Raw genomic sequence first — 144,179 nt, 5'->3', positions numbered from 1 at the left:
ACGAAAAGGGATCCTTGTAATTTCACAAGAATCTGGCCTACCTTAATTGCCTGAAATATATTCGCGTGTTTTACTGTCCTCTCCTTAATTCACTCATTTCCTCCCTCTTCTGCAATTTCACTTGTCTTCTGCAGTATTTAAGTCTTGTCTGCGGTTTCCTATGCTTCCTCTGCTTTTGTTTTAATCTCCTCATGATGCCTACTTTTAACAGCTTTGTATGCCACTTTCAGTAACTTTCGACACTCTCCATGTATAGTAGTTGTTTTCTCTTCACCAGTTTCTTCTCCCTCTCCATTTCCCTCTTCTCCTTTGTCTTGTTGCTGCTTAGGTCCTACATCAAGAATAACGGGGGTATCAGGTAGGTTATGAGCACGAGAAGCCTGGCGCATTTGTTTACTGGTTTTGTAAACTTTTGCCTTACACGTGTGGTTGGGATCTGTAACATCATCCAGTGTTTGGCTGTCCCGACAAGTGAACGCTGAGGAAGATGGTATCCCAAGCCATGAGGAGGGCGTGCCAATGCTGGCTTAGTCAGCATATCAGCCCGCTCACTCCCTGACACTCACATGGTCAGGAACTTAAAACTCCACACGATGGCCATGGATTCAAGCAATTCAGAATTAATAAAACTCAGGGAAAGAGAGAAATAAAAGTCCTAAGGACAGAAAGAGCACTGTCAGAATAGAAGAAATACAAGGAAGGCTACTGCTTTGATTGAAGGAAAGAAGATGACACCAAAGCCAACTCCATGATCACTATTTAATCCGTCTGTATAAACAGAGACGAAGCCTCTATGAGTAGAGGCATGTTCTATAAAGGGAATGAGTGAGAGGAAGGAGAAGTGAGGTCTTTTTACCAGCAAAACGTCACCCAGGGTAGTAGCCAGTAACCTACCCATGGGAATCAATGAGAACAATCTGTTAGTGAAGGGAAAGAGAAAGCACAGTACAGGGCAGACCCTGTAACCAAAGAGCTTCAGAAAAGATAAATGAGCGGCTTAAGGAGATCTAGAATCCTGGGAGATCACGACACAAGGCACTGAGTCCAGGAGGCAGTGAGGCTGATTTGAACACCTCATCATCACTGACAGACAACTTAATTCCAAAGGGACTGCATCAGCATCCACAAACAAACTCAAAATCAGGGATGATCTGAATGCTCCATCGTCAGACCAACACCAGCATGCCAAATCCAACATTTAGACACAGGAACCTGTAGCAGGAGAGTAGACCTCACACCCATATTTAAGTTTTGAAAAAATAAGAGATCCGTGCGAGAGGAGGAGGGCCTAATGGTCAGCACTTCAAGAGGTATGAGACAGAATCTTCAAGAGACTCATGGACTTATACAAGCAGCCATAACATAGTGGAAGTGAGAAACCCATCACAGTCGTCTGTCAAAAATAAGAAGCATAAACAATGTCCCTCCACACAGGAGAGCCTGCAGCCATAGAGATATATCTTGGGCTGGATGAATCTAAAGTAAACGACAAATATGGACAGCCACATCCTTTGTAGAAAAAAAAAAAAAAGGAATCCAGGAGTTTCAGCCCACTGGATAATTCTGTTAAGAGCCATCTGAAGCTTCCTTTCAACAAGAGACATCAGAGACGTAGTAACGGGTATTGACATAGAGGGAGCCACGTACACTGTCCTGGAGTACATTGTCTTTAGCCATATCGAAGAGAGTGACAGTTAGATGAAAGCTGAATAAAAACATACAATTAGTCACAAAGGCAAAACTCATGAAGAGAAGGGAAAATGCCATGATGCCAGGCAGTGTCATATGGCTCCTCCAGACCGAAAGATCGTGACCTGGTACCGGTTAGTTTAGAAAGTTTCGCAGACAGAAAACTTCAGGTACCATACTGTAGGACATTAGAGGTAGACTACATTTTACGAAAACCATACTGGACAGAGGGTAATTAGTCAACTCTCTCCAAAAGTCATATGAGCTGACCACGTACCATCTTTTCCAAGACCTACGTATATAACACCAAGACAGAAAAATAGGCTGACAGTTTGTTGCTTATATGTAATCCTTACCCAACATAGGGATAGAGATAACTAAAGCTACACCATAACAAGCCAGACAGTAGCCAGTACATCACATTCTACCATTTAATATTTTCAGTAAAAACGAAACATACCCATTAGTCATGTGATGTATAAAAGCATAAGGAATCTCATCACAGCCAAGAGAGGTGGCAAAGCAGCCTGAAGTTCAGAAACAGAACAGAAGACGTTATACAGTAAGACTTTCCCCCCAGAAAAGGGGATCCTGGGCCATGAGATTCCAAGTGACGATGGTGGCAGGCCCAAGGCAGATTAATTTCCTTTGACTCACTAGCATAATGATCTACAAACAACCCAGCAACAGTAAAAGAGTTAACCGCAATTCCTCCTGCTTAAAAAGAAAATGAATAAATAAATAAAAGCAACAGTAGAAGGAATGGTATATTATCTTGAAATTTTCCTTACTCGGTTCGACACATGAGCAAGAGATATCCTCGAATTAATGGAGGAAACACATCCTTTCTATGATGAACATCTGTCCTCCTTTAACACCTGCCATACATGAGCGTGTGCCCTCCAAAATGCTACTAAACACTAAGGATCCCTATGATGGCTACAATCACGAGAATAGGTGATCCGTTTGGCTTTCACTGCAGAACTGAGCCATAGGGGATGAAATTGACATACTGGGTCCTTTTTAACCTACCCTGGCCCAGATTCTCGTTTTTATTTCATGTACAACAGTGGAGGAAAACAACACATATATATATATATATATATATATATATATATATATATATATATATATATATATATATATATATATATATATATATATATATATATATATATATATATGTGGTTCTTATTTCTGTCGAAAAATGCCAGACCAACCAGGTCCTCAGAGAGGTACCAGAGATGAGGACTGAAGGCCTTTGCAACAGTTGATGAGAAGTCCAAGTCACCATAGTCCAAGACGTCTTAAAGAAACATGAGGTCGTTCTGAGAAGCAGATGTGACAACTGATGCTGTGAACCAGTATGGGATGTAAATCATGATGGTAAGTATGACAAACCACTCGAATGTGGCAAGCTCTCGCACTGTGAGCTTGAACTGCCTGTGAAAGAGGTAAATCTTGACTGAACAGATGTTTTTGGCCATCCAACAGGCAAGGTGGTGGGTGCCAGGCCGTGAAATGTGGAAGCCACGAGAAGGAATTCCACTGAGGATGATCACCATGAGCTCGAGCATCTCCCAGTAATCTTCCTGTGCCTGTTGGGTGGTGAGTTGAAGATGGCAGAGGTGATGAGCTCGTTGCAGCAGGTAGGAAGGTTTACGAGCAGCCTCAAGCAATAAACTACAAAGAAGGTCCATTCCTGCTTGAAATGCTTGAAGAGAGGTATGTCCGGCCCTAATGTGATGATGCAAATGCTGACTGTGAAGACTTTCTGGATGCAGATCTCACTGATGTGCTTTTTGCAGGGGAGTGCAGGGTAGAGCAGCCATCAGAGCAAATTCCTTTGTTGCTAACACCTGTGTCGAAGGTCATGTTTGTCACCGAATCCACTAGGTCCCATTCTTGCAGAGTAGGAAAGATCACATCCACCATGGCAGAGTCTCTTCCTAATTGCAGTTTGAGGACGTTCAACAGCTTCACAATTCCCTCTCCAGGCAAAAGGATGGTTAAATATTCGATCATTTCTTGGCCAGGTTCATCAGCAACCAACCAATCGTCCCAGTGAATAGTGAGGGGAACACCAAGGTTGAAGGATGAGTGCAGAGCTACTGTCTGTTTGGCATGGGCCTTGATTTGCCACCCATGGATGCTCTGCTGGTTCAGAGCCATAATTGCAGGATTCATGCCACACACAGATGCTGCAGCATCTGAGATGTGGACAGCATTGTGGTTGCTGGACTTCATGTGATCCAGAGCATCAGGCAACTCCATAGTGATGACAGGTGCACGAGATCAGGATCGTTGTCGTTTGGGTGAGAATGTGGTAGCTGACGTGGATGGTCAGGGAACAGGGTCTATGTATTCTTTGCCTTCTTCAGAGTCCTCCAACTCAACAGAAGCTTCCAATGCTGCCAGCCATTGCTGCTCCTGTAGTTCCCAAATTTGGGAAGCCTCCTCTCTCTCATGCTTCTTCACTTCAGCATTGAACAGCTTCCAGTCAGTACTGAGCAAGATGCCTTGGCGGTCTTCTTCCTGTTAAGTCTTCAGAAACACCTAGTCCTAATCATTCCTCAGCAGATTTATCTCATCCATATGCACCAAGTTGAAGAGGTTCTACATCGTCAGTCTGAAGTCACTTCCACCTCAGCCTTCCTATCCCTCCAATTGCTCAGGGAATGCCATTCCTCATACAGATTTTCTTCTTTTGGGATCCTGTGCTTGCTGTGTGTCATTGGAAGTCGGGCACTGTACCAGAATTCAAAGACCTCAGAGTCCACAATCATTGCAGTGTCCGGTAGGATCTTCTTTTCTTTCTGCAGAAAATGGAACAGCCGCTCGAGGTCCTCAACGTTAGATGGCAATTTACCACCTGTGAGCTGGGTGAGGGCCTGTCCATCCTACCAGATCTCGGTTTTTTACTTGGTTTCCTTCTCTTCCTTACATTTGTCGTTGTTGCCATGCTCCTAAAAAGAAGGCTTTTTTCAGCTGTAGCCATTGCAATGAAACCTCAAGATTGACTCTCCATCTGGAAGGATTTCTCAGATGAAAGCCTATGTAATTTGCCTTCACAATGCACAAAACAACTGTTCCCTAAGCTAGTAAATGGGGGAATGACACACTACTGAATGTATAGTTCTCTCACTACTACTCCCTACCCCAACCAGTCCAGGCGCCACTGCGTCTTCTCTCCTCCCACCCCATCGCTTTCCCACCATGACCACCCCCTCTTGCGGATCGATTCGAGGCTCCCAGGAATATGGTCCCATTCTTCTAAATAGAGAGTAACTTCAGGGCCGTTGGGGCACTAGAATTGTTTTTTTAAAAATTGTACAAAAAATTTTTACATGAGTTTTTATGTCAGTGGCACAATACTAGGGGTGGCCCGTGAAGATTTCCAATATTCTGTTTTTACTATATACTTAAGGACCACCCAAATATATATATATATATATATATATATATATATATATATATATACTGGATCTATCTATCTATCTATATATACTGGATAGATCTATCTATCTATCTATCTATCTATATCTATCTACATATCTCTCTCTCTCTATCTATCTATCTATTTATATATATCATCATCAGGATCTCCTCTACCACCCTAGGGCAGGATGAGGATTAGCAATGTCCAGACAGCCCAAATTTGCCCAATCCAATGGGCCACGCTTCCATTCACTTATCGTTCAAGCCCCCGGAATCCTGGCTCTATCAGATACGCCAAAAACATTCACCACGATCTGTAGCTTCTCATAATCGTATCCGATGGAGTCAATCCATATGCTGTTATGTTGAAAGGGGTGCCGAAATCCCTGATCATGCACTTCTCACAACATTCATCCAGCCAGCTCGATCTCCGGTCAGTTCCCTAGCCTCACCGACTTCCAAACCTATCTTCCTCACAGGTTTATCCACCATATCTCTCCACCTTCTCCATGGCCTACCTCGCCTCCTTCCTCCTTCGAATTCGCTGAGGTATACCTTTTTCATCACTCTGTTTTTATCCATTCTCTCCACATGACCATACCATCTCAGTACACTCTCTTCGATTCTATTGTCCACCAACTTCCTCACTTCGCATCTTTCATGAATCACATTATTTCATATCCTATCCACCCTCTGTACTCCACATACATTCCTCAGCAGTCCCCATCTCCACTGCTCCTACTCTTGACTTCATTTTCATGCCACACCATAGTCTCACATCCATATGGTTAAGTTGGCACTAACACTCTGTCATGTATGTCTCATGCACCTGCAACACTTAAACCTCTGTTTCTTATTGTTATCCAGCGTGTTCTGGGTTCCGACTTCTCAGTTCCAGACATGATGCGGTTCTGGGTTCTTTGTTCCTGTCCGGGTCAGTATCAGCAAGGAAGGAAACCATAAGCACCAGGAGCCAAAAGGCACACTTATATTACCACAAGATAAATACACACACCTTTCTATGAGCAAAACAGAGGAGTTACAATGACTTAAAATAGTGTTTACAACAATTGCTCTCTACCTAGCTCAGCAAGTCTGACCTTTACACAGAGTTACACCTTCCTGATATGGGGTTATGTCCACACAGCGTCACAGGCAATATTCCACAGATACGTTAGGCACTTGAAGTGCAGCATACACAGACAACATAGTACAGTATATCCAGTGCGACACATATGAGAGTATACTGTATATCCAAACCCTTAAGTCTAGGTATCCATATGACATGTACAAGGTCCTAGCTAATATAATGTATCTGCGAGACATGGACAATACCCTGGCTAATCTTAGTCTATACATGCGCTACATGGGACGAGAATATATAATGACTTAAACTGATAAACCAAGAATGGAGGGGTTAGTGAGTCTAGGGAGGATATATTCAAATGGGGACGGTGGTTGGGAACAGGGGTGTGACACGTACGACAGTATATATCCTGACCCTTTAGTCTAGGTATCTGCATGACATGTATGAGGTCCTACCAAATATAATGTATCCATGTGACACAGACGATATCCTAGCTAATCTTAGTCTATACGTGCTCTACATAGGACGAGAATATATATTGTCTTACACTGATAACCAGGGGGGAGGGGAGGGGGGGAGTAGTGAGTCTAGGGAGGGTATATTCACGTGGGGATGGGTGTTGGAGCCCGAAGAGGGAAGGGAGAGTACACTAGGAGGATTACACTGACGTCTGTTGTTTTGTGGGGGTGACACTGGGGAAGGTTCATCACTGTAGGGAAACTGGCCCGCATCGGGGGGGTGTCAAGTGCTCCGCACGTGTAGTATCATGAGTAATAAAGTTCACTATGGGACACAGGGGTGGAGGATCACACTGGAGAGGGTTGGTTAATCCTGGGGAAATGGCATCACAGACGTGAAGAGGGGAAGTGACACTAGGGAAGGGATCCGGCCGCACTAGGGAAGTACACAAACAGAAAGTCTATTACTCACGACTTTGGCAGAGGGGAGGACAGAGCCCACGGGAAGGAAGGGCCAACACCGGGAGCTTCAGATGTCGGCTGGGCATTGAGGTGTGCCGCCTGGCAAGTAGTACAGGGGGGGGGGGTCCGTGAGGTCGCCACTAGTCCTCAAGGAGTGGGCAGCTGGTGTACTGGGCAGGTCCCTAGCCGCTACAGCCGGGCAGGAAGTCTGACTTTCTGGGCTAGGGCCAAAGAAGGCCAGAAGGCGCTGGACCTTAGTCATCATCGAGGTCCTAAAGGAGGATCTGTGGAGGCCTGGGTCTGGGGTCGAGTGTAGAGAGGGCAGTGCCCTGGATGAGCTGGATGCTACAAACCCTGATGGTGGGAAGTAGGTGCCCGATGGATACGCCTAGCTATGGCCACAGCTCCAACAGAGGCTGCTGTCCAGCCTTTGGGTCTGGGACTCCTGTCCTGGAGACTGAACTGGTGGATGGCAATTTCTTGTTCACTGCTCCTTAGGGGAAATAGCAGCCCTTGAGGCTCCTCAAGCGTCCTCTGTCAAAAAAGAGGCCAATCCAGGGGACTCAGTGTCTGAGAGTCTGCTTGAGATCTTGTCACCACAAGTCCCACCCTGATTCTGGCAAGCGTTCCCTCTGCTGGAGTGTAGTGTGCTTTTCCTGCACACTGCCAGGTGGTCTGGCTGCAGAGAAAAGGGCCGTTGGGGCGCAAGGGAGATAAGATGCTCTCGCCTGGAAGGTATGACAGGTGAGCCAGGCTCCCTGTCATCTCCTAGTGGGGTGGGTATCACTCCCCCGTACTCTCCTCCTGGGGTGGTCGTGTCCGGCTCACCCTGGCACGCGGGTATTTAACCACCGTGGTGGAGATGAAAGTCACTTCCCCGTGACTGGAGTTGGAACATGTTGGAGTTTGCGGTGCGGTGTGGTGGGGTGAGGTGGCGGAGGATGTTTGACCAGTAGGTGGTTCGTGGATTGGGCTGGAGGTCTGAGGAGTAGTAGATGGTGAGGGATGACGAGTCAGGGGGTGTGCCGAAGGAGTTGGAAGAGTTGGTTGGTGCCCTGGATGCTGCGTCTGTGACCTTGGTGTGGGGTCCTGAACATGGCTGTGATCTTCATGTCTGGTGGTGGTGCTGGGGCGTGCGGAGTGAAATGGGGCTGGAGACTGGAAAGAAAGGATGCCGTTGTGCTTTTACGAGGATGTCTCATGTAAATCGGCTTAGTGGGGTGGGCAACTGGGGTATTATCTGGAAGGTGGCATGGTCTAGGGGTGAGGGGGGCAATGCTAGGGGTGAGGGTGGTGGGCGGGGAGGGAGTTTGGGTGTAGCGGGCATGTGGGTGAGACAGGTGGGCCGACCAGGTGCAGGTGGTGGTAAGTACGGGCGTGATTGGGGAGTGGTGGGTGGGGGATGGACGTGCAGGTGGTGGGGGGGCGAAGGTGGCGTAGAGGGTGGTCGTGCTGATGGGGGTTGTGAGGTAAGATGTGTGCAGTTGTGCGGATGGAGCTTGGAGGTCGATGGTGGCGGTGGCTGGAGGGGACGAGGGAGGCGAGGATGTGGTGAGAGAGGTGCAAGGGGGTGGGGTGGGGGGTGGAAGTTGGGGTGGAGGGTGGGCATGCGGATGGTTGGGGATACAGAGGTGACGCAGACTGTGGTTGTGGTTATGAAGGGTGGTGAGGTGAGGTGTGGGCGGTCGTGGGGGGTAGAGCTTGGGGGTCGACGGGTGGTGGTGGTCGGAGGGGATGAAGGAGGCGAAGAGCTGGTGGAAGAGACATGAGGGGATGGGGTGGGGGTGGAGGTCGGAGAGGGGGAGGATGCCAGGGTACTGGGTGTGAGTGACGGTGGGATGGTGGCCGGGGTAGGAGCATTGGATGTGGTGGGGGTGTTGGTGGTGGAGAAGGAGGGGTAAAGATAGCAGGCATAGGAATTCTCTGGTGTGGGGAAGGTGGTGGGGGATGGGGTCGGCGGTTGGTTTGGTTGATGGGGTGGCATGTTCGGCTTGGGGGAGCAATGCACGTGTCAATTTCTGTAGGTGCGGGTGGTTTGGTGATATCTGACAGTGACTTGGTAGGGGTTAGGGATGCTCACTATTTCGTAGGTGCTGGTATAGAAGGGAGCAAGCTTGTGTGGGGTGGGTAGGGTGGCAACCATGATGAGATCACCGAGTTTGTAAGGGTTAGCATGTGAAGTGTCAGGGGCAAGGTCTTGTGTGTTTTGCAGGTGTTGGAGCTTCTGCTTGAGGTGGTGGAGGGGGTTGGAGGAGATGGGCTTTGCAGGAGCTTATAGGTGGCAACAGAGGGGGAGCAGTATGGGTGGTTCCCCGAATACCCGCTCGTGTGGTGTGATGCCATCTTCGCGTGGGGAAGTGTTTATTCCCCATTGGACTATTTTGACATATGCTGGTCAATTGTCGCTTTGTGCAGCTAGAATCCTGGTCCACACTTGATTGAGCAGCATTTGGTGGCTGTACTTGCAGATGCCGTTCCCCTGCAGCCAGTAAGGGGAAGAGAGGGAAATATTATACTCGAAAAGAGCAGACAGTTCCGTCCAAACTATTCCTGTGAATTTGGGTGCATTATCAGACTGGAGGGCGTGGGGGATGCCAAAATTTGGGAACATGTCACGAATCAGGGCGTCTGCGATGGCAAGGGCATGGTGTTCTTTCGCCAGGCATGCTATCAGGAATTTAGAATAGGTATCTACAAACGTGATGATGTAGCAGTAGCCCGATTTATGTGGAAGGGGGCCGATGACATCAACTGCTAGTAGTTGCCATGGTTTACTGGCCATGAGGTGGCCAATGGGACCCAGTGTGCAACTGGTGTCTTTCCCAAGCGCGCAAACTCGGCAGGCCTGTACGACTTGTTGTGCAAGTTTGGAGGGGTGTGGGGCCCAGAAAGTGTCGTTGAAAGTCTAGAGTAATTTTTTTGTACCCAGGTGTATCTCCTTGGCATGGAGGTGGATGAGGGTGTCCAGGGTGGCATCAGGGTTGGGAGTTATGTGGCTGGAGTGGGTGTACAACAGGTCACCGTGTCAATGCAACTTGGAAAAAAGATGGGCGGGCATCCAATCAGGGCAGTCTCTGGCCTGCCAATGTTGCATGAGGGTAGGCACGGCCTGGGTGCGTTCACAGGGAGACTAGAGAGGGCATTGGCATGCGTGTGGAGTTTGCCTGGGAGGTAGGATATGTTGAAGCTGAATTCTTCTAAGGTCTCCTGCCAGCGGATCATCTGCACATTCTTGGTGTTGGATTGGTAGAGCCATTGGAGGGACTGATGATCCATGATTATAGTAATGTGGGTACCCGCCAGGTAGGCATGGAAGTATTCGAGGGCCCAGATGATACTGAGGCACTTCCATTTTGTGGCCTCATAGTTATGTTCCATCTGGTTGTGGGTGCAGCTGGCACAGGCGATGATATGGTCCCTGCCATCTTGTACCTGGACTAGTACAGCTCCGATGGCCACTGTGTGAGACGTTGGTGTACAGGCGAAATGGTGGAGTGTAGTCGGGGAATGCCACTATGAGGGACGTGATGAGCTTGTCCTTGAGAGTCCAGAAGGCTTGGAGGCAATCTTCTGTCCAGGTGAATGGTACCCCTTTCTTGGTGAGGTCATGTAGATGCTTAGTGATGGTGGTGAACCCCTTCACAAAATGCCAGTAGTTGGAGGCGAGGCCTATGAATGCATGGATCTCACGCACATTCCACGGCAGGGGGAGTTCAGCTATAGCCTTGAGTTTATCAGGATTGGGAGCAATGCCTTCCTTCGACATGATGTGCCCCAGGAAGGAGGCCAATTTCTGAGCCAGGACGCACTTGGATGGGCGCAGTTTGAGTCCAGTTTGGCATATCCTGAAGAAGACCTGACATAGGCACTGGAGGTGGTTGGCCCAGGTTCTCCTGAAGATGATGACATCGTTGAGGTAGGCGAGGCAAATCTCCCAAGTGAGGCCGCTGAGTATGGACTCCATCAGGCGGGCAAACGTAGCCAGGGCATTGCAAAGGCCCAAGGGGAGCATGTTGAATTCATAGTGCTTCCCTTTACTGGTGGAGAAGGCGGTTTTTCCTCGATCCTCCGGGTGCACAGGGACCTGCCAGTATCCTGACTGCAGGTCCAGGGTGAAGAATCAGGATGCCCCGTACAGGAAGTCCAGGGAGTCGTTGATTCTTGGCAGAGGAGTGGCGTCCTTTGTGGTGACATCATTTACACGATGGTAATCGACCCAAACCTGTAGCGTCCTGTCTTTCGTTTTGGACGAGGACAACCAGAGAGGACCACAGGCTGGTAAATGGAGATACGATGCCGGCATCTAACATGTCCTGGACCTGCCGATCTTCTTCTGCTCATTGCATGGGGTTCTTCAGGCGGGCAGGTTGCCAGATGGGGAGGGCCCGTCGTGTGTATCACGTGGGACAGGATGGTGGTGTAGCAGATGTCTGTGGGTTCCCACAAGAAGATGTCCTGAAAGTCCAGGAGGAGGAGTTGCAGATCGGCGGTTTGTTGCGGGGATAGATGGTTGGGGAGTGGGGGCAGGACTGGGGAGGGGAGGTTGTGCAGGGCTCAGCTTCCTTCATCTCACCCACTACTAGACCCTTAGGGGAGATGAGATTAACTGCGTGGACTGCGGCGAGGTGGGGGGGAGGAAGGAGGGGGAAAGGAGACAGGAGGTGGTGGTGCCTGCTGGTGAGGTTGGGGAAAATACTACATGGGTGCTGGCAGGCCCATGCAAGGGGAGTCAGGCCTCGTGGTGGGGAGGAATGGTGACGGTGGAGCAGAGCATAGTGGGGAAGGTGGGGAGTGGGGTGGGTGGTGCAGGGGTGGGGTGGGGGAAGGGGGGAGAGGGGAAGGGGCAAGGGGAGAGGGGGGTGTGGCAGCATGGCACATGCAGAGAGGTTGAGGGGGCGGATCTGGTGACTTGTTGAGTGCAACCGCCTTCCGCGGCAGTCGATGTTGGCCCGGAGTTTCTGCAACAGATCCAACCCTAAGTAGCCGTCGTAGGCACGGCAAGTGGATTAAAAAATAATGAACTGACGTTGGGCGGTTGCTTTTTGGTGTGTCTGGACATGGATGGCCCATGTTTCCTCACGGATAGGCAGGGGGCCGTCCCCCACATCCACAAGGTTGGCCGAGGTGGGGAGGAGAGGGACAAAAGCTCTGGCGTGATAGGAGTATAAGTGATGATATAGGCAGGACCTGGCTGCTCCCGTATCAACCAGTAGTTGAGCCTTCACCCCATTCAGCTTGGCCTTATTGTAGACTGGGGGGTGGTACTTGTGCGAAGTGGCCCCCGTCACCATTGGGAGATGCAGGGGCGGTCCTGAAAATTCAGTTGGAGTGAGGCGCCCTCCCCTTCGCAACCTATGTCAGCTTCCTTGGAGTCAGTTGGAGGGGGGGGGTTCATCCGATGGGTCGTCTTCAATGGCTGACACTTGGTGGCACCCTGGATTTCCAGCCCTTTGCCGGGCGGCTTTCAATTGTTCCCGGATGCCATGTATGGGGCAGTGGTGGCTGCATGCAGTGAACTCCCAGGGATTGATGGAGATGAGGTTGGATGTTTCCCTGGGAGTGGGTTCATTTTTAGTGGAGATGGCTCGTGGTAGGGCTGGTGGTTCCTGGGGAGGTGGATTTGGGATGGGCATCTGAGGCTTGTTGGGGGGCAGCTTCCGGGTAGGAACTCTGCTTACCACCCCTATTTGCTGGGGAGTGGTGCGGACAGCGAGCAGGCACCTCACCAACTGGATATCCCTGTCGATATCCCCAGTCAGGTCGTAAATGGTAAAGTGTTCCCTGACGACGCTGGGGAGTATCCGTAGCAGGGTATTAAACCCATGTTGGTCCCAGGTTTGTAAATCCACCTCTGGGTAGGCAGTGGCAACGAGACGTGTCTGAATAAAGGTGTTGTCTAAATTCCCATTGTATGTAAGTGGGTCTAGCTAGAAGAAGGCGACAACGTTCCCTAACGAGGGTGTGACAGCTTGGGTCACGATTTGTTGAAATTGGTCCCATTTTAACTAAGGGACAATTTTAGTGCCTATACTTGAGACAGTTTTGCCGAGGTGGGGGAGCGTGACTGCTATTTTCTCTCGGTCATTCTCGAAACTTATGTCTAATATTGCTTTGATCATAGGCATGTACATCTGCATGTTACAAAGTTCGGAGTTGAACTTAGGAAGTTGTATGTGCAGTTTAGCCACCATGTCTGCGAAATTTTCCAATCCTTGCCACTCCAATGCCGGATCAAGAACCACCACTAGCCACCAGTGTTATGCAGTGTGTTCTGGGTTCCGACTTCTCGGTTCCAGACATGGTGTGGTTCTGGTTTCTTTGTTCCTGAGTGGGTCAGTATCAGCAAGGAAGGAAAACACAAACACCACGTGTCAAAAGGCACACTTATATTACCACAAGACAAATACACACACCATTCTATTAGCAAAACAGAGGAGTTACAATGACTTAAAATAGTGTTTACAGCGATCACTCTTTACCTAGCTCAGCAAGTCTGACCTTTACACAGAGTTACACCTCCCCAATATGGGGTTTTGTCCACACAGCGTCACAGGCAATATTCCACAGATATGTTAGGCACATTAAGTGCAGCATACACAGACAACATAGTACAGTATATCCAGTGTGACACATACGACAGTATATATCCAAACCTTTACGTCTAGGTATCCGCATGACATGTATGAGGTCCTCGCTAATATAATGTATCCGCGTGACGTGGATGATACCCTAGCTAATCTTAGTCTAAACATGAGCTACATGGGACGAGAATATATAATGTCTTACACTGATAACCAAGAGGGGGGGGTTAATGAGTCTAGGGAGGGTATATTCACATGAGGACAGGGGTTGGGGACAGGTGCGTGACACATACGACAGTATATATCCTGACCCTTAAGTCTAGGTATCCAGGTGACATGTACGAGGTCCTAGCTAATATAATGTATCGGTGTGACATAGACGATACCCTAGCTAATCTTAGTCTATACACGCTCTACATAGGATAAGAATATATAATTTTACACTGATAACCAGGGGAGGGAGGGGAGGGGGGGAGTAGTGAATCTAGGGAGGGATATTCACGTGGGGACGGGGGTTGGGGCCCAGAAAGGGAAGGGAGAGTACACTGGGAGGATTACACTGATGTCTGTCGTTCTGTGGGGGTGACACTGGGAAAGGTTCATCACTGTAGGGAAACCGACCCGGATGGGGGGAAGTGTCGAGCACTCCGCACGTGTAGTATCACGAGTAATAGAGTTCACTATGGCACACGGGGGGGGGGGCGGATCACACTGGGGAGGGTTGGTCAATCCTGGGGAAGCGGCATTACAGACGCAAAGGGGGGGTGACACTGGGGAAGGGATCCGGTCACACAAGGGAAGTACAAAAATAGAAAGTCTATTACTCACGACTTTGCCGGAGGGGAGGACAGAGCCCATGAAACAGAAGGGCCTACACCAAGAGCTTCAGGTGTCAGATGGGCGTGGGAGATATGCCGCCTGGCGAGTAGTACAGGGGCAGGTGGTCCGTGGGGTCACCACTAGTCCTCGAGGAGTGGGTAGCTGGCGTACTGGGTGGCTCCCTAGATGCTACGGCCCGGCTGGAGGTCAGGCTTTCCGGGCTAGGGCCGAAGAGGGCCAGAAGGCACGGTGCATGGTGCTGGCCCTTAGTCATCGTCAAGGTCCTAGGGGAGGATCTGGTGAGGCCCAGGGCTGGGGTCGGGCTAGAGAGGGCAACGCCCTAGGTGAACTGCTGTTGCATCCTGTAGAGGCAGCCATCAGGGAGGGGCTGTGGCCGCCGTCGTTGCGGGAGCCTCGACTACTGCGGCAGGCACCGGGGGAGGCCTGCTGACTCCAGGGGCTGCAGTCTTGCTGTCGGGAAGGGGCCGACAGGGCTGAGCTGTGGCCTCTCGTCCTGGGAGAGTCCAACAACACCGTGGGCTGCAAGGACAGGACACTGGCCCTCGGGGATATCACGCCTGCTCTGGTCTCTGGTGGGGTCCCTGAAAAGGAGCAGGAGTCATTGTCTCATGTAGAGGGGCTGGGAGAGGGACACCTCGCTTCACCACCGGGGTGGTGGTCAGGGCGGGAGGCACCTTCCTCTACAGGAGCCTGGGTATGGGCTGAGGGGGAGCGGCCAGGGGCCGGCCCTCTAGATGCTACAGACCCTGCCGGCGGGAAGTAGGCGCCCAATAGATATGCCCGGCTATCGCCACAGCTCCAACGGAGGCTGCACCCCGGCCGTTGTATTGGTGGCAGGGAGAGAGCACCCAATGGATACGCCCGGCTATTGCCACAGCTCTGACAGAGGCTGCTCTCTGGCCGAGGTTTTGGGGGCAGGGAGAACGAGCCCGATAGATATGCCCAGCTATGGCCACAGCTTTGACGGAGGCTGCTCTCCGGACCTTGTTCTAGAGGGAGGGAGAAGGTGCCCAATGGATACTCCCGGCCCTGGCCACAGCTCTGACGGAGGCTACTCTCCGGCCTTTTGGTCTGGGACTCCTCTCCTGGAGACAGCACTGGTGGATGGCAATGTCTTGTCCACTGCTCCACAGGGGGAATAGCAGCCCTTGATGCTCCTCCTGGGTCCTCTGTCAAAAAGCAGGCCGATCCAGGGGACTCGGCATCTGATGGTCTGCTTGGGATCTTGTCACTGCAAGTCCCACCCCGATTCTGGCGAGCGTTCCCTCCACCGGAGTGTAGTGTGCTTTTCCTGCACACTGCTAGGTGGTCTGGCTGTGGAGAAGAGGGGCGTTGAGGTGCAAGGGAGATAAGATGCTCTCTCCTGGAAGGTATGACAGGTGAGCCAGCCTCCCTATCATCTCCTAGTGGGGTGGGTATCACCCCCCCATACTTTCCTCCTGGGGTGGTGGTGTCCAGTTCACCCTGCTGTGTGGGTATTTCACTTATAAAGGCCTTCATTGCACCAGCTACTTTTCTTCCTTGTGTCACTCTGCTTTCAACTTTTGTGCACATTTTCCTCTCTTTTCTATCATTGTACCCAGGTATTTGAAATCTCTCACCAATTCCAGTCTATCTCCATTCACTGTTACATCGCACAGGGAGTCACCTTCTCTCTCAATGACCATCAATTAACTCTTTTCTACACTTTCTTTCAAGGCACGACTCTCACAAACATCAGCAAAACTCTGCACTAGCCTACCAAATTCTTGTCCAGTACTTGCAAGCAGCAGTGCATCATCAGCATACAACAAATTTGAGATATTCCATCCATTACCATTCATTACCAACACATCCCTCTCTCCACTACACGTATTTTCACTTCTCTCATCACGCAATCCATATATGTGTATATATATATATATATATATTGCCAGACGCCTCAATCCCGTTCTGGGTGGCCACAAACAACTCGCCTCCACGTCACCCTGTCCACCGCCATTTCACTGCCCTGCTCCCAACTCACACCCCCATCTCTCATATACCTCTCCACCCCATCCCTCCATCTCATCCTCGGCCTCCCCCTCCCTCTCCCCCCCTCCATCTCACTCATATACACTCTCTTCGTCAGTCTTTCACCCTCCATCCTCTCCACATGGCCAAACCACCTCAGTGTATTCCTCCTAACGCTTCCTATCACATCCACATCCACACCACAACACTCCTTCATATCCTCATTTGTCAGCCTATCTCTCCATGTGACTCCACAGGCTCCTCTTAAATGACTCATTTCCACTGCTCTCACTCTTGACTTGTGTCCTTCCAACAACGTTCAAGCTTCACTTCCATACATTAGAGTTGGTATCACAATACTCTCATGTAGTAACTTTTTCACTTCCATGCTCACTTCCATGTTTCTTATCACTGCTTTCAAGGAACCAGCAACCTTTCTTCCCTGCTGTACCCTTTGAAGCGCTTCACCCTCCAAACCCCCATCCTTACTCATCACACTACCCAAGTACTTAAACGTATTTACATTTTCCAATTTCTCACCATACAACCTCGCTGTACATTCACTGACTTCACCTCTCTCAAAGACAATCACTTTACTCTTCCCTACATTCACCTTTCGATTCCGTTTCTTACACACTCTCCCAAACTCATCCACAAAGCCTTGCAGCTCCTCTTCGTCTTCTTTCAACAACACAGTATCATCTGCAAACAACAGTACAGGGAGTTTCCAAACACTACCCTCTCTCACCATGGCCACTCCAACATCCATTACCCTACCTTGTACCTCTTTTATTACCCCCATCCATGTACAGATTGAACAACCATGCAGACATGAAACATCCCTGTTTCAACCCAACATTCAAAGAGAAAATTTCACTCAGTTCACCATCCACATGCACTGCAGCCTTAGCACCATCATACATACTCTTCACAGCAGTCAACAACTTCCCATCTACTCCATATATTCTTAATACTTTCCACAATCCTTGTCTATCGACCCTGTCATATGCTTTCTCCAAATCCATGAAAACCACATACAACTTCTTTCCCTTCTCTAGAAACTATTCCACTAAAGATCTAAGAATGAATATCTGATCTACACAACGTCTTCCCTTCCTAAAGCCTCCCTGTTCTTCTCCAACTAATTCCTCTGTTCTTTCTCTAACTCTGTCAATAAGTATCCTACCATACACTTTTCCTATTATACTAAGAAGTCAAATACCCCTATGATTACCACACACTCTTTTTCCCCTTTTCCTTTGTACAAGGGAATAATTATACCTGACTTCCAATCCTCCGGGACTCTACCTTCCTCCCAGGCCAATCTGCACATCTTCCACATCCATTCTACTACTATCTCTCCCCCATTCTTCAACATTTCACCACACACTCCATCATTTTCTGGGGCTCTCCCCAATTAAACTTTCTTCATTGCTTCCACAACTTCTATCCTACTGATTTCTTCCTAGCTTCTCACTTTCCTTCTTTCTTATACTCGCATTACTTCCATCGTCTATGTTCAACAATTCCTTAAAGTGTTCTCTCCATCTGCTCACTTTTTCTCCCTTCTCCACTTGTAATCTACCATTTTTATCTTTCATATATATATATATATATATATATATATATATATATATATATATATATATATATATATATATATATATATATATATATATATACTACTCTGCGGCCAGGTTGTGTTAGGAAGAATACTGCCACCGTATTCCCTGCGTGGCGTAAAATGCGACTAAAAGGGGCGGGGTGAGGGGACTAGGGACCCCCTCCTCTGTTTTTTAGTTCCTAAAAAAAGAGACAGGCCAGAGAAAGGGATGGGGGATGGAGTTATCCCTGTACCCTGAATATTGGGTCTGTGAATGTGCGTGGATGTAGTACGATTGAGGTTAAAAGGGAGGAGACTGGGAGAATGTTTGTGAAAAGAAAGTTGGATGTGTTAGCTTTGAGTGAAACGAAGATGAAAGGGAAGGGGGAGTCTATGTTTGGAAGTGTGAATGGAAGATTGTCAGGTGTTGATAGAGGAAGGGCAAGAGAAGGTGTGGCCTTGCTAGTGAGTCCTGAAGTACAGAAATGTGTGACTGAATGGAAGGAGGTGTCATCGAGACTGATGTGGGTGAAAGTGAAATTTGAACGTGAGTTGTTGGTGTTTGTGAGTGCATATGGGCCTGGTAGTGAAAGGGATGAACAAGAGAGGGAGTCTTTCTGGAATGATGTTGATGAGTGTCTGCAGAGTTTTGGAGCGAATGTGAATGTGGTAATGATGGGAGATCTGAATGCTAGAGTGGGAAATGTAGCAGTTGAAGGCGTAGTTGGTATGCATGGTGTGCCTGGAAGAAATGAAAATGGGGAACGAATGATAGCAATGTGTGTTGAGCGAGAGATGGTGATTGGGAATACGCTGTTTGAGGAGAAAGATATTTATAAGTATACATGGGTGAGACAGGAGGGTGGAAGGGTTGTTGATAGAGCTTTGATGGATTAAGTGGTTGTGTCTAGGAATTTAATAGGAAGATTGTTGGATGTGAGAGTTCTGAGAGGGGAGGGTGGAGGTATGTCTGACCACTACCTGGTGGAGGGAAAGTTAAGAGAAGGTAAGTGATGGGTGAGAGCTAGGAGGGTTAGGTGTGGCAGGGAGGTTTTGAAAGTGAGTGAGTTGGATAAAAAAGAGAAAAAGATAGAGTATCAGGAGAAATTGAAAGATGAGTGGAACGCACTGAAAGATCGGGAAAATGGCAGTGTGGAGGAGGAATGGCAGTTGTTTAAGAGTGCTGTGGTGGGTCATGCAGAAGAGGTGTGTGGCGTGAGACGTGTGGGTGATGGTGTAAGAAAAAGAAGTGAATGGTGGTGCGAGGAAGTAAGTATGGCTGTGGCTGAGAAGAGACTTGCATTTGAAGTGTGGTTGCAGAGGAAGGATGAGATGTCATATGAGAGGTATAAGGAAAAGAGGAATAGAGCGAGAAGGGCTGTGCCTGATGCTAAAGTGGCAGTAGATGAGAGGTGGGGTAGGCGGCTGACAGAGAATTTTCAACAGAACAAGAAAATGTTTTGGAAGGAGGTGAAAAGGGTGCGAAAGGGAGTCTGGGAAGGAAGAACGAGTAAAAGCAGAGGATGGAAGGATGTTAATTGAGATGGATGCAGTAAGGAAGAGATGGGCAGAGTATTTTGAAAGATTGTTATGTGTAGAGGAGGAAAGGGTGGGTGAGATTGTGGCAGATGGAAGGGTGCAAGGAATAAATGTGTTGGGAGAGTTGAATGATTCTTTGATCACGAAGGAGGAAGTGGAGAAGGCAGTAAAGGAGATGAAAACAGGGAAAGCTGCAGGTATGGATGGGTGTGCTGTGGAATGCCTGAAGGGTGGTGGAGTGACTATTGTTGACTGGTTAGTAAGATTGTTCAATGTGTGCTATGAGAAAGGTATGGTGCCAATTGACTTGGCAAGTGCTTGTGTGGTCCCGTTTTATAAAGGCAAGGGTGGTAAGTATGAATGTACTAGCTTTAGGGGTATAAGTCTGTTGAGTGTTGTAGGTAAGGTGTATGGTAGAGTGTTAATTATGAGAGTTAGAGAGGGTACAGAGGGAATGACTGGTGATGAGCAGTGTGGCTTTAGGAGAGGGAGGGGATGCGTTGATCAGGTGTTTGCTGTGAGACAAGTGTGTGAAAAGTATTTAGCAAAAGGCAAGGATGTGTTTTGGGCATTTATGGATTTAGAGAAAGCATATGATAGAATTGATAGGGAGGCTTTGTGGACTGTTTTAAGATTGTATGGACTTGATGGTAGGTTACTGAAAGGGGTGAAAAGTTTATATGTAAATAGTAGAGCGTGTGTAAGAGTGGGAAATGCTGTGAGTGATTGGTTTCCCGTGAGAGTTGGGCTGCGACAGGGATGTGTGATGTCGCCTTGGTTGTTTAATATTTACATGGATGGAGTTGTATGGGAGGTGAATGCAAGAGTTTTAGGTGGAGGTCTGAGTCTGGTGAATGTTGATGGTGGAGAGTGGAATCTGAAGCAGCTGCTGTTTGCAGGTGATACTGCACTGGTGACTGATTCAGAGGAGAGATTGAGACAGTTGGTAGAGGAGTTTGGAAGGGTGTGTGAAAGGAGGAAATTGAAAGTAAATGAGAATAAGAGTAAAATGATGAAGTGTACGAGGTTGATAGATGGTAGGGGGATGAATATAGTTTTGAATGGTGAGTTGCTTGAGGAAGTAGATTGTTTTAAATATCTAGGGTCACATGTTGCTGTGGATGGAAGAATAGATGAAGAAGTGAAGTTTAGAATAAATGAAGTAGGAAAGGTGCTGGGAGGAATAAAAAAAGTGTTTAAATGTCGTTCGCTTAGAATGAATGTAAAGAGAAGGCTGTATAAGGGTATTGTGGTACCGACTGCGTTATATGGGGCTGAAACATGGAATATGGGTGTAGCAGAGAGGAAAAGTTTGAATGTAATGGAGATGAGGTGTCTGAGGAGTATGTTAGGAGTGACGCGTATGGATCGGGTGTGAAATGATGAAGTGCAAAGGAGAACTGGAGTTGTTCGGGAGATGGCTGGTAGAGTTGAGCATAGGGTGTTGCGATGGTTTGGGCATATGGAGAGAATGGATAATGAGTGATTGGTGAAAAAGATAACTTGATCTGATGTGAGAGGTGTAAGGCTGAGAGGAAGACCACGAATAGGGTGGATGGACAGTGTGAAGAGAGCACTGGATGCGAGAGGGATGTCTGTTGAGCAAGGAAGAGTGGCTGTGCGTGACAGAAATAAATGGAGAGAAATTGTGAATGAATAAGTGATGACGCAGCCCTGAGGGGATATTCTCCCGCATTTGGTCTGATCAGCTAGTCAGGTTAGGTGCGGGTAAGGGGATGGGTCTGTTATGATGCGGCAGGGGTAAACCAGTTCTGCTGTCGGGCCCTGCTGCGGATGTCACTGATTGCATTGCGCAGTTGACACTTGTGCGATGTGGTGCAATGAGGATCTGTCCGTTCTCCTCTTTGGGGCTAAGATGCGAATGAATGTGTTTGAATGGATAAGTAAATTGGGAGTGTGTCGTCCTGTCTCGGCTACCTCCCTTTCCTTGGGAGAAGCAGCCTAGGTATATATATATGCTGAACAACCATGCGGACATCACACAACCTTGTCGCACACCCACACCGATCGTGAACCATTGACTTAGATGCCCATTAACCCTTACACATGCTTCACTACCATAATAAAAACTCTTAACGGCACCTAGCAGCTTATCCGTACATTCGCAGATCTTTCCACAATCCTTCTCTGTCCACTTTGTCATAAGCTTTTTCCAGATCCATGAATGCCATAAACACCTTATGGTCCTTCTCACAAGCCATTTCTACTATCTGTCTCACTGGAAATATATGGTTCACACATCTTCTGCCACTTCTAAAGCTACCCTGTTCATCACTCACTAGGACTTCTGATATCTCTCTTACTTTCTCTTCAATAATTCTTCCATATACCTTCCCAACCACACTCAAAAAACTTAAGCCACGATAATTCATGCACTCACTTCGCCCACCTGTATTTTTGTACAGGTGGTACGTTCACAGCCTTTTTCCACTCTCCAGGCAGTTTCACTCCTCCATGCCTTCTTACATATCTCCAACAAGCATTTCGTTCCACTCTCTCCACTACACTTAAGCATCTCTGCATGCACCTCATCAGCCCCAGCTTCTTTCCCAATTCTCTCTCTCTCTCTCTCTCTCTCTCTCTCTCTCTGTACCATTTAACACCCTGAGTGGTAACCATATAACTAAATTATGGCGCCTGGTGGTTTAGTGGGTAATTAAGGCGCTTCGATAGGATTGCGCCTGTGTGGGTTTTTATCCAAGGGATGGTCTGGGTTTATTGCTCACGTAATACCATTCACTGATGAGTGAGGCTGGTCACTCTCATCTTAAATGTCAGGACCAACTCGCCTAGCCCAGGGCTCCTACGCTTCTCATGGGGCGACATGCTATTGGATGATATATATATATATATATATATATATATATATATATATATATATATATATATATATATATATATATATATATATATATACTGTATATATATATATATATATATATATATATATATATATATATATATATATATATATATATATGTATATATATATATATATATATATATATATATATATATATATATATATATATATATATATATATATATATATACAGTATATATATATATATATATATATATATATATATATATATATATATATATATATATATATATATATATATATATATATATATATATATACCCCGAGGTGCGTAATGTGTTTCCCAGTATCTGGGATAAACTGTGATGGATGATATGCAATGACAAATCTGTGAATAACTCTGTTGCAAAAATATTTTAACGTATTTTGTCTTTAAATACTGTAAAGGGACACACTTTCTCACTTCTTTGCAGAACTCTTTTCTTCTATACCTTTAACCTATGATACACAGATGAAAAATTTAAAAATTGTCAAAGGTAATGATGAACGTATGTTTTACTGCAATGACGTGTGCATATAATATTTGTAAATATTTACTTCCAGATAAGCAAGGCTTACATGTAAGTGCCGCTGCCAAATATGTGGTATCTTCAGTGATTAGCGTGGATAAAAATATAATCATATTCATATGTTACTTTAATACAGTATGAAACTATAATAAGAAATTTTAGGAAAATAGGTCTTCAGCACAGTAAGTGGTTTGTGTACCACGTTATAATAGTGAAAAAAACAAAAAAAGTCAGATGCCATCCTCGTTTACCTTCTGGTTCTATGATATTTCTTCTGCTCATTCTTTTCAGAGAATTTTATGCAACCTAGAGAGCTGCACGGACTAAGCCAACAGAAGAGCCATGCACGGTATTAATGTCGTACTCCTGGTCCTAACAGCATCTGCTGTTAAAGCTGTGACATTCCAACCCCCACCCTCAGCAGGTCAGATATTATTAATAAGTTTATCATATGGTCATTTTTGTTTTATTTAGTGTATGTGTTCTTTACGTATTTTATTCATGTACTAAATCTTCATCAATTTTCTCACTGTTCCTAGAAATCTTGTTTACTTTCAAAAGTAGTTCATGGAAGCTGGTACGCAATATCTGTTCTGGAATTAAGTCAATTCATTGGCACTGCTGTTCCAGGCTGTAAGACATATTTTTAGCTTAATCATATGGTCATATGGTGTGCTGACCATTCTTTTTGCATTTTTTAACCCCCTCTCAACTGCGATTTTTGTACATCGGCCGTATTCACCTCTGTCTGAATTAAAGAAAGGGTAGTGGAGGAGGGGGCACACCAAACACATCACTTGCTATCAGGATGGTCACAGAATATATGTGACTGAGTAGCTGGTTGATTAACCTCAACAAAACTGGTGGCGCAACTGCCAGGGTCATATGCTACCGGACAACAGTGAAAAAAACGACAATGAAAACGACGAGGACAGTACGGTAAAATAACAGACGTAATATTAAATACGAGTAGAATTGCTCTGGGACCTGCAGTGAGGCTCTTGTTTCAAACAATGTGACGCTCATCGGCGCGCACCCACTTAACTAGTTCCTTCACCTTCGACAGGCTCACTATATGGAGAGTGTTGAAGTCCCAGGTCCACTTTTTGCCTATCTGAGGATTGTGTGTCTTTCCCCTTTGGCCAATGCCTTTGACTCTCTCCTGCAAAGGCCTCCTTTTAACAAATCTGCCAACAGCAGTAGACGAAAAAGAAGAAGAATGCTGGTCACTCACTGACCAGGTAAAAATATATACAATAAAACCACTGAATGCTAAATCTTACAAGGGGTGCCTCCAGAAAGGAGAATGTTCCCCCTTCCATATCACAGTCATCCTCTCTAAGCACCGACATTAATTTGTACAAACCGTCAGTTGCCTAATACCGAGAGAAGTGTTGATGGCATAAATCCCAATGACTGGGCCAGTCCACCATCAAGTGTCGAAGTCAGAAGAAACTCACAGAATGGAGGGGGAGTACCCTTCACTAAAAATACACGAAAGAATTGAGCGTCGGCCGATTTGGCTTATATGTACACGCCCAGCGTCGGGACTATGGAAAAAATTTTTATTGGCTAGATGGGTCAGAAATGCTGAAAAAACATGAGTTTCATTCATGAAAACGTTCGTTTTCAACTCGAAGATTGTTTTTTTTCCCCATTCGGGCATTGCCGAAAATTACGTTTTTTTCCCCCATAGAGTTTTACAGCCCTTACGTAATTCGGTCGCGGCTAGTCAACAACGATTTTCGTAAGCCTTATCCATTTACTACACATGTCTAAGATACCAAAATACTTACAATAGACTAAACTATTCACAAAATATACATATCTTGATATATTATATATTGTAGGCATAAAAATGTAACATAAAATGCAGATGAAAGGTATAGAAATTAGAGAAAAGTTACTGTAACAGAAAAGTAAGGTATTTGGAAAAAAGGAATACTAATAAATAGGGAAAAAAAAAAAAACATGAGTTTCACAGATCAAGTCACTCAAATCCACAAGGAAATACTTTTTTTTTTCGTATATAAGAATGCTTACTTTTCATTCCCATCCCGTAGACTTCAGAGATTTTACGTATATTTGGTGGGGGAAAATAAAAATGCAGTTATGACAATTCTAGGCTTACATTTTCGTATTCAATGCTTACATAAACAACCCCTGTTACTGTTGGTAAAGTTATTTCACCTTTCATCAGTTCTACTCGTTTGCCAGTACCACTAGATTCTGATGTTTCACTTCCGTTATTAGGAGGTAAATACTCATCCTCACTATCATTATCCACTAATGATGCATCGCTATCAGCATATACAACACTTTCACTCATCTTAGACGATACAGTATCGTCTAGAGCTTTGTCTATTTCTTCTTGGGAGAGACCGGAACGACGAGCTTGAGACCTCTTGACAGCGTAAAAGCTCAACTCAGAGTGATGGCCTAGGTAGGCCAAGGAGGGGGTAAGGGAGGCCTGGAGGGGTCAGGTTGTACAGTGAGACAGTGGAATGAAACAATAGTGTTCATAGAAGGTCGCGTTCACACTGTCACGACATGTAAAGACTTACTACAAGTGCGCGAACATGAGGTGGTATATATACCACCGCGACGCTCTAGTCACTGGGAGCTCAGGTGGTATATATACCACCGCGACGCTGTACGGGTTAAGAGCCAGCATAAAGCCGTTTCCAACCATTGAGACAAGCCATAGGAACTGAAGGAGCCAAGCTCGCCACATACTGCATGCATCTTGCTGGCCTCCACTACATCCCAGATTCTTGCCAACAATGGCGAACCTGTTGAACAATATTTGGAAAAACATCAGATGCATGCTGCCAGTGCAGACGATGGAACCCCAGGGCTGGAGAAGAGCAAGCCAATGCTGCCTCAGTTAGCAAGTCATTCTACTCATACCCTGACACCCTCACGTGGGTTGGAACACAACAAATCCCCACATGATGGCAACAAAGGCCAAGGAGGAAAGGCCACTCTGATATTGATAAAACCAATGGATGAGAAAGATTAAAAGACTCCACTGCAGAGAGAGCACTGTAGGAGTCACTGAAAAGCACGATGGCAGACTGTAGGAGAGTAAATTTTATTTGGAAAGCAAAGAAAATAAGGCATTTCCGCAATAGAAACTGAAGAAATACCCAGGAAGGCTGGTATTATTTCGTATTAACACCCAACTCACTGACAAGAAAATGGGCTAACTCACCTTATCTTTTGCCAATTCTAAGCCTTTTTTCTTCTGTGGCAATTCCGCCGTCAATCAACCGTTGATAAGTTATGCAATATATATTGTTATTATTTTCAATGGGAGACAGCCATATTTCCCCTGCCGTGGTTGAACAGTTGTGTGTGTTTGTTTTTGAGTGTTATGTGTGTGGATGGATAAAGCGCATGCATCACACATGATTCAGCCAATCACAAAGTACGATTTCAAATGCCCCACACTAGGGCCTGCAGGATTTGAAAGTCAGTTCGTCTCCAGCCATGAATTGTGAAGGCTGCAAAATTAATTACTTCAGTGTTATTTCACAGTTCTACCAGCAAGAAGATGAAGCTGTAGCCTTTGTGCGATCGCATGGTATTTTACCATCAACAGCACCAAAATGCCCAATTCATGGGAAAATTCTCATTTTTCGTGAGGATCAGAAAGTGTGGCGGTGTCACCATACACATGTACTGAGAAAGACCAAAAACGAGTGTGGATATTCGGTGTCTGATTTTAAAGACTCATTTCTAGACAATGTACGGCTACCTGTGTGGAAAATTGTTGTTTTTGTGACCCACTTTCTCAGCAAGCACTGGGATCGTGCAACAGTAACTGAGTGCCTGAGTATTTCTCGAGGAATATCAGTGGATTGGCTGTCTTTTTGCAGTGAAACGGACAGTTGGTTTTCAAACCAGCAGGCGATCGATGATGAAAATGTGATCGTCGAGATCGACAAAACCCTTGTAGAGTGGAAGAAATATGACCGGGGAAGACAACTGTCGCAAATTTGGTTGTTCAGTGGTGTGGAACGGTTATCAAAGATGTAGTTTGTCGTGCCACTTCATGGACCAGTAGGAGAGAAGAAAGACAAGGGAACATTACTTCCTCTCATACGGCAGTATATTCTACCTGGCAGTGTAATTATTAGTGACACATGGGGTGCCTACTGGGGATTAACAAGAGCCTTGGTTACCAGCATTTCATCATTAATCTCGGTGAAAACTTCGTTGCGCCAGAAACTTGATCATTCATACACAGAACAGCAAGCGTTTATGGCGTGATCTGAAAGAGTGAGTCAAGAGACCAGGTATCAGGGTGAGGTTCTTGTACCAGTACATCACTAGGTACCTTTTCATCCAGTCATGCCCACGTGAGGAGTTGCTTTACCACTTCTTCATTCAAGCAGGACAACTTTACCCGCCGTTGGGAAACCACGTGTGACACCCGTCACCAGTTACCGTTACAACTACAGAAGACTCTTCAGATGAAGAGGAGGAACTGTAAAGTGGTAGGTAAAGGCAATATTTTGTATTTACACCCGGTTAGGATAGGTTAGATGAGGTTTGGTTAATGTCAGGGTGGTCTGGGGGGCGAAACCCCCCAGTTAGGAAACACAAACTCCCCAAGAAGCTTAAAATTATATATTTCCGAAGGATTTTTAATGTTCCTTGTGTGAATTTGATACCAGTTTCAGTCAGAAATCACTCGTTTTTGCATGTTTCCCCCACCCAAAACCCCGCTTTCTCACAGGTCTCCCATTATTCTTGGTGGGGGGGCATTGTGAAAAAAGTGATTTCTGACAGAAATGAATATCAGATTCAAACGAAAAACACTAAAATCCTTCAGAAAAATATAATTTTAAGTTTCTTTGGGAGTTGGGTGTAAATACGAAAATTTACCATGGCTTCCCTCCCACCCGAATGAAAGAAGGAAAGACAAGACTGAGGCCCACCTCAGTACCTGTCTTCGATCCATCTGTATAGACAGGGTCGGAGCCCTCACGAGTAGAGGAATACTCTAAAAAAAAAGAGGGAGGGACACCTGCAAGGGAAATGAGTCAGGTTCTAGGATTAATCACCTCTCCTCCCCTCACTGGCTCTGTTCAGCTTCTTTTTATTCATCACAGTATTGTAATTAGCACTTAATTTTACCAATACTGATCAAGTCACTGTTATTCTGAACACCTTACCTTGAGTTCATACCCTACTACGGGGAGCAGGAAGCACCCATATAGCAATAGTCTCATGCCTTTCCATCCCAGGTCTCCAGTTAGAGCTAATCATTATTCATTTTCATGAACAGTATATATCCATGAGCTCAGTAATGGAACTGTCCTCACAATTTCTTCCCAACTAGCTATTAGCTTTTTTTTTTATTTTTTATTTAAGTTGTCAGGCTTACCCAGACCAACTTGCACAATACCCTTCTCATATCCCTGATTGCCGAGGAGAGAGTTCCAACATTCTTGACGTCTTTCTTACAACTAATCCTACTGCTTATTCTGTTAACCCTTTCATTCACAGTAAGTTTCAATAAGTTTTCTATTCCATGGCACATCGGCTTTCTCCCCTCCCCTCCCTCGCCTACCGCGCACTCCAAAAAAGTGTATTCTCGGCTTATTTTCGCCACCCAAACATATTTATTTTGCCACAAAACTACATATTCCTATTCCTCGATGTTTGTTCTACACGATAAGCCAAAACACACACACACACACACACACACACACACACACACACACACACACACACACACACAGGGAGTCAACCGAGGCAGACGTCCGACATCGGAGCTCCGTACCGAACCAACACGGCCAGTGGCATTACCTAAATTAGTATCTTTGTATGACTCAAGCTCTGTACCAGGTTAGACTAAATGATTTTTCATTATTAAAAGGAAAAAAAAAAACTTTAAACAACACTTGTTCAAACAGAAAAAAGAAACAAGAGGAAAAAATGCGCTGAGTCAGCTGAGGTTTGTTTAGACTACAGCAACACGGGGAAAGTGTACATACTCTGTTCTTTTAGTATTGCAAAATGGATACATACTTTAGTAAAACAAATTTGGAAAAGAAAAGGGATAAAAGTAAAAAGCAAAATGATGATTTCTACCAAGAACTGGTTGAAGTGGAGACTCGCAATAGACTGGTTGAACGTGTACACAAACTAGAAATGGCTTTCAAAAATGAAATTGATGAAATAAAGAAGCAAATGCACTTGCAAAAGGAAGAAATAGAAAACTAGGAAGGGAGGCCAATAAGAAAGACACAACCATCAGTGAACTAACAGAGGAATTGAGTATGCTTAGGAAGAAAGTGAGAGAAATGGCAAGTACAGTAGTCAATCACGAGAGTGTTATGGAAGAGTTCAAAAATGACACAGAGACAATTAGGCAAGCAAGCAGTCTTATGGACCAGAGCAGTGATATTGAGGAGAAGATAACACAGGTGAATGAAGCTGTGCAAAGCTACAAAAATGATGTAGAAACCACGTATGCTGAAATGGTGAAAGTAAAGAAAGACTTAGAAACAATGGTGGAGGAAAAAAGCATTTAAAAGGAGGTGAAAAGAATAATCCAAAAGAATCCAAAGTTAGTCAGAGATTCAGTAGATATAAACAAACCTATAGTAATCACTGGTATAGAAGAGGAAGAAGTAAAAAACAAGATCACAAGAGACAAAAAGGAGATGGCAAATGTAATGAGCTTACTGAAAGAAGTATCAGAGGAAATCTGTAGTAAAGACATAGAGGAACACAAAACGTTAGGGAAATACGAGAAAAGCAAGACAAGACCTCTAAAGGTGACTTTCCAGAGTGTAAACATTGTGGAAGAGATACTAAAAAATGCACAGAATCTTATGGAAAAAGAGGAGTTCAAAAATGTATGGATAAAAAGATGCCTAACACAAGAGGAACTGGAATTACTGAAAGAGAAAAGGGAGGAAGCAAAAACAAAAAATGAGGGAAGATCAGAAGAGAAGAAGAAATTTTTTTTACAAAGTAATAGGATTGCGGGTACGAAAGTGGTACACAAACAGGATGGAAGAAAAAGGAGGAAGGTAGTAGAACCATGTCATGACTAGTATATAAACAAGATGATAAAGTTGATGTACTCAAATGTGGATGGAATGGTATCTAAATTACTAGAGATGAATGATTATGTCAGAGAAAATGAACCACAAATAACATGCCTAACTGAAACAAAATTAACACCAAGGATATCCAATGACATACTAAACTTAGAGGAATACAATATATGGAGAAGAGACAGAAGTTTAAAAAAAGAAGGAGGAATTATAATATTAACTAAGAAAAATCTAAAAGTCAATGAAATAAAACTAGATATACCATCACAAGTAGAACTGATTGCAGTAGAGATCAACACATCTGAAGGTAAAGTAATTGTAGCCAATTTGTACATGCCACCCAGATCAAACACATGGGAAAAAGACGAATATGAGGACCTGGCAGAGAGTACAATTCAGAGTATAAGATCATTACTACATAAAATGGAAGAGAAATCAGAAAGAATTTTACTAACTGGGGATTTCAATACAAATATAAATTGGAATACTCTAGATATAATTAGACAAGAAAGCTGTTGGGACCAAAAGCTCCTGGATCTCGTGCAAGAGTTTTTCCTAACGCAACATGTGAGGGAAACCACCAGAAAAAGAGGACTTTATGTACCTTCAGTGCTAGATCTAATATTTGCTAGGCAAGAAAATGATATTGACAGTTTAATATATCACCCTCCACTCGACAAAAGCGATCATGCAGTACTAAATTATAACTTCAGGAGAGCATATGACATAGTAAACAGCAATGACAGTTACAAAAAGAGCCTAAACTATAAAAAGGGAAATTATCAAGACCTAAAGAAGTATTTCTTAGAAGTTGATTGGGAAAATGAGCTTAGAGGACAAGATTTAAATGCTGTATATAAAAAATTCTGTGAATTATATGAGATAGGAGTCCAGAAGTACATCGCACAGCACAAAGAAGCAGATAAGAAAATACAGAAATGGTTCAATACAGAATGTAAAAAATCAAAAGAAAGAAGAGATTTGTTGTGGAATAGATACAGAAGACACAATAGTGAAAGGGTGTATAATAATTACAAACAGGCAAGAAACGACTATACAAGAATAAGGAGGGAAGCCCAAACACAGTTTGAGGAGGATATAATAAATAAAAGTAGTGATCAACCAAAGCTGTTTTACAACTATATCAGAAGCAAAACCAAAGTAAAAGATACAAGCCATTACGGACGAGGGAATCACTTATACACAAGAGAAAGATATTTGTGAAGCACTAAATAAGAATTTCCAATTAGTTTTTACAGAGAAAAAAAATTTGAGAGGGACTATGTGGAACACGCATGTCCACACATACTACCAGATATACAAATAGTAGAAAAAGTAATACAGGAGAAGTTAAGTAGATTAGACAGAGGAAAAGTAAGTGGTCCTTATGAAATTTCATGTTGGGTATTACGAGAATGTGCAAAGGAGTTAAGTAAACCATTATTTTTAATTTTCAAGAAATCCTTGAGTCAAGGTAAACTACCTGATATTTGGAAAAAGCAAATATTGTCCCCTTATTCAAGAAAGAAAATAGACGAAATCCACTCAACTACCGACCAGTATCACTGACCAGTGTTGTAAGCAAGGTATTAGAAACGCTTATAAGAAAAGCTTGGGTAAATCATCTAGAAGAACACAGTATGACAACAGAAAGACAGTTTGGTTTCAGAAAAGGAAAATCATGTGTTACTAATCTGTTGAGCTACTATGACAGAGTAACAAATACAATACAGGAACGGGAAGGATGGGTGGACAGTATCTATTTAGATTTCAAGAAAGCTTTTGACCCAGTACCACACCAAAGACTTTTATGGAAACTGTACCATCAAGGAGGAATTCGAGGCAAACTGTTTTGTTGGATGCAAGACTTTCTCATAAAAAGATAAATGAGAACAGTACTAAGAGGAAACTACTCATCATGAAAAGAAGTGACTAGTGGAGTACCACAGGGTTCAGTGCTGGCACCAATCATGTTTTTAGTGTATATAAATGATATAAACAGTAACACTGGAAATGAGAGCTATCTGAATATGTTTGCAGATGATGCAAAAATACAAAAGAGAATTACTAACACAAACTCTTGTAAAGAGCTACAAGAAGGATTAAATAAACTTCATGAATGGAGTAGTACATGGCAAATGGAATTCAATGTGGACAAGTGTCATGTAATCAAGTTTGGTAAAAGTGGAGAAAGACCTGATTGGGATTATAAGTTAGGAAATAAAACCCTATACACATCAGAAAGAGAGAAAGACCTAGGTGTGATTATCAATAACAGACTATCTCCGGCTGACCACATCAGCGAGAAGGTATGGAACATGTATACACTGCTTGCAAATATGAGAATAGCATTCACATACATAAATGAAGACATGCTAAGAAGGATAATAACATCATTCATTAGACCAACCCTGGAATATGCATCAGTAGTCTGGAGTCCTCATCTCAAAAAGCATATAGACAAGATTGAAAAAGTTCAAAGGGCCGCTACAAGATGGATACCAAGCTTAAGGGACCTAAGCTACGAAGAAAGACTAAATAAACTGAATATACCAACACTACAGGAGAGAAGGAAAAGAGGTGACATGATTATGCTATATAAGTGCATATCAGGGAAGGAGAAAATAGACATAAATGATTACTTAACATATGGAGAAGCATCAGCAAGAGGACACTGCAAAAAACTGCATAAGAAGAGAGGTGATAAAGACGTAAGGAAATTCAGTTTCCCAAACAGAGCAATTGATCAATGGAATGCACTACCGAATGAAATAGTGTGTGCCAAAACAATTCACAAATTTAAGGATATGTACGATAAATGTGGTTTAAGACACGGGGCAGTATGAGCTTGACTCATTCCTGTAAAGATACAATTAGGTAAGAACAAATAGGTAAGGTAAGAACACACTCACATACTATATGTACATTAGGGCGGTGTGAATAAGCATTCAGGAACATTCATCTCAATTCCCAGCATCAAAACTTGAATGTTTACTAACATATCTCTACATGTTATACGATCATTTAAATAAGAATTTTATTAACTTTCGTTTGGTTCAGTTGGCACTTTGATACGAGGTGTGGTTTTCGAGTAATAAGCGAAAAAGTAAAACCTTTTTTCGACAGACAAGGTTTTATTTGGGGAGCTCAAGTGAAAAACTTTCTTGGCAGAATTTCATGGGCTTTCACATGGTATAATCAGAGTTCTATGCCTCATAGTATTCGAGAAATATGCAAAAAAAATACGGTGTACCCACCTGTGCACTGAACCGCCATCAGCCACGGTCACTTATGTTATTTTTCCATGGCACACAAACATTTTTATGGTTGTTAGATATGCTTTTTTTGGTTTTATTCCAATTACTATTGTAAAATTACATCCGGTTTTCTTTACAGTCCTCTTAGAAACCACACATGCTAGCAACTAAAACTGAAGCTATACTTATTTCCCTGCCATTTGTGTTTACGTAAATAACAATATAAATCTATGTGTAAATATACTGATATAAAGATAGGGAAATCGATCATTTAAAAAAGAAATCACTTACTTGCTCCAGTGGTGATGCTGTTCCTGCAGGACCAGATGAGTTTGGAGGTGAGGAGTTTTGTACTGTGTGTGTGTGTGTGTGTGTGTGTGTGTGTGTGTGTGTGTGTGTGTGCACTCCACTAGTGAGGATATTGGTCGGTATGGTACCGCATGAAACAATCTCCCATGCAAAGTAGCACATCACATACAGGACACGTGTTTCTTGTGTCCTTCCCTCACTCCTAACCTGAAGCACAGGGTACACCTGAGCCTCTTCCCGTTGGGGATCCTCACCCGGTGGTGGCCCAGAGTGTGGTCCAACCTGGAGTCATCATCAATCACACAGCAACACTTGGTTGGTTGCCCTAGCGCTCCCTGGTCCTGTCGAGCAGGAGGGATGGCTGCAGGCCCAGGCACAGGTTCTGACAGACCAGCAACTGGAGGTGGTGGCAGTGAGGCACCCATGGTGGTCCTTCTGCAGGCGGTGCTAGTGGCAGTGCTGGAACTCGTGGTGGTCCCACTGCAGGCAGTGCTAGTGGCAGTGCTGGCACCTGTGGTGGTCCTCCTGCAGAAAGTGCTAGTGGCAGTGCTGGCACCCATGGTGGTCCTCCTGCAGGTGGTGCTCGTGACAATGCTGGCACCCGTGGCAGTCCTCCTGCAGGCAGTGCTTGTGGTGGTGGTGGTTGCACCCGACCTGCTGCTGGTGCCAGTGCCTGCTGGGTGCTAGGTCTTGGTGGTGCTGGCTGTCAAGTTGGATGATCTGGGGCATGGTGGATTACATGTTCAGACACTGGCCAATCCTCTACACGGAAATGCAGATCATAGATGATCTGCTCCACAGATTTAAGGAGAGTTATATTCCCGCATCAGTACTTCTTGTAGAAGACAAACGTATTCAAGAATGCCATGTGAACGGAGTAGGTGATCTTCTTTGTCCACTTGATGGTTTGCTGTTGGATGGGGTAGCAGTGGATCATCTGGTCGAAATGTTCCAACCCATCCATGTACTTGTTGTAGTCCTCCACAACGATGGGCTTGTTGACAACCCTCTCCACATAGGTTGTCCTCCCATCATGGCCCCACAGCTTCCTTCAAGCCCTCTTTGGAATGGTGTTGCTGCCGTGGAAGATGGAGATCATGTTGACAATGTGCTTGTCCGTCCACAGCAATACGAGCACATTGTCCTTGTGCTTGTACATCATGCTCCCCTTGGGCAGGCTCTTAGCCCTGGTGATGGCCTGCAGCTGGTGTGGCACTCCTCTAGGCAGCAGTAGGGTCCCACACATGTAGATGCTTGCAAAGAAGAGTCGTTCGCACATGGCTACCGAATTGTAGTAGTTGTCCATGAACAACTTGTAGCCCTGGTCCTTCAGCGGTACCCCAAGGTCACTCATGGTGTTATCGAGGGTCCGCTGCACCCCTGTCTAAACCTCGAGGTACTAGATGTAGCTCGAGGACAACTCAGCCACCATGTAAAGCTTGATGGAGTACTTGGTGGGCTTCTAGAGGTTGTAGACGTGAAAGGACAGCCTGTCTTTCCACCCCAGAGCCCTCATCGAGGCTGAGATGCTCCTCGGTTTGGTAGGTGGTTTGGAAGCACTGAAGGAGGCACTCCATGACCGTGTGAACTCGGATGAGCCAGTCTTGGTTGTCCTGGGGTATGGTGAATGGATTGACGGCAAGGAAGTGCTTGAGGATAGCACTGAATCGCCTTCCACTCATTGTTCGCCTGAACCTTAGGTAGTCATGCAGGTCGGTGCTCCTCCAGAGTGCCCGATGGTCAGCATATGCAAAACCCCCATGAACAGGTATAACCCCAGGAACTTGGGCATCTAACTGAGTCCCCAGGAATGTGGTGTACTGGTTGGTCTCCACAATGAGATAGAAAACCAACTCACAAGTGAAGAGCTGGAAGAAATGCAGCCGAGTTGTTGGGATATACACCTTGATTCCTGGGGAGCCAGTGAACGGGCCGTTGTTCAGTGTGAATGGGCCACTGCTCCACCCGAGATCATCTTCGGTGGATGTGGTGACAGTGGCAGTGGGTTGGCCTTCTGGCTTCAATCCCTTGGCCATCCCCTGTGGCCAGGCAGCAGACCACAGCACCCTTGTCTAGGATGGGATGGTTCGGACGAGGACAAGGACAAGACAGAAGGCTCCAGGGACAACATTCTCCACAGCCTGGCCGGCGAGGATGTCACCATAGCATCCTGCACAGCAGACACGGGTGGAGGGGCCAGTGACACATATGATAGCCCAGTTTCCGGTGACAATGGCTCGGCCAATTGGGCAGAGGGGCCTGGAGATGGAGAGGAGACGAAGACAGCACTGGGACCAGCAGGTCATAGAGGTGGTGAGTGCTCCACAGTCGGTCCCCCCGCCTATGGTGGTGTTTGCCCCACAGCAGAAGGTGCCGGGAAGCTCCACTGGAGGGCCGGGAGGTGGGATCTCAATCCACTCCTCCACCCGAAACTTGTCACTATCACTCTCGCTGTCCATCTCAATCTTGTTGAGGAGCTTCAGCCACTGTTCTGGTGCCAACCCCCACTGCACGTCTCAAATGCGTTTTGTAGTAAGCCAACTGCAGTAAAACTTTGCTGTGCTAGGGTTGTGTGCTAAAAGAAAGCAATCAATATACTGTATTCACTGCCAACTAAGAACTGTGCTCGACATTGGCACAACACAAAGGATTGATGATATACGTGTACGTCCTTGAAAAACATCGTCTGGTATGCCTGAGTTAGCCCATAGGTAGGAAACACCTACGTGACTTATGGAACACGTGCATTTACTGTTGTGTGAAATTATATTGTTTTTCTTTAAATTGATAGAATTGGTTATGTTTCATGTGAAAAAAAAAAAAAAACGTAAACAGTGCACCGTGTGTTCGTAAGAGAAATATAGTCTGCCAGACCTGAGTTGGCACACAGGTAGCAAACACTTACATGACCTACGGAACACATACATGTACTGTTGTGTTAAAGTAAACTGTTTTTCTCATCAATTGATAGATTTAGTTATGTCTCATGTGAAAAAAAAAAAGCATAAACAGTGCACCACATGCTCATAGTAAAACTATTATCTGCTAGACCTAAGTTAGCGCACAGGTAGCAAACACCTACTGTACATAACCTATGGAACACATGCATGTGCTGTTGTGTGAAAGTATATTGTTTTTCTGATAAATTGATAGATTTGGTTATGTCCCATATAAAAAGAAAAAAAAAAACGTAAACAGTGCACCGGGTGCTCGTAATAAAAATATCGGCTGCTAGATGTGAGTTACCGCACAGGTAGCAAACACCTACATGACCTATGGAACACCTGCAAGTACTGTTGTGTGAAAGTATATTGTTTTTCTCATAAACTGATAGATTTGGTTAGGTTTCGTGAAAAAAAAAAAAAAAAAAGCTGTGCACCATGGGCTCGTAATAAAAATATCATTTGCTAGACCTAAGTTAGTGCTCAGGTAGAGAACACCTGTGTGACCTACGGAACACATACATGTACTGCTGTGTGAAAGCATATTGTTTTCCTCATAAATTGATAGATTTGGTTATGTCTCATATGAAAAAAACACGTACACAGTGCACCGCATGCTTATGACAAAATTATCGTGTGCGCTAACTCCAGTCTAGCAGATGATATTTTTATAATGAGCACGCGTTTCACTGTTTATGTTTTCTTTTCATGTGTGACATAACCAAATCTATCAGTTTATGAGAATACATTATACTTTTACACAACAGTATATGCGCATGTTCTGTAGATCACGTAGGAGTCCACTACCTGTTATGTAACTCAGGACTAGCAGACGATATTCTAATTACGAGCACACGGTGCACTGTTTCCATTTTTCTTCACATTAGACATAACCAAATCTATCAATTTATGAGTAAATCAATATACTCTCACACAACAGTACATGGACGTGTTCTATAGGTCACATAGGAGTTCTTTACCTGTGCATTAACTCAGGTCTAACAGACGATATTTTTATTACGAGCACGGGGTGACCTGTTTCCTTTTTTTTTTTTTTTCAAATTAGACATAACCAAGTCTGTCAGTTTATAGGTAAACCAATATACTTCCACACAACAATACATGCACGTGTTCTGTGGGTCAAGCATGTGTTCGCTACATGTGAGCTGTCAGGTCTAGCAGATGATATTTTTCTTATTAGAACTTGCTGCATTTTTCACATTTTTATTTCACATTAGACATAATCAAATCTACCAGCTTATGAGAAACATTATATTTCTCCATGACAGTACATGAACGTGCTCTGTAAATTACATGTGCAATACCTCAGGTATCACAGATGATATTTTCTTACGAGCATGCAGTGCACTTGTTACATTGTTCATTTCACAAGAGACATAACGAGTCTATCAATTTATGAGATACACATGATATTTTCTGCAGTACGGTATATGAACGTGCTCTGTAGGTCACATGTGCACTACCTCACGTCTTGCAGACGATAATTTGTTATGAACACTCAGTGCACTGTTTACGTTATTTTATACAAGCATACAATATATATATATATATATATATATATATATATATATATATATATATATATATATATATATATATATATATATGTGTGTGTGTATAAGTAATCCCTCTAATATCCAAACGCCCAATATCCGAACATCCTCACTAACCGGACATAATCGTCCCGGGATCCAATATTCCCAAAATGGTCCGAAAACTGTAAAAAATTCGAAAAAAAAAGAGAATTTTTCGCGCCCGTAATTTGAACTTGGCGCGCGGGGCGCGGGACAGCCTTGTTGTGGTGCGTCATTCCTCCGACGTCCGATAGAGCGCCCCTGCATCCTCCCCACTTTCCACCTGTCTCTCGCCGTGAGTGCAAGCTCGTCGTTATGGCTGCTCACGTGCTCGCTTTTGTGGTGGTTCCTTACCTGCTGCAGGCACTCCTGCTGCTCTCGTGCCTCTTATTAGTATGTGTGATGATGGCCCCGCTGCCTGAGAAGAGGAAGAGAGTGGTGTTGACTCTGGAGAAGAAACGGGAGATACTGGAGAAAGAAGATGTGGGGTGGTCTTCTTCCCGCATCCTCTGCAAGTTCAACCTGGCCCGATCTACTTTGTTCGATATCAAGAGATCCCGAGACAAACTCATGCAGGACACAGCTGACTTCTCGTCGAGAAGCAAACGCAATGTGGAGAGGAAGGTGATGTTTACTCCCAAGTTTGCTGAAGTCGACCGCTCCACGTTGATTTGGTATTGACAGCAACGTGCTGCTGGTGTGATGGTACGTGGTACAGAGCTAAAGGATGCTGCAGAGAAGTTCGCCAGGCTTCACGACGCCCTAGACTTCAAGACATCTGAGGGTTGGTTCTTCGCATTCAAGTTACAGCATGGCCTTACCACCCGTAAAGCTCATGGCGAAGCTTTGGACGCTAATGAGGATGGAGTTGACGAGTTTCAGCACAAGGTGAAGGGCTTGATCGACAGGGAGGGCCTCACTCAGTCAAGTCTACAATGCTGACGAAACTGGCCTATTCTATCGCTCGCTGCCAACGAACACTCTAGCCGAGGAGACGGAGAAGCGTGTACCTGGCCGCAAGCTCTCCAGGCAACGGATATCTGCTTTGTGTTGTGCCAATGCTAACGGCATGCACCGGCTTAAGCCCGTTATTGTTGGCCATGCAAAGCAGCCTCGGTGTCTTCGTGGGGTGATGGATGTCCTTCCTGTCGTCTGGTACCATTCTTTGAAGGCATGGTTTACAGCCCAGATCTTCAAAGACTGGTTCCTCTGTCACTTCGTCAAGGAGGTCATACATTACCAGATGAAGACACTGGGAATCCCGTGCAACCAGGTAAAGGCCCTCCTTCCCCTCGACAATGCACCTGCCCACCCGTGTGACAAGGACTTGGTGGCTGAGAATGGCCGGATTAGGTGCATGTTTCTGCCACCTAACACGACTGCTCTCATTCAACAAATGGACCAAGGAGTGATCATGGCAACAAAGCACCTATACCGAAATAAGTTCCTGGACAAGGTGATGGTTGTTCTCGAGGATGAGGACGAGCACAGGGAGGGATGGGACACGCGAGGCCAGCGGACTTTGGAAAACTTTCGCCGCTACAACATCAAGTCTGCAATCTACAACTGGGCCAGTGCATGGAAGGAAATCCCTGTCAAGACTCTAGAAAATGGTTGGTCTCGTCTGCTTCTCGGAATGGATGTGGAGTACGATTTCCTAGGTTTTGACGTGGATGACTCTACGTATGCATGGCGATGATATTGATGTGGACGATGTGCGAGAGTGGTTGGATGACGACGAGGGCGATCCTGGGTATCAGACATTGTCTGATATCGAGATCGCATCTTCAGTTGCAGGTGTCAGTACCCAGCTTGAAGATTCCGACGAGGACAGCAACGATGATGCCGACTCCTCTCAGCATGACATGACACTACTCCAGCCATCCCCAAGCTGAGCGCACCCCGGGAACACCTAGAGTTTGTTCTCAACTACCTGGAACACACGGACTGCAACAGGGAGATGGGGCCCTTGGGACTTGTGGAGGAAGTGTGTGCTTTCAGGCAGCGCATCATCAATTGTCAGAATCGTCGTTCCTTGCATCAATCAACGATTGACAGTTTTTTCAGCCCCGTGACCCCCGCTGTGCCCAGCCCTGGCTCCACTCCGTTGCCTCCCCAAGACAGGCCCTCATGCTCTGAGCCACAGCCCAGCACATCAGCCACGGTGGAGTCACCGCTCGACATGAGTTTGCGTCTATCTTCAGAGTCATCTACAGTGGGTACGCGATCACCACGACCCAGCGATGCACCCCTAGGTCACCTGCCGGTGATACTCTCGGACTCTGACAGTGATTAAACAGCAAGAACTTCTCCACTAGACCACACGGGAATTTACAGTGTTGTGCAGTGAAAAAAACAGTGCGTTGTGTTAAGGATTTACAGTTGTGAGTGAAAAGACAATTTTTGAACTAGATTTAACGTAAATAGACTTGTTTGTTTTTGCTTTAGAAAATGGTTAGAAGAGTGGGAAAAGTTAAATTGCAGAGTGCAACACTTAGTAAGTTACAATCGAGCATAAGTTCGACAAGAGTGCGCACTGTGAAGAGAACGGACTTCTGAGTGTGATTAACTAAGTTCAGTGCAAGACTTCATGAACAGTGTACTGCAAGTGCTTCAGGAAATCCTTCTTACCGTCAGAGTCCGAGAGGAGGCGGTTACTCATCGAGATGGCCATGGACTTGCTGTAAGTAGGCAGAATGTTTCATACTGTACTTTTTTCCATACTATATTTACCTCAAACACCTCATTTCACTCTTTAATGTTCTTTATTGGTGTGAATAGGGTGTTATGAACTATGCATGTGCAGTAGGAAGGTGTTTTTCTGAGTTAGGCTAGGTTAGGGTCCATAAGTACCAGTCCAGGAGCCAGGAACTTGTAAGTAACCAAAATGTTGAATATTGTATGAACCTACCTCAAAAACCTCATTTTATTCTTCTTTTTCATTTAATTCAGTCTTGTATGTGCCTTATTGGTGTGATTTGGGTCTTAAATAGGTGCTATGCATGTCCAGAGGGAGTTACATAGGTGTTTCTCTGAGTTAGGGTCCATAAGTACAAGTCCATAAGCTGGGGCCCATATCCAGACAGGACCACTATCCGGACCTGCCTATGGCTCTATTATGTCGGATTTTGGAGGGATTACTTATATATATAAATCATTATAATACTCATATTTATTTATTTTACACAACAAGCATACAGAATAAATATAACAATAATAATGAATTTCCTTAAACCTCCTCTATTTTATTCCTTTCATGACAACGGCATGCTGTGGCTGTAGAGCGTTCGTGACATGCCCTAGCCGATAGTTTATTACATACATTCTTTGCACTGTAATTCTATTTATTGCACTATTACACTATCTCAGATATATCATTATAAAACAAAGATTTCATCAACACCTCAGCAATTATTCCATTCATGACAACGCCATGTCGTGACTGTATGCCAGTTTCCCACCTCCCCCTAAGCTGCTGCATGTGTTTCACCATTTCTTTGCTCACTAGGTACTGCACTCTACACTATATTCATGTGATTCACTGTCACTAGTTTTTATTGCTGAATACTCACATTTTGTGCATGGTAGAGGCAGTGTACTTCTGGGGCCAGGGTTAGAAACAATAGCACAATCTTCATTGGGCCAACAGCTGATAACGGACAGGAACACTTCACAAACACCTGATTTCCCGTTGCAAACATCGAATCTAATCACATTAGTGCCCAAAAACTATACATAAGCACTATTGGTATAGTGAAATATGTTGTGTGGCCGAGATGGGGATAATAGAGGAGTTAAAGAGACAAGGGACCACACCCTACCTTCCCCACTGACAGCTCGTGTGATACTGAAAAACCTTTATGCACTGTCATGGGTATTGGGACCTGCTGTTGCCAACTCACTACTTTTGATGAGAGCCAGGCAAGGTATGATGCCTCCAAAAATGATGCAAATCAACCAAAAAGTTTCTTTTGGCAATTTTTTTTTTTAATGATTTGTGACACGAAACATGTCACTGTGCATTTACGAGGAAAGACCCTAATGCCCCCAAACGCGTCACCGTGTATGAAGGGGTTAATCTTATCTTTCCGTTGGGCTCCTCCAGTCACTCCAATAAGGCCTGTGAATCCTTCTCAAGAAGTGGCAGCTGTGTCACTTTGGAGCTGCTGCCTAGGAAGTCCTCAGGCAGTAATTCTTTGAGTTCTCCTGGAATGATTATTACTTGCATGATGATGAGCCATCTGAGAGTGTATCCCACATTATGGAGGTTATTCTCTCGGGCATGTAAATATACATTCCTTTTTCTTGTCCTGTGAATAATGTGGAAAAAAAAAAAACTTGGTTTAGTCGTGCTTTCTCAAATGCTGTCCACAACCATCAGACAGGAAGAAGGCCTATGTCTTTGATGGAAACCATCATAAGTCTGTTTTCCATTCTACTACGAATAATTGTATTCATACTAAATGTTCTGAACTATGCAGCTCAGATTCCTCCTGCTCCTTCTTGCACCATGCCAAAAACCTCTCAGACAACTGTACTTCATCCTCCTTTCCTATTTTTTTTTTCTGCTCTCAAGGCTCTGCAGCTGTTTCTTCTACTTAAAAAGCAGAACATTTTGCTCAGACTTTCTCCCCCAGTTTCACCCTAGACAATTCTGATGCTGTTCCTCCCTCTTCACCCCGACTCCTCTGGCTTCCTTATAACTGACAATAAAATTTCTCCCGTTGATGTACTTTCTGCCCTCACTGGCCTCACTACTAAAAAGGCATGTAGGCCTCATGGGGTCCCTCCTGTTGTGTCCTCAAGAACTGCGCTTATGTGTTTACACCCCCATCTACTGCAGGTAAACTCTTTTCTCTTTGCTGTCGACTTGTATCACTCCTGCTTGTTGGAAGCTTTCTCTCATTCAGTTTGTCATAAAGAAGGGTAACCATTTGTAGCCCACTAACTATCACCCAGTTGCATTAACATCATGTAATTCTAAAGTTTTATAATTTTTTTTTGGACAAAAAAGAATTGAAACACCTTTTCATCAGAACCTTTCTTATCATCAGTTTGGAATTAGCCAGAGATGCTCCAGTGATGATCTTGCCTTCTTTTCAGACTCCTGGTCATCCTCCTTACGGGACTTTAATGAAAGCTTTGCCATTGTTTTTGCCATCTTAAAGAATTTTGACTGAGTTGGGCATAAATCTTCAATTTCCAAACTCCCCTCTTACGGCGTCTATCCTTCTGCCCGTGCCTTCATATCTAGTTTCCTTTCTGGTTGTTGTATAGTTGCTGTTGTAGATAGCCAACGTTCTTCTAGACCTGTCTGCAAGGTGCTGTCCTATCACCAACTCTCTTCTTTTTGTTCATGAATGAGCTTGTAAGTTGTACATGTAACCCTATCCACCCATATGCTGATGACTTCACTGTTCACTATTCCATTCACGTCTCATAGCATCCATCTCAGCAGTCACTTCAACAAGGGATGAGACTATGGCACACCTAATGTCTGACTTGGCTCATATCTCTGACCGGGATAAAAGTGATCTTTTTGTTTTTAATGCATCAAAAACTCACTTACATCTTTCAACCTGGCAAAATCTTCCACAGGGTATCCTCTAGTTTTTAACAGTATCCTGCATCATCTTTGAACATAAATGGGTTTTCATTCCTCGGGATTTATCTTGGAAAGATATTATCTCTCTTGTACAATCTCCATCCGAGAGATTAGGTGTGCTAAGCCGACTCTGTGCCTTCTTTACTCCTGCACAGTTGTTCACTTTCTAACTCCTTAAATCCTAATCGCATCAATTGATGCGATTTGAGTTTTATGCCAAAATGCCTAATCGCATCAATTGAACGCGGCCTGTAAAAAACTGTGGAGCACTTGTTCCACCCCGATTATGATGTACATGGCTTCAGGCCAATGAGAACTCGCCCCTGATGTGGCGTGAGGGGGGGGTCGGACCAACCCGGGCGGTGGGGGGGCACCCCCCTCTCGGTCGCCTCCATGCCACCCTCTACTCCACTCCCTCACGCCCTCCTTGTCCCCCATCGCTCTCCCACCCCTCCAGGCAACTGCATCTCTCCTCCCACAACAACCTGCGTCTCTTCCCACCCTCTCTTGCCCCTCCTCCCTCCCTGCTAGCCTCGTTCCCCCCCCCCCAAACCTTACCCCATCTCCCTCCTTGTCCCTCACTACCCTTCCAACCCCCAACAGGCCCCCGAGTGTCAGGCTTGATGTATGTAACTGTTTCATATTATTTCTACTTCATCCCAAATTTTTACACCTCACTCTGTTCATTTCTCACTTCGTACCTACCAGTTTCTGTATGTACGTAGTTGGAGAATGCTGTATGTTGTACTACATATGATGCATTTTTTTTTTTTTTCATTCTCCCTACCTGCCCAGATTACCACCTCTGAGTAGTGTCAGTGTTAGTTTTCGAAAGACTATGAGGCCTTGTAGGGCTACTCCCTGCACCTGTTTCATCTCCCCACACATACAAACACACCTGTTTTCATGGCTGGTGTGATAAATTCCAATGAAATGGAGAGTTTCCACAGGAGAATTTGGTTGCTGCCGAAACTATAATGATAAGTGTGATGAAGTGTAATGATAATGTGATAATTGTAATGGTGTGATTAATGTGTAACGAGATGTTGGGACAGTAATAAGAGAAATCGGAAACAAGTTATTGTTTTTTTTTTTCCTTTCTTATGCATGCACTTATAGCATTATTCTACTTTATTTTGATGTCCTTGATGGTTATAAACATTTATATACATCTGTGTTAGTTTTGGAATGACTATGAGGCCTTGTAGGGCTATTGCCCACGCCTGTTTTATCTCCCCACACCTACATATACACCTGTTTTTATGGCTGGTATGACCAATCCCATTGAAATGGAGGGTTTCCACAGGAGAGTTTGGTTGTTGCCAAAATTTTCCTCCCAAGTACCACCAAGGCCTTGTATGCCTACTCCCCACACTAGTTATCTCCCCACACCTACATACACACCTGTTTTCATGGTAGATTTTACAGAACACAATGATGTGCTTTCTTTTCATGCGAAAAGCTGGTTATTTCCAACCATCGTACCTATAGGCCTACTCTCCACAGCCTACTTTATCTCCCCACATTCTAGTAATCTCCCCACACCTACATACACCTGTTTTCATGGTTGGTGTGACAAAACACTTTGAAATGACACGTTTCAATAAGAAAAATGGGTAGTTATCAAAATTTTCATGTTTTCGAATGTTTTCGAGGGGTAACTATCACAAACTTTTTTTGAACTTTGACGTGCGATTGTGCGGTAACCATTAGGCCTACGGGGGTACAAATTGCGTTGTCAGGTGTGTAAATTTTTCCTCTTTAGCCAGAACGCAGTCAATTTGCCCTTGGTGAAAGTCGCCAAAACACTCCTGTATTGCTGTTGTGGGAGGTAGCCTGCCTGAAACAATTGCGGTCTTAAGGGGTTAAGGGGGTTTTATTCACACCCGTTTAGAGTACAACTATCATGTGTGGGGAGGCTCCCCACATACAGCTTCTGTCAACAAGACTGAGTCAAAGGCTTTTCGTTTCATTAACTTTCTTTCTCTGATTAACTGCCTTCAACATCTGTCTCTTTGGCGCCCTGTTGCATCTTTATCTCTTTCCTGTCGCAGTTGCAATGGTCACTGCTCCTCTGAACTTTTTTCTTGCAACCCTCCATCATTACGACAGGTGTGTAACACCTGTCTTGCAGTGAACTCTCATCCATTTGATGTCCAACTCTTTAACCCCTTAACCGCAGGGCGTCACTTTCGTGACGCTCGGCCACAATGGATCATACCGCGGGGCGTCACTTTTGTGATTCTGTGTTATTTTGAATTATCCCGGGCTCTCAAGTGGTGGCTTGTATCATCTATCAGTACTGCCAATGTCCAACACTAGTCAGCACTCCAAATCTCATCTGTACTCCCATCCATTGTTGACAATTTAGCGATTTTACCCCCTTCGTGACTCCCCTCCCTACCTGCCCTCCATTACCCTGTCCTCTCACCTCCCACGCCGCGCTGCGCTACGCAAATTTCCCCCGGATTTTTCCACAGATTTCATCCATTGAAATAAGCCCTATGCCCTATACTTATACAAAATAATATATACCAAAAAAAAAAAAAACAGGTAAGTGATAGTGTTATACACCAGAAATTGGCTAATTATCACCTGACAAAACCTCACGTGCATTCATTCACTACATTACCACGGTAATTTCCCCTTTGAATTATGCCTTGTAATCGATGTCTGTAATAAAAATATATATCAGAAAGAGAAGGGAGAATCCTAATTGACATTTACATTCACCTGGAATTACCTATTCCTTTATGTATTGCCGAGATTTTCTACCTATAAAAAATTAGCATGTAAGTTAGCAGCAGTCAGCCTAAAGTGTCAATGTCAACCCTTCCCTTCTCAGATAAGCCGCGGCATTTAGTTCCTTGTCCTCCGCTGTAGAGAAACGATGTCGCACTCGCGCCCCGCCATTCCTGCTGCTTCTGCACCCATTGCAAAGGGCCCCGTGACCTCTACTCCTAAGAAAAGTAGTGAGGCAAGCAGGAAAGGCCTTAGTGACTCTGCAGTGGCAAGTGAACTGGCAGAATTGTCCATGATTATGATGGACAGTGACTATGACGATTCGGGTGAATCTTGTGATGAGCTGGGTGAGGTTATCGTGCCAGAAACAGCAACAACGAGTGCTACAGTGTGTGAATCAGTGTCTAGCTCCAAGGGAAAGGAGCCTTTAGTGCAGCAAGGACAGGAATTTGGGAAGGGAGTGAAAAGGCGGCGTGTTAGCCCCAGAACAATGCCCGTACGTGACCCAGCCCGCCATGAGTCATGAGTGCATTCACCTCCCCGTTCCCCAAGCCCCACTTCACTCATTTCTTCATCATCGTCAGCTGAGTTATCTCCGGAGTCTTCGTCGTCGGAGTCACCACCAGCATCAACAGTGAAGGCAGGCCGTATAGGTAGAGGTAAATCAAGGAGAGTGAAAAGTATTGTAGCTAGTAGGGTAAGGGCTGCTAGTGCTGTACGGCAACCTAGGGTCAGTGCGAGTGACCTTGACCGAGATAAATCTGCCTCACAGCCAACCTCCACCACCACCACCACCACCCGCCCTACACCGCCAAGACAGGGAATCCTGGACGCCTTCACGGGGACGGAAGGGTCAAATTTTGTGCCAGAAAATTTAGTTTTTGATGAGAGCTCCTCAGGAGTTCAGCCTGCCTTCACTATGGACGAAAATGCTGAGTGTGTCGACTACCTTTTGGCCTTCCTAGATGACGAAGTCATGCAGCACATGTGATGAGACCAACAGGTATGAATCACAACGTGCTGCAAGTGGTACAGGTGCAGCCAAGATGCAACAGTGGTCCATGCTGGGAGTGCAGGAGCTGTATGTGTTCTTTGCCCTCATGCTTCTCATGCCACACTCCAAGAAGCATGAGTTGGAAGAATACTGGTCCATGGACCCCTTACTACCCTCACCCACCTTCAATAAGTACATGGCCAGAGATCGCTTCCGCAACATCATGAGAAACCTGCACTTTGCCGACAACGATGTACCTTCCCAAACCGACCCACTCTGGAAGATCCGGGAGATTCTGAGCAGAATGAAGGATAAGTTTATGTCATTCTTCCACCCCTTTCAGAAGGTTGTCATTGACGAATCCTTGGTTTTGTTCAGAGGACGTCTTCAGTTTGTTCAGTACATTCCTAAGCAAACGCCATTGCTTTGGAATTAAGTTCTTTGTACTGTGCGACTGTAAGACAGGGTACATCCTTGACTTCGTCATATATTCAGCCAGCACTGTCGATCTGGATAAAACACACCCCCTTGGCTTCTCAGGCTGTGTAGTGAAAGTGCTCCTAGAAAAGTATTTTGGTGGGAATCATGTGCTGTATACAGACAACTACTATACAGCACCCAAACTTGCCAAATACCTTTCTGAGCACCGCATTGGCTGCTGCGGCACTGTGAAAAGTAATCGTGCCCACTTCCCCAAATTCCCAGAGGCAGGAACCTCGCAGTGAGGAGACGTGCACCTATGCAAGTCTGAGAAGATGCTGGCAATACGGTGGCATGACAAGAGGGTCGTGCACATGCTCACCACCGTACATAAGGGGGAGATGAGAGACAGTGGGAAGGTCGACCGTAGGACAGGCGAACCTGTGATGAAACCTGATGCTGTGTTGGACTATAATATCAACATGCAGCAGGTGGACAAGTCCGACATGATGATTGGTGAGATCGACTGCCTCAGGAAGAATACTAGGTGGTACAGGAAAGTTTTTCTGCATCTGATAGATATGACGATGCTGAACGCCTTCATCGTGTACAAGATGAAGGTCAAGCCACCCAAGTCCTTCTCCCCGAGGTTGTTTGCCAGGACTTGTGTCCAGCAGCTGCTGGAAAGATATGGTAGGGTGACAGCAGCAACTCCAAGGCGCCATCCAGTAACACTTCCCCACCGACTTGAGCAGAGGGCGTATATGGATCGGCACAGACTTGAACTTATGCCTGCCACAGGGAAAAGGAAGGCTGCGATTCGCAGGTGTCAGGTATGTGCGCATACCACCCGCTGCACACCTGAGCACAAACGCACCTCTTGGCAGCGTGCTGAGTGCCAGGTTCCCCTCTGTGTTACCTGCTTCTTCGATTACCACAGCCAGAAGCAGTTCTAATAGTGCAAATGTGGAAGCAGAATGATTTGGAAATAATGTGTAAATAATGTGTAAATAGCAGGTGAAGGCAATGGATGATCAGTACATATGATTGACCAGTGTATTATAGTTTTATCTTACTGAAAGTGACAGTGAATAACATAGTGTAAGTAAAATAGAAGGGTAAATATTGAAAATAGAATAGAAAATGTAAATAGTAATGTAAGTAATTAGTAATATAAGAATATGAGTATAAATAATTTATGTTATAACAGTGAAAGTGAATTCGTGGCTCTCTACGTATTTTACTGAATGGAAAATTGAATGACTTCAGTGACAATAAACTAATACGACTGAAGGAAACTTATGGAGAAAGACTCCAGATATATATAAGTGTGATATAGTAATAGAAGTATAAAGCGTGAGGGGTTTTATGAATAATAAATGACAGAGTACCAAGAGCGAACTAGCGCAAGTGCGACGATCAGACGCGCTCGTAATTTCCATTGCTTTCACAGTGCTTTTTTTTTGGAGTATGGATCCCAAACTACTTGAAAATTATAGAGTAGTGTTTATAGTGTTTATATCTGGCTGTGGTAATCATATTACGGGTTGTCGGGAAGTGTAAAGTGGAGACTTCGTTACCCTACTTCAGAGATCTCCACAAGTCCTACGGTAACGACGCCGAAGGCTCAACAAACTTTCCAGGAGAAAGCTGAAGGTATGTGCCATAAGCATATATAATTCTATTATTCTAGGACTAATAACTGATTTTTGGCAAATATTTTTTGAGAGTCTGTCAGAGCCTGAATAACCCCGCAGGACACGCAAAACATTGGTAATCAAGCCCGCGGTGTAGGGGTTAATACAAGAATTAACCGTTACTCTCATTCCCTCATGTGTGCAACAGGTCAACTCTGGAATTGCCTTCCTCAGTCAGTATTTCTTCTTCTGATGACCTTGAGTCTTTAAATCGCAGTGCGTGCGGGCATCTTGAAATGAATGGGTCTTGAATTTTGCTCTCTTATATTTTGTTTACATTCTTTTATGGAATGAAGTCTTGTGGGCTTCTGGCCTTTGGTTTCTTCTTCCTTACATAAAAAATTATGTATGTGCTGAAATGCGGAAAATTGAAATAGCCTTTCTTACTGAATCACTTTAGTTGGAAGGCTCAAATTTTGCGTGCTCATTGAGCTGGTATTGTTCTGTTTTCCATAAAAAGTACCCCCTCCAAATCTGCCATTTCTAGCCGCAGACAGAAATTCTGCTTTTTCTTCATTGAATGATTCAGAACAATATGGGCTTTGCCAGGCTCAGTAGTGTACTTTCCGATCTGGACTGGCCTCTCATAATTAGTCCTTTGGCTCCCAGAGTTTCTCTGTGAGGGATTTTGCTGGAAGGGCACTGGGAGTACTGCCTTCCGCCTATTGGCTCACAGTCGCGAAGCTCATAGGTCCATACCCCAGGGCTCCCTTCTTTATTAAATTTTAAAAATGCCCAGTTCCATCCTATATAGAGGGCGCTGGGCACAAATGGGTTAAAGAAACTGATAGATTTGGCAATGATTAACTCTTTAGTTCCCAGAGTACCTGGGCGAGGGATTTTGCTGGAAGGGCACTAAGTGTACTGCCCTCCGCCTATCGCCTCATAGTCGCGAAGCTTATAGATCCCTACCCTAGGGTTCTCTTCTTTATTAATTTTGAAAATGCCCAGTTCCGTCCTATATTGAGGGCGCAGGGTACAAATGAGTTAACGTGGAGTAATCAGGTCGTTCTAGATCAGTGTAAACAACTAATTCCCAAACAGACACAATCAAGTCACCCAAATCCAGTCGGTTCTTAATATCCATTCAGGCTCAGACAGTCTACCGCTAGAGGCCACCACCGTTAATAGCTTGTCCTCCCCGAGTACATATTAAATTACCGTGATTTTTCTCTGTTGATATGAGAACCTGTGTGGCAAAATACCATCATGCGCTATTGAAGTATTGAAAAAATTTCGTAACTAAAATATAACAGGGAGAATACATTGCTCTCGTTGTTTTATTTCTCCGAAACGAGGCCCGAGTTTTGAAAACCTGGCACTTACATATTTCTTTTCGTCTTTTTTAATTAAGCTGCTACAAAGCTGAGTAAATTGTTGCCTTCTGAAATGTTCAACATATACTGTAGTTTTAGCCATGCACTTGTTATGTTTGTGTCAGTTTCTCTTGGCGGAAATGTAATGATGATGTATTAAATTATTCTACATCAGGCATCCTAGCACAGGAACTATCCCGATCCCTAGATTTGATATGACTTATTTGAAAGTGGTGGCAGCTCGTTTTCCTAGGGAGATAAGTCATGATCAGATATTGGAAGGGGAACTGGCTGATGTAGAATAATTTAACCTTGGAACGCATTCTTTTTTTTTTTTTTTTTTTTTTTTTATGTGACCGACTCTGGGCATAGGCTTCACAGCCTGCTTTCAAGGCCCAGTAGTCCTCCTACGTACCGTATTCGAGGACACTATTGTGACCCACAAAAACTTTGGCCACATGGCCCTTGCTTCCTATGTGGCCCAAGTGGGTGGTGTTCTCAGTAGCTTACTAAAATGATGCGCTTTGTCGGGTGAAGGTAGTTGGTGTGCGCTCCTAGGATAGGTTTTTCATATAACACAGGTGTGGGCTATAAAAGTGTCCACAAATGTGTTACAGTACTAGACATTTAGTGCAGGGACTTTTCTTTGATGTTTTTCTGCCAGGAGACTGGGAGTCAGCCAGCTGCCCCCCACACCTCCCTACTGCCCACTGGTCACCGGACATCAGAATCCATTCATTATACTCGTGCTTATAGTCTCTACTTATTTTTTGAAAATTGTCTTTAATTACCCCTGGAGGATTGCACTATTTTTTTTTTTTTTTTTTGTCAGACCGTACTGTTAAGAGTACATTTTAAGTCCATACTTTGTAAGTTTAATCAAAACAACTCCATTTTTTTTTTTTTTGGTACACAATACTGACCACGAATGTGGTAGCTTAAAAAAAAAATCGAATGTGTTCCAGGGTTAATGAATCATTATTGAATTACTGCCCAAAGAGCAACTAACACAAACATAACAAGTGCTTGGCTAAAACTACAGTATATGTCGAACAATTCAGGAGACAAAAGTTAACTCAGCTCTATGGCAGCTGCATTCAAAACGACGAAAATAAATACATAAGTGCCGGGTTTTAAAACTTCGGTCTTCGTTTTCGGGGAAATAAAATAACGAGAGCAATGTATTCTCCTCTGTTATAATTTTGTTAAGAAGCTATTTCAGTATTTCAACAGCGTATGATGGTATTTCTCCACACAGGTTCTCACATCAACAGAGGAAAATTACGGTAATTGAACATGTGCTTGGGACACATATGCTGTTAACACTAAGAGACAACTGGTGGCAGACGATTTCCAGAATTCTCCCATTTGTCACGTCAAATCTGTTTATGGCCGTTTGCGTCCTGTGGCATTAATTAGACCCATTAAGGCCAATAATGATTTTATCGATAACTTCCAGTCCACTTAGGTCCACTCATGGCTTATAAGGATAATTCAGTTCTTCACATCCAGTCCGGGTTAGTCTTATCAACTTTTATCCGAACCAGACAAGTTCACTTAGGTTTATAAATGCCAGTTTGCCATGTTTAGGTCGTATTAATAACACAAGTTCAACATGTAAGTTCAATTTCCACGCCTGCTAGCTTGTTGGATGAAGGCATTCCAGCTGGATGTTACCTATAAAGGATTATATCCCATAGATGGTTGTGGTTCATTCCTCACACACTGTCTTTTAGGACGAGTTACCCGTCCTTATGCCTTAGTTAAGTACTACAGAGCAGGACTAGTACGACTGTAACGGAGCAGGAAAGGAGTGCATGACAGGTAAAGTAGATACTGTAAAGTAGTATTTTTATATGTGCATGGTAATACTATAAAATAGCTGCTTTACATCTGTCTCTGTTTCATTTCACAAGAATCAAATGACCTGTTGTCGGACGTGGGTATGGCTGTGATTGATGTGCTGGACGTGGTAGCCGGGGAAAGGTGTTTCCAGATCCTGCTCAAAAGCCGTATCAATTCTCACGTCACTATATTAAAGGTAAGTAAAATATGCATAAAAACACCATCCATCCATCCATCATCTAATCCTGTGTTGCCCCATGAGAAGAGTAGGAGCCCAGGGCTAGGCATGTTGGTCCTTGCACTTAAGATGAGAGTGACCAGCCTCACTCATTCCTGTGTGGCATTACTTGAGCAATAAACTCCAGCCATCCCTAGGATATAAACCTTCACCGGCTCAGTCCAATTGGAGCGCCTTCATTCCCCACTAAACCACCAGGCACCATAATTTTATTATACTGTATGCTTACCACCCAGCTTAGTAAATGGTTCCCTGGTGTACAGGAAACCATTTGGCTTGTTACTCAGTGTAGAGACTATAAGGCTGCACTACACTGAGTGAGTGGATGATGGGTGCCCCCACCTACCACTTAAAAAAAAAAAAATACAATATAAAAAATTATGTCACTGATTATGAGCCGTACTCGTAGTACTGTCTGTTGATAAAAATAATTACTCAGAACTTTCTTTAAAGTCACATTGTCTCTCTAAGTTATTCTTTCCTCTCAGAACATGAATGAAGTAGGACTGGCTTGGGGTGTGAGTGTGTTTGAGGTGGAAATGGACGATCAAGACACTAACATGACGGAGGCACAGCTCTCCTGGGTGGTTAGCCAGGCTCGCCAGGTAGGTCACTCTAACAATACCGATAATTATGCAATTCTGTAATTATTGCTGAGGGGCAGGTCACTCTCTAATTGCTTCTGAAGAAAGCAGGTAACTCTCACATAATTGCTGAGGTAGGTAGGTCACTCATCTTTCGCTGCCTAGGAAAGTAAATAATTCATACACTGCTGCCGAGGAGGGTAGGTCACTCAGCTAATTTGTGTCCTGGTGATGTCAGCAGCTGCGGCAAATGTCATGGTGCGTGACGATGGTGGTGGTGAGTGACGACCCAGCCTTCCTCGTGGCCTTCGCCGAATGGTCCCTCAATGGTCGCCTCCTGGTGTGGTCAACGAGACTCTTGGTGGTCACTCGCCTGCCCAGGGAAGACCTCGGGGCCTTACTTGCCTCTTACAGGACCTTCTCCATGATGAATACTATGGCACTTCATGTTGACTTATTATCTAATGGAACACCAAGGTAGGGTACTCATCAAAGTTGTTACTGGCTGAGAGAGAAATGGTTGGATAGGACATGTAGCGTAGAATATGCTTTATGATAAAAAGTACTGACGATGGTGTGTAACAATGTCACGACCAAAGTAGGAGAACGCGTTGAGAGATTGTTGAAAAGATAACAAGATCAGAAGTAAATGACCTGAAAGAACACGAAGGAAGTGAAAGGTCATATGAAATACTGAAAAGAAGTGAAAGACGGTATCAGTCAAAGAACGCAGGGCATCGAGGAGAACTGGAGGCGTACATCTAAAATATACTGTACGTGGAGAGAGAGCGATTCTCTATGGATATACGGCTGTCTGTTAATGATTTATAACAAACCAGTGCTGAAGTGAGAGGGGTAAACTGCAAAACAATAAATTGGTTCTTATTATGAATGCTTCAAGCCTGCCTTGATGTAGGTCGCTATACATGACATGCAAAAAGATATATGTGAGTGGAAGTAAGTGCTTTTTCCTGCTTTTTGGTGCACCCCAATAACTAGAAAACGATGTGTGCATGTAAATAAAATGTTACGAATTAAAAGGGATCCTGGAAATTTATTAATATTACCAGTTCTTTCCAACTTTGAACAACACCTGATATTCCCATTTATGTTGATCGTTCATAGGTGGTTGGCGGGTATATTCATACATTTGTTACGGAACAGAGAGATAATGAACACTTCAAGTGAGAATACTAAAATCACTACTGTCCCGCAAAGTTCCAGGTTCAAAACAAATGACTTAGGTAAAATTACAAATTAAAGTTTAATGCTCGAACTAACAATTAAACATTCAGGACTCATAAGGATAATGTAATGGCAAAACAGGTTACATATATGGTTAACTGCAATAGCCTCTATTAACACGAAATTAGCAAGAGCAAATTTATCTAAGTCAGCCCTGATAAAATGAGAAAACCGGATAATGCTGAGTTAAAGCAAGATATAATATTATTACAGATACAAAATATTACTAATACTGGCTGACAGTATGGAACCAATAAAATCATAAAAACTTTACCAGGCTTACGAATTAACGCCTTAGGCTATACCGTACAAGAAAAATGGTAATAACACTTATACTCAAATTATACAGCAGCTAGATGGCTGGAGACTTCCTGTGCACTCACAAAAATAATAATATACTGTACAGGGGAGGACAGAGATGTGAACAGAATGAGGAGTAGATATAAGTGGCCACTAATACAGAGACTGAGCTCATTATACAGGGGCCGGCAGAGCTTGATTCAACTTGTAAGAAGGACGCGCAAATGAAGGCATAGGGGACGAAGAGTTGACAATCCTGCTCTGAACAACAGAAAGAATGACTTACTCTACTATGAGGGGGAGAAGGGGGAAGTGAGGTAGAACACGCAAACCTTGTCACTATGGAAGCCACGTGGCGAATCGTGAACAAACATGCAGCATACTGTACATTAGGATCATGCAAAGGATGATGCAGTCATGAACAAAACTGTATCATAAGTTAGAATTATACAAGGGATGATGAAATCATAGGCTATGTAACACCTCCCCACAAAGAAAAAAAAATTTACAAAGGAAATTTCTTATTACTCTAAAACAATCTGTCTAAAGTCTAGATAAGCAATCTGCAATAACATTTTCTTTCCCCTTGACATGTTGTATGTCTAATGAATACTCCTGAAGAAGTAGACTCCATCTTGTCAATCTCTGATTTTTATCTTTAAACTTACTAAGAAATTTCAGTGGGTTATGATCGGTATAAATGACTATGGGGTCAAAACCAGAACACAAATAAAATGAAAACTGCTGTAAACCCAAAATCAAGGCCAAAAGCTCTTTCTCAATAGTTGAGTAGTTCTTTTGAGGTGGAGTGAACTTCTTATTGTAATAAGATACAGGGTGTTCAATACCCTGATCATCCTCTTGCAGCAAAACAGCCCCAGCTCCTGTATCACTTGCGTCAACAGCCATCTTAAAAGTCTTAGCAAAATTTGAAGTAGCGAGCATTGGCTGACTTAATAGGATAGCTTTAAGTTTACTGAAAGAGGATTCACAGTTATCGGTCCAGACAAATTTAACTCCCTTTTTCAGTAGGTCTGTAAGTGGTGATACAAGAATTGAAAAGTTAAGAACAAATCTCCTGTAATAATCTGCCATTCCCAAAAATCTTTGTAGCTCTTTCCTACTTTTAGGTCTGGGAAGATCACTTATAACCTGAACCTTAGCTCCTGGTGGTCCAACCTGTCCATCACCAATTACATACCCAAGGTACTGAACTTTAGCTTGACCAAACTCACACTTTGATAAATTAGCTACAAGATTAGCCTGAACCAAACGCTCAAGAAATTTACTGACATGGCATAGGTGATCTTTCCAGTTGTCACTGAAGATTAATACATCATCAATATAAACAACACACCCTGCCAAACCCTCTGCTACAACATTCATGAGCTTCTGAAAAGTGGCTGGTGAATTCTTCATACCATACGGCATTACAGAACATGCAAAAATCTTTCCTAGTGTTACAAAACATGAGATCTCTCTAGCACGTTCAGTCATAGGTACTTGACAGTATCCCTTTAACAAATCAAACTTACTTATGTACCTACCCTTCAGATCTTGTATATGCAATCTTCCACGCGAGGGAGAGGGTAAGTGTCTGTTTTGGTTATCTGATTAACACGTCTGTAGTCGATGCAAAGCCGCTGTGACCCTCCTGGCTTAGGGACTAGAGTGACAGGAGAACTCCACTCGCTCTGACAGGGCTCAATCATCTTGTGGTCCAACAGATAGCCAAGCTCCTTCTGGATGAGAGGAACTTTCACTGGGTTCACACGGTAAGGAGGCAGTTTAATTGGCTTGGCATCTCCAACATCGACATCATGCATCAACACAGTGGTTCTTCCTGGAGTGGAACAGAACACTTGCGGGTACTCCTGCAGTAATGCCGAAAACTCCTGCCTTTCCTCGGGAGCTAGATGAGAAAGCTTAGTCTGGAGATCATTCATGATATCAGGATTCTTCCCCAAACTATCACTTAGGCTCATACTGCATGGGAGAACTTCACTTGCAGACTCGGGTGGAACAGCTACAGTGCAGACTGGGTTACTTTCATCCCGCCTGTGATATAACTTTACCATGTTGATGTGACAAAGTTGCTTGTTCTTTCTACGATCTGGTGTGGCGATGACATAGTTGACATCACTGAGTTTCTTCTCCACGAAATAAGGACCACTAAACTTGGCTTGAAGAGGTTGCCCATGCACCGGTAGCAGAATCCAAACTCCTGGCTGAAAGTGGCGTAACCTGGACTTCTTATCATACCAAGTCTTCATCTTCTCCTGAGCAGCTCCTAAATTCTCTCTCGCCAGCTGTAAAGCAGTGGACAGCCGTTCTTTGAACTTCATCACATACTCCAGCAGGTTGACGTCATCTTTCTCCGACAGCCAGCATTCCTTGAGTAGCTTAAGGGGTCCTCTTACTTCATGGCCAAACAGTAGTTCAAAGGGTGAGAAGCCCCGTGATTCATTTGGAGATTCTCTTGCGGCAAATACAACGAATGGAAGACCTTTATCCCAGTCTTTCTGATGTTCCAAACAGTATTTCCTGAGCATCGATTTGATTGTTTGATGATATCTCTCCAACGCTCCTTGGGTCAGGGGATGGTAAGCTGAAGACGTGATCTGGGTGATGCCCAACTCTTTCAGAGACTGCTTGAAAACATTTGACATGAAATTACTTCCCCGGTCTGACTGTACCTCCTTGGGCAGACCAAACTTGGTGAAGAACCCCAGCATTTCCTTAACCACGTTCTTTGCTGAGATATTTCTAAGTGGAATGGCTTCAGGATAACGAGTAGCCATATCAATCAGGGTCAACACATAGGAGAATCCTGAAGAAGTCTTAGGAAGAGGGCCCACAATATCCACCAACACACGGGTGAATGGCGCCTCAAAAGGAGGAATGGGAACTAGAGGTGCAACCTTTTCGGTCTGATTACACTTCCCCACAACTTGACAGGTGTGACAAGACTTACAATACCAGGAAACATCTCTGAAGATACCTGGCCAGTAAAAGTGTTTCAAAATGCGTGCCACAGTCTTCCTCACTCCAAGGTGTCCTGCCAAACTGGAATCATGAGCCACTCTAATGATATCCTGCCTCCAAACACGAGATTATTACAATTTGATGTACAACCTCCCATTCACAGTCGGCTGATGCTGTTGGGGGTCTCCACTTCCTCATAAGTACTCCTGTCTTTCTATAATAACAAGTAGAAGCACCAGCTGACTCTTCCTCACTGCAAGCAGAGTTAGCTAGACCTTTCAACTCAGGGTCAGCAACCTGCAATTCAACCAACTCTTGACGAGACAAATTATCAACACTACGGGGTACTGCCTCATCTGGTGAGTGGTCCAAATTAGCAAGAAAAGTGTCAGCTAGGATAACATCATCATCATTATCCTCTAAGTCACCAGTAACTTTAGACTTAGCCCTAGTGACAGCACATGCAGAGAACACATCAGGCACATCACAATCCTGGGTCGCAGTCACTGGTTCACTAGACAACTGAGGAGCTGGACACACTTGACTTCCACCAATATCATTTCCAAGTAAGAAAGTTACACCCGACATTGGGAGTGTCTCAACCAACCCAACCATAACGGAACCATTAACAAAACCAGACTCTAAATTCACTTTGCACAGAGGGAAAGAGAAGTAATTATTCCCTACACCTTTTAAGATTACAGTTTCATCAGAGGAATTAACATTAGAGCCTAGAACACTGGTCAGTATAAGGGATTGGCAAGCACCTGTATCACGATATATTTTAACTGATTTCCTGTCATTACTGTCCAGAGGACTGACAAAACCATCAGACAGGAAATTAGCACATGAACTCTTGAGAGGTGTCACCCACGTTACTGCTCAAAAGAGGAGCTTCATCATGAGAATTTAATTTGCCCCTCAGAGCAGGTTCAGCTAACTCGGTTAAAGAATTCTGGGAACTCTCAAGGGTGGACACTAGACCAATTGACTGAATATTTAAAGACTCCTTTTTGTTCACATCACGCTGTCTCCTGAAACATTTCTTCGTATTATGACCAAGCTTACTACAATAAGTACATTTACTTTTCTGAAATCTAGAGGTGGAGCTGGTATTTACTTCCTGAGAAACATCATCTTTATTCTCTTTCCTGTTACTTGTACTGTGAGTAGAGGCAACGTACTTACTCTCAGCTTTCTTTTTGACTTTGGAATATCTCTTGTGAGTGAGAACTATCAGCTAAAACTGCAGTATCAGACAAATTATCTATTCTTTTCTCATCTAGATATAGGCTTACATCTTTATTAATACACCCTTTGAAGTCCTCCAGCAAAATCATCTGCTTAAATGTATCAAAATCAGAATTTACATTCTTAGAATTTAACCACTGCTCTAACAGATCTTCTTTGATTTTTGCATACTCAACATGAGATTGCTTATCTTGCTTATAAGTTGTCCTAAATTTTACTCTATAGGCTTCAGGAACAAGCTCATAGGCCTTAAGAATCAAGCTCTTAACTACATCATAATTTTCAGATTGATCCTGAGGCAAAGATGCATAATTTACTTGAGCTTTACTGGTGAGAACACTCTGAAGGAGTACTGGCCAATGCTTTTGGGCCAATTAAAACCTGTAGCTACCCTCTCAAACAACTGAAAATACTTTGTTAAATCAGATTCATTAAAAGGAGGGACAAGTTTAACATTTTTAGCCACATCAAAATCATCAGAGCTAGATGATCCAGTTCCACCTTATTTCATGCGATACTCATGGTTTGCCTGAATCCTAGCAAGTTCAATTTGTGTCTGAGCCTGTGCCTGTGCCTCCTGAATACGAGCCTGAGACTCAGCCTCCTTAGCACGTGCCTGAAACTCAGCCTCCTTAGCACGAGCCTGAAACTCAGCCCCCTTAGCACGAGCCTCCTGCAGGGCTAGCTGAAACTTAGCTATTTCAATCTGCGTTTGCTCATCTGGAGGAGTTACATTAAACAAGCTTTTATTAATCATGGCAACAATTTGATCTTTAGAATGATGAGAGTGAACAGCAATTCCCAATTGTTGTGCAACAAGCTTAAGTTCATTCTTTGTTCTGTTTTCTACATCACACACTGTTTGCACATTTGACAAAAAATCTTTGGCTTCATCCAGAGTAGTAATAGTAGACATCATGAATATATCACAGTCACAAAATGTCAAGCAATATCCTTATGATAATATCCTGAATATCCTGATAAGGGGTCGCCAAATTTATGTTACGGAACAGAGAGCTAATGAACACTTCAAATGAGAATACTAAAATCACTACTGTCCAGCAAAGTTCCAGGTTCAAAACAAATGACTTAGGTAAAATTATAAGTTAAAGTTTAATGCTCGAACTAACAACTAAACATTCAGGACTCATAAGGATAATGTAATGGCGAAACAGGTTACATATATGGTTAACTGAAATAGCCTCTACTAACACGAAATTAGCAAGAGCAAATTTATCTAAGTCAGCCCTGATAAAATGAGAAAACCGGATAATGCTGAGTTAAAGCAAGATATAATATTATTACAGATACAAAATATTACTAATACTGGCTGACAGTATGGAACCAATAAAATCATAAAAACTTTACCAGGCTTACGAATTAACGCCTTAGGCTATACCGTACAAGAAAAATGGTAATAACACTTATACTCAAATTATACAGCAGCTAGATGGCTGGAGACTTCCTGTGCACTCACAAAAATAATAATATACTGTACAGGGGAGGACAGAGATGTGAACAGAATGAGGAGTAGATATAAGTGGCCACTAATACAGAGACTGAGCTCATTATACAGGGGCCGGCAGAGCTTGATTCAACTTGTAAGAAGGACGCGCAAATGAAGGCATAGGGGACGAAGAGTTGACAATCCTGCTCTGAACAACAGAAAGAATGACTTACTCTACTATGAGGGGAGAAGGGGAAGTGAGGTAGAACACGCAAACCTTGTCACTATGGAAGCCACGTGGCGAATCGTGAACAAACATGCAGCATACTGTACATTAGGATCATGCAAAGGATGATGCAGTCATGAACAAAACTGTATCATAAGTTAGAATTATACAAGGGATGATGAAATCATAGGCTATGTAACACCTCCCCACAAAGAAAAAGAAATTTACAAAGGAAATTTCTTATTACTCTAAAACAATCTGTCTAAAGTCTAGATAAGCAATCTGCAATAACATTTTCTTTCCCCTTGACATGTTGTATGTCTAATGAATACTCCTGAAGAAGTAGACTCCATCTTGTCAATCTCTGATTTTTATCTTTAAACTTACTAAGAAATTTCAGTGGGTTATGATCGGTATAAATGACTATGGGGTCAAAACCAGAACACAAATAAAATGAAAAATGCTGTAAACCCAATATCAAGGCCAAAAGCTCTTTCTCAATAGTTGAGTAGTTCTTTTGAGGTGGAGTGAACTTCTTATTGTAATAAGATACAGGGTGTTCAATACCCTGATCATCCTCTTGCAGCAAAACAGCCCCAGCTCCTGTATCACTTGCGTCAACAGCCATCTTAAAAGTCTTAGCAAAATTTGAAGTAGCGAGCATTGGCTGACTTAATAGGATAGCTTTAAGTTTACTGAAAGAGGATTCACAGTTATCGGTCCAGACAAATTTAACTCCCTTTTTCAGTAGGTCTGTAAGTGGTGATACAAGAATTGAAAAGTTAAGAACAAATCTCCTGTAATAATCTGCCATTCCCAAAAATCTTTGTAGCTCTTTCCTACTTTTAGGTCTGGGAAGATCACTTATAACCTGAACCTTAGCTCCTGGTGGTCCAACCTGTCCATCACCAATTACATACCCAAGGTACTGAACTTTAGCTTGACCAAACTCACACTTTGATAAATTAGCTACAAGATTAGCCTGAACCAAACGCTCAAGAAATTTACTGACATGGCATAGGTGATCTTTCCAGTTGTCACTGAAGATTAATACATCATCAATATAAACAACACACCCTGCCAAACCCTCTGCTACAACATTCATGAGCTTCTGAAAAGTGGCTGGTGAATTCTTCATACCATACGGCATTACAGAACATGCAAAAGTCTTTCCTAGTGTTACAAAACATGAGATCTCTCTAGCACGTTCAGTCATAGGTACTTGACAGTATCCCTTTAACAAATCAAACTTACTTATGTACCTAGCCTTTCAGATCTTGTATATGCAATCTTCCATGCGAGGGAGAGGGTAAGTGTCTGTTTTGGTTATCTGATTAACACGTCTGTAGTCGATGCAAAGCCGCTGTAACCCTCCTGGCTTAGGGACTAGAGTGACAGGAGAACTCCACTCGCTCTGACAGGGCTCAATCATCTTGTGGTCCAACAGATAGCCAAGCTCCTTCTGGATGAGAGGAACTTTCACTGGGTTCACACGGTAAGGAGGCAGTTTAATTGGCTTGGCATCTCCAACATCGACATCATGCATCAACACAGTGGTTCTTCCTGGAGTGGAACAGAACACTTGCGGGTACTCCTGCAGTAATGCCGAAAACTCCTGCCTTTCCTCGGGAGCTAGATGAGAAAGCTTAGTCTGGAGATCATTCATGATATCAGGATTCTTCCCCAAACTATCACTTAGGCTCATACTGCATGGGAGAACTTCACTTGCAGACTCGGGTGGAACAGCTACAGTGCAGACTGGGTTACTTTCATCCCGCCTGTGATATAACTTTACCATGTTGATGTGACAAAGTTGCTTGTTCTTTCTACGATCTGGTGTGGCGATGACATAGTTGACATCACTGAGTTTCTTCTCCACGAAATAAGGACCACTAAACTTGGCTTGAAGAGGTTGCCCATGCACCGGTAGCAGAATCAAAACATGATCTCCTGGTTGAAAGTGGCGTAACCTGGACTTCTTATCATACCAAGTCTTCATCTTCTCCTGAGCAGCTCCTAAATTCTCTCTCGCCAGCTGTAAAGCAGTGGACAACCGTTCTTTGAACTTCATCACATACTCCAGCAGGTTGACGTCATCTTTCTCCGACAGCCAGCATTCCTTGAGTAGCTTAAGGGTCCTCTTACTTCATGGCCAAACAGTAGTTCAAAGGGTGAGAAGCCCCGTGATTCATTTGGAGATTCTCTTGCGGCAAATACAACGAATGGAAGACCTTTATCCCAGTCTTTCTGATGTTCCAAACAGTATTTCCTGAGCATCGATTTGATTGTTTGATGATATCTCTCCAACGCTCCTTGGGTCAGGGGATGGTAAGCTGAAGACGTGATCTGGGTGATGCCCAACTCTTTCAGAGACTGCTTGAAAACATTTGACATGAAATTACTTCCCCGGTCTGACTGTACCTCCTTGGGCAGACCAAACTTGGTGAAGAACCCCAGCATTTCCTTAACCACGTTCTTTGCTGAGATATTTCTAAGTGGAATGGCTTCAGGATAACGAGTAGCCATATCAATCAGGGTCAACACATAGGAGAATCCTGAAGAAGTCTTAGGAAGAGGGCCCACAATATCCACCAACACACGGGTGAATGGCGCCTCAAAAGGAGGAATGGGAACTAGAGGTGCAACCTTTCAGTCACATTACACTTCCCCACAACTTGACAGGTGTGACAAGACTTACAATACCAGGAAACATCTCTGAAGATACCTGGCCAGTAAAAGTGTTTCAAAATGCGTGCCACAGTCTTCCTCACTCCAAGGTGTCCTGCCAAACTGGAATCATGAGCCACTCTAATGATATCCTGCCTACAAACACGAGAGATTACAATTTGATGTACAACCTCCCATTCACAGTCGGCTGATGCTGTTGGGGGTCTCCACTTCCTCATAAGTACTCCTGTCTTTCTATAATAACAAGTAGAAGCACCAGCTGACTCTTCCTCACTGCAAGCAGAGTTAGCTAGACCTTTCAACTCAGGGTCAGCAACCTGCAATTCAACCAACTCTTGACGAGACAAATTATCAACACTACGGGGTACTGCCTCATCTGGTGAGTGGTCCAAATTAGCAAGAAAAGTGTCAGCTAGGATAACATCATCATCATTATCCTCTAAGTCACCAGTAACTTTAGACTTAGCCCTAGTGACAGCACATGCAGAGAACACATCAGGCACATCACAATCCTGGGTCGCAGTCACTGGTTCACTAGACAACTGAGGAGCTGGACACACTTGACTTCCACCAATATCATTTCCAAGTAAGAAAGTTACACCCGACATTGGGAGTGTCTCAACCAACCCAACCATAACGGAACCATTAACAAAACCAGACTCTAAATTCACTTTGCACAGAGGGAAAGAGAAGTAATTATTCCCTACACCTTTTAAGATTACAGTTTCATCAGAGGAATTAACATTAGAGCCTAGAACACTGGTCAGTATAAGGGATTGGCAAGCACCTGTATCACGATATATTTTAACTGATTTCCTGTCATTACTGTCCAGAGGACTGACAAAACCATCAGACAGGAAATTAGCACATGAACTCTTGAGAGTGTCACCCACGTTACTGCTCAAAAGAGGAGCTTCATCATGAGAATTTAATTTGCCCCTCAGAGCAGGTTCAGCTAACTCGGTTAAAGAATTCTGGGAACTCTCAAGGGTGGACACTAGACCAATTGACTGAATATTTAAAGACTCCTTTTTGTTCACATCACGCTGTCTCCTGAAACATTTCTTCGTATTATGACCAAGCTTACTACAATAAGTACATTTACTTTTCTGAAATCTAGAGGTGGAGCTGGTATTTACTTCCTGAGAAACATCATCTTTATTCTCTTTCCTGTTACTTGTACTGTGAGTAGAGGCAACGTACTTACTCTCAGCTTTCTTTTGACTTTGGAATATCTCTTGTGAGTGAGAACTATCAGCTAAAACTGCAGTATCAGACAAATTATCTATTCTTTTCTCATCTAGATATAGGCTTACATCTTTATTAATACACCCTTTGAAGTCCTCCAGCAAAATCATCTGCTTAAATGTATCAAAATCAGAATTTACATTCTTAGAATTTAACCACTGCTCTAACAGATCTTCTTTGATTTTTGCATACTCAACATGAGATTGCTTATCTTGCTTATAAGTTGTCCTAAATTTTACTCTATAGGCTTCAGGAACAAGCTCATAGGCCTTAAGAATCAAGCTCTTAACTACATCATAATTTTCAGATTGATCCTGAGGCAAAGATGCATAATTTACTTGAGCTTTACTGGTGAGAACACTCTGAAGGAGTACTGGCCAATATTTTTGGGCCAATTAAAACCTGTAGCTACCCTCTCAAACAACTGAAAATACTTTGTTAAATCAGATTCATTAAAAGGAGGGACAAGTTTAACATTTTTAGCCACATCAAAATCATCAGAGCTAGATGATCCAGTTCCACCTTATTTCATGCGATACTCATGGTTTGCCTGAATCCTAGCAAGTTCAATTTGTGTCTGAGCCTGTGCCTGTGCCTCCTGAATACGAGCCTGAGACTCAGCCTCCTTAGCACGTGCCTGAAACTCAGCCTCCTTAGCACGAGCCTGAAACTCAGCCCCCTTAGCACGAGCCTCCTGCAGGGCTAGCTGAAACTTAGCTATTTCAATCTGCGTTTGCTCATCTGGAGGAGTTACATTAAACAAGCTTTTATTAATCATGGCAACAATTTGATCTTTAGAATGATGAGAGTGAACAGCAATTCCCAATTGTTGTGCAACAAGCTTAAGTTCATTCTTTGTTCTGTTTTCTACATCACACACTGTTTGCACATTTGACAAAAAATCTTTGGCTTCATCCAGAGTAGTAATAGTAGACATCATGAATATATCACAGTCACAAAATGTCAAGCAATATCCTTATGATAATATCCTGAATATCCTGATAAGGGGTCGCCAAATTTATGTTACGGAACAGAGAGCTAATGAACACTTCAAATGAGAATACTAAAATCACTACTGTCCAGCAAAGTTCCAGGTTCAAAACAAATGACTTAGGTAAAATTATAAGTTAAAGTTTAATGCTCGAACTAACAACTAAACATTCAGGACTCATAAGGATAATGTAATGGCGAAACAGGTTACATATATGGTTAACTGAAATAGCCTCTACTAACACGAAATTAGCAAGAGCAAATTTATCTAAGTCAGCCCTGATAAAATGAGAAAACCGGATAATGCTGAGTTAAAGCAAGATATAATATTATTACAGATACAAAATATTACTAATACTGGCTGACAGTATGGAACCAATAAAATCATAAAAACTTTACCAGGCTTACGAATTAACGCCTTAGGCTATACCCGTACAAGAAAAATGGTAATAACACTTATACTCAAATTATACAGCAGCTAGATGGCTGGAGACTTCCTGTGCACTCACAAAAATAATAATATACTGTACAGGAGGACAGAGATGTGAACAGAATGAGGAGTAGATATAAGTGGCCACTAATACAGAGACTGAGCTCATTATACAGGGGCCGGCAGAGCTTGATTCAACTTGTAAGAAGGACGCGCAAATGAAGGCATAGGGGACGAAGAGTTGACAATCCTGCTCTGAACAACAGAAAGAATGACTTACTCTACTATGAGGGGGAGAAGGGGGAAGTGAGGTAGAACACGCAAACCTTGTCACTATGGAAGCCACGTGGCGAATCGTGAACAAACATGCAGCATACTGTACATTAGGATCATGCAAAGGATGATGCAGTCATGAACAAAACTGTATCATAAGTTAGAATTATACAAGGGATGATGAAATCATAGGCTATGTAACACCTCCCCACAAAGAAAAAGAAATTTACAAAGGAAATTTCTTATTACTCTAAAACAATCTGTCTAAAGTCTAGATAAGCAATCTGCAATAACATTTTCTTTCCCCTTGACATGTTGTATGTCTAATGAATACTCCTGAAGAAGTAGACTCCATCTTGTCAATCTCTGATTTTTATCTTTAAACTTACTAAGAAATTTCAGTGGGTTATGATCGGTATAAATGACTATGGGGTCAAAACCAGAACACAAATAAAATGAAAAATGCTGTAAACCCAATATCAAGGCCAAAAGCTCTTTCTCAATAGTTGAGTAGTTCTTTTGAGGTGGAGTGAACTTCTTATTGTAATAAGATACAGGGTGTTCAATACCCTGATCATCCTCTTGCAGCAAAACAGCCCCAGCTCCTGTATCACTTGCGTCAACAGCCATCTTAAAAGTCTTAGCAAAATTTGAAGTAGCGAGCATTGGCTGACTTAATAGGATAGCTTTAAGTTTACTGAAAGAGGATTCACAGTTATCGGTCCAGACAAATTTAACTCCCTTTTTCAGTAGGTCTGTAAGTGGTGATACAAGAATTGAAAAGTTAAGAACAAATCTCCTGTAATAATCTGCCATTCCCAAAAATCTTTGTAGCTCTTTCCTACTTTTAGGTCTGGGAAGATCACTTATAACCTGAACCTTAGCTCCTGGTGGTCCAACCTGTCCATCACCAATTACATACCCAAGGTACTGAACTTTAGCTTGACCAAACTCACACTTTGATAAATTAGCTACAAGATTAGCCTGAACCAAACGCTCAAGAAATTTACTGACATGGCATAGGTGATCTTTCCAGTTGTCACTGAAGATTAATACATCATCAATATAAACAACACACCCTGCCAAACCCTCTGCTACAACATTCATGAGCTTCTGAAAAGTGGCTGGTGAATTCTTCATACCATACGGCATTACAGAACATGCAAAAGTCTTTCCTAGTGTTACAAAACATGAGATCTCTCTAGCACGTTCAGTCATAGGTACTTGACAGTATCCCTTTAACAAATCAAACTTACTTATGTACCTAGCCTTTCAGATCTTGTATATGCAATCTTCCATGCGAGGGAGAGGGTAAGTGTCTGTTTTGGTTATCTGATTAACACGTCTGTAGTCGATGCAAAGCCGCTGTAACCCTCCTGGCTTAGGGACTAGAGTGACAGGAGAACTCCACTCGCTCTGACAGGGCTCAATCATCTTGTGGTCCAACAGATAGCCAAGCTCCTTCTGGATGAGAGGAACTTTCACTGGGTTCACACGGTAAGGAGGCAGTTTAATTGGCTTGGCATCTCCAACATCGACATCATGCATCAACACAGTGGTTCTTCCTGGAGTGGAACAGAACACTTGCGGGTACTCCTGCAGTAATGCCGAAAACTCCTGCCTTTCCTCGGGAGCTAGATGAGAAAGCTTAGTCTGGAGATCATTCATGATATCAGGATTCTTCCCCAAACTATCACTTAGGCTCATACTGCATGGGAGAACTTCACTTGCAGACTCGGGTGGAACAGCTACAGTGCAGACTGGGTTACTTTCATCCCGCCTGTGATATAACTTTACCATGTTGATGTGACAAAGTTGCTTGTTCTTTCTACGATCTGGTGTGGCGATGACATAGTTGACATCACTGAGTTTCTTCTCCACGAAATAAGGACCACTAAACTTGGCTTGAAGAGGTTGCCCATGCACCGGTAGCAGAATCAAAACATGATCTCCTGGTTGAAAGTGGCGTAACCTGGACTTCTTATCATACCAAGTCTTCATCTTCTCCTGAGCAGCTCCTAAATTCTCTCTCGCCAGCTGTAAAGCAGTGGACAACCGTTCTTTGAACTTCATCACATACTCCAGCAGGTTGACGTCATCTTTCTCCGACAGCCAGCATTCCTTGAGTAGCTTAAGGGGTCCTCTTACTTCATGGCCAAACAGTAGTTCAAAGGGTGAGAAGCCCCGTGATTCATTTGGAGATTCTCTTGCGGCAAATACAACGAATGGAAGACCTTTATCCCAGTCTTTCTGATGTTCCAAACAGTATTTCCTGAGCATCGATTTGATTGTTTGATGATATCTCTCCAACGCTCCTTGGGTCAGGGGATGGTAAGCTGAAGACGTGATCTGGGTGATGCCCAACTCTTTCAGAGACTGCTTGAAAACATTTGACATGAAATTACTTCCCGGTCTGACTGTACCTCCTTGGGCAGACCAAACTTGGTGAAGAACCCCAGCATTTCCTTAACCACGTTCTTTGCTGAGATATTTCTAAGTGGAATGGCTTCAGGATAACGAGTAGCCATATCAATCAGGGTCAACACATAGGAGAATCCTGAAGAAGTCTTAGGAAGAGGGCCCACAATATCCACCAACACACGGGTGAATGGCGCCTCAAAAGGAGGAATGGGAACTAGAGGTGCAACCTTTTCGGTCTGATTACACTTCCCCACAACTTGACAGGTGTGACAAGACTTACAATACCAGGAAACATCTCTGAAGATACCTGGCCAGTAAAAGTGTTTCAAAATGCGTGCCACAGTCTTCCTCACTCCAAGGTGTCCTGCCAAACTGGAATCATGAGCCACTCTAATGATATCCTGCCTACAAACACGAGAGATTACAATTTGATGTACAACCTCCCATTCACAGTCGGCTGATGCTGTTGGGGGTCTCCACTTCCTCATAAGTACTCCTGTCTTTCTATAATAACAAGTAGAAGCACCAGCTGACTCTTCCTCACTGCAAGCAGAGTTAGCTAGACCTTTCAACTCAGGGTCAGCAACCTGCAATTCAACCAACTCTTGACGAGACAAATTATCAACACTACGGGGTACTGCCTCATCTGGTGAGTGGTCCAAATTAGCAAGAAAAGTGTCAGCTAGGATAACATCATCATCATTATCCTCTAAGTCACCAGTAACTTTAGACTTAGCCCTAGTGACAGCACATGCAGAGAACACATCAGGCACATCACAATCCTGGGTCGCAGTCACTGGTTCACTAGACAACTGAGGAGCTGGACACACTTGACTTCCACCAATATCATTTCCAAGTAAGAAAGTTACACCCGACATTGGGAGTGTCTCAACCAACCCAACCATAACGGAACCATTAACAAAACCAGACTCTAAATTCACTTTGCACAGAGGGAAAGAGAAGTAATTATTCCCTACACCTTTTAAGATTACAGTTTCATCAGAGGAATTAACATTAGAGCCTAGAACACTGGTCAGTATAAGGGATTGGCAAGCACCTGTATCACGATATATTTTAACTGATTTCCTGTCATTACTGTCCAGAGGACTGACAAAACCATCAGACAGGAAATTAGCACATGAACTCTTGAGAGTGTCACCCACGTTACTGCTCAAAAGAGGAGCTTCATCATGAGAATTTAATTTGCCCCTCAGAGCAGGTTCAGCTAACTCGGTTAAAGAATTCTGGGAACTCTCAAGGGTGGACACTAGACCAATTGACTGAATATTTAAAGACTCCTTTTTGTTCACATCACGCTGTCTCCTGAAACATTTCTTCGTATTATGACCAAGCTTACTACAATAAGTACATTTACTTTTCTGAAATCTAGAGGTGGAGCTGGTATTTACTTCCTGAGAAACATCATCTTTATTCTCTTTCCTGTTACTTGTACTGTGAGTAGAGGCAACGTACTTACTCTCAGCTTTCTTTTTGACTTTGGAATATCTCTTGTGAGTGAGAACTATCAGCTAAAACTGCAGTATCAGACAAATTATCTATTCTTTTCTCATCTAGATATAGGCTTACATCTTTATTAATACACCCTTTGAAGTCCTCCAGCAAAATCATCTGCTTAAATGTATCAAAATCAGAATTTACATTCTTAGAATTTAACCACTGCTCTAACAGATCTTCTTTGATTTTTGCATACTCAACATGAGATTGCTTATCTTGCTTATAAGTTGTCCTAAATTTTACTCTATAGGCTTCAGGAACAAGCTCATAGGCCTTAAGAATCAAGCTCTTAACTACATCATAATTTTCAGATTGATCCTGAGGCAAAGATGCATAATTTACTTGAGCTTTACTGGTGAGAACACTCTGAAGGAGTACTGGCCAATACTTTTTGGGCCAATTAAAACCTGTAGCTACCCTCTCAAACAACTGAAAATACTTTGTTAAATCAGATTCATTAAAAGGAGGGACAAGTTTAACATTTTTAGCCACATCAAAATCATCAGAGCTAGATGATCCAGTTCCACCTTATTTCATGCGATACTCATGGTTTGCCTGAATCCTAGCAAGTTCAATTTGTGTCTGAGCCTGTGCCTGTGCCTCCTGAATACGAGCCTGAGACTCAGCCTCCTTAGCACGTGCCTGAAACTCAGCCTCCTTAGCACGAGCCTGAAACTCAGCCCCCTTAGCACGAGCCTCCTGCAGGGCTAGCTGAAACTTAGCTATTTCAATCTGCGTTTGCTCATCTGGAGGAGTTACATTAAACAAGCTTTTATTAATCATGGCAACAATTTGATCTTTAGAATGATGAGAGTGAACAGCAATTCCCAATTGTTGTGCAACAAGCTTAAGTTCATTCTTTGTTCTGTTTTCTACATCACACACTGTTTGCACATTTGACAAAAAATCTTTGGCTTCATCCAGAGTAGTAATAGTAGACATCATGAATATATCACAGTCACAAAATGTCAAGCAATATCCTTATGATAATATCCTGAATATCCTGATAAGGGGTCGCCAAATTTATGTTACGGAACAGAGAGCTAATGAACACTTCAAATGAGAATACTAAAATCACTACTGTCCAGCAAAGTTCCAGGTTCAAAACAAATGACTTAGGTAAAATTATAAGTTAAAGTTTAATGCTCGAACTAACAACTAAACATTCAGGACTCATAAGGATAATGTAATGGCGAAACAGGTTACATATATGGTTAACTGAAATAGCCTCTACTAACACGAAATTAGCAAGAGCAAATTTATCTAAGTCAGCCCTGATAAAATGAGAAAACCGGATAATGCTGAGTTAAAGCAAGATATAATATTATTACAGATACAAAATATTACTAATACTGGCTGACAGTATGGAACCAATAAAATCATAAAAACTTTACCAGGCTTACGAATTAACGCCTTAGGCTATACCGTACAAGAAAAATGGTAATAACACTTATACTCAAATTATACAGCAGCTAGATGGCTGGAGACTTCCTGTGCACTCACAAAAATAATAATATACTGTACAGGGAGGACAGAGATGTGAACAGAATGAGGAGTAGATATAAGTGGCCACTAATACAGAGACTGAGCTCATTATACAGGGGCCGGCAGAGCTTGATTCAACTTGTAAGAAGGACGCGCAAATGAAGGCATAGGGGACGAAGAGTTGACAATCCTGCTCTGAACAACAGAAAGAATGACTTACTCTACTATAAGGGGAGAAGGGGGAAGTGAGGTAGAACACGCAAACCTTGTCACTATGGAAGCCACGTGGCGAATCGTGAACAAACATGCAGCATACTGTACATTAGGATCATGCAAAGGATGATGCAGTCATGAACAAAACTGTATCATAAGTTAGAATTATACAAGGGATGATGAAATCATAGGCTATGTAACACCTCCCCACAAAGAAAAAGAAATTTACAAAGGAAATTTCTTATTACTCTAAAACAATCTGTCTAAAGTCTAGATAAGCAATCTGCAATAACATTTTCTTTCCCCTTGACATGTTGTATGTCTAATGAATACTCCTGAAGAAGTAGACTCCATCTTGTCAATCTCTGATTTTTATCTTTAAACTTACTAAGAAATTTCAGTGGGTTATGATCGGTATAAATGACTATGGGGTCAAAACCAGAACACAAATAAAATGAAAAATGCTGTAAACCCAATATCAAGGCCAAAAGCTCTTTCTCAATAGTTGAGTAGTTCTTTTGAGGTGGAGTGAACTTCTTATTGTAATAAGATACAGGGTGTTCAATACCCTGATCATCCTCTTGCAGCAAAACAGCCCCAGCTCCTGTATCACTTGCGTCAACAGCCATCTTAAAAGTCTTAGCAAAATTTGAAGTAGCGAGCATTGGCTGACTTAATAGGATAGCTTTAAGTTTACTGAAAGAGGATTCACAGTTATCGGTCCAGACAAATTTAACTCCCTTTTTCAGTAGGTCTGTAAGTGGTGATACAAGAATTGAAAAGTTAAGAACAAATCTCCTGTAATAATCTGCCATTCCCAAAAATCTTTGTAGCTCTTTCCTACTTTTAGGTCTGGGAAGATCACTTATAACCTGAACCTTAGCTCCTGGTGGTCCAACCTGTCCATCACCAATTACATACCCAAGGTACTGAACTTTAGCTTGACCAAACTCACACTTTGATAAATTAGCTACAAGATTAGCCTGAACCAAACGCTCAAGAAATTTACTGACATGGCATAGGTGATCTTTCCAGTTGTCACTGAAGATTAATACATCATCAATATAAACAACACACCCTGCCAAACCCTCTGCTACAACATTCATGAGCTTCTGAAAAGTGGCTGGTGAATTCTTCATACCATACGGCATTACAGAACATGCAAAAGTCTTTCCTAGTGTTACAAAACATGAGATCTCTCTAGCACGTTCAGTCATAGGTACTTGACAGTATCCCTTTAACAAATCAAACTTACTTAAGTACCTAGCCTTTCAGATCTTGTATATGCAATCTTCCACGCGAGGGAGAGGGTAAGTGTCTGTTTTGGTTATCTGATTAACACGTCTGTAGTCGATGCAAAGCCGCTGTAACCCTCCTGGCTTAGGGACTAGAGTGACAGGAGAACTCCACTCGCTCTGACAGGGCTCAATCATCTTGTGGTCCAACAGATAGCCAAGCTCCTTCTGGATGAGAGGAACTTTCACTGGGTTCACACGGTAAGGAGGCAGTTTAATTGGCTTGGCATCTCCAACATCGACATCATGCATCAACACAGTGGTTCTTCCTGGAGTGGAACAGAACACTTGCGGGTACTCCTGCAGTAATGCCGAAAACTCCTGCCTTTCCTCGGGAGCTAGATGAGAAAGCTTAGTCTGGAGATCATTCATGATATCAGGATTCTTCCCCAAACTATCACTTAGGCTCATACTGCATGGGAGAACTTCACTTGCAGACTCGGGTGGAACAGCTACAGTGCAGACTGGGTTACTTTCATCCCGCCTGTGATATAACTTTACCATGTTGATGTGACAAAGTTGCTTGTTCTTTCTACGATCTGGTGTGGCGATGACATAGTTGACATCACTGAGTTTCTTCTCCACGAAATAAGGACCACTAAACTTGGCTTGAAGAGGTTGCCCATGCACCGGTAGCAGAATCAAAACATGATCTCCTGGTTGAAAGTGGCGTAACCTGGACTTCTTATCATACCAAGTCTTCATCTTCTCCTGAGCAGCTCCTAAATTCTCTCTCGCCAGCTGTAAAGCAGTGGACAGCCGTTCTTTGAACTTCATCACATACTCCAGCAGGTTGACGTCATCTTTCTCCGACAGCCAGCATTCCTTGAGTAGCTTAAGGGGTCCTCTTACTTCATGGCCAAACAGTAGTTCAAAGGGTGTGAAGCCCAGTGATTCATTTGGAGATTCTCTTGCGGCAAATACAACGAATGGAAGACCTTTATCCCAGTCTTTCTGATGTTCCAAACAGTATTTCCTGAGCATCGATTTGATTGTTTGATGATATCTCTCCAACGCTCCTTGGGTCAGGGGATGGTAAGCTGAAGACGTGATCTGGGTGATGCCCAACTCTTTCAGAGACTGCTTGAAAACATTTGACATGAAATTACTTCCCCGGTCTGACTGTACCTCCTTGGGCAGACCAAACTTGGTGAAGAACCCCAGCATTTCCTTAACCACGTTCTTTGCTGAGATATTTCTAAGTGGAATGGCTTCAGGATAACGAGTAGCCATATCAATCAGGGTCAACACATAGGAGAATCCTGAAGAAGTCTTAGGAAGAGGGCCCACAATATCCACCAACACACGGGTGAATGGCGCCTCAAAAGGAGGAATGGGAACTAGAGGTGCAACCTTTTTGGTCTGATTACACTTCCCCACAACTTGACAGGTGTGACAAGACTTACAATACCAGGAAACATCTCTGAAGATACCTGGCCAGTAAAAGTGTTTCAAAATGCGTGCCACAGTCTTCCTCACTCCAAGGTGTCCTGCCAAACTGGAATCATGAGTCACTCTAATGATATCCTGCCTACAAACACGAGGGATTACAATTTGATGTACAACCTCCCATTCACAGTCGGCTGATGCTGTTGGGGGTCTCCACTTCCTCATAAGTACTCCTGTCTTTCTATAATAACAAGTAGAAGCACCAGCTGACTCTCCCTCACTGCAAGCAGAGTTAGCTAGACCTTTCAACTCAGGGTCAGCAACCTGCAATTCAACCAACTCTTGACGAGACAAATTATCAACACTACGGGGTACTGCCTCATCTGGTGAGTGGTCCAAATTAGCAAGAAAAGTGTCAGCTAGGATAACATCATCATCATTATCCTCTAAGTCACCAGTAACTTTAGACTTAGCCCTAGTGACAGCACATGCAGAGAACACATCAGGCACATCACAATCCTGGGTCGCAGTCACTGGTTCACTAGACAACTGAGGAGCTGGACACACTTGACTTCCACCAATATCATTTCCAAGTAAGAAAGTTACACCCGACATTGGGAGTGTCTCAACCAACCCAACCATAACGGAACCATTAGCAAAACCAGACTCTAAATTCACTTTGCACAGAGGGAAAGAGAAGTAATTATTCCCTACACCTTTTAAGATTACAGTTTCATCAGAGGAATTAACATTAGAGCCTAGAACACTGGTCAGTATAAGGGATTGGCAAGCACCTGTATCACGATATATTTTAACTGATTTCCTGTCATTACTGTCCAGAGGACTGACAAAACCATCAGACAGGAAATTAGCACATGAACTCGTGAGAGTGTCACCCACGTTACTGCTCAAAAGAGGAGCTTCATCATGAGAATTTAATTTGCCCCTCAAAGCAGGTTCAGCTAACTCGGTTAAAGAATTCTGGGAACTCTCAAGGGTGGACACTAGACCAATTGACTGAATATTTAAAGACTCCTTTTTGTTCACATCACGCTGTCTCCTGAAACATTTCTTCGTATTATGACCAAGCTTACTACAATAAGTACATTTACTTTTCTGAAATCTAGAGGTGGAGCTGGTATTTACTTCCTGAGAAACATCATCTTTATTCTCTTTCCTGTTACTTGTACTGTGAGTAGAGGCAACGTACTTACTCTCAGCTTTCTTTTTGACTTTAGAATATCTCTTGTGAGTGAGAACTATCAGCTAAAACTGCAGTATCAGACAAATTATCTATTCTTTTCTCATCAAGATATAGGCTTACATCTTTATTAATACACCCTTTGAAGTCCTCCAGCAAAATCATCTGCTTAAATGTATCAAAATCAGAATTTACATTCTTAGAATTTAACCACTGCTCTAACAGATCTTCTTTGATTTTTGCATACTCAACATGAGATTGCTTATCTTGCTTATAAGTTGTCCTAAATTTTACTCTATAGGCTTCAGGAACAAGCTCATAGGCCTTAAGAATCAAGCTCTTAACTACATCATAATTTTCAGATTGATCCTGAGGCAAAGATGCATAATTTACTTGAGCTTTACTGGTGAGAACACTCTGAAGGAGTACTGGCCAATACTTTTTGGGCCAATTAAAACCTGTAGCTACCCTCTCAAACAACTGAAAATACTTTGTTAAATCAGATTCATTAAAAGGAGGGACAAGTTTAACATTTTTAGCCACATCAAAATCATCAGAGCTAGATGATCCAGTTCCACCTTATTTCATGCGATACTCATGGTTTGCCTGAATCCTAGCAAGTTCAATTTGTGTCTGAGCCTGTGCCTGTGCCTCCTGAATACGAGCCTGAGACTCAGCCTCCTTAGCACGTGCCTGAAACTCAGCCTCCTTAGCACGAGCCTGAAACTCAGCCCCCTTAGCACGAGCCTCCTGCAGGGCTAGCTGAAACTTAGCTATTTCAATCTGCGTTTGCTCATCTGGAGGAGTTACATTAAACAAGCTTTTATTAATCATGGCAACAATTTGATCTTTAGAATGATGAGAGTGAACAGCAATTCCCAATTGTTGTGCAACAAGCTTAAGTTCATTCTTTGTTCTGTTTTCTACATCACACACTGTTTGCACATTTGACAAAAAATCTTTGGCTTCATCCAGAGTAGTAATAGTAGACATCATGAATATATCACAGTCACAAAATGTCAAGCAATATCCTTATGATAATATCCTGAATATCCTGATAAGGGGTCGCCAAATTTATGTTACGGAACAGAGAGCTAATGAACACTTCAAATGAGAATACTAAAATCACTACTGTCCAGCAAAGTTCCAGGTTCAGAACAAATGACTTAGGTAAAATTATAAGTTAAAGTTTAATGCTCGAACTAACAACTAAACATTCAGGACTCATAAGGATAATGTAATGGCGAAACAGGTTACATATATTGTTAACTGAAATAGCCTCTACTAACACGAAATTAGCAAGAGCAAATTTATCTAAGTCAGCCCTGATAAAATGAGAAAACCGGATAATGCTGAGTTAAAGCAAGATATAATATTATTACAGATACAAAATATTACTAATACTGGCTGACAGTATGGAACCAATAAAATCATAAAAACTATACCAGGCTTACGAATTAACGCCTTAGGCTATACCGTACAAGAAAAATGGTAATAACACTTATACTCAAATTATACAGCAGCTAGATGGCTGGAGACTTCCTGTGCACTCACAAAAATAATAATATACTGTACAGGGGAGGACAGAGATGTGAACAGAATGAGGAGTAGATATAAGTGGCCACTAATGCAGAGACTGAGCTCATTATATAGGGGCCGGCAGAGCTCGATTCAACTTGTAAGAAGGACGCGCAAATGAAGGCATAGGGGACGAAGAGTTGACAATCCTGCTCTGAACAACAGAAAGAACGACTTACTCTACTATGAGGGGGAGAAGGGAGGAGTGAGGTAGAACATGCAAGCCTGGTCACTATGGAAGCCACGTGGCGAATCGTGAACAAACATGCAGCATACTGTACATTAGGATCATACAAAGGATGATGGAATCATGAACAAAACTGTATCATAAGTTAGAATTATACAAGGGATGATGCAATTATAGGCTATGTAACACAGTACATCCAAAATAGTGGTAGGTGGTGGCGATCATCATCCACTCACTTGATGTAGTGCTGCCTACTTCTTCCTTACCCTTTATCATTCTTTCTCTGTGCCTACCCTCCTTTCTTCCTATTTCTCCCATCTTTCCTCTCACTTCTTATTGCTTTTCTTTCCATTACAGGTGGCTTTACATTGAGTGACAAGCCAAATGGTTTCCTGTAAACCAAGAAACCATTTACAACTGTGGGTGGTAACCATATAACCAAACCATACGTGCTCCCTACGTGTCAACAAGTGGGTTGGTGGACGGTTAGTGCCCCTCCCTGTAAAACAAATAACTCGGAGTCAAATGGCCACCCCTTACGGGCTTATGGCGTCTGGCAATAGATAGATAGATAGACATCCAAAATACACCAGCCAATCCATTGAACTAATTGTTTTGTAAATGTAAGGAAAGAATTAAAATTTGAGCCGGGACTAAACGCTATTCATAAACCCCCTGCAGTTTGAAAAAAGATTGGTTAAGCTAGCTGACCCTTTCTGTCCAATGACATATTTTTCTTGATAGTTCGGCTACCACCAGACGATTTCGTTCAGACTCAGAGAGATCTCTTGCACTGCAGGGGTTAATGAATCCAATACGTCACCTTTTCAGCTGGATGGGTTCTACTAAGCTGAATACAAGTGTTTGGTGACAAAATGCATAAAACAAGAATGATGGTAACGTGCTCAGTGGGTTACAATGGTTTTCAGGTGGAATGAAAAAGCTAAAGAATGACGCCATCTTACTGAGGAGGTTAGCCTTTTTGACCCCCATTTTTTTTTTCAACCACATTCTCGCTATTACTAGATTTTTTTTTTTTTTTTTAGGATAAACTGTTCCTGATTTAGGGGCTATATACAGTCATCATTAACCCATTCATCATCAGTCTCATGGGTACTGAGAAATAATCGCTTCATGGCAGCAACGATAAACTAATAAGAGACTTCATGGCGAAGAGGCATCCCTTCAGCCCGAGGACACCCTTTGTATTATATTTTCACGACATCCAGACAATTGTTTTTAAAACAGACTCTCCAAACTAGCAGCGCTGCATAGTCTTGTGCAGGTTTCTTCCATCAACTGAAAAACGCACCCTGCAGTGAACATTACATTACATGCTATCGAAGCGAGAACCCCATTCTATATGGTGACGTCTTTCTTGGTAAATTATTACTCCCAGTTGTTAGCTTAAAAGAAACCTTTTGAACAGAAGGAATTACACTCTTATTCAGTCCCTTCACAAATACAGCTACTTCCTGTAGCTGAAGAAAGTTGTGGCTGCAGGAATAAACTAATGAAGTAATTGCCTTAGAAGAGCATTAGCTCTTATGCTCGTATTCTCGTCGGTTAAGGAAGCCATCTAACACCTCTTATTACCCTCGCCAAGGAGTTTACGTTTTTCCGGCGTTCGTTTGTTTGTCTGTTAGCAGGATTACTCAAAAAGTTATGAACGGATAGTGCTGATTTTTTTTTTTTTTTTTTGAGGGGTAGTGTATGGCCCAAGAAACAATCCAATAGATTTTTGTGGTATTTCAGATCATTATTCGGATCCAGGAGTATTTTAAAAGATTCTCTTCCATTGCAGTATAGTGGCAATTTCACCACTTTTGCTTCTAACTCGATAAATAAATGCCAACAATGCTTGCACAAAAATTACAAGATAACATCACCATAAGACCTACCACATAACCGTGGCGGAGGTTTGCAATCTCGGATTGCTCGTGTGTTTTTTTTTTTGTGTGTGTGTGTGCAAGGAAGAAGGAAACACTGACCACGAACCCGCAAACCTTTCCTCCCAGAAAAAAAAAAAAAAAAAAAGCCAAACTTAGTGACTTGTTCCTGGATATGGGTGGGTAATATCATTTTGTTCGTTATTTATACAGAGTATGTCGATGCTGAAACGTTTTATGTACCACAACACAGAACACTGTAAGGTGTAATAAGCAATTGTATTTTGTTTGAGAAAAAGTGTTAAGGAGCTTCCTTAACCGACGTGAATACCGGCCTTAGTATAGTAATATTTGCCACATCCAGAAGCTATTATTCAACTCAAGAGAAACATATCAAAATAGTGGGGTTAGTCATAACCCTTAACAACCAGTTCACGACTCATGTCCAAAAATAATACTGAATAGAATGGATGAAGGATTTCGGCGACCTAGTTTTCAGTTTTGTTATTGCTTTCACCCCTTGACTTTACTTTTGACTACTTTCTGAACTGGAAGTCAGACACAGCGTTTGCTATCCTACTTCAGTATCAGAGTTCATTATAGGACTGAATATAATCATCTCAAAAGAGCATAATTAATATTGAAAAAAAAGTCCTTGCAACGATTTTTAATTTTGATATAGTATTGCAGGCCGGGCGGGTACTCAAGAGAAATTTTCCACTAAGGCCAACATAACTGTCTGGCGGAAGAAAGAATAAAATATCTATAAGTTATCACAACAAAGGTGTTGTAGCAAACTTGTTTTCACTGGGCGGCGTAAGGATATTTCCACGACATTAATACTGCTGTAGTTTCATTAAATTATCTCATCCTTAGTTATGAGCTGGGACCGAGGCTCAGTGGTTACCAGACAAATCGACCATCCAGTCAGGTCAGCGGTTAAGAATCTTCGTCAGCTATGAGCAAACGTGCTATAGTAAATAAACACTGGTATTGCAGGTGTAGTATGTACGCCCACCTTCCATACAGCACTGAGGGAGCCAAGCTGGTGCAACTAGCCTCCTGGACCTCCTCTCGCGGTCTCAGTATTTGGAAAAAGCTTTTCCCAGATAAGTTTACCAAGTGAGTATTCTTATATAAATAACTACTGTACCAATAACCAGTGATGGGGACCACAAATAATTAGCTCCGGGTTCGGGATCGGTTCCCGTAACAGTATGTCTGTTCTGGATCCGATTCCGGAACCGGTTCCTAAACTGAGGAAACTCAGCTAGGAATATACAATAAGGGGATATTTTGTACAGCCAAAGAATTTCTTAAGCCGAAAAGAACATTATTATTCAGGGTATTGATATACTCACTCCACATTGTATACTTTTCTAGTTATTGTCTTATTGTATTGCAGACATATTACTGGTAAAGTACAGATTTTAGTTATGGACACACTTGAGTGTAATTTATTGAGGAAGTCAATTTCCTTCACTTGGTTTACTTTAATTACTGAACACATATTTTACGGAACTTAAAGATTTGCACTTTATATAAACATAAAGATGACAATTTTTATTTTTTAGCTTTTTCTGGCAGGTCCTCAGTAATGTAAAAAAAAACAAATGATGACAGCCGGAACCGGAAACGTCATAAATCTTCCGATTCCAGTTCCTTGTTCAGCTCTTTTAAAATATGAGTATGGGAACTGAGTAGGACAAGAGTAAAAAGCGAGGGTTGAAGTGTGTGTGTGTGTGTGTGTGTGTGTGTGTGTTTTACAAAAAGGGTAAAACATTAGCACTGCAAGGGAGGTGGTGCAGTTTGTACTGGACCAGTGACGTATGTGTCATCAAAGACTTTGTATATTCTTGTAGTGAAGTTTTGTAGATTAGTTATGTATATATTAGACTTGTGGACGAGCGGTTGTTATACTTGAGTAGTTTGTAAGTAGATAATCTTGGTTCCCTTTTGTCATACAATGACAGGAGAGGTAAAGATGAGTATGGGACTATTTTTATTTGTCTTGGAAATATTAACAAAGTCTCTCACACACGAGTGAAGTTAAGTAGAGTCCCGCCTGCTACCTACTGTCTCGTTCTCTCTCTCTCTCTCTCTCTCTCCCATGTTGCTAGGCTCGTTCTCCCTACTTCCTGCCGGTTCTATCGCCTGTCTCCTTCTGAGCTCTGCTTCCTAAATTTTGGTGAAACAGGCGTCGTGTCACGTGTGTTACACTGTGGTTGGAAAGTTCCAGAAACCTGTGTGTGAGTATGTGTGTATGTGTATGTATGGTCACGAGGCGCTGTCGTGTGCCTATAAAGCATTCCTTGAGTTAAGAGTGTGTAAGCATGTTTAACATTGCTCGATTCTCGCAGACACAATACCTTCTCATCATCTGACTTCCTGCTTCTATCTGTCTCTATATCTATCTATTTATCTATCTGTCTATTATGAATTGTAATTATAATATGGAGTCCTAACAAATGCTCGGCCACGCCGCTGAAGGTCCTCCGACAGCAATTATCATTAACATATGCTAATCTATTAGTACATAATATGGATTATAATATTGTATACATATAATATTCATAGTAAATTGCAATGATCTATTAATATTGCATTTTAAACAAGTTGTATACATATTTGAATAAATGCAATGGTTGTTGTATGACATTTTGTAAGATGTGTATGTATAACAGACATACGCATATAATTGTGCAATGGTAATACTGCTAGGTTATTACATTACATATTGAGTTATCCCTTTAGTAATGTCTAATATTTCACCTAACTTGTATGATGATACTGGTAATACAGAACTATGGTATAATTGTATGACTTATAATATTGTAGTAACATTGTGGTAATACATAATTGTAACATTTTATGAATTGTTACATAATATTGTGGTAATGCATAATTGTGTTGGCCTTATAATTGTAGTTACATTTTGTTAATGCAACTGTTACATAATTGTTTTGGCCTTATAATTGTAGTTAAAGTTACATAAAAGTTACATCTTGTTAATGCAACTGTTACATAATTGTTACATATTGTTTGTAGTTACATAATTGTAGTTAAAGTTACATAAAAGTTATATCTTCTTAATGCAACTGTTACATATTTGTTACATATTGTTTGTAGTTACATAATTGTAGTTAAAGTTACATAAGAGTTACATCTTGTTAATGCAACTGTTACATAATTGTTACATATTGTTTACAGTTACATAATTGTAGCAAGTGTAACATAATGCAATCGTTTGTCGTTACATAACTGTTACATATCGTTTGTAGTTACATAATTGTAGTTTAGTTACATAAAAGTTACATCTTGTTAATGCAACTGTTACATAATTGTTACATATTGTTTGTAGTTACATGATTGTAGTTAAAGTTACATAAAAGTTACATCTTGTTAATGAAACTGTTACATAATTGTTACATATTGTTTGTAGTTTCTGTGGTATTTTGGCATATGTAGTAACAATTACACTTATTTTCATTTGTTTGTTATGTGATCTTACTCTTTTTCTTTCTTTCTTTCTTTTTTTTTTATATGTATTGATTTTCTAGTTTGTTTTTCTTCGTTTGTCTACGCTTTTTCTGTGTTGTTCATGGTTGCATAATTGCTGGTTAATTCCCTTGGGACCCTTTTTTAAGGTTTAGTCTATATTGCACAGATATTACTGAAAATGATATTATATAGCCCTATATTTTGCTATTTTATATAAAAAATATATATACACTATATACAGTATCAACTATATACACTGACTTGTTGTTCACTTGTACCTATCGTGGGTAATATATGTGTCAGCACTGTGTGGAAATCATTGTCTTCACGATTGTGTTGAAGATGTTCACTCTTGCTAACGTCATTTGTGTTGGCCATTTTTTTTTTTTTCTGGTTTTCCTTGTAACTTAATTTACCTGTTTCCACAAGGTAGCTTAAATTAATAAATGTTTAATACAGTTCTTTTAATCGCTCACTGAGTAACTGTGATGGTATATTTTCTTTATTACTTTCTAGATGTAATAATGTATAGCTGTATGTATGCAACACGTATTTCATGTAGGTATAAATGGTAACACTCGTTGGTAGTAAATAAATGCTATAATAAATGAATGAATATATACAGTGTAGAATATTAATTGTTCGTGATTATTTAGTAATTGAATTATGAAGATAAATGAAGTTGGTATATGTATTTAAGTTGTAACTATACAGCAGGTTTTATATGTTTGTGCAAAATGTGTTGTCTATCACTGTGTATCGTATAAATGAAGTAACTATGTAACTCACTAATTTTTACCGTGGTGGAAATGGTGTTAGTGATGGTGCAGGTGGTGTGTTGACTGACGTGGCGTCTTTTCAGCAAGCACGTATGATGACGTAGACTTTCCACACTGGTAGCTGTGATGAATTGTAATTATAATATGGAGTTCTAACATATGTATAACATAGCTGCCTGGAAGCCCTCACCTAACAGACCATCCAAAGAGAAACTGCCCTTCATAAAATAGCATGTACCACAGATGTTTAATACCATTTGTAGTAATAGTTGAGCATTTGTTTTTAAATACATCCTCAACTCGCAGGATTTCAAATTTAATGTGCGTGTCCATCAGAATAACACAACGTACGTTTTCCATGGTAGTGCTTTGGTGGACATCTGTGCTGGTAAGGGGTTGGCAATAGCCAACACCTACTTTTGACATAAGATGATCTACCGGTATACATGGAGAGTAATGATGAGGATGGATAGTGAACTTGTTGAACGAAAGGCAATGATAGACTACGTGTGTGTGGATGAGCGAATGAGAAGACAAGTGTTGGATGCAAGAGTGTGGAGAGGGTGGGGGAATGGAGTCTCGGACCATCACTTAGTGATGGCCAAGATAGAGCTGCAAAGAAAATGGCTGAGGAGACGAAGGGGAAGACAGATGGAACAGCTCCTGTGAGAAGAGTGGAGAATTTGCAAGATAGTGAGAAAATGGCAGAGTATAAGAGCATAGTGGAAGAAAGAATGGGAAGGTATGAGTTAGAGCAGATGGAAGGGGTGGAAGACGTATGTAAGATATTTACAGAAGAGATAGGCGCGCTAGTGAGATGGTTTATGGAGTTTGGAGGAGATGCAAGGGTGTGCAAGGGACAGCATGGTGGAATGATGAGGTGAAACAAGCTGTGGAACAAAAGAAGAAGGCATATAGTGAATGGTTAGTGAGTAGGGGTAAGGGAGAAGATGAGAGAGAGAAGAGAGAGGTGTATGTGAGCAGAAGGGAGGTGAAGACACTGGTGAAGTAGAGTAAGAAGAAAATGGATGAAGAGTTTGGAAGGAATCTGAGTGTGAAATGGAGGGAAAGTAAGAAATTGTTTTGGAAGGAGGTAAAAAAATTAAGGCAGTGTTAAAGGGGAAATAGTAGGGGAGTCAAAGATAGGAATAATAGATTGCTGGTGGAGAAGAGAAATTGAGGAGATGGAAGGAGCACTTTGAGGATTTGTTGAATGTAGAGAGTGACAGCAGTGCAAGTATAAGTGGTTGGGGAATGGCTGGGAGAAGAAGAGATGAGAGGAGGGAGGAAGAGATCAGTAGGGCGGAAGTAGTGGAAGCAATGAAGAAGATCAAGTCGGGAAAGACCCCAGGAATTGTTGGAGAGTGTGGTGAAATGCTGAGGTATGGGGGTGAGATTGTTGTGGAGTGGATATGGAAGTTGTGTAGATTGGCTTGGGAAGAGGGAAGGGTTCCAGAGGACTGGAAATCAGGTATAATTGTTCCTTTATACAAAGGAAAAGGGGAGAGCGATGTGTGTGGTAACTATAGGAGTATTTTCCTTCTTAGTGTGACTGGTAAAATATATGGTAGATACTCACTGATAGGGTTAGGCATATGACAGAGGAGCTAGCTGGAGAAGAACAAGGGGAATTTAGGAAGGGAAAAAGGTGTGTAGATCAGATATTTGTTCTAAGATGATTAGTGGAGAAGTATCTACAGAAGGGAAAGAAAGTGTTTGCTGCCTTCATGGACTTGGAGAAAGCTTATGACAGAACTGATGGGCAAGGTATGTGGAAGGTATTACGAATATGTGGAGTGGATGGGAAATTGTTGAATGCTGTGAAGAGTACGTACCATGGAGCTAGGGCTACGGTGCGAGTGGATGGTGAACTGAGTGAGTTCTTTGATCTCAATGTGGGACTGAAACAGGGTTGTGTGATGTCTCCATGGCTGTTTAATATATACATGGATGGGGTTGTAAAGGAGGTGCAAGGTAGGGCAGTGGATGTGGGGGTGGCTCTAATGAATGAGGGTGAGATTTCGAAGATTCCGGTGTTGCTGTTTGCTATGATACAGTATTGTTGAGTGAAGATGAATGGGAGTTGCAAGGTTTGGTGAATGAATTTGGGACAGTGTTTAGGAGGAGGAAGCTGAACGTTAATGTAAACAAAAGTAAAGTTATGGCGTTTGAGAGGAATGAAGTCACAGAATGTACAGTGAGGTTGGATGGTGAGGATATGGAGAATGTGAGTGCATTCAAGTACTTAGGTAGTGTGATGAGTAAGGATGGAATTTTGGGGGATGAAGTGCGTGAAAGGGTACAGCAGAGAAGGAAGGTTGTTGGTACACTGAAAGCAGTGATGAGAAATAGGGAGGTGAGTAAGGAAGTTAAGAAGTCACTGCATGATAGTACTGTGATCCCTACCCTGACGCCTGGAAGCGAGGCGTGGCCCTTGCAAGAGGGGAACAAGTCAAGAGTGAGAGCAGTGGAAATGAGTTACTTGAGAGGAGCATGTGGAGTGACATGGAGGGACAGGTTGACGAATGAAGAAGTGAAGGAACGTTGTGGGGTGGATGTGGATGTGGTTGGGAAGATTAGGAGAAATACACAGAGGTGGTTTGGACATGTGGAGAGAATGGAGAATGAAAGACTAACTAAGAGGGTGTATGTAGATGAGGTGGAGGGAGGGAGAGGGAGGGGTAGACCGAGAATGAGTTGGAGGGATGGAGTTGAGAGGTATATGAGGGAGTGGGGGAGGGAAGTCAAATGGTGGGTGACAGAGCGACTTGGAGGCGTTTTGTCTGCAGCCACCCTTTGCAGGGTAGGGCGTCGGGCTATAGATAAATAGATAGACCTTTTCCAACCTACGTCGTCAGTCATGCCCGTGTATTTCGGTGAGACCCATATGATGTTGAAAGAAGGCGAGGATAGTAAAAAATACACTTATTACTAAAGATTTACTATATTCTGAACATGGGCTAAACTCGTTCTCCAACACCAGGACCCGTGTTTGTCATACATTCTCTTATTTTTCACAAGTAACACCTCATCTCCCCAAATCAGTCACAGTTGTGAAAAGTTACTCATCAGCTGTGAATAGGGGCACTGATAATAGGAGCACTCTTAACAGTTAATTGTGTCAAATCATGCTACATATAGCTAATGGGCTTTATAAGGTCAGACTGGTCCTGTGTAGATACATTGAATTAGAAATATAATTAAACATACTTATATGCATATTTTTAACTTTATGTCGGTATTTCCACAATCACCTGTACTTACTTTTGAAAATAGAATTTTAGTTGCCGATTGAGTGTTTGGAGGCTACTTTTAAATAAATGTTGTGACAGAAGGGATGTTTCTTGCTGTCTGGGACAAACTTTGGCAAACAATTGATTTATTAATTTTCGTACCTACCGCATCTTCTTTAAAATAAAAATTCTCAATTAGTTTGTGATAAGTGTGTCTGAAACGGGCAAATATATATATATATATATATATATATATATATATATATATATATATATATATATATATATATATATATATATATATATATATATATACATATATATATATATATATATATATATATATATATATATATATATATATATATATATATATATATATATATATATATATATATTCATTAATGGCGATGGCAGTAGAGGAGAAAGTTCAGTTCAGTCCATGAGATCCCATGTGACAGGTCTCAGCAGACTTGCCAAGCTGCACCTCAGCTCTCTCACTCACTCACTTATTCTTGGAAAGCACATTGCATGTGCATGCATTCGTGAATAACACATGTTGCAAGTCAAATGGTCCTAAGTATGCAGTGCACCCATCAGTATTGCACTTTTGCATTTCCTTGGTGGTTACATCTCAGTGTCACTTTTACATCTGCAGTTACAGCTTGTCTCCTCTCAGTGCTGTTACCACTCACCCCGGAAGCAAATCATTCACGTACACAAGGGCGGCAAGATGCAGTCTATATCTTTTTTGAGTTTACCCATATCGTATACATTTAAAATGTCTCTACGAGGGCGAAAATGGCATGTATGACAAATTCGAAGTTGCTGTTGATCGATTAACTTGCTCTGGTGCTTGTGAGCAACTCCCAAGTCCTTCTTGCAGCTACCCACCACTCCTAACCGATAGACCTATATGTGAAATGTCGCAAGGATTGTGAAGTTTCCTAAACATCTCTTAGGATTTATTGCAAGTTTATGAACACACACAAGAATTTGTTAGTAAACCTGAAGGACTTATGACCTTGATAAATACTGGTCCAGACCTTTTGTTGGGTGTAATGGAGCTCTCCAGTTCGCAATTGTTGGTAAAATGGTAAAACACACATCAACAAGCCTATACCAAGGTTGCGACCAAAAAGTTGAATAATAACAAAATCCAGTGTACAACTACATTATGGCAGTCAAGACTTTCATAGCACCAGCCATCCCCTTTCATTTTGGCCGTCTTTCGTTCCTGATTCATCCGCACAGTTTATTCCTTTATGTTACTGCCCCGAGATATTAAATTCCTTGTTCAGCGCTAATCTCTATATTTATTAAAACATCCCACAGAGTTGAGTTCTCTTTCATCAACCATTTTATTTCTATACATAGACTGTCAAAACATGAAACTCACAGACATCCATAAAGACTGTATTAATCTAAAAAGCTCATGTTCACTATTTACAAGCAACATATCATCTCCATACATCAGTGAGGTACTCCATTCTTCAACATTCAATACCATACTCATTCCTCTCCATAACTCTAGTGCGTAAACACCTTTGCTATCTCACTCAGTGCAGTCACTTGAATTCTTAATAAGAATGTCAATAATAATAACATCACCTTGAATCTTAACCTTCTTCATTCCCCACAACGCGTTTTTTTATTTCACTGTATCTGTATCCTGAACAAACTCTTCAACAACGGTACAGCTATTGTAGTTTGTATAATTTTCTTCGACCAATTTAATTTTATTTTTTTTTACCTATCCATTGCCGTTCTCAGAGCAAACATTTAGTTTCTTCCTGTACCAAGTCTCCGCTTGGAATCCTTCAAGCCTCCTCCATTCCTTATTCATTTTTCAGTTCTGTTCATAGGGTCTTTAACATGGGCGAACAGCTACGCAGGGGTAAATAAGGAATACAGGAGCTCCTTGAAGTATATATTGCAGGAGAGCTAAGTTGATCTTTCTATGACAGGTCCAGAATGTGTAACTACCAAGGGCAGTGGAGTATTGGAAGTTGAAAAAGAACTGAATAGCTTATAAAAAGCCATAACTAGCATTTTAGTAATTGTTTTATTTTATAATTCATAGTGAATAATTCATAGTCAATAATTCATAGTGAATACACAAAAACAAACACTGCTACATCGCAGCATAATATATAAATTTTCCTTGATACTAGATTACAAGTTCTTACAGTGGCCTTAGACAAATCGTCATAGATCGTCTCATCGAATGCTCGGGAGTAACAGAGGAAGAGATCACTTTCGATTATGCGATTAACCAGACCTGCTGCACACAAACACAGATACCATCTCCCACATTCCATTTGTGATAATGAATCTTTATGGCAAACACCTGTCCTATAAGACGCACTGATTCATCTTGCATGCCCACAATGATTACGTTAGCCCTTTTAGAACTGTTTAAAACCAAAGTAAATGACGTCACTACACAGAGGAGACAAGTCATATGGGAACGTGTGTTAGGCAAACAGTTTATTTAGCATCTGCACGGCTAAACAACACTCACCTTGTAGGAGGTAATTAATACTACATTTATATTACCAAAGCCAGTGAACTTTATTATTTTAGTATCTCAAAAAATTCTTCCAGCTTTTACGGAGCGACAGTAAACGTGACGGCGTTACCCTACGAACCCTACTGGACGACTGAGAGTGAGGGCAACACAACCAAATACTCGGGAATGGACTACAATCAGCTGGCAGCCCTAAGTGAAGTTCTTAACTTTACCATACGGGTGCTCCCATCACGCAACTGGAAAGAGGTACGCTTGTGGTATCTGCATTTTAACCCTAACCCTACTTCCCATTAAAAAATAAAATAAAAGTGGGATGAGTAAGATCCTCAAATTGAGCCCCGTCCCCCACTGATGAAGGAGCTGAGCAGGGTGCAGAAGGAGGTGAGTGCGATCCAGAAACTGAACCCTGCCTCCCACCTACATATGTGGTAAGCAGGATCTAGAAATTGAACCATTCCTCGCAATAATAAATTAAGAAGCTAGGAACCATTATTAAAAAAAAAAAAAAAAAGCCAAGTAAAATAGGACGCAAAAAACATTCATTTTTCAATTATACTTTGTATACAAGCACATCGCAGATTTCAAAATGTACTTGTTCAACCCCTGAGTGAACAAGAGAGTGATTCCATAATTTTAAACAACAAGTGATAAATATAATGTGAGTGTACGTAAACTAACCTTTTTAATTTATGGTCAAAACCCGTCTGAATGGTGAGTTAAGCCTCCCCCATTTATGCTAATAAGGGTAACACTGACATTCGGATTGAGCGTGGTAGGTAATGTTTGTAGTGACTGGTCAAATTCGAACGCACCTTAGAACAGAGGGAAAATACAGAAGGTGGGTAATTCACATTAATTTTTTGGTCCAACGACCTACCCATGTGTTCCTTTAACTGAATACTACTATCTGACATTAATTACGTGGAAAGAATACATATTTCGCTGAAATTATTAAGATCTGTGCTTGACATCTGATCACGTCATGATTTTTCATTCATGCATCCCACCATTTCTTCTACAACAGCAATTTATCATGTCATGCCGTTTCCCGTGTTCTTCATATCAGTGTATTTTGTCCCTTGCTCCGCCATGCTATGTTGCATTTCACACTCAAAATACACGATATGCAGGAAGTATAATTTCATGATTCAAAATAAAATTCAGTGGTGGAGAGCAACAGAAGCCCTAATTCGTTGACGATAACGTCTGAAGTACGCAACGAGAGTGGAGTTTGCTTAGCTTCCTCATGTTGTTATTAAATGCAGTCTGTAACATGGGAAGCTGTTGCTGTGATACCCCGGTCTGCATGAGCGAGCAGATCCATCAATCGCAAACAAACAACAGTCCTTTATTGGACCGTCCCCTGCAGGGAACCGATGTTCTTATGCGGCTAATTGCGCCTCGTCACAGTGAGGCGCTGGGATAACTGTGGAGGTTTGGCCCCTGGGTGGACGTAAAATATGCATCGTACCACCCATAACGGGGCCACCATAGTAGGCTTCACATCACACCGTTGATTGGCCATATGTTTACCACCCAGCGTTGTAAATGTTTCCTGAGTGACAGGCAGCCATTTGGCTTGTCACTCAGTGTACAACAACCTGAAGTGGAAAGAAGAGTAATAAAGTGACAGGAAGGACAGGAGAAATAGGAAGAGTGGAGGGCAGTCACAGAAAGAGAAAGTTAGACATGAAAGAAGAAGGAAGCAGCACTGCATCATGTGAATGGATGATGGACATCGCCCACAGAGAATGAAAATTAGACATGAAAGATGAAGAAAGCAGCACTGCATCGCGTGAATGGATGATGGGCATCACCTACCACCAAAGATGATATGTAAAATGATGATAAAATTATGATAAAGAAGACATCCTACAAACGTTCATTAAAATATAGCCTTTTCCTTCTATTTTGTGTTATATATAGTTTAAGCAAACGGTCTCAATCCTTTCATTGACGAGATATTGACATTAATTAATGGTGTATGCAGCCACTAAAAATAACGAAGCATAATTCTATCTTTTTCAGGTGACTGGTCAGGTGGAAACTCGGAAATCGTTCGTGGCTAGCATTGTTTACGTTATTCTGCCTAATCGTCTGGAGAGGTAAATCTTGCAGATGTTTAGTTTTCTTACGTTGCTTCTTCCGTACTTAATATCCCACGACAAAAGTGGAGAGGAGCTGCATATATTACTACATTCCTAAGATATACAGTACATGTATTTTTAAACGGCTGCAGATGTAAAGGTGTTAAAAATATAATGCCGGGTACAGAAATACAGAACACTAACTTCTTGGATCCGCCGAGAGAGTTTGTCTTTTTATTTTTACCTCCTTCAGACGATTTTTTTTTTTTTCATCTAGGAGAAGCGTCTTAGAGTCAAAGGGTTAATGGCGGCTACAACTAATCCCTCCAGTTAGAAAAGTGTTTCAAAAACTGAATAACTCGTCTGGAGATGGCTAAAACAAGGGCAGACACAAGACCCGATTAACCGCCTTGCTCATCTCCCTAAATTCATCGCTCGAGCTTGTGGCAGATTATTCGCCTACTTCCCGGGCATTCAGTCCATTATATCATCCACTTCAGTAGTTCCTCCCATATTACCCCAAACAGTCATTTTGTTAAACATCCTCCAAACTTTGTATACGGTAGTGTTTAGATTCGAGTGGTTTCAGTTAACCACATTGGGATTTTAACCCATGCTTCATAGCTAACAACACTAATCTCCCATCCACTACGGCGGAAGTGGAGACAACTAAAATAATTAATAAATTACCAGAATGGAAAGTGGAAATTTATACTTGGACGGAGATTATGCTTGCCCAAAGATTTTCATGGCCATTCATGACTCATGTATGGTTATTTGATATGAACAGCCAGCATACTAAAACACACACTGCAATCAACACCTCTACAGAGAAACCATTCCTGATCTGCTTTGTTTTACGCGTGCTTCACAAATTATCATTGAATACATGGATCCAAGTTCTTTTTTTTGTACTTTTTCTGTTTTTTATTTTTTAATTCTTTCTTCTTCATCGTTATCATCACAAACATCACCGTAATCCTATTGGTTTCCTTTATCAGTGCCATCGCCTATTCCTTCACCTCCTTTTTCTCCTCATTCTCATCATCATCATCATCATCATCATTATTCTGCTGCTGGTCTTTTTATCTTTTTCATAATTGCTATCTCCTTCTTTTCCTCCTTCTTACAGATGGGACTATACACATCCCTTCGATTTCTCGCCTTTGAGCTTTGCCATGGCCAAGCCTAAAGTGAAGCCCAGCTGGCTCAGTTTCTACTACCCTATGAGCGGCGAGGTGTGGGCGGGCATACTCATCTCCATCCTTGTCTGTACTGTGGTTATGAAGGTGAGCTCTCGATTATCATAACTCAATCCTTGTTGCACTATCAGGGACATAGGAGACCGGAGCTAGGCTGTCATTCCAAAGATACAAGACGAGAAGAACCAGTTGTTTGACCCTGAGTCAAACTATTTGGCAATAAACTCCAACCATTCATAAAATGTAAACCCTTATGACTGCATACGGTTGGAGTGCTTTAACGCACTAGACCAGCAGTTCTTGTGCTAATGTTAAATAATTTAATCCCATATGAACCCCCCCCTCCAGGCAGAAAAATGTCATCACTTTACAGTAACACCAACTCTGAAGATAAGAAAAATTTTGATAACACTAGCTTTGGTACGCGGCGTTGCCTGGACCATTAAGGCGAACACTCTAATCCTATTTGTTCTAGTTCAATCTTATTTCTGCTCCAGAACGACCATAATTTATACCTCTTATACTTTTGAAGAGAGATTATAAGAGGTCCAGGAACTTTCTATTTCAGCTTTCGCCTACTAATGCACAATATTTGTGCGCACTTGTTTACTATTACCGATGACCTCAAAAGATCTCCAATTGGTGACGTCAAATGACCTCGGCGGTCAACCTCATATAGCTTATGTCCGTACTGGAGGTTATGTGGGTCTCCATGCCAAAAACTGGGCCGCATGGGCACACGACATTGCCTCGGCCAAAAAGGCGAACACTTCTGGTGACCCTGAATGACCCAGATCTAAATTTTGATCCCCCTTAAACCATCCTTGGCTCACCCTGATTCAGAATATATATGGCTCCAGGGGTCTCTGGCCCATTGTTTGGGCGTGATTGAAGGACAAACGAACAAACAAACAAACATCGCAGCTCTTTTTTTTATATACATGTATTTTACTCTGACCGTTTTACATATTATTGGAGGCACTGGTACCAAGTGGCATTATATACACAGAACACTAGGTAACAAACTGTGGTCCGACATCTTTGATTAATAAAAGTAACTATCTTACCCATCATCATCATCATCATCATCATCATCATCATCATCATCATCATCCTTCCTTTCAACAACACATTGGGAAATGTTGAATCTATTTACAATGGAAAGGAAATAATGGCATTGGGGAACCAACAACAACATATTCAGTAAAATAGGACACAGTCACTCAGACATAATTCAAACCTCCTGAAATTTTGACTCCACTGCAAAAGCCGAGCATATAATTAAGACACCCCATCTTCACATTTATTACACAAAGCCACTTTCTTCAATTAATTGACTTGGGAAAAGAATTTTCAGACATATGTTAACTCACCCAACAACTACCCTTTCCATGACACACCAGCCTACCACACACCTTCAGTCATCTTGCCCCTCAGCTTGGTACTTTACTTACCTCTACGTCTTTTCCTATATATCTAACTTTCATACATCGTCCACGTCAATGACTTTCCTCTCCGAATGGCAAAACTCCCCCACAATATTTGTTTTTCTAACTTCCATAGCATCAACTACCACTCTGTGGTCATTTCGTAAATATACATCTTCCCACGTGTAATCGATTTCATAGGTATCAGTGTACACTGTGAGAAGTAGGTTCTGTAAATCTCTACCCCTACTCTGGCCTGGAGAGAAGTAGCAAGGTTCAGCGCTACACCAACAATGTTCCCGTATAATTTATAGATTACAGAGACTGAGAAGTGGCAAACGCACCAAAGGCCAGCAGGAGTAAGCATGGCGCTGCTGGAGTCGGTGGGCAGTCTGCTGGGCCAGGGTGTGTATGGCCGCCATTCACCGAGCCAGCCCATGCATATCGTGGTGGGTGTGTGGCTGTTCTTCGGTGTGGTAATGAGCAGTGCGTATCGAGGCAGCCTCATCGCCTCCCTCACACTCCCCAGGACGCCACCCAGACCAGAAACCCTAGAACAACTCGTCGAATCAGTGGACAGGTATGAAAGACTGGTTAACTGTAAGTGAAGTCTTTTAATGCAGCTATCTGGAGTGAACTATTATTACAACGAAAATCATAGTCATGGTTCCTTCAAACGAACTGACTTTGTGTTATATACGGATAATCTTTTTTTAGTTACATAACACAAAACTAGAGAATTCTTTATGACTGTGGACAGGTACAATGCAATGCGAATTGCATTATACCTGATGCAAAAACGAGACATCTCCGGGCTGAGGGGGTTAAAATGAGTGATATGCGAGAAGAAATTCTTTTGTCTCAGACAAGGTATTTGCATAAATGTATTAACGTCTGTCGACCGAGATCCTCTTTTAGATTTTATTCTTGCTGCTACTAGATTATCCTTCTCAGCTTAGGATGGCCGTATTGTAGTGAAAATTTTATGGTGATACAATAACCAACTCTTATTAATTCAGTTAATTTGTCCTGAGATGAATATACTCATAAACTGCATAGACAAAACAGAGATGAATATATTCATCGAGAATAATTGTAATCTTTGTGTGTGTGTGTGTGTGTGTGTGTGTGTGTGTGTGTGTGTGTGTGTGTGTGTGTGTGTGTGTGTGTGTGTGTGTGTGTTTTATTCAGGGAAAAACTTCATAGCTCTTTTTGATGCCTACCAATCCCCCTATCTGTTGTGCTCCCTCACATATCACCACTTGTACACTAATACGCCCTGTCCATATCGAATACGGTGCTAGGCGTGTCTCATTCAGGACAAAATCAGACATCTCCAAATCTGAATAAACTTGTCTGTTGAATGCAGATCCTAAAACTGAATGGAAATAACACAATACAAAAAACTCGAAGGCAACATACTTCCATAATGAGGCCTAATAAAGCTGCATTTTAGCAACTGAATATCTGACAAGATTAAAATAAAAACTGTCACATACGTCGTGTTTGTGTCTTGGAATAATTATTTCGTTTTCGATGTACAGTGCTCAAAGATCAAGATCACTGCTCAAGATCGAAATCCTGGGAGCGGCGTTATCTCACAAAGGCCTAATCAGACTCAGATAAACTTTGCACATCTAGGAATGGGAAGAAGTGCTTCGATTCTGATAAGGGACTATTAGAGGTGTCACGGGTCAAGATTAAATTAATATCGGTGTCAGACTGGCAGTGGTCTGTGCAGCACCTCTGATCTAGTAATACTGTACTTCATTTAGACCACCTTCATACTGTATCATTCAGTTTAGAGAACATGATTTGAACTGGAAGTTTTAAACAGCTTAAACTCTTTAGTTGACAGAGGTTCATACTGGTGTTAGAATAATCGTCATAAGATAATCTAGTGAAATCAAGTCAACCACCTATCCAAGGAACTGAAGTTTAAATTGCGAAGGGCACGGCATGACCCCAGGATAGTGGACGAACATTTATATAGACTGTTGCTGACCACATTGTAATATGGGATGCAGCCAGTCATATGTATTACTCGCAGGAATCATGCAAAAAAATATAAAATATATGGACATGCTTGTCGCCTTTGCAACCTAAGTTCAATCCATCTGGCAAGCGCTCTGCCTATGGCAGTTTTATCTGTTTGTTTGTCCACACGATATCTCCAAAAGTTCTCTATGAATTTCAATGAAATTTTGTGGAACGATAGGCCTTTGTCTAACTTGTACCTTTATTTCCTGCTGGATGTTTGCTCTCATTCAGCCTGTCCTAAAGAAGGATGACCATTACCAGCCCTCGAAATATCGGCCAACTGCTTTAACTTTTAAGGTTTTAAGTCTACTCTTAGTAAAGGCAAACGTTCATATCGTGCTGATCAGAGTCTTCGTTCCTCTTGACCTTAGTGGTATATTTTCCATTTGGCAGAACAGTGTAGTTTGATTTGTTAGCTTCATGATTTTGACATCGACAGAGTTCATATAAATATCCCTCAAGAGAATACTACTGTTACATATGCACAAATAAACTGGCAAAGGAGGAGCGGTAGAGAGCCGATTAGTCTGTAGCGTAAATTACTAAAATGAAAAAATTTAATTCACAATGAACTTTAAAACTGTAGGTCCAAGAGGCGATGTCACATCTTTATTAGTAGTAATTGTATAACTAACTGATTTTTTAAAAATAAAATTCGATGATAAGTTTCCTAAAAAATTACGAAACGGTTAGCCCTTTTGTGTGAAGATATGTTTGTTCATGTATACCACTGATCCCCGAAAACAGATAAATGTTGCGGCTATGGGATCGGCTCTTGGATCAACATATACCAAATCATTATTTCAAAATCACATAAGTTTTTTGGATTTAAATGGTTCAGTAAGATCTGAATCCTCTTCATAATAGGCACAATGTTCACATGCGAGCTAGCGCAGTGAACAAAGTGAGCAAGCGCTGCGAAGCTATGTTTGCTCTACGTTCATCTGAGAAATGATCGGCCATACACGGCACGGGTCAACCACAATGGTTTTCAGAGGCTCATAAAATTTCCACTGTGTGAGACGGAGAAGTGATTCTTTCAGCAGGTGCTAGATACATTCAATAAATTTTGTTTTAAACTATATATTTACTCATGAGGCCAAAGAAACCCCTTGGAATCCCAGCTTTCCAAGGGAATGTGCCGAGGGCTTCTACTGACGTGCTCCGCTTTGAAATCGAAGTAAAAAAGAATTCCTGTTGCAACGATATGATTTCTTGCAGAAAGTCTAACAATTAAATATAGGCTATTACGCTCATAATACTACATGAACGTTTTTGTATGTTTAAGGGGTGAAATCAGCAGGGGTAATCGTCCCGTTTCCGGGTTTTATCATTTCATAAAGACCCATGCGTTTACGGACGCAGTTCGTTGATACGGCAAGTCGGGAGCAGAGAACCGAACATTGCTAGTGTGATAAATGCCACGGCGCCCCGATATACACACATCCAGAGAGAAAACGGGAGAGAGAAAACGTGAGAAAGTAAACGTTTTAGCTCACTTCTGTTATTGTTCAATTGCCTTACCAGAAATGATGAAAGCTTACACAAGATGATAATTATGATGATAGACATATGAACAAACGTTTGCTCGCTTGTCACGCGCCCACAAAGCTCACTTTACTAGTAGTATGTGAGCCTAATTGTTGAAACCTCCTAGGCTGGCAAGACTTTGGATCTTAATATCTTTCTTTCACCCTCAGGGTAACCTTCGAATCCTACGGTGTATTCTACAAGGAGTTCTTCTCACACTCTGACTCCCCTGTATTAAGAGCCTTAGCAGGACTGATAGAACTGGGAGTGAAAATAATGGATGGACTTGACACTGCGTTACAAGAGAGGCAAGTATTCTCTCTCTCTCTCTCTCTCTCTCTCTCTCTCTCTCTCTCTCTCTGACGATTACTATAGTTGAGTAAGACACAACACATTTCTAGAAAAAGAGTAAAGTTTTGCTTTTCTCTCTCCCGATCTCTGTCTGAAGGAGCTAATATTCTTTCAGGACCTGCCACCTGGATAAACGTCAATATCTAGAGCTACTAATCGCTGAGCACTTCACAAGGCCAGGCAGGACAGCCTCGCTGTATGTGGGGCGAGAGAGGATATACGCCACCACTGCGGCCTGGCCTATACCTCATGATGCACCATACAAACATCCCTTTGATCGCAGTCTCATGGCAATAACGGAGGTATAATTTAGTACAGTATTCTGGGAATGAATAAGTGAGATATATTGTGGGAAGAAGAAAAGAGGGATGCATCTATGCACGGTTTGTTATGCAAAAATAATTCAACTTTGTGGAAATAACAACAGGTAAGCGTGTGAGTTATATCATGTGCAAATAAACAAACACTCTGAGATGGTTGTGTCCGAGAGGAACTAACACAGACTAAGACACTGATAAGGAGAGTGTGAGTAGGGTGGTTTGTAGGAAAAAGATAGGGAAACTGAGATCAATGTTTGCATTATGGATGACACTGTGGAATCCATATTAGAGGGGGATAGAAGGGACCACCTCGCTGCATGTGGGATGAGAGAAGATATACGCCACTACTGCTGTCCGGCTCATATCTCACAGCAAACCTTATAAGCATGCCTTTGATTGTAGTCTTTTGGCAATAACAGAGGTACGATATGTATGATGGTGTGCGAATTATGAGAAGAAAAACTGAGATGATTCTGCCATGTGGAGTTGAAGGAAAAAATAAATGTCCAAGAAGACTGATGTTATTGTTTTGGTTTGTGATAAGTAGCCGAGAGAGAGAGAGAGAGAGAGAGAGAGAGAGAGAGAGAGAGAGAGAGAGAGAGAGAGAGAGAGAATTACGTGTTTCATTATATCAGAAGTAGACTATGTGGGATCACCTAGAACTATGTGAGATAAGAGCGGATATGCACGACTATTCCAGGCTAGCACGTACGCGTGTTTTTTCTTCGGATACACTCAGTCGACATCAACCTTGGCAACGTTGGCGCGAATTCAGCGCGAAATGGTTCAGCGACGTCACGCCTTTGCTCAGGAACTGATGAACCAATTCGGCTAACCAAACCCAAAAGTCGTCTGAAAAGCCATGTTTTGACATTCAACCAACCAATACTGAATCAGCTTAAGTCCAACCTAAAGTTAACCTACCATCATCCCTTATTTTGTTTGGAGGGATGACTGAAGGTGCCATATTGAGTCTTTTCTCGAGGCACTCCATCCAACTCTGCCAGTACGACTAGATGACCAATTATACCCGGGAAATAATCGCAGAGCATACCTTACCTCACGATGCACCCTATAAACATATTTTATCCTAGTCTCATGGCCATAAAGGAGGAATAAACTATACAGCACTATGGGAGAAAGCTAGGTAGTAGGCTGATGCTGAGACTAGGTGACTTCATGAGAGTAAGGTGTTTGAAAGGAGACAGAGACAGAGATGGAGAACTATACAGTGATTACGTGTGATATTGCGGGACTAAAAATTGATGTATGAGAGCAGGATATGGTATAGGGAAGTAGGCACTGAAGTAAAAAAGTCCCTGAATGTCAGTGTTGAGATCCTCACTTTTGAACCCTGCTGAAAGCACATAAGGAATGAGAACAGTGCAACCGAGTTTTAAGAGACGTGCGTGTGAAGTTACACTGAGAGACGTAAAGGCGAATGAGGAAGAAAAGGAGGTGAGTGGTTGGAAAGCATTAGGAGAAGTATCTTGAGGTGGTTTGGCTATATGGAGAGAATGGACAATGAGAGACTGACCTGAAGAGTGTGAGTGAGGTGGAGAGAAAGTAGAAGAGGGGAACGCCGAAGAAAAGATGAAAGCACAAGTTGAAGAAGTACATGAGAGCAGGCTGTGGGTTTAAGAGAGAGCGAACTGATGGTGCAGGGCAGAGTGGCATGGAAGCGATTCATTAGTGACTACCCCTTTAGGGATTAGCCCGTCCTGCCATTCATAGGGAGATAGGCCATGTTATGGTTTAAACGACCTTGCTCAATGTGGGTAGCAAGATTATATTTTAAATGTCATTCCCTCACCCTGTAAACATACTTTTAACCGCAGTCTCATGGCGATGAACGAAGGGGTGGTGAAAACTGTTGTTGTGGGAAAAAGACACTTAGGTATGTTGGCCATGGAGTGTAAAGGGGGAGGCGGTGGCTCAGCTGGTAGAGAGGTGGCTTGCGGTCCTACCGGACCCAAGTTCAAATCCCCGCTGGGGCAGGGAACAGTTTAAGGATTTGAATTTCATTACGGTAGACTATACCGATCTACCAGAAGACCCGCCGACATGTCGTAAAAATACCCCCGCTAATACCAATACACCAGTCCTGCATGAGACATCCCTAGCATGTATTCAATATGGACGGTGGGTGTTAGCGCTGAAGTGGTGACATGTAGAGGTGTACAATATGTAGGAGGACTACTGGGCCTTGGGGGCAGGCTGAGAAGCCTATGTCCAGAGTCGAGCACATAATAAAAAAAAAAAAAGAAAATGGGCAGCGAGAGATTGCCTAAAAATTTGTAGTTGCCAGCAGGATATAGCAGTGGCCAGCATCGTAGACATGATTATAATCTGTTCCCTGTCATGAATGAACTTTTTTTTTATTTGTTTTTGCAGGACGAACAAGAGACGGGGGAAGATTTTTTTATCCTCTATTTTCATTGTCATTCCTGGAAAACAATATAGTTTTTTTCCGCATCCCTTTGTTCTTCGAGGAGAAACATCAGGGGAAACGGCAGGAAGAGAGAGAATGTTGGTGAGTCCGCGCACAACCACGTATGGCTGTACGGAAAGTCAAAAGAATGAATACAGTCCAAAATTATGGGAAAAGTAATTAAGTGTTTTGTGTTAATGAAGGTCTAGTAAAATGACAGTGTATGGAATAAACATGAATACATGACCAAGGAGACGAAGAATTTTTCACTGCATTAACAGAATTACAATAGCCATTCTTTCCTCTTCCTTCTGCCTGTGGGTGACTCTACACTGAGTGACAAGCCAAATGGTTTCCTGTACACAAAGAAATCATTTACTACGTTGTGTGGTAATCTTATAACCAAACTATGGCGCCTGTGGTTTAGTGGGTAATTATGGCGCTCCAATCGGATTGAGCCGGTGAAGGTTTATATCCAAGGGATGATTGGGGTTTATTGCTCACGTAATGCCACTCAGGGATGAGTGAGGCTGGTCACTCTCATCTTAATTGTCAGGACCAACTTGCCTAGCCCCGGGCTCCTACGCTCCTCATGGGGCAATGTAGGATTGGATGATGGATGGATGGATATGTAAGGATTATTTTCTCGTAGATGCATTAACGTAGATAGTGAAGTTAGAATGTGGTAAAGATTGAAACAAGCCAGACTGCTCTTATGTATCCCTTTTCGATTATACATAATCCAATCCACAGAAACAAAAGTTTGTGAAATTAGGGAATGATTCACTTTCCTGTTATTTCCCTATCGACCATTTTATCAAGTTATGATTTTCAGGTAGTCGCTAATATATTTTGAACAGGCATGGTTATATGGGTAGTGTGATCTCTCCTGAGTTTTCCATCTTCCCCATTTAATCCAAATTTTATTGTCCTTCAGTCACTGTAGCTAATGTATGTTCAACAGGCAGGCTTATATGGCCAATGGAGGAAAGAGATACTGGAGAGAACTGCTAAGGAGAGTCGAAAGAAGCAACAAGAGAAGTTGGCGAAGCAACTGGAGGAGGAAGATTCACTAGGAAACACAGTCACCAGAAGCCTTACCATCAGTCACATGCAGGGACCTCTCCTTCTGTTGATACTTGGACTTGCTCTTGCCACCATTACCTTTATACACGAGAAGATCCTGGCTAATGCTTCTTTTGACAGTGCGAAGCGAACCTCTGCCAACACCCCTTGAGGCTTCATGAGAGAAAATCCTTAACTGACAGTGGATAGATGATTGGTGTCTTTTGTGTGATCTTCCCATAGAGCTAAATGAACCTTGAACCATAGCCACCTCCACCTCTGTCCTCGAGTATCTTGCAGCCGGGGTCTCTGCTGTAATAACAGACCTCTTCTGTTACTCCTCAAGCCCTTGCTACCTTCACATTTGTCGCAGAGCTATTGGTAACTACATTTGTGTCTCTCTGCACTGCTACGTAAAGACTTTTGTTATGAGATTTAAAATTGTGGCCGGTGGATGAGTTCTTGGAGTCTACAGGTGATAAATAAACCTTTGCTGGGATCCCATGAGAAACTACGAAATTCACCGCTCATTGTCTAGCTGGAATGTAGATGTTTTTAGGTCAAAGTATCTTCATAATAAACACAGTGCCAGAATGTGGGTAAAATTATTTCTTGTGAACAGTTCTATCGTTATGATATCTATATTTAGATCTACCTATCTATCTATTCATCTGTTTATCTAACTGTGTATCTATCTATCTATCTATCTGTACACACACACACACACACTCACACACACACACACACACATATATATATATATATATATATATATATATATATATATACTGTAGCACTAGCCGTGTGTGTGTGTGTGTGTGTGTGTGTGTGTGTGTATTTTGGGCAGCCGAAACATTCAAATCGCACCAAAATTGGCACAAAAATCGCAAAGAATTCGCTGAAGTGAAAAAACTTGGTCCCATCACGATTGAAAAACCTTTACTATATTTAATGAGCGATTACATTTTGACCAAAAAACGCCTCTCTCGGCGCCCAGCATAGGATTTCAATAGAATTTTTTGCCCATAGCTACAGTAGCAAGAGCCCTCCGCAGGAGCAAGGGCAAGGGGCCCGAAGGGCCCACGAGCACTTGTAATATACTATGGCACTAGCCGTGTGTCTGTGTGTCTGTGTATTTTGGGTAGCTGAAACTACACATTCAAATCGCACCCAGATTGGCAAAAAAAAATTGCAAAAAAATCGCTGATGTGAAAAAACTTGATCCCATCATGATTGAAAAACTTTTACTATATTTAATGAGCGATCACATTTTGACCAAAAAACGCTGCGCCCGGAGCCAGGAATAGGATCTCGGTAGAATTTTTTGCCCAGAAGTAGAACTAAAATAAACTGTAGCAGTAGCCGTGTGACTGTATGTGTACTTCGGACTTGCGTTCGGACAATTTGAGTTCCATTCCCGAAGCTGCAAATAACACGATCAATTGGTCAGCTGCAAAAAAATCCAAGTGACAACGTTACAGTAAAACAGCATATAAACGCGAGAGTCCTCAGCAGAAGCAAGTGCGAGGGGCCTGAAGAGCCCACGAGCACTTGTGTATATATATTATATATATATATATATATATATATATATATATATATATATATATATATATATATATATATATATATATATATATATATATATATATATATATATATATATATATATATATATATATATATATATATATATATATATATATATATATATATATGCAGAGACTTCACTTCACCGTGAAGATATGTATGCAAAATAACCACAGGAGAAATGAAAGGAGCGACAGTGAGTACTTTCGTATATTACATAGACAGAGTGATACAGAAACGTAAAGGGTAGAGGTCTTTTATGCACACCCGCAGCAGGCAGTGGCACACAGAGCAATGAATGACCTGAATTTTTACCTGCGGCTTAACTTATGGTCACCTGCAGCAGGGAGTGGAACACAACAAAGGATGATCTGAATCTAAAAATGCACGTGACAAAGGAGGAGGGAGTAGGAGGGGAGGAAAGGGGAGTGGGAGGGAGGGGGAAGGGGGAGGGGAGGAGGGGAAGGGGAGTGGGGGGAGGGAGGAGGGGATAAATACTGCTGCTAAACTTAAGACCTAGAGGATTAATGCTTGGTGTGTCCCACACAGGTGTGACTACACCACCAGGAGATGACAGGGAACAATCACGTGTTAGTCTGGGGGATACTGCTTTAAAATTAATTCAGTTAACAATTTATCACACTTAAAATGAACATAGCTCATGTTTATATTCTTTTCATATGTGCCAGAAATTAGACAAGATTCTATTACATTTCGTTCATTTAAGCTTTTTGATCTTGCTAGAATCTTGGAGCCTGTCCAGTCAATATGGTGATCACTGGATGCTTTGTGCTGAAATAAACCACTACTCAGTTGGTCTGTCTTTACACTGTATTTATGTTGTGAGATTCTAGTTTCCAAATCTTTTCCAGATTGTCCTATGTAATATTTGTTACAGCTTTTACACGGGATTTTGTAAACAACGCCTGAATTACTGAAAGGGCTGTTCTTGATGAGGGTTTTTTTTTATGGTGTTCTCATATTTGAATACTACTTGTACATTGAGTTTCCTCAGTATGTGAACATCAAGAAAATTTTCATGGAAGGGAAGGACAAGGGTTCTTTGAATCTTCTGGCGATCTGTCTAATTAGTTTTCCCTTCAAGGAATCGTTTCTCTGCTGTATTGTGGCACTGAGTTAGTATGCTTTGTGGATATTTTAGCTTCTTTCCAATACTCTGAATCATTTTTAGTTCATCACCTAAAAATTCTGGGTCTGAAATTCTATATGCTCTTAGGTACATGGATATGAACACAGATCTTTTTACATTAATGTGATGGTTTGATGGTTAATGTAATAAAATAAAAAACTCCTGACGGCACCTAGCAACTTACCATCTACACTGTACATGCGCAAAGCCTTCCACAGTTTTTCTCTGTCTACTTTGTTGTATGATTTTTCCAGATCCATAAATGCCATAAACACCTCATAGTCCTTCTCACAAGCATTGTCCACTATCTGTCTTACTGCAAATATTTGATCCACACATTCTCTGTCACTCCTAAAGCCACCCTATTCATCACTCACTGGGGCTTCTGATATCTCTCTTACTTTCGCAATATAATTTCTTCCATATACCTTCCCTATAACACTTAGTAAATTTATTCCACTAAAATTCGTGCACTCACTTCGCTCACCATAATTTTTGTACAGGTGTTCAATCACAGCCCCTTTCCACTTTGCTGGCAGTTTCACTCCTCCATGCCTTCTTACATATCTTCAACAAGCACTTCATTCCGGTCTCACCACTATAGTTAATCATCTCTGCATACACCTCATCAACCCCTGCTGCTGTCCCATTTTTCAGCCGCTTCACAGCGTTCTTCACCTGTGCGAGTGTTATGTTTCCTGGCACTGCAGTCCTTCTCTGCACACCTTCAAAATCAATCATGTTTACAGCTGCACTGCTCTTTCTATTCCCATTCATCAGGATCTCAAAATATTCTTTCCATCTGGTCCTTACTTCATCCCCATGGGTTAAAAATCTACCACTTACAGTCTTCACACTTTCACATTTCTTTACACTGTCACTTCTACATTTCCGCACCTCTTTCCGGAAGAACTTCCTATTTTCAGAGTAATTTGCATTCATTTCTCTTCCTAAATCATCATTTACCTCCTTCTTTTTCCTCTTCACTAGTCTCTTTATGTGCATCTTGCTCTCAATATATTCAGTTCTTATTTCAAAAGACCCCTGTTCTGCAAACACTATAGCCACTTCTTCCTCTTTTCCTCCACTACTCTCTTAACCTCTTCATCCCACCATACTGTGCCTTTCTTCTTTGTTGTTACTCTTACCACACCACACACCGCTTTACCATTCCTAACTAAGCAATCCCTGTATGCATTCCACAGGCTGTCCAAATCCATTTCATTCCAAGTCACTGATTCCAACTCCTCTCCTACTTTGCCCCTGTATTCACCAGCCATTTCATTGATTCTCGGCTTCTCGACTTTCAAACACACACACACACACACACACACACACACACACACACACACACACACACACACACACAAACACAAAAGGTTAGGGAAATATGAGAAAAGCAAGACAAGACCTCTAAAGGTGACTTTTCAGAGTGTAAACACTGTGGAAGAGATACTAAAAAATGCAAAGAATCTTATGGAAAAAGAGGAGCTCAAAAATGTATGGATAAAAAGATGCCTAACACAAGAGGAACTGGAATTACTGAAAGAGAAAAGGGAGGAAGCAAAAACAAAAAATGAGGGAAGATCAGAGGAGGAGGAGAAGAAATTTTTTTACAAAGTAATAGGATTGCAGGTACGAAAGTGGTACACAAACAAGAGGGAATAAAAAGGAGGAAGGTAGTAGAACCATGTCATGACAAGTATATAAACAAGATGATAAAGTTGATGTACTCAAATGTGGATGGAATGGTATCTAAATTACTAGAGATGAATGATTATGTCAGAGAAAATGAACCACAAATAATATGCCAAACTGAAATAAAATTAACACCAAGGATATCCAATGACATACTAAACTTAGAGGAATACAATATATGGAGAAGAGACAGAAATTTAAAAAAAGGAGGAGGAATTATAATATTAACTAAGAAAAATCTAAAAGTCAATGAAATAAAACTAGATATACCATCACAAGTAGAACTGATTACAGTAGAGATCAACACATCTGAAGGTAAAATAATTGTAGCCAATTTGTACATGCCACCCAGATCAAACACATGGGAAAGAGATGAATATGAGGACCTGGCAGAGAGTACAATTCAGAGTTTAAGATCATTACTACATAAAATGGAAGAGAAATCAGAAAGAATTATACTAACTGGGGATTTCAATACAAATATGAATTGGAATACTCTAGATATAATTAGCCAAGAAAGCTGTTGGGACCAAAAGCTCCTGGATCTCGTACAAGAGTTCTTCCTAACGCAACATGTGAGGGAAACCACCAGAAAAAGAGGACTTGATGTACCTTCAGTGCTAGATCTAATATTTACTAGGCAAGAAAATTATATTGACAGTTTAATATATCACCCTCCACTCGGCAAAAGCGATCATGCAGTACTAAATTATAACTTCAGGATAGCATATGACATAGTAAACAGCAATGACAGTTACAAAAAGAGCCTAAACTATAAAAAGAGAAATTATCAAGACCTAAAGAAGTACTTCTTAGAAGTTGATTGGGAAAATGAGCTTAGAGGACAAGATTTAAATGCTGTATATAAAAAAATTCTGTGAATTTTATGAAATAGGAGTCCAGAAGTACATCCCACAGCACAAAGAAGCAGATAAGAAATTACAGAAATGGTTCAATACAGAATGTAAAAAGTCAAAAGAAAGAAGAGATTTGTTGTGGAATAGATACAGAAGACATAATAGTGAAAGGGCATTACAAACAGGCAAGAAACGATTATACAAGAATAAGGAGGGAAGCCCAAAAACAGTTTGAGGAGGATATAATAAATAAAAGTAGTGATCAACCAAAGCTATTTTACAGCTACATCAGAAGCAAAACCAAAGTAAAAGATATAATACAATCTATTACGGACGAGGGAATCACTTATACACAAGAGAAAGATATTTGTGAAGCACTAAATAAAAATTTCCAATTAGTTTTTACAGAATAAAAAAATTTTGAGAGGGACTATGTGGAACATGCATGTCCACACATACTGCCAGATATACAAATAGCAGAAAAAGTAATACAAGAGGAGATAAGTAGATTAGACAGAGGAAAAGCAAGTGGTCCTGATGAAATTTCATGTTGGGTATTGCGAGAATGTGCAAAGGAGTTAAGTAAACCATTATTTTTAATTTTCAAGAAATCCTTGAGTCAAGGTAAACTACATGATATTTGGAAAAAAGCAAATATTGTCCCCTTATTCAAGAAAGGAAATAGACAAAATCCACTCAACTACCGACCAGTATCACTGACCAGTGTTGTAAGCAAGGTATTAGAAAACATTATAAGAAAAGCTTGGGTAAATCATCTAGAAGAACACAGTATGATAACAGAAAGACAGTTTGGTTTCAGAAAAGGAAAATCATGTGTTACTAATCTGTTGAGCTACTATGACAGAGTAACAAACACAATACAGGAAAGGGAAGGATGGGTGGACAGTATCTAATTAGATTTCAAGAAAGCTTTTGACACAGTACCACACCAAAGACTTTTATGGAAACTGTACCATCAAGGAGGAATTAGAGGCAAACTGTTTTGTTGGATGCAAGACTTTCTCATAAAAAGAGAAATGAGAACAGTACTAAGAGGAAACTACTCATCATGGAAAGAAGTGTCTAGTGGAGTACCACAGGGTTCAGTGCTGGCACCAATCATGTTTTTAGTGTATATAAATGATATAAACAGTAACACTGGAAATGAGAGCTATCTGAATATGTTTGCAGATGATGCAAAAATACAAAGGAGAATTACTAAACACAGACTCTTGTAAAGAGCTACAAGAAGAATTAAATAAACTTCATGAATGGAATAGTACATGGCAAATGAAATTCAATGTGGACAAGTGTCATGTAATCAAGTTTGGTAAAAGTGGAAAAAGACCTGATTGGCATTATAAGTTAGGAAATAAAACTCTATACACATCAGAAAGAGAGAAAGACCTAGGTGTGATTATCAATAACAAACTATCTCCGGCTGACCACATCAGCGAGAAGGTACGGAACATGTATACACTGCTTTGCAAATTTGAGAATAGCATTCACATACATAAATGAAGACATGCTAAGAAGGATAATAACATCATTCATTAGACCAACCCTGGAATATGCATCAGTAGTCTGGAGTCCTTATCTCAATAAGCACATAGACAAGATTGAAAAAGTTCAAAGGGCCGCTACAAGATGGATACTAAGCTTAAGGGACCTAAGCTACGAAGAAAGACTAAATAAACTGAATCTACCAACACTACAGGAGAGAAGGAAAAGAGGTGACATGATAATGCTATATAAGTGCATATCAGGGAAGGAGAAAATAGACATAAATGATTACTTAACATATGGAGAAGCATCAGCAAGAGGACACTGCAAAAAACTGCATAAGAAGATAGGCGATAAAGACGTAAGGAAATTCAGTTTCCCAAACAGAGCAATTGATCAATGGAATGCACTACCGAATGAAATAGTGTGTGCCAAAACAATTCACAAATTTAAGGATATGTACGATAAATATGGTTTAAGACACGTGACAGTACGAGCTTGACTCATTCCTGTAAAGATACAATTAGGTAAGAACAATTAGGCAATTAGGTAAGAACACACACGCACGCACGCACGCACGCACACACACACACACACACACACACACACACACACACACACACACACACACACACACACACACACATAGAGAGAGAGAGAGAGAGAAAAAAAAAAGATTTCTCTCTCTCTCTCTCTCTCTCTCTGTATATATATATATATATATATATATATATATATATATATATATATATATATATATATATATATATATATATATATATATATATATCCCATTGGTACCCAGTGTCCCCAGTACTGGAAGTAACTGGGATTTTTCAAACCTTAATAAAGTAGGGAACCCCGGGTAGGGACCTAGGAGCTTCGCGACTATGAGCCGATAGGTGGAGGGCGGTACGCTTAGGATCCTCCCGGAACAGTGCCTCACCAAGCAACTCTGGGATCCAATGGTATATATATATATATATATATATATATATATATATATATATATATATATATATATATATATATATATATATATGTGTGTGTGTGTGTGAAGGTGGATGGAATATTTGGTGAGTGGGGTGTGCCTGCTGAGATAGATGAGAATGGGAGTGCGTTAGTGGACATTTGTGCTGGGAGGGGGTTGGTGATAGCCAATACCCTCTTCAGGCATAAATTGATCCACAGGTATACATGGCGAGTGATGAGAAGGGTGGGTGGTGAACTGAATGAAAGGAAGGCAATGATTGATTATGTGTGTGTGGATGAAAGGATGCGAAGATGTGTAAAGGATGCAAGAGTGTATAGAGGTTGGGAGAGTGGACTTTCTGACCACTACTTGGTGGTGGCCAGAATTAGAATGCAAGTAAGATGGAGGAATAGAAGAAGGGAAAGACGAGGGGAAGGAGTAGTTGCAAGGAGAGTGGAAAGGTTACTAGAGGATGAGAAAAAGGCAGAGTATAAGAGGGAAGTGGAGGAACGATTGAGCAAATATGAATTGGAGCAGATGGGAGACGTGGAAGGTGTGTGTAAGATATTTACAGAAGAATTATGTGCAGCATGTGATGTGGTGTGTGGAAGGAAGAGAAGACGGAGGGGGGTGCAAGGAACAGCGTGGTGGACTGAAGAGGTGAAACAGGCTGTGGCACAAAAGAAGAAAGCATACAATGAATGGATGAGAAATAGGGGCGTGGAAGAAGTTGATATGCGGAAGAAAGAGTTATATGTGGAAAGAAAGAGAGAGGTGAAAAGAGTAGTAAGAGAGAGAGTAAGAAGAAAGTGGATGACGAATTTGGAAGGAATTTGAGTGTAAAGTGGAGGGACTGTAAGAAAATGTTCTGGAGGGAAGTGAAAAGAGGAAGACAGGGTGGAAGTGAAGTTAGCAGGGGAGTGAAAGATAAAAATGGTAGATTACTATTGGAGAAGGGAGAAAAAGTGAGCAGATGGAGAGAACACTTTAAGGAATTGCTGAACGTAGAGGATGGAAGTAATGCGAGTATAAGTGGCTGGGGAATGGCTGGGAGAAGGAGGGAGGTGAGAAGACAGGAAGAAATCAGTAGGATAGAAGTTGTGGAAGCAATGAAGAAAGTTAAATCGGGGAAAGCCCCAGGAATTGATGGAGTGTGTGGTGAAATGATGAAGCATGGGGGAGAGATAGCAGTAGAATGGATGAGGAAGATGTGCAGATTGGCCTGGGAGGAAGGTAGAATCACGGAGGATTGGAAGTCAGGTATAATTATTCCCTTGTACAAAGGAAAAGGGGAAAAAGAAGTGTGTGGTAATCATAGGGGCATTTGTCTTCTTAGTATAATAGGAAAAGTGTATGGTAGGATACTTATAGACAGAGTTAGAGAAAGAACAGAGAAATTATTTGGAGAAGAACAGGGAGGCTTTAGTAAGGGAAGAGGTTGTGTAAATCAGATATTCATTCTTAGATCTTTAGTGGAAAAGTTTCTAGAGAAGGGAAAGAAGTTGTATGCAGCATTCATGGATTTGGAGAAATCATATGACAGGGTGGATAGACAAGGATTGTGGAAAGTGTTAAGAATATATGGAGTAGATGGGAAGTTGTTGAATGCTGTGAAGAGTATGTACGATGGTGCGAAGGCTGCAGTGCGTGTGGATGGTGAACTAAGTGAATTTTTCTCTTTGAAAGTTGGTTTGAAACAGGGATGTGTCATGTCTCCATGGTTGTTCAATCTGTACATGGATGGTGTAATAAAAGAGGTACAAGGTAGGGTAGTGGATGTTGGAGTGGCCCTGGTGAGAGAGGATAGTGTTTGGAAACTCCCTGTACTGTTGTTTGCAGATGATACTGTGTTGTTGAGTGAAGACGAAGGGGAGCTGGAAGGCTTGGTGAATGAGTTTGAGAGAGTGTGTAAGAAACGGAACCTAAAGATGAATGTAGGGAAGAGTAAAGTGATGGTCTTTGAGAGAGGTGAAGTTAGTGAATGTACAGCGAGGTTGAATGGTGAGGAATTGGAAAATGTGAGTACGTTTAAGTACTTGGGTAGTGTGATGAGTAAGGATGGAGGTTTGGAGGGTGAAGTGCTTGAAAGGGTACAGCAGGGAAGAAAGGTTGCTGGTTCTTTGAAAGCAGTGATAAGAAACAGGGAAGTGAGCATGGAAGTGAAAAAGTTACTACATGACAGTATTGTGATACCAACTCTAACGTACGGAAGTGAAGCTTGGACATTGTTGGAGGGAAACAAGTCAAGAGTGAGAGTAGTGGAAATGAGTTATTTAAGAGGAGCCTGTGGAGTCACGTGGAGAGACAGGCTGACGAATGAGGATATAAAGGAGCGTTGTGGTGTTGCTGTGGATGTGATAGGAAGCGTTATGAGGAACACACTGAGGTGGTTTGGCCATGTGGAGAGGATGGAGGGTGAAAGACTGACGAAGAGAGTGTATGTGAGTGAGGTGGAGGGGCGAAGAGGGAAGGGGAGGCCGAGGATGAGATGGAGGGATGGGGTGGAGAGGTATATGAGAAAGGGGGGTGTGAGCTGGGAGCAGGGCAGTGAAATGGCGGGGGACAGGGCGACTTGGAGGCGATTTGTTTGTGGCCACCCCAAACGGGATTGAGGCGTCTGGCAATAGATAGATAGATAGATACATACACACACACACACACACACACACACACACACACACACACACACACACACACACACACACACACACACACTCACACACACACACACAAACAAATAATGTCAATCAGTTGATCGACATGTTACCTACAGAAATGTTGGTCGGTGTGTGAATTTCAATGTGGAATCTCCTCACCACTGTATCAGGTTCCATTGGTATAATTTACAGTTACACTTGAATGTTTATTAATCAAGAGAGATACACTGTTACCAGGGTTATAATAATTTAGGTCAAAGCGGTATATACCCAGATGTACGGGTTCACTAGCGATGCGCAAGATTGATCTATTATGATCATGTTTGTTTCTGTATATGTATCAATATTAACAAACAATATTTTGAATGTCTGATCCACTCTTAATAAATACTGACAAATATATTCTGTATCGGTCTCGAAGTAACACACACACACACACACACACACACACACACACACACACACACACACACACACACACACACACACACACAAACTGGGGAATACCGTATGCAAGCAGAATGAGTATGTTCCCGTGATATTTGCGCCGCCGCGTTGCACTTATATACCTGTATAAAAACGGTGGTAGCTCAGCAAAAAGGCTCAGTTCTCAGATACATTCACTAGACGACTTTGTTGGGGACGAAGGTAAGAGCTGTGTATTACCTCAGTTACTTCCTTGCCATGGGGACTTTACTATTTTATTTCTGCTACCTTCTGAGGATTTTGCTGAATAGGCTAGAACCTTTCGCAATGACTGAGGGATAACGAAGGTGATAAAGAAACCTTCCAAATCGAAAAGTGTCTCATGTAAAAAATCTAAGATGATCCTTCTTGTCTATAGAAATAACATAATGAGCTCATTCTCAAGGAACATGTACTCTCTCTCTCTCTCCCTCTGTGTGTGTGTGTGTGTGTGTGTGTGTGTGTGTGTGTGTGTGTGTGTGTGTGTGTGTGTGTGTGTGTGTGTGTGTGTGTGTGTGTGTGTGTGTGTGTGTGTGTGTGTGTGTGTGTGTGTGTGTGTGTGTGTGTGTGTGTGTGATTTTACTTTGCATGGGAGACATTTTTCGAACTGGAAGGGTCAGATATAACTTTCATTATGCTTCCACTAAAGATGTGCCTAATACCATAATAAAATGTTCTGGAGTTAGCGTGAGTAAACTCTTGATATAGAAATCCCCAGCACGGGGCTCAGCTTGTTGTGTCACCCAAAAGAACAATTTTGTGTAGTGTAGTTAAGGATTTTCTCTCGATCATTACACCCTTCATCGGTGACCTTATCAGTCTTAATTCTTGTTACTAACACGCATTTTTTGAAAACTCATGTCAGACTTATAGTAGTTGGGAACTGATGAAAGCCATATATTTTTCCCCGAGTTAAAAAAAATAAAAAATCTTTTCAAAGTTGCAGTAAGTAATCTACTTGATCCAGCGATACAGTATAAAGGCTTCATCACAATAACACACACACACACACACACACACACACATATATATATATATATATAGATATATATATATATATATATATATATATATATATATATATATATATATATATATATATATATATATATATATATATATATATGTTTACTACGCGCATACGACGACAATAATATCAGATCAGACTTTGGATGCCTACGGGACTTTAGTGTGTTTTTTAGCAGCCTTACCACTACCTAGACAAATGTATTCACAAATTATATAACAGTCGGGAAATATAAAAAAAAAAGTAAGTCATCGGATGGAAAGGGTTAACACCTTCAAAGCCATGATGTATCCCTGCCAGCACCAGAGGATTTTAATCGGAACACAAGGCTCCTTATTAGTTGTTGTTGTTGAGTTGCCCTGGTCTGTTTGGCAGACCAGACCCGACAACCGTAGTCACCTGCAGTGTCATTCCGTGCTGTGAATCTATGTTCCCTTGAGGCAGATTGTGCGGGAAGTGTGTGGATGTTAGGGCTCCGGCTGGACGTAGCACATACGTCTCTCCATCTCAGCAGCAGGCTGCACATCACTCCGTTATTTGGTTGTATGGTCACTAATGAGCGTTGTTAATGGTATCCTGGGTTACACGAAACCACTAAACTGATATGTGTGGAACCACCCGAAGTGGAAGGAGGAATAATAAAAAGTATCAGAAAGACAAGGAAAAATAGAAAGAGAGAATGGTAGATGCACACAAACACACACACACACACACACACACACACACACACACACACACACACACACACACACACACACACACACACACACACACACACACACACAGAATGGTACACACACACACACACACACACACACACACAGAATGGTAGACACACACACACACACACACACACACACACACACACACACACACACACACACACACACACACACGTGGCGCGGTTGACAGAGCACTCGATTCTCAATCCAAGTGACTCAGTTCAAGTCCCGCTCAGACTTCGCTAAAATGTGTGGGTGAGGTGAGCTCTCACCTGTCAAGTGTAGCTCAAGGAGCGCTGTGGTGGAAGACCTGCAAGGGTTCGAAACTCAGCGGGGTAAAGATTAGGCGGTCTGTCCCCTAGTACCTACGCCTCACTCCAGAATGGTGAGGCTTGGCAGTGTGTCGGCGCTCCTCAGGAGCAGCCAGGGTCGACCTGTTGACCCCCTTAGGTTAGGATACTAGATTAAGGATCTATGTATTTTCAGGCATTGGATGCAATGAATAAATATACCGAAAATTATTATTACGCACCCACACACACACACACACACACACACACACACACACACACACACACACACACACACACATTGATAAGGCTGAAGTAAGTAGTAGGCAGCACCACATCAAGAAGTAGATGCTGGTCACAACCACAAATACCTGAGGTCCTAGTAGTGAAGGGGTACTGGAGTCCATATCTACTTAAAAATGTCTCTCTTGATGTGAATTAATCACGTGGGAACATGATCAGAATGCAAAATACGTCTTCGGATGTGAGGAGTTAATTCGCGTTGCCCAAGGTTGTAAGTTTCAAGTTCTTCGCCGTCTGTCATCAGATATTTTAGCAAATTTTAGGGGAGTCTTCTCGAGGTGGAGGGGTCAGATATAGCCCTTTTTAACTTCATCATTGTGTGTGGTCTTTCTTAAACTGAATAAAATCGTCTGGAAGGAGCAAGACAAAAATACGTTAGTGTAGTTATATAGATATTTCATAGGGTGAATGACTTTATCAGGTCATTTATTCCGGCATACACCACTTAATCTTGTTCTGCTGTGAGAAATACTGTGTTGCTTTTACTCTAACCTGACCTATAATTGCCATCTCACCATCTTCAATCTTGTGTTGTAACAAGAGATTAACATTATGACGTGCTCTGGAAACGACGTAGAGCCATACAGTTGTCTTTTTACTCCACTGACCGACGTGTAATATGCAGCAAAAGGACAAAAATCTGTTCCAAGTTAAAAGGATTATTGCAGTCATAGGGTTTAAAGCTATCTCGATTATTTACTTTCAGTTAAAGACACAATCACTTCACTCGACGTATTTTGTATTTTGTCCTTTCTATCTCCATTGTGTTTCTGATGGAGATTCCATTGTACGGTGAGTGGATATTGCATTCAATAACCAACTTTGTACCATAGGCTCCGTATTCTCCTCATTTAGGGAGCTCCTTAAGACTTCTTCCTTAGTGATTTAATTTTGGATGTGGGTGGTTAATATCAATTTGTACGTTATTTATAGTGAGTGTGATGGAATCTGAATGAACTGACACAGAATAGGCTAACATGGAGTAATAAGCAAAATAAATCGCGTAGAGAGAGGTGTTCGGTACCTTCCTAAACCGACGAGGATACAAACAATCTCTCTAAACTAGAGCAAAAATTATCTTATGGTTGTAAGAATGAAACAGCAAACGCCATGAGATTACAGGAAAAAGTTTTTTTTTTTTTTTTTTTTTTTACTGACCGAGCGAAATCCTAATAGACAGTGTTGATCCCATAAGTGTACACCAAGCTTCTCTCTCTCTCTCTCTCTCTCTCTCTCTCTCTCTCTCGAATCTCCTCGAGACCGACGAACGGAAATAAGTATCCTGTCCCCATTCACAAAGTCTCTCCAAAGCTAACTAGTATATTTTGTGGACAGGGATTAAAATACATTGGACGTCATCGTAGAGAAACTGTTGACTTCCAACAAACGATGGCTTCATTAGTCTCATTCCAGCAGATGATTTGGTTCAGACGAATAGACTTTGGGGCATATATGGATTACACCAGGCTGTATCTACTCCTCACGATTCACTGGTAGAGCGTTCGAATATAAATCCAATAATATAATCTTCACCTTATATAATTCTCTAGTTTGTCCTCATTTAGAGTATTGTGTCCAGTTCTGGTCACCTTATTACAAAAAAGATAATGAGAAACTTGAAAGAGTACAATGTCTGGTAACCAAAATGATACCTAGCTTGAGAGACAAACCATACGAGGAGCGTTAAGAAGCCCTGAATCTCTTCACCCTAACTAAACACAGATTACGAAGAGATTTAATTAAAGTATTTAAAATATTCAAAGGGCACGATAACATTGCTGTTGATAAATACCTCACAGTTGATCACTCGACTTATACTAGAGGCAATGGGCACAAAATAATTGGCAAACGATTCCAGTCGCCTTTTTTTTAGAGTTATTAATATATGGAACAAATTACCCTCCAATGCAGTAAATTGTGATACAGCACTAACCTTTAAAGGTCGGTTGGATAAGTATCTGTCGTCTAATCCCAGCTTAATAGGCTTTGTTTACTCCAGAATAAAACACTCGTGTATATATATATATATTTTTTTTTTCTCAGAGCCCGGATCAATTTATTAAATGCAAATATAGTATAGTATAAGCACAGACTAGGATATGCACAGACAGCCCTGAGTTAACGGTCACTGATCTGACTTTAGCGATTTTTTTTTATAACCCGACGAAGGGTTACCATCTTTAATGTGTTTGTTCTGACATGACGAAGTACTGACCTGTCTTTCGCGCGTTTATTATAACCTGAAGATGCGTTTATCTGTCGTTAGCACGTTTGTTTTAACCTGACAAGGAGTTAATCTGCCTTAGCGCGTTTGTTCTACACTGACGAAGATTTGGTCTGTCTTTAAAGAGTCTGTCCTAACCTGACCACAGTTCATGTGTTTTAGCGAGATTCTTCTTATTTGACGAAGATCCCTAACCCCTTGCAGGTGAGTTGGTGGACAAATGTAGATTGACTGGTGGGCTGATTTAACTATAGAGCATTTGTGATGTCTTGAAAATGATCCCTAACCCATTTCAGATTAGTTAATGGAGAACTGTAGTCTGACTTGAGGGTCGATTGGATTATAGCATATTTGTTTTCAGGTGGCGAATCTCCTTGACCATTTTTAGGTCTATTGATGGCCAGGCGTGGTCAGACTGGATGCTCAGTTTGATGATTAACCAAGGAGATTCATTCCTACTTATGGTTCATCGAATTTCATGAACCTCGACCTAATTTTAAAACTATGGTCGTAGTCCAGTTTCCTCAGGTACAAACTAACCATTGACTCTGTCACTGAAAAAGCAATATCTCAAGAACCTTATCCTCCTTTTTATCATAATATATGCAAATTATACATAATATACAAATTAGCCCACCTTTCACACTTCGTTTCACACTTAATGTTAACAAAAATTTTCATAAATGCAGTGATGTCTGAATGAGGTATGACAAACCAATCAATATAATACACATTTTACCCAAAGCAGAAAACATTTTCATCGACATGTATTTTTGCTTCATCTAGACAAAATCGGCTGAAAAGATGAGAAGCACAGGGTATTCAGGCCGCCTGGAACCCAGATCTCAAAGGTAAGTATTCTAAAGTATCCAAGCAAGTGAAAGCAAAATTTAAGGACGTCAGATCATTCACTGAAATTTTGTTTTGTTGTACGTAGAATAATAACATCAAGACTTTTACAAAGCTAACATATCAAGAAATAATTTCTATTAGACACCATTATGCCTGTAATATTTCAATGGGAATCGACGAAACTTTTAATTCTGGGATATTTGCATCGTTGTCGGAGCTGAATTTGTTAACACTGTCATGATGATCGATGTTAATTAGATACAGAATGTGTTACAAATATATCTGGAAGCCTCACATTCACAGAACGTGATATTTTCATCTTGTAGATTTTAAGGCAAAATAACTCAGGCTACGACAAAAATATTTTTTAGATTTAAGCTCTGATCTTAGTGGATTCACATGTTACCTCTACAAAACCAGTGATTTTGAGAGTGCGAGGGACAGTATGGTAGAATGAAGAGGTCAAAGGAGCTGTGGAAGGGAAGAATAAAAAGCATGGAATGTCAGGAAGGGAAGCAGAAGAATGGAGATACTGAAAGAAAGAAAAGAGTATGTTGAGAAATAGATTTTAAAAAAAAGTAAGAAAGAGTAAGAAAAGTGAAGGAGGAATTTGAAAGGAATATAACTGTAAGTGGAAGGAATGTAAGAACTGTTTTGGAAGGAGGTCAAGAAAGTAAAACAGGGAGATAAGGGAATCAACAAAGAAGTAAAAGATAACAATGTCTATGTTGAGAAGGGAGAAAGAGTAAGCAGATAAGATAATCACTTTATGGAATTTTTAAATGCAGAGAACAAAACTAGCACACGTACAAGTGTTTGGGAAATGGCTGGGAGATGATAAGATTCGAGTAGGGAGTAACAGATCAGCAGGCAGGCCGTATTTGAAGCAACGAAAAAATCAAAATGGAGAAAGGTCCAGGAATTGAAGGAATGTATAGCGAAATATTAAAAGACCAGGGAGTGATAGTGATTTAATGGATATGGAAGATACGGTACACAGACTGGTTTGGGAAGAAGGTAGGGTCTTGGGGGATTGGAAAGCAGTTATAACTGTTCCTCTGTACAAAGGGGATGGGAAAAGAGAAGTATGTGGCGATCATCGGGGGATTCACCTTCTCAGTGTAACAGAAAACCTGTGGTAGGGTACCCTACTGACGAGTGCTAAGCGATTTCGAGAAATTACCGAGGAAGTATCTGAATAAGAACAAGGGGCTTCTAGGACGGGAAGAGGTTGAGCAGATAAGATATTCGTTCTAAAATATTATATGGAAAAGTATCTAGGAAAGGGAAAGAAGCTTTATGCTGTCTTCATGGATCTGGAGAAAACATATGAGAGTATATATAAAAGACATTTGGAAAGTATCAAAAACATATTAAGTAGATGAGAAGTTGTTGAATCATGTGAAGAATATGTGTGAGGGTGCTAGAGTGCAGTGCATGTAGACAGTGAACTGAGTTCTTAAATGTTAACGTTGACTTGAAACAGGGAGGTGTCATGTATCCATGGTTGCTTAATTTATAAAACTATAAAATGATTCAAAGAAGGGCCCCTGGCAACTGGAAGGTTTCCGATAAGAGAAGGCAGAAACTGAAAACTTCCTGCACTGTTGTTTGCTGACGATACTGTACTCGTATTGTTAAGTGAAGATGAATGGTAGCTGCAAGGCTTGGTGAATGCATCTGGGAGTGTATGCGAGAAATGGAATTTAAAAATGCATGTAAATAAGAGTGATATTACGGGTTTTGAGAGAAATTTATTCTCAATATGCACAATAAGGCTGGATGGTGAAGAAATGGTGAATACGCATGCATTCAAGTTCGTAGGTAGTGTGATGAGTAGGGATGGACGTTTAGAGGGTGAAAGGCTTGAATGGGTGTAACAAGGAAGAAAGGTTGCTGATTAGCTGAAAGCAGTTTTAAGGAAGATAGAAATGATGGTAGTGAAAAAGTCACTGCATGGAAGTACTGTGATTCCACCAAAACGCACGAAAGCGAAGCTTGATTTGTGTTAGGAGGACATAAGTCACGAATCAGAGCAGTGGAACTTAATTATCTGAGAGGTGCATTTTGAGCTACATGGAGAGACAGACAGACATCTAAGGTAGCAAAGAAGTGTTGTGGTGTTGATGTGGATGTGACTGAAATCGCTAAGAAAAATACACCAATATGGTTTGGTCATGGGCAGAGGGAGGAGAATGACTGACTATGGTGGTACCAATCTTAAGTGGCGGTTTGGGTGGGGCACGAACCTCTGTACAGTGTTGCCACGTGTTCCATACCCGCTAAGTGAACGGCTCAGATATATGTAATAGGCATCACAATAAGATAAACACATAAGAATATAATGGTAACGTGTGTATTATAATATATGAAAGAACAGTAAACCGATTATGCTTAAAATATTTATACGGCAATACAGAAACGTGGCATAATTATTTTACAGTTGTGCTTAAAAAAAAAATAGTCAATTTTATTGGCTGTTACCGTATTTCTGGGGTTGGTAATAATGTCACAATTATGATTATAAGATAATATGCAGGATTATAAGCAAAAATATGCCAGTTTCTTAGTAAAAAAAATATATACATTAAACCCTCGTGAGCGGCAACACTCACACGCACCCAGTCCGACCTGGTCATCTGTGAGGGATAGAGGAATAGGCCTGTTTGGGGACACCTCTTAAAAAAAACGCGCCAAGACTTTAACCTCCTGGGTGGTGTGGAAATAAAGTCAAATTTACAATATGTACATTATAACGTAAAAGAAAATAACCAAAATGTATCCTAAAATACCACAGATGAGAGAGAGAGAGAGAGAGAGAGAGAGAGAGAGAGGGAGGGGGAAGGCAGACCAGGGGCAGTGTTGAGTGCAGCTGAGTGAAAGATGAAGGAAGGGAGGGAATGAAGGAGGGAGAGAGTGACTGAATGAAAACAAATCATGGTGCCACAATAGTGAGGTCATCTGGCGCCATATGTAAAATAATAATATTTTTAAACATAATTAGATATAATAAAAACAAAATAAAGAAATGAAAGCACAAGTTTATAAGCCACTCATAAAAGAAACAAAATTCCCAAGGGTGACGCACATCTCCCCAAGGAGAGAGAGAGAGAGAGAGAGAGAGAGAGAGAGAGAAGGCAGGCAAGAGGCAGTGTTGAGTGCATTGTCAAGCTGAGGGAAAGATGAAGGGAGGGAAGGAAGGAGGGCGAGAATGATTGAATGAAAAGGCGCCGTAACACCGAGGTCATCTGGCGCCATATATAAAACAATATAATAAAAAACAAAATAAAGAAATGAAAGCACAAGTTTATAAGACATAAAAGAAACAAAATTCCCTAGGGTGATGCACATCCCCCAAGGAGAGAGAGAGAGAGAGAGAGAGAGAGAGAGAGAGAGAGAGAGAGAGAGAGAGACATCGCGAGTATGGAAAACGTGGCAACACTGTGCAGAGGTTCGTGCCCCACCCAAACCGCCACTTTAGAATGGTACGACCATAGTAGAGTGTATATGAGTGAGTTAGAGAGAGAGAGAGATGGAGGGGTGGTCCAAGGATGAGGTAGAGGGATGGAGAGGGCAAATATGTGAGAGAGAAGGGAGTGAGTTGGATGGAGGGCAACCAAATGGCAAGAACAGGGCGATGTGGAGGCAATTTTTCTGTTACCATGCCTTTTGGGATTAAGGTATCCAGCTATAGATAGATGTTTACCATTTTGCAAAATATATTGTTTTGTCTTTATGCATAGATCTTTATACAGACAGATCGTTATAATGCTGGTGTTACATAAAAGTATTTCGTTTGACAGCAACAAGAACAGAGGCCCAATAAGTAAACCAAGATTACTGCTTTCTGAACGCTACAAGATAGTAAGGCTGTGGCTGGAAGGCATTGCAGCCCAGGATATTGCTCTCCAGACGGGTGCCAGCCTCTCAACAGTGTACCGCTGGGTCCGTCGCTGGCACAAGGGAATATCTGAGGGTGGACGGTGTGGGGAGAGGTGCCTTCCCTCTTTGGATTTCTTCAGTGCAGATACAAATATGTCGAAATTAATAACCCATTCACATCCAGACCTAATCATGGCGAGATTCACAGCCAACCCCCTACCTAATCAACACACTGTTGTTACTAGTCTTGAACAAAATAACCTTCAGTTCTGCAGGTACCCCCCAGTTTTTCCATCATGGCTATCTATGGGCAGGTGAAACTATACCATTGATCCCACTGATGGCTTAGCAGTCTGCTGGAAAAAGTAAATGTAAAACTGTACTTCACACACTTTACACAGTGGAGTGAAAGTGACGCAAGGAACGAGCAGACAATACCCACTGAATACTCAGCATAATGCGAGAAAATAGAGGAAGGCCGAAAATACTGGTACAGAAAAGCTATAGATTATGTTATTCCAATGGCCAAATAAATAGCATCAGTAGTATTTTCTTAGTCAAAAGAGTGTCTATGTACCCCATGGCTTTCAAATCCGTTTAGTATAATATCTTTATAGCGTCGGTAGGGGGGTCCATCATACACTCTCTTGATTTAGTGTTAACATCTGTCTTTCTACACCGGGTAACAAGTCAAATGTTTCCTGTAATCCAATTTGTGTGTTGAGTGGTAGTCATATAACCAAATGATCCCAGACGGCCCAGTGGGCTAAAGCACTTTAACTGTATGGGGCTCGTAAGGTTGTGAAGCTGAAGGGAAGTTAGTTTTTTTTTTCTCTCTCTCTCTCTCTCTCTCTCTCTCATCCCAAGCTGCTCAGGAAAGGGCGAGTCTGCTCACCCTGGCTCTCAGTGTTTGGCGTTAATCGCTTATCTATGGGGAAAAATGAATTACATATTAAATAAATCAAAAGGAAAAAATGTTACGTCCAAATAAATTTTTCGAAGCAACTGAAACAGTTTTTATCAGCAGTATGAAACATGTCATATATGTACTATCTCTCCGTCTCCTACAGAGGGAATATAGTATTTATGCTTCTTTTCTGGCACGGCAAGACTTAAACATCAAAATGCAGAGTTTAGCATATCATATAGGTGTATCTCCTTGTATCTGAAGTACGGTTTACTCATAAGCATTCTTGACATATATCTTCAGAACATACATAAACATAAACTACACACAAGCTTATCAACTCACATAAACACACTGGAATACTAATACCTGCTCACTGAAATTGTGATAATTGTAATTATGTAACAGTTTCTTCCTGAAAAGGAAGCTCGTCTGCTGGAAAGAAGGTCTACGTCCAACCAAAAATATGTACGTACATAATTCTGACATGTGCGTATAATTTTTCCATTTGAGTAGCTCGTGGCAGTTGAAAATAAGCACACAAACCAGATATGTATCATTTTACGAAATTTCAATTAGCACACATACATACATTACATACATACATCATATAATCCTGTGTTGCCCCATGATGAGCGTAGGAGAGGGACTAGGCAAGTTGGTTCTGACATTTAAGATGAGAGTACCCAGCCTTGCTCATCTCTGAGTGGCATTACGTGAGCAATAAACCCCAACCATTCCTTGGATATAAACCTACACAGTTCAATCAGGTTGGAGCGCCCTAATTTCCCACTGAATCTCCAGGCGCCTTATTTTGGTTATCTGGTTACACCCAGCGTAGTAAATGGTACCCTGGTGTACAGGAAACCATTTGGCGTGTCACTGAGTGAAGAGTCATCCGTAGACAGAAGGAAGAGGAAAGAAAGAAGGAAAGAAAAACATAAGAGGAAGGAAAGAATGAAGGAAGGAAGAGAGGAAAAGGCAGCCACCCGAGGGCAGCACTACGTCGAATCAGTGGATGGCGAGCGCATCCACCTACCACTAGTTAGCAATAAATAAAAGAGTAGTAACCACAGGGGTGACTGAGATAGTACCGGTTACCCCTGAAATACTTGTGGACACTGCAGTGGCCAACCCACTATTTCCGAGGGAACAGTGATCAGCAGAACCCCCAAAGGGTATTATCATTAGACCACCCCATAGATAGTCCTGGTCACCTTTGGTCACCCGTTTTAAAGCCCTTGCTAAGCTTTAATATTCCATTTCATGAACTGGAAAAGCATGTTTTTATTTTTTCCTTGAGGGACGGATAATATTTGTCAACATTAATAACGGTAGGAGAGGACGTGGAAGTTAGGAGAAAGAGTGTTTAAGTCTTGCCTGTGGAAATGAGTGACAATAATTTCAGTTTGCAGAACTACACGAATTATGGTGTCTAGTGACTAACGTGAAAACATTATAAAAACAAGGGAACAAAAGGTTGCATAAAAACAAGGGAACAGTAAGCAGCGATTTCAAGGAAATATTTAAAATACTGGCAAAATGCTGATGGAAAAATAATATAAACGTGTAAAAGAAAAAAACAGGTAGAAGTGAAAAAAGGCGTTCATCTACAAGAAAAAAAAAAAAAAAACATGGGTTATCATGTCTCAACAGTTTAAAAGTTTCCGGGTTTTCCCCGTAGTTTCAATGCTAGTACTGTATCTTTCTACGGTGTAGCCTAGAAATCTTCTAATACTGTAATAACTATAATGCCTCTAAATACATATTATGTAATTCACATTTCACACTGTCGTTTTCCTTATACTGAAATAAAGCAGTGGGGAAAGGGGGGATACACTAACTTTATTATCCCAATTACATCCACTGAAATCACCGATTTAAACATAGGCAACGTTCAGTCCACCTCACCAAGCACACAACCCCCACCTCCCTGCACACTTAACCAAGCACATAACGGCCCTCCCCGCTCGCCCTCCTCCTCCGTATAACACAAAGACATGAAAACTTAAAAGTTTCAGTAGTTTATCGATGGTAATTAGGAAATTATAAGCAGATCTGATGAAAATATGACTCATGCATTTTCTATTTAGGCAGCCATTTTTTACGATTACGTAATAGGTAGTCATGAAACTTCATACATAATTAGATATTCATATAATCATTTATCATGTACAATTTTTGCCTTGTAGATGAAATAGTTGCAAAGTTTTAATATGAAAATGCATTAAAATAATCAGTTTTATGTATTTTTGCAATTCCATAACATTATATAATCTCACGGCATTATAATTACCAAAAAGCACCAGGAGGCATTATAACATATGTTCCCGGAGAGTTTAAAGCCTGTACCTGTATTAGTTTCAGAGCGCTAGCTCGGAAAAGAATGTTTTTTCTTACTTTTTCACTACTTAAAAAAAAAAAAACACTACTTAAGACACAGCATTCTAATTATCAATAGGCACTAGTTCACTATAAGACATAACTTTGTGAAATTTCATGACTATATCATGAATACATTCTCAGTTCTGGCCCGGAAACGAAATCTCTACACCCTGTCAGCCGCCCTGCCACCCAGCTATACGGGTGGACACCTGTTGATCCAAGTGATAATAACACCTTCCTCTGACTTCGTTAGGTGGAGGTAAAAAACACTTTAGAAAGTTAATCTCAGATACTGTGAAATGTAATGAAGAAAAATTATCAAGCACAAACATAGAAAAAATGCATAATAGTTTATATATATATATATATATATATATATATATATATATATATATATATATATATTACCAGACGCATCAATCCCGTTCTGGGTTGCCACAAATAAATCGCCTCCACGTCGCCCTGTCCCCCGCCATTTCACTGCCCTGCTCCCAATGCACACCCCCATCTCTCATATACCTCTCCACCCCATCCCTCCAGCTCATCCTCGGCCTCCCCCTCCCTTTCACCCCCTCCACCTCACTCACATACACTCTCCTCGTCAGTCTTTCACTCTCCATCCTCTCCACATGGCCAAACCACCTCAGTGTATTCCTCCTAACGCTTCCTATGACATCCACACCACAACGCTCCTTTATATCCTCATTTGTCAGCCTGTCTCTCCATGTGACTCTACAGGCTCCTCTTAAATAACTCATTTCCACTGCTCTCACTCTTCACTTGTGTCCCTCCAACAATGTCCAAGCTTCACTTCCATAAGTTAGAGTTGGTATCACAATAATGTCATGTAGTAACTTTTTCACTTCCATGCTCACTTCCCTGTTTCTTATCACTGCTTTCAAGGAACCAGCAACCTTTCTTCCCTGCTGTACCATTTCAAGCACTTCACTCTCCAAACTTCTATCCTTACTCATCACACTACCCAAGTACTTAAACGTACTCAAATTTTCCAATTCCTCATCATCCAACCTCGCTGTACATTCACTGAATTCACCTCTCTCAAAGACCATCACTTTATTCTTCCCTACATTCACCTTTAGATTCCGTTTCTTACATACTCTCCCAAACTCATCCACCAAGCCTTGCAGCTCTCCTTCGTCTTTACTCAACAACACAGTATCATCTGCAAACAACAGTACAGCGAGTTTCCAAACACTATCCTCTCTCATCAGGGCCACTCCAACATCCAATACCGTACCTTGTAATCTTTTATTACCCCATCCATGAATAGATTGAACAACCATGGAGACATGACACATCCCTGTTTCAACCCAACCTTCAAAGAGAAAAATTCACTCAGTTCACCATCCACACGCACTGCAGCCTTAGCACCATCATACATACTCTTCACAGCATTCAACAACTTCCCATCTACTCCATATATTCTTAACACTTTCCACAATTCTTGTCTATCCACCCTGTCATATGCTTTCTCCAGATCCATGAAAGCCGCATACAACTTCTTTCCCTTCTCTAGAAACTTTTCCACTAAAGATCTAAGAATGCATATCAGATCCACACAACCTCTTCCCTTCCTAAAGCCTCCCTGTTCTTCTCCAACAAATTCCTCTGTTATTTCCCTAACTCTGTCAATAAGTATCCTACCATACACTTTTCCTATTATACTAAGAAGACAAATGCCCCTATGATTACCACACACTTCTTTTTCCCCTTTCCCTTTGTACAAGGGAATAATTATACCTGACTTCCACTCCTCCGGAACTCTACCTTCCTCCCAAGCCAATCTGCACATCTTCCTTATCCATTCCACTACTATCTCTCCTCCATGCTTCAACATTTCACAACACACTTCATCAATTCCTGGGGCTTTCCCCAATTTAAATTTCTTCATTGCTTCCACAACAACTATCCTCCTGATTTTTTCCTGTCTTCTCACCTCCTTCCTTCTCCCAGCCATTCCCCAGCCACTTATACTAGCATCACTTCCGTTCTGTATGTTCAACAATTCCTTTAAGTGTTCTCTCCATCTGCTCACTTTTTCTTCCTTCTCCACTAGTAATCTACCATTTTTATCTTTCACTCCTCTGCTAACTTCACATCCACCCTGTCTTACTCTCTTCACCTCTTTCCAGAACATTTTCTTACAGTCCCTCCACTTTACACTCAAATTTCTTCCAAATTCGTCATCCACTCTCTTCTTACTCTCTCTTACTAATCTTTTTACTTCTCTCTTTCTTTCTACATATAACTCTCTCTTCCGCCTCTCAACTTTTTCCACGCCCCTATTTCTCATCCATTCATTGTATGTTTTTTCTTTTATGCCACAGCCTGTCTCACCTCTTCATTCCACCACACTGTTCCTTGCACCCCCCTCCGTCTTCTCTTCATCCCACACACCACATCACATGCTCCACATATTTCTTCTGTGAATACCCTGCACACACCTTCCACGTCCCCCATCTGCTCCAATTCATATTTGCCCAATCGTTCCTCCACTTCTCTCTTATATTCTGCATTTCTCTCATCCTCTTGTAACTTTTCCACTCTCCTTGCAAATACTCCTTGTTCCCGTCCTTCCCTTCTTCTATTACTCCATCTTATTTGGATCTTGATTCTGGCCACCACCAAGTGATGGTCAGAGAGTCCACTCCCCCAACCTCTATAAGCTCTTACATCCATTACAGATCTTCGCATCCTTTCATCCACACACACATAATCAATCATTGCCTTTCTTTCATTCAGTTCACCACCCTCCCTTCTCATCACACGCCATGTATACCTGTGGATCATTTTGTGCTTGAAGAGGGTATTGGCTATCACCAACCCCCTCCCAGCACAAATGTCCACTAACGCACTGCCATTCTCATCTATCTCAGCAGGCACACCCCACTCAACAACAATATATTCCATCCACCTTCACATTCCCTACTTTACTATTCATATCACCGATCAAAAACACTCTCTCATTCCTTCCAAACTTTTCCATGCACACTTCCACATTTGTCCAGAACTCTTCTCTCACTCTGCTTGCACGATCTTGCATTGGCGCATACGTGCACACAATCGCCCATATTTGTATTCCAGCTTTCAATCTTACCCACACAATCCTTGACCCAACTGATCCATACTCTCTTATGTTCGTCTTCCATCTTTTACTCACAACTAAATATACTCCTTCTTTTGCCCTCTCATTCTCACCTACTCCTGAACATATACCCCATCCATACTCCCATTCTCTCACACTCTCAGCTCTCCATTTACTTTCAGTTATTCCGCATACATCAACTTTCGCACCCTCAAGCACCTGGACAATGTCTCTCTTTCACCTCATCATTCGCACCTCCTACATTCCATGTTCCAATTACCATGTCCTTTGTCCGGTCCTTGGTCGTCATCTTTTGGTCAGTCCTTGTCCGAGGCTTCTTGTTTGTCTTTTTAGTTAGTTGTTTTCCGGGGAGGGGCACTAACCCTCCGCCAACCCTTTTAGTCGCCTTGTACGACAAACAGGGATGCTGGGGGAGTATTCTTGAAAAAAAAAAAACCTACCCCCAGGGTATATATATATATATATATATATATATATATATATATATATATATTATTTGTTTCTGCTAGTGTACAACCCGGTGATGATGACATTGCTTGTGATGTGTCAGTAATACTTTATTAAATCTACATTTTGGAACAGTGTTTATGAGACCTGGTGGAATGTGACTACATGATGTATACCAGTACAAAAAAAAGCCGTTACACGGGAATTACGAGAGACTGGAATGGCAGTTGGAAAAAATAAGAAAGTGTATAGATATATCTACTGTGGTTGGATGAACATATAGGCTGCTGGTAACTGTAGAAGAAGCTGGAATGTTGAAGAAAAATAATAATGTTTTTACCTCCGCCTCCAAAGTTCGACGGAGGTTATGTATTAACCAGTGTCCCTTAGGTTGTTTGCAAGATAATTCACGAAGGTTGTTATCAGATTCCAATGAAATCTGGCAGGTAGATGAGCAAAGGGTCAAGGAAGGCTTGTTTAGATTCTGGAGTGTATCCGGATCTGTATGCAGGAATAGGTATTAAATTTTATTGGTTTATGGCGAAGGTACGTACTCTCTGATACTGTGTATAAGGGCAGATTGAGACCTAAAAATAACTGCCTCTGTGACACAGTAAAAATTGTCACCTGATGGGAAACAGAAATTACAGCGATTAATCATAAATTTACTGGCATTATTGGCTTTAACGGAGTTATGCGCTCTACTTGCTTTCTGATTATTATCATTATTCCTTTTATTATTATTGTTATTATTATTTTTATTATTATTATTATTATTATAATGAAAACATAAACTAAAAACCGACATCGTTCAGAGTTTCCTTTCCACAGAAAACAGCTAAAATAAAGTGAAACGACTTACGTACTGTACATTTACAAATGCTTGAACATACTGTTTCATAGGCAGAGAGAGAGAGAGAGAGAGAGAAAGCAGACCAATTTTTAAACATAAACTACCGAGAATATACTCCGGTTAACTCTTATATTTGGATGATTGACAAAAAAAAGAAAGAAAGAAAGAAAGAAAGGGTTGAGAATGTCTAGTTAAACTGCTGCGACATGCCCACCATAACAAGGCATTTTGAAAGCTGAGACTTAAGACGAAGAACAACCAGAATATTAGCAAGAGAAGAGCGACAGAGGCAACTTTGCGACAAAGAGAGGGAAGCTTAAAGGAGTCAACGGCAAGAGAGCTGTTAAGACGAAAAGCCTTTCTCCAACCTGTAATGAAGAACTGTATGTAGTGAGCCTCTCCACACGATACCTGCACTACACACAGGAGTGAGGAGGAAACTTATATGAAATGATAAGTAATATAAATATATCTTGGAATATTTATTATGACTTTAAGATAGATCCTAAGAAAAAGAATGCCAAAAACAGACGTAGATGATTGTCTATGGTGTGTTTTGTTGACAGGGATAGTCATGTGAAACAGGGTAAAAGAGATGAATGATGAAAAAACTGAATTTCAAAGCAATATTAGATCTGTTTCTTTTAACTCAGTCGAAAATACAAAGAAAACAGGGAGGCCAATGCCCTATCCCAATAGGTAAATAAAAAATTAGTAATTAAGAAATGGGGAAGAGGGATCGCTAAAAAAAAAAGTCAACAAACCAGGATGGATCACTGGAGAGCACTTACAAGGATTCAAGTAACGCTCACAATGTAAACCCACAAATCTCTTTTGACTCTGGTATAAAAAGTAAACAAACAAGAAAAGATAGCTGGAGAGAATGCAAAAACCAGCATGGAATCAAGTACAGTTAATAATGTAAACCCACAAATCCCTTTTGACACTGGTATTAATTAACAGTTTGTAAAGAGTCAAAATAGAGTTGTGGGTTTACAAGGTCAATGTTACTTGTATCCTTGCTGGTTTTGCATGCTCTCCAGCGATCCTTCCTTGTCTGTTGACTTTTTTTGTAGCTATCCCTATCACCCATTTTGAAATTACCAAGTTTTCATTTATCTAGTTTGCTCACTTTCTTATAATCCGTTCATGAATTAAACAATCAAATTCTTGCGTTCCAATTATCATTAAAGCTTTTATGTTATGACACTAAACACTTGGCATTTTCTAATAATTTCCATTGCTGTGGTGTTGTGGGTTTGCACACACTGATTGCTGGTTGGTATTTTAAATTCTGGTCTTCATTTTGTTTACTCTAGTCGTGAGGCCTCTTACAGTTGACATTGTTTCATAATATCTACATTTTGCAAATTGATTAAACAAAGATAATTTTTGAGAAGCTGCATTGAGTACAATCTGAAACACTAGATATTCTGACTGATTACAAGACAGAATCAAAATCTGCTCTTGTGTGTTTTGTACGACTATTTTGCATAATAGTGGGTATATTTTTTGTGTGAGTGAAATTGAAAATGCAGTGTTATTATACTAGTTACTGTAATTATTGATGCAGAGAGCACTTCTTGTGCCTCCCCCATGCCCTCTTAGTCCCCTTCCTTTGCCTCTTCCTCTACCCCCTCCTCTGCGACCCCCTGCAGTTGACTCGTGAGATGGTTACTCTCACGATGAATTTCAATAACGTAAAAAAAAACTTATATAAGTTTGGCGTTAGTTCACTTTAAGAAATGGTCACAATATCACAACGTGGTCACTTTCATTTAGATCACAAGGCACAAACCCGAGCTTTTCAGTTGTCTCACGTGACATCTACACACAAGCCTGCTGGGACTTCTGGGATGAACTAAAAAAAAAAAAAAAAAAAAAAAAAAAGCTAAATAAAGCCTTGAGTTGAAAATAATATGTGTAAAATCACGCCAATGCATGTTAATTATGCAAAGACCCTTTTCTGCAATGGCGCTTCATTGCCCACGTAAGTAATCTGGCTAGAGTTCTCCACTTGGTAATAATGTAGTACAATATTAAATTTTATACAGTCATGCTGCTATTAGTGCGCTCTTGATACTTAACGGCAAACCCCTACTTGAATGGCTTCTCATGTGCTTGCAATGGCGTAGAAGAATCTCTATGTAACCGGAAGGTGGATGATCATCTTTCGATTAGGTGTTTTAAAAAAGGTCATGGTCATGGCAGTGACCCATTAAGTACGACCGGCTACCGTAGTTTTTGTTCCAAAATACCAAATAGATTTTCTTGTAGACCTATGAAGCAGTAAGAATAATAATAATAATAATAATAATATGAACACACTGGCAAATTTCTAATGTACTAAAATTACTTATAGACTAGTGGAATATCTGGATAATGTGGCTGTATAAAAATCCTCAGGCATTTTAGAGTCAAAGTTGTCAAATAGGCTTTCCTAGGGTGTTTTTTTGTGCTGAATCCATTTTTGCTGTTTGCCAAGCTGTATCTCGTGCGGTTTTGCTCCTAGCGGACAAAATCCAAGATGGCCACCATTTTTCTAGAAAATGCATATTTTGAAGAATTGCTTCAAATATAAAATATATTAATGGATATAATGCATTGCACAAGCTCCTAATGTACATATTGATAATAAAATATGTGAAATGTGTCTCTTTGTGTGTAAATAAAGCATCATAAACAATGAAAATCCAAGATGGCCGCAGTTTTATTTTATTGTTGATATCTTTGCTTCCGGGAACGATGTATATGATATGTTTTTGTTTTATTCTTGTCCCTTTCTCAACATTACTCTCTGATAAGGAGGAACCAACACTGATACCAAAATATCAGGCTCAAGAAGGATTTATTGAGATGATTCATGTGGCTTTGAGCCTGAGAGGTGATATACTGGCATATCCCATGTACAAGGGATTTGTTGTCAATGAAGATGAAATGATATCCTGCGTCCCAAATAGCCTTTTTATGTTCCTTCGGTTGATGTTTGGTGGACAGAGTCTTTTGGAAGCAGACCCAGACGACGTAGCAGACGATACAAAACAGGATGACAGTCAAGCAACAGTTCTTAGTATTGCACAAGACTTGGTTTACAACGTCACTGGAGGTAAGCACTGGACTCCTAAACATCTTGGGCTTGCCAGCACTTTGCACCAGGCTACACGGTCTAGAGAACTTGTTGAACTATTTCACAAAACTGGACACATCATAAGTTACCCGAAACTACTGCAGGTTGACACATCCCTGGCTGAGAGTACACCGAAAACAATGGATGCAGAAACAGGAGCAGTGATTCCACCAAACTTTGTACCAAACAGATTCGTGCACTTCACGTGTGACAACACTGACATCAACGACCACAGTTTTGATAGTAAAGACAGCTTCCATGCCACACAGATCGCTGGATGGCAAAGAGGTCCCGAAGCGGACATAGGACTGAAGGACCTTCGACCTTCCCCAAACACAAGTCTGAAAGTTCCCGAAGTCATGGATGAACTTTCACCTGCTGCAGTGGTGACAGGAAGACTAGAACCTAGAGCAACTGAGGGTATCAACAAAGAATGGTACAATGAATCAAATGATGACAATCCATCAGCAGCTCAACCCATTGCCAAGGACATGGCCTTTTTCCTGAAACGACAAGATGTGGACATCAAGACAGGCTGGACACATTTTAACCAAAGCAACTGTAGCGCCAATCCTGAAATGACGAGTGTTGGTTACATACCAATTGTCCAGGCCCCAGCCCATAAACTTGACACTCTCCATACGGTGGTTCAGAGATGCAAACACATTGCAACACAACTTGGACAACACCATGTCGTACTTACAGTTGATGAAGTCCTTTATTGTAAGCTGATGGAGTTCAAGTGGGCAAAGGATGAATACCAGGACTTCCTGATCGTCAGAATGGGCGGGTTGCACATATCGCTGAACTTTCTGAAGGTCACTGGGAAACATGTTCAATCATCTGGTCTACTGGAGGCTTGGGTTGAAAGCAAAATCCTTGGTCCTGCTACAGCAGAACAAGTCCTCACGGGCAAAGGCAAATCATACTCCAAAGCAATGCGAGCACATAAGCTAACCATCCAGGCCATGTGGAGAATCCTGATGCCAAAACTCCTGACCTTCATCCAAAACGAAGCACAAGGGCTGAGGGCTGAAATAGAGGCAAAAGCAAACAGCGAAGACATTGAAGAACTGTTATTGCATCACTGGCGCCAACGCTGATGTCCCTACCCTCAGTCCCAGACTCATGTGTGGAACTGATCACTTGCAACTGCACCAACCAATGTGTGAGTGCATGTTGCAAATGTAAAAAGTCCCACTTGCGTTGTACAGCAGCATGCAAATGTAGAACATCCGATGACGATTGTAGCAATGTCGAAGCCCATCAATGACACTGTGTAAAACACACTGCCACTATGCCTGTTCATCAATTTGCAATCTGCAGCTTGTAATATAAATGTGTTGTCAGCCATCCTGAATTTATGTTTATGTTTATTACTTAAGAGAAAAGTAATATCAATAAAATAATTAATGTACAATGACTTTATGGTGGGTTTTAATAAGGTTTTACGGTCGTCATAATGATATACAGACGAGGCACGACTTGTAAAAATGATGCTTTTGAGTTTAAGGCGGCCATCTTGGATTTACCTGTCTGACGGTGCCAGCTTGAGAGATACAGCTTGGCAAACAGCAAAAATGGATTCTGCACAAAAAAAAAAAAAACACCCTAGAAAAGCTTATTTTCTAACTTTGACTCCAAAATGCCTGGAGTTGTCCAAATACCTGAAAACCAGACTAGACTATTATAACACTTCTGCACATTATTAATGCTTGACTGACCTAAACTACCGAAGAGGAACCCTCTGGATGTTGTTTCACGTATAAGTTAGCTTTTCAAGATAGTTTTGAGACGACTGTTCTATTAGGGTTTTCAGCAAATTCCTGGGTGATCTAATTATGTACGCCTACCGTGATGCATGATATAACTCTTATAACACCTGTTGTGAAGCATGCTCTGAAGTGCGGGAGGGTTGATTCATCAGAGTATTAGCAGACTGGGTAATATGAACATCATTTTTATTGATAAAAGAAGAGAAGGCATAAAATAAAATATCCATAAATCAGATTACTTGTGTCCTCCATTCATAAAATCTGTAACTGTTGTAATTGAACAACTGTAGGTCGAAATTTAGGGGAAATCATCTCTTGGGAAGCGAGTTCCAAAGAGATACAGTTCGGGGAATAAAAGGTTTCTGATAGGCAGAAAATCTGCAATAGGGCAGGGTGACATTCCAGTCATGAGCGCTACCAGGTGCCCGAGTAACACATCGGGAGGCATGGAGAAGTGGGACAATGGATGCAACTTCGTCTGAGCATTTGCCATAAGAGTATCTGTAAAATAAAGCAAAGTTGGCAACACTCCTTCTTACCTGTAGGGGAAGTAGTTTATTTGTAATAGTAGGGTTTTTAAAAATTCTAATAGCTTTGTTCTGAATTTTGTCTAGATGCTTTAGTGCAACCTCCCCACAACCACTCCACAACGGTGAGCAATATTCCAGCTGAGGCTGCACATGACTCTTCTAAGCTATAGCTAACTGCTCATCAGTGAAGAAGTTACAAACTCAGAACAAAATCCAAGTTTCTTTGAGGTGGTTTTAGCAAGTGATCTGACATGAGAGGTCCAGCTGAGGTCATTGTTATGTGAAATACTGAGAATTTCAATATTTTTGGAGACAGGAATATTAGTACCATTGAAGATAATTTAGGAATCTGGAAACTCTGTCTATTAGTAAATTGTTATATATCTTTTAACCAGCATTAAATAAGACAAGGTTATATTGGCCCCTTTCAGTGATTCTAGATTAGTCTTGATTTATGGAGATGGCTGTACTGAGTTGTGAGTTAGAGATACTGAACATTATTAATGGATGACTCAGTGTGAATGAACTGTGAAGTGTTGAGTCGACTGCATATGGATGTTTGGGATTATGGATGAATGATATGAGATCATAAATATGATTTAGAAACAGGGTTGGAGCCAGAAGCGATCCTTGTGGCACGCCGGCGTTATTTGAGTGCAAATTGGAATATACATCGTATACTTTTACTCATATCTTTCTGTTGATGAGATATGAGGAAATCAGAGGAACAAAAGACATTAGTCATTAGCAAGGGAATTTAGATAGCAAAGAATGGTGTCACACTCTGTCAAAAGCTTAAGAAATGTCAAGGGTTACTGCATGATTTTCTCCATGTTGGTCAATTGATTGATGGATTGTGTGAGTCAGGAGATTAAATATATCAATGGTGGATCTTTCATGGCGAAAACCATAATGTCTATCACTAATTAAGTTTTTGGATGAAGATATAGAACTACAGTATGTACCGGTACTCATTCATTATAATTTCAAATAATTTACCAAGAGAAGATGTGAAAGCTATTGGTTTGTAATCAGAGGGGTCAGAGGAACTCCCTTTCTTCTGAATTGGGTGGATATTGGCTTCTTTCAAAGAATTAGGGAATGAAGAAGTACGTATGCACAGTCTGAATAATTTGGTAAGAACAGAAGCATGTTCCAGGGAGCACTTTGTCAAAACAAATGGAGGACTTCCATCTGGACCTGGAGCTTTTTTGTTTGGTAAATTGTATATGATGTATCTAGTCTGTACGTTAAGTGGAGCAATTCCTGGAAAGTCAAGCTTTAGTACTGGGACGTTCTGGCTGACTTACTCTAACGTAGAATTTCTGGCACATGTACTGGCAAGGATATTCACTTTACCTCGAGGGTCATTTTTAATGCTACCGTCTGAAGAACATATGAAAATAATTCTAAAATTAGTACCTGTAGGGGAACAAAAATTATGAAAACTGAGAAAGTGATACACATAAAAATATTCTTTTCACACACACACACACACACACACACACACACACACACACACACACACACACACACACACACACACACACACACACACACACACACACACACACACACACACACACACACACACACACACACACACACACACACACACACACACACACACATACACACACACACACACACACACACACACACACACACACACACACACACACACACACACACACACACACACACACACACACACACACACACACACATACACACAATTTCGACCAACAAACGAAATCCAATATGACATGCGATAACACACACACACACACACACACACACACACACACACACACACACACACACACACACATACACACACACACACACACACACACACACACACACACACACATTAAGAATCATAGTTCAGTCAACAAAGAATGTCGAATATAGACTGTTACAAGACCGAGTAATAACTGTGATAAGACCTGGAAATAAAAGAATATAATTGATATTTTTTTCAGAAAACACATACTGAGCAACCCTGCCATGTCCTCTATTACTTAGGTTTTTCCTTTTCTGTCTTGAGGTAAATGGCACCAAAGGTGAAATATTATAACCACTAATGAAACATGGCCCAGATCTTTTCTTCCTACCCACTCCACCAATCCTCCTTATGCCTCTCAATTTCTTCTCCATTTGTGTGTGTGTGTGTGTGTGTGTGTGTGTGTGTGTGTGTGTGTGTGTGTGTGTGTGTGTGTGTGTGTGTGTGTGTGTGTGAGTGGGTGGGTGGGTGGGTGTCAACATAATTATTTCACGAAACAAGAGGCAAGGGCTGAGGGTCAGCAACTGAGTAAACCATTTTCAGAAATCAATGAAAGGTCAAGACCAAAGGGCTATGCCAAGCTTTGACTCATCAAAATCAAATGAAACAGTTTCATCCAATCTTTGCCAAACCTATGGGAAGGTTTGAGGTAGAGCAAGATTGAAGTGATTCAAATTTGAGATCACTCAGTCAAAAGTCAAGGTCACAGAGCAAGACGAAGGTTCGACACATTCTTTTCTTCTTTGGGGGGTGGGGGATGTGTGTAAACCAAAGAACTCAAAACATTTGTGATTCGAATCTAACACAACTAGATGGATGGGTTGAGGATTGAAAAAAAATTAAAAAAAGAGGGGGTTCTCTTAGAGAATTAGTCGTTTTATTCAAAGATCTAGGTCGTAGGGCTGGGACAACTTAAAGTTTTTTTTTTTTTTATCCAATTTAGACCTAATTATTGGACAGTTTGACGATAAAGCCAGACTAAAGATATTCGATTTTGCCAGCATTCAGTCAATAGCCACTGTTACAGGAATAGGTGAAACATCAACCTATACTGAATTTGATCTGCACTAAATTTGGATTCAGAAGTAGTAGGGCTCAGAAAGTTCTGAAGAGATTTTATTTTTGAGAACAATCAGCCAGAGTTCAAGGTCATAGGATATGGTGGAAGTTCGATCGGCGTGTCTGTTTGAACATAATAACCAATACAGTTTCGTCTAATTAGGATCAAACTTAGTGGCTGAGTTGAGGAGCACTCAAGAAGTAACCTGTTACTTCTGAGAACAATAGCTGAGAGGTCTCACTGCAAAGCCAACATAAATATATTTTATTTTTCGTAAACTAAACTTTGTGATAGGGTTCCGGTAAAAACATACATAAAAATATGCAATTTTGATATTTACCAATCTAAGTTCAAGGTCACAGGGATAGGTCAAATATCAGTGCGCTGGGCAAAGTCAAAGCAAACCAATAGTAGATGAGCTAAGGGTTAAATAAGAATGAGGTAATTCATTCTGGGAGTAATCTATCGATGGATAAGGTCATCAGGCAACGTCAGATGTTTGGCCAGTAAAGCAGTTGTTGGGTGTGAATGTTGCACTCTCTGAGGGCTCCTTCTTGTTGTATGTGTGTTCTGTTTTTCTCTAATTACTTTCGAAAGACACATAAAAACATAGTCAGATACAGAACATAACTGGTCAGTAGTGAGCCAGGAATTTTACTAATAATTTATTACGGTTTCAGTTCTACGTGTTGTCTTCAGTCACAGGTAATGAGGGTGATGGACAGCACTTGTGGACCATGTACTTCTCACCAAACATTCTGATGACATTTTCCGTAACAACAGGCCCACTCTTAACCCCAGTAAAATATGAGAATCGTTCTCAATTTCATGGAAGTTGAATGTAAAACCACATTACTAGACTTTGGAACATTGGAGTCTTTCTTACCCAAGTCATTGTAAACATATATTTTTTTAATATTGTATTGATCTTTTGTGATCTAATGGCCAGATATATTTCAAGCGTGTTATTGAAGAATTTTTTTCGACAGACAAACAGAACTGGGGCTGATTAACTGTACAAGTTAGCATAACGTGATAACGAATAGGAGACAAGTTAAGAGCCAATGATCTATCAAACACGAACACAACTTAACAGGCACTGCAATAAATGTTAAATTTTCATATTCACCCCTTGGTCTGAGTAAGGGAAAGGTACCCACATAATTATGAGCCACAGTTTATACTGTACACAGTTTCCTTAATCTTCTACACTCTCACCTTTTCCACCATCCTTGTTCTACACCCAAACCTTCCTGTCCTCCCTGTACTAATTCAACTCATACTTACCATCCCCCCATCCCTTGGTGATTTCCCGTTACCAAGAAGTATACCAGACGCCGACGTTTAAGAGACAGGGGAATACTGCTCCTTCATATCCTGAGTGTGATGACATTGTTTTTATTTACAAAAGGACAAGAAAATCTTTTACAAACTATATCAATCCATATGAAGAAGGTTATATTTACACCATTTTTATAAGTCCTTGGGACTACCTATCTATCTATCTATTGCCAGACTCCATTATCCCAGAGGGGGTGGCCACAAATGAATCGCCTCCACGTCACCCTGTCCCCCGCTATTTCATTGCTCTGATCCCACCTCACATCCCCCTCTCATATAACAAGCTCTCCACTCAATCCCTCCATCTCATCCTTGGCCTCCCCCTCCCTCTCCCCCCCTCCACCTCACTCACATACACTCTCCTAATCAGTCTCTCACTCCCCACCCTCTCCACATGGCCTAACCACCTCAATGTGTTTCTCCTAACACTTCCTCTCACATCCACATTCACACCACAATGTTCCTTCAATTCCTCATTTGTTAGTCTGTCTCTCCATGTGACTTCACATGCTCCTCTAAAATAACTCATTTCCACTGCTCTCACTCTTGACTTCTGTCCCTCCAAAAAGGTCCAAATTTCACATCCACTCGTTAGGGTTGGTACCACAATAATGTCGTGCAGTAGCTTTTACACTTCCAAGCTCACTTCCCTGTTTCTTATCACTCCTTTCAAGGAACAAGCAACTTTTCTTCCATGTTGTACCCTTTTAAACACTTCACCCTCTAAACTTCCATCCTTACTCATCACACTACCCAAGTACTTAAAAGAACTCACATTTTCCATTTCCTTCTCATCCAACCTCACTGTACATTCACTGACTTCACTTCTCTCGAAGACAATAACTTTACTCCTCCCTACATTCACCTTTAGATTCCGTTTCTTACACTCCCAAACTCATCCACCTAGCCTTGTAGCTCCCCTTTGTCTTCACCTAACAACACAGTATCATCTGCAAAAAACAGTACGGGGAAATTCCAAACTCTGCCCTCTCTCACTAGGGCCGCTTCAACATCCACTGCCCTACCATGTATCTCTTTTATTACCCTAACCATGTACAGATTGAACAACCATGGAGACATGACACATCCTTGTTTCAATCCTACATTCAGATAGAAAATGTCACTCAGTTCACTATCCACACGCATTGCAGCCTCAGCACCCACATACATACTCTTCACGACATTCAACAACTTCCCATCTACTCCATATATTCTTAATGCTTTCCACAATCCTTGTCTATCCACCCTGTCATATGTTTTCTCCAAATCCATACAACTTCATTCCCTTCTCTAGAAACTTTTTCATTAAAGATCTAATAATGAATATCTGATCTACAGAACCTCTTCCCTTTCTAAAACCTGCCTGTTCTTCTCCAACTTAAATTCCTCTGTTATTTCCCTAACTCTGTCAATAAGTATCCTACCATATACCTTTCCTATTACACTAAGAACACAAATACCCCTATGGTTATCATACATTTCTTTTTCCCCTTTTCCTTTGCACAGGGGAATAATTATACCTGACTTTCAATCCTCCGGGACTCTACCTTCCTCCCAGGCCAATCTGCACATCTTCCACATCCATTCTACTACTATCTCTCCCCCATGCTTCAGCATTTCTCCACACATTCCATCTATTCCTGGGGCTTTCCCCATTTTAACTTTCTTCATTGCTTCCACAACTTCCATCCTACTTATTTCTTCCTCTCTTCTCACATCCCTCCTTTTCCCAGCCACTCCCCAGCCACTTATACTTGCATTACTTTCATCCTTTATGTTCCACAAATTCTTAAAGTGTTATCTCCATCTGCTCACCTTTTCTGCCGTCTCCACTAGTAATCTACCATTTTTATCTTTCACTCCCGAACTATCTTCTTTGGCACCAGAACATTTTCTTATATTCCCTCCACTTTACACTCAAATTCCTTCCAAATTCCTCATCCACTCTCTTCCCTCTCTTACTGGTCTTTACACCTCTCTCCTCCTCTCTACATATAACTCTCTCTCTTCCACCTCTCAACTGCTTCCACGCCCCTTTTTCTCATCCACTCACTGTAAGCTTTCTTCTTTTGTCCCACAGCCTCTCTCACCTCTCAGTCCACCATGCTGTTCCCTGCACCCCCTTTCGTCTTCTCTTCACCCCACACACCACCTCACATGCTGCACAGATTTCTTCTGTGTATATCTTGCACACACCTTCCATGTCCCCCATCTGCTTCAATCCATATTTACCCAATCGCTCCTCCACTTCCCTCTTATATTCTGCATTTTTTTCCATCCTCTTGTAACCTTTCCACCCTCCTTGTATGAACTACTTCCTCTTTTGTTTCCCTTCTTCTATTTCTCCATTTCATTTGGACCTTTTGGTGGTGGTCAGAAAGTCCATTCCCCCAACCTCTATAATTATACTCTTGCATCCATTACACACCTCATCCTTTCATCTACACACACATTATCAAGTCCCTGAGACATCACAATGAATTTACTTAGGTAATTAAGGATTTCTGCGCATTATGACGCCTATTTTACATTTTATTCTTGTCACCGCCAGAAAGATTTACTCAGCACACTGAGTATAGGAGAGACAACCTTGTAGTAAAAGGGGGAAAAAATGTTACTCTCTCTTGTGCACTATTATTTGCACGAGTGAGGACCCACTGCCTAATATAAAGCAAGAAAGACATTCAGTAAGTAAACTGGATACTGTATTCCTAGTGCCAGGTATCAACCCATTCAGGTAGATGACGTCATTTTTATCTGTTTTCTTACCTACACACGATATTCTACAGCTGAAGAGAAAGGTTTTGTACCGAACGTGTTAGAAAGTTAGCACTGGGGCCCTTGAACACGATGTCGTCTCTTTTAATATTACGGCATTATTGCCCCAAGTCGACTGTACTCAACTTAATATATTACCCTAGTAGTTAAGGACTTTGTTAAGAATGTATCTAATATTTCAAGTTCGAGAAGTTTCGTCTAGCTACGTAGAAATGTCTGGATATAGTAAGAAAATCTCTCTCTCTCTCTCTCTCTCTCTCTCAAAAGTAAAAGGAATAATGTGATATCCTTTATATTTTTTCGTGCCTTTCGGCTGCCAACAGACATATTTATCAATACTGTACGTAAATAAAATCCGTAAAAAACAGTTATGATACATAACTTAGCAATCGTCCTTTTGATTTAACATTGCCAGCTATGATGTAAAAATCATATTGTGTATACTACAACACTTATTTTGAAATATAAACTGACCTGAAGGAAGAAGCTTCTGGGGGCAGACAAATGCAGAGAGAACTGGAAATAGTCTCTATAAAATCCTTCAGCACGATGCCATCATTTCTACTTTATTCTAGAGACGATTTGCTCCTCATCGTGTAGGGGCATGAGGACGACGATGAGGGTCAGGACCTTTCACATACTGGTTGTGGTTGTCGTGGTTGTCTCTGAGTATAAGCCTCCATTCCCCCAGAAGCTTCTTCCTTCAGGTCAGTTTATATTTCAAAATAGGAGTTGTAGTATACACAATATGATCTTTATATCATAGCAGGCACAATGTTTCTACCTCTAATTTTGGCAGTCGATAGCTGGCACTCTTAGGTGTCGCATGGCACGAAGCTAGTCTTCAGAAACATCAGAACGATTTAGATGTCCTACTAGATGGAGGCTCTTCTCTGAAGTATTTAGTAGACCAAATCCTTGGCGGTTGATACAGTTTTGCATTACTCTGCTTTGTTGGCTGGTGCATGCTCAACACCGCATAAAAAAAAGTGCACTCAGTGTTCTCTTTTAAGAAGACTATGAGAGTGGCATCCAACTCCCATCCGAGCAAAATCAGCATCCTTGTCTGTGGACTGTAGAGCTGCACAGGTTCTAGAAAGACCTGAAAGAGCCTGGATACAGCCCGACCAGGTGAAGCAGACAATTTATGACTGGGCTCCGTTTTTGGATGGGAAAGCGGGTTCTTCTCTAGGACCTAGTCCGTCAGTCAGTCACTCGCTGAGGATTGTCAGAAACGCAGTGCTTCACTCTCACTGAGTTTAGTAAAGCCCCATATGAGGGACTTGTGCTCCCGCACCTATACAGTACTTTTGTAGTTGTTCTTTGAGAACAACATTTCACATCTGGCATCCACAAGAAATAATCAAGACTGTTAAGGACTGAATAAAC

General features: G+C 41.8%; 1 protein-coding gene across 1 annotated transcript; it reads left to right on the top strand.

Annotated features, from left to right (window-relative positions):
- The first annotated feature begins 38,987 nt into the window (after nucleotides 1-38,987).
- Nucleotides 38,988-102,653, top strand: LOC145399710 (ionotropic receptor 21a-like). The gene is made up of 11 exons (XM_080272256.1): nucleotides 38,988-39,069; nucleotides 52,976-53,100; nucleotides 53,631-53,747; nucleotides 53,968-54,203; nucleotides 80,982-81,104; nucleotides 90,103-90,274; nucleotides 92,057-92,133; nucleotides 93,248-93,404; nucleotides 95,059-95,324; nucleotides 98,485-98,626; nucleotides 102,381-102,653. Exons 1-11 carry the CDS (start codon nucleotides 38,988-38,990, stop codon nucleotides 102,651-102,653), a joined length of 1,770 nt encoding a protein of 589 aa, XP_080128382.1.
- The last annotated feature ends 41,526 nt before the right edge of the window (nucleotides 102,654-144,179 follow it).

This window comes from Coenobita brevimanus, chromosome 50 (assembly GCF_032717465.1).
Source record: "Coenobita brevimanus isolate Jiangsu-jjx chromosome 50, ASM3271746v2, whole genome shotgun sequence".
Lineage (NCBI taxonomy): Eukaryota > Metazoa > Arthropoda > Malacostraca > Decapoda > Coenobitidae > Coenobita > Coenobita brevimanus.
Note: the sequence above shows the minus strand (reverse complement) of the source record. Positions and strands in the feature narration are given on the sequence as shown.

Coding starts and splice junctions, on each gene's coding strand:
- LOC145399710 (XM_080272256.1), top strand. CDS start 38,988: ATGGTACGTGGTACAGAGCTAAAGGATGCTGCAGAGAAGTTCGCCAGG. Junction 39,070..52,975: donor AGACTTCAAGACATCTGAGG/GTTGGTTCTTCG, acceptor TCATTTCACAAG/AATCAAATGACCTGTTGTCG. Junction 53,101..53,630: donor CTCACGTCACTATATTAAAG/GTAAGTAAAATA, acceptor CTTTCCTCTCAG/AACATGAATGAAGTAGGACT.